Source organism: Macrobrachium nipponense, chromosome 10, assembly GCF_015104395.2.
Source record: "Macrobrachium nipponense isolate FS-2020 chromosome 10, ASM1510439v2, whole genome shotgun sequence".
NCBI classification, from domain to species: Eukaryota; Metazoa; Arthropoda; class Malacostraca; order Decapoda; family Palaemonidae; genus Macrobrachium; species Macrobrachium nipponense.
In genome coordinates this window covers 74,921,518-75,065,696 of record NC_087204.1, presented here as the reverse complement: position 1 = coordinate 75,065,696, position 144,179 = coordinate 74,921,518, and the positions used below count along the sequence as shown (strand labels likewise).

At 44.2% G+C, this 144,179-nt stretch overlaps 3 protein-coding genes across 3 annotated transcripts in view; 1 reads left to right on the top strand and 2 right to left on the bottom strand.

The window, feature by feature from the left end:
* Positions 1–24,603: 24,603 nt before the first annotated feature.
* On the bottom strand, positions 24,604–71,997 carry LOC135223701 (hypoxanthine-guanine phosphoribosyltransferase-like). Its single transcript, XM_064262422.1, has 5 exons — positions 71,570–71,997; positions 60,490–60,596; positions 58,903–59,089; positions 58,280–58,493; positions 24,604–24,746 (listed from the first exon to the last, which is right to left on the bottom strand). Exons 1-5 carry the CDS (start codon positions 71,585–71,587, stop codon positions 24,625–24,627), a joined length of 648 nt encoding a protein of 215 aa, XP_064118492.1. The 5' UTR covers positions 71,588–71,997; the 3' UTR covers positions 24,604–24,624.
* Positions 71,998–76,418: 4,421 nt separating this feature from the next.
* On the bottom strand, positions 76,419–87,708 carry LOC135223700 (WAP four-disulfide core domain protein 2-like). Its single transcript, XM_064262421.1, has 5 exons — positions 87,610–87,708; positions 84,575–84,637; positions 83,567–83,698; positions 82,932–83,072; positions 76,419–77,041 (listed from the first exon to the last, which is right to left on the bottom strand). The coding sequence occupies exons 3-5, from the start codon at positions 83,679–83,681 to the stop codon at positions 76,881–76,883; spliced, it is 417 nt and encodes a 138-aa protein (XP_064118491.1). The 5' UTR covers positions 83,682–83,698; positions 84,575–84,637; positions 87,610–87,708; the 3' UTR covers positions 76,419–76,880.
* Positions 87,709–98,370: 10,662 nt separating this feature from the next.
* Positions 98,371–144,179, top strand: part of LOC135224007 (protein KRI1 homolog) — a 314,387-nt gene continuing 268,578 nt past the window's right edge. Inside the window, exons 1-2 of the mRNA XM_064262932.1 lie at positions 98,371–98,511; positions 124,194–124,336. Of these exons, the coding sequence (XP_064119002.1) occupies positions 98,405–98,511; positions 124,194–124,336 (250 nt within the window). The 5' untranslated portion in view covers positions 98,371–98,404. The remainder of the gene's footprint in view (positions 98,512–124,193; positions 124,337–144,179) is intronic.

Below are 144,179 nucleotides of genomic sequence, written 5' to 3'. Positions count from 1 at the left end.
ACTTTCGCCCAAAATACATGACTCGGCGAACGAGGGGTGCGCAGCCCTCGGCACCGAGACATAATTCAAGGGTTTCAATTCAGAAAAGAGCGGAGAATCGCCCGTCTCTACGGCGATAGCTCCATGTGATTCATAATTAAGTAATGAAAATGAAAAAACAGTGTACTTACAGTTTCATTTTCAAGTCAAACCAACCATTAGTAGAAAAACACAATATAAACAAAGCATACGACGATGAAGCGGGCAGAGAGCGATGACGACACGTCCTTCACACCCGCGGCCGAAAGCAAAAGTGGTTCTTCACCTCTCGGGCGCTTTTGCGGCTGCGCGCGCACGATCGGAACAAGCAGTTAACTACCGTTCTCCCCTTTGTTCGAAGCTTACGACCGTCCCAGCTGCCTTGCCTAGTTACCTTCCTATTGTTAAAGGACCGAGGGTTTGTATTACGTATCGGAACAATAACATTTTTCCAGAGATTAAAGAGCTGAATTTTGTTTTGAAGGTATGTCAACCGCGTTAGTAAATAGGTATCATCTTCTAAGGAATTTTTTTTTTTTCTCTTCTTTTTGCGGAAGAATCTTCAAGCCATTTTGCATTCAAAGTAATGAGAAGGAATCATTTATTCTTCATGAAATCAGTAAAAATACTTACACTAATAATAAAACTAAAACTACGTACTGTATGCAAAACACATACATCATCGTTAGCTTCGTGTGTGTAAACGTTCATTCTAAGAAATTACAGAGTAGTATAACTAACACCTGATTGGTTGGTTGGTAGCCATGGAGATCTGTTATCCAATGACTGCCCTCTGCTTCTGTTCTATTTATAGACATACGCCATGGATGGCACTAGGTTTGAACGTTACCATGTTCGTGATTTTCTGACTGCTGACGGCAAAAATTACTCACTAATTTTCTTATATAATTATTCCTTCGTGAAAACAATAATATAATATCGCGGTGACATACCTTCAAAACAAAATTCAGCTTTTTAATCTCTGGAAAAAATGTTAATCTATCCCGGCGACTAACAACAACAAAATTTTTGTTCGTTTTATCTTCCAAGTAGTACGTACGTAGTCCAGTGCACAGCTGTCGTCTGATCACTACTCATATGATTAACTTTGTATATAAAAGTATGTGTATATAACTGTTAACTTTGTATATAAAAGTATGTGTATATAACTGTATGTAGTATTTGTATACGATGTAAATATGTATAGCTAGATATTTATGCATTATATTATTAAAGTGTTTGAATGATGCTAAAAGGAGGAAACAGTAGTAAATTTCCCCACAATGAGTTTGGGTGCATATGTATATCTAAGATGACTTTAAATTATAAAAGCCTTTTATATATAAGCTAGCTTTTGCAACAACACATATCTTACGAAAAAATTACTTATGTGAAGATGGTTTTAGTAGTACAAATGATAGTTATTGTATCGTTAAAAATATCAAAGTGAACGAAGTCGCAAAGTCGATTCTATGTCATGTTTTTAACTTTAACGTATAGTGGTATGAAAAAAACACCAGTGTGTCGTAGCGATGCGTCATCAATATAGTGGTATGAAAATACCACATGGTGTCTGTAGCGATACGTAATAACACAAGTACAAATCCATTTCCCGGACCATCCTCAGAAGTTTACGGACTCTTCAATTTCAAGATCGATATGGTAAAATATATTATATAGTCATACTTATTGTTAAAATTCACAAGTTGAACTGCAAAACATTATTATATTTTGATTGTTATGTACAGTAAGTCCTCGGGTTACGCTGGTCTCGACTTACGATGTTTCGTGGTTACGAACGCGCCCCCATAAAAATATAAAAAATAATATTTTTGCGTCGTTCCGTCTTACGCGGTTTAGAGCGTCGTAAGCAACGTAAACAAACGCGAACTAGTTCCGGGCGCACGGCGGAAGAATACGCTTTGTGGGGGAGAGGACGGCGTCGCTTCGCTACGCTCATCCTCGCCATACGCCATTTTGGTTGTTTACACTGCCTCTCTCTCCCTCGTGTTGTATCGTTTTTGTAACTTTTTGCTCTTGTTATGGCTCCCAAGCGCAACGGCGGACTCTTCTGATGGTAGTGCATCGAAGAAAAGAAAGGCCATCACCATGGAAATTAAAGTGGACATTATAAAGCGATCTGAGAAGGGAGGGAACGAAACGCAACAAACATTGGCCGCTCACTTGGCCTTAGCCGTTCGACCGTTGCTACCATTATCAAAGATAAAGAGCGCATCGTTGAACATGTGAAAGGATCTGCTCCTATGAAAGCGACAGTGTAACTAAGCAGCGTAGTGGGTCTAATAATTGAAATGGACAGGTTATTGGTGCTTTGGTTGGAAGACCAAAATCAACGGCGTATCCCAGTCAGCCTTATGGTGATTCAGGAGAAGGCGAAAAGATGTTTGAAGCGTTGAAAAAAGAAAAGGGGGAGGGAAGTGAAAGTGAAGAGTTTGTGGCTAGTAGGGGTTTGGTTTATGCGATTAAGGCTCGGGCCAATTACCATAACCTTAAATTGCAAGGTGAAGCTGCTAGTGGGGATGAGAAAGCAGCGAGTGAATTTCCTAAAGCGTTGTCTGAGATAATTAAGGAGGGGGGTTATTCTGCTCAGCAAGTGTTTAACGTAGACGAGACAGGTTTGTTTTGGAAACGTATGCCTAACCGCACTTACATCGCCAAGGAGGAGAAGTCAGCACCCGTGGTCATAAAGCCAGCAAGGAGAGGCTAACTTTACTTCTTGGGGGTAATGCTGCTGGCGACTTCAAACTGAAGCCCTTGTTGGTGTATCAGGCTGAAAATCCAAGGGCACTCAAGGGCATTTGGAAGGGTCAACTACCAGTAATTTGGAAGTCCAACAAGAAGGCATGGGTGACACTTGCAGTGTTTGAGGACTGGTTCGTAAACCATTTTGTTCCAAGTGTGGAGCGGTATTGCGCCTACAAGGGTTATCCCCTTTAAGGTGTTGCTAGTGCTGGACAATGCCCCTGGACACCCTGCCCAGCTGGGAGACTTCAACCCTAATGTCAAGGTGGTTTACCTTCCACCTAATACCACGGCCCTTTTACAGCTATGGACCAAGGAGTGATTGCTTCGTTCAAGGCCTACTACCTACGAAGGACAATGCTATGGCTTTACAGGCAACTGAAACCAAGAAGGACTTGACTCTGAAGGACTTTTGGAAATCCTACAACATCCTTGATGCTGTAAAGAACATTGCTAATTCCTGGGAGGAGGTTAAGCAAAACAAACATGAATGGTGTCTGGAAGAAAATTTTGTCCTCAATTTGTGAATGATTTCCATGGGTTTGAGGACACAGTTCAGCTAGTTGTCAAGAACGTTGTTGCCCTGAGTAAGGAAATCAATTTGGAGATGGAGGTTGATGATGTTACAGAGCTGCTGGAGTCTCATGGCGAGGAGTTATCTGCTGAGGACCTGATACAATCTGGAGAAGCAGATGATAGAGGAAGAAGAAGAAAGCACCCACCCCAGAGCCTAAGGCTTCACAAGGCAGGACTTGATAAGAGGTTTTGCAGAGTTGCAGCAAGCGTTGTCAACTTTTGAGGCTCAGGATCCCAACTTGGACAGGTTCACTAGGGTTTCCAGAGGCATCATGGATTTGATGCAGTGTTACAAGGAGATCTTGGATGAAAAGAGGTCGCTCTCTGTTCAGACTAACCTGGAGCAGTATTTTAAGAAGGTAGAGAGGCCTGCAGGAGATCCTGTACCCTCTACCTCAGCTGCCTCTGCTAATCCAGACTCTGCCCCACAATCTCCAGCACCTTCTGAATGTTCTGCTAACCCAGACTCACCTGCCCCAGTATCTCCAGCACCTTCTGTAGGTTCTGCCTCACCTAAAGACTCACCTGCCCCAACATCTCCAGTAGTATGTTCTGCCTCACCTCAAGAATCACCTGCCTCAGCATCTCCAGTACTAGTATGTTGCCTCACCTCAAGAATCACCTGCCTCAGCATCTCCAGCAACTTCTGGAGGTTCTTTTCTCTTCACTAACCTCCCCCAGTCTCTCCAGCACCGCAGCTTCCTCTCCAGTGTGCAAGCCAATCAAACTAATAAAGGTAAGGAATTGTTCTCTCGTTGTTATGATAGGTATTTACATTAAATCATGTGTATTTTTCAATGTCCGACTTACGCTGAAAAATCGTGTTACGACGCATCGTAAGAACGGATCAACGTCGTAACTCGAGGACCCCTGTACATATATTTTTTGTGTTTTACGGAATGTTGTTTTGAAAATAATACCTATTAGTGAACATATGGTATTAATGTCCCACTATTTTATTATAGGTGATCTTAATTATCTCACATTCATTAACAGTATTATATTAATATTTATTTAATAAACTGTAATTAATAAATAACAATAATGAAAACATAAAGGGAAAAAATGTTTTTGCTGCAGTAGTGGTGTTGTTTGATTATGCATCTGACCTCACATTTCCGAAATCTGAAAAATTCCAAAAAACCGAAACATCGGAATGTGTGTGTACTGCACATTTTTTAAACACGCACACTGTCTACACATTTACTGCAAATTACAGTACGTACGTATTTATTCCTGAGAGATTGAGATTGAGAGAGAGAGAGAGAGAGAGAGAGAGAGAGAGCGAGAGAGAGGAGAGAGAGAGAGAGAGAGAATGATTAAGGATTCTCCAAGGCGTGTTATTTTTACAATTATTTTATTATCTTGGGAGTTTTTTTTTAATTTTGAGATTTTCTATTCAATTCTCGAGATTAATAAGAAAATTACCGTAAATTGACTAGCATCAGCACACATCTGAAGACTCGGCCATTAGCAGGCTAAACCACCAACCTTATGAATTAACTTGCATGATACATGAGATACATGACAAAACACAAAACCACTGTTTTGGTTTTATTGGTGAAAAATTAGGGGTCGCACGATATGGGAGATTGCACGTTATTCGAGTATATACGGTATGTGATTTTTTAGCCTTTTATGGAACAAAAATCTAGCAAGAAATTGCCATTCCCAGTTGCAACACTGGCCTACAAACGTTTGTTGTTGTTATGAAATGTGGTGTGCGGCGCGTTCTTTAAATTGTACCCTATAAACGAGTTAATTATGTGGCATCCAAAAGCCCTGATTCTTTTACTCTAATGGGAAAGACGCCTAAAGGTCAGATGAAGGTTTTTACGTGGAATATACTAGTATTAACGTGTTGTGACGAAGGGAAGAGATGTTTCGCTGCATACTGTTGGTAGCATTATCGTTATTATATTACTGGATTGCACTGCAAAATCGTCGCCATCTTTTATTTTATCAATAGATTGTTGGTGAGTACCCATATGATTTACATATTTTGATAGTTCTCTTACCACTCATCCTCTCTTTCCTTGTAAAAAAAAAAAAGAGGCCCACCATGCGTATGTAGGCTTCTAGCTGTAATCCCTAGGCTAGTAGGCTACATATGTACAGTAGTACATATACTACATTTATTTTTTAAGGCTAATTTTGTACAATAACTTTAAAACTGTCTTGAATTTAGTTTTAGGTGATAGTTGAAAACATATTGGTGTTTGAACTAAAGTAAGCAGTTTATAAACATTGGAACATGAGTGGTCTTGGGTGGGTTAACTATTAAAGTAGGCAGTTTTAAGCAATTTTTGAGGGGGGTATCAGGATAACACGGGTATTTACTTATCACGGGGGGGTTCTGGGCCCTATCCCCCGTGGATAACGAGGCCCCACTGTAATAGCTTGTAGTTCACTCACTCTTTTCGCTGTGGCCAAGGCCACCAAAAAGATAGTCTTTTTAGAGACATCTCTTAAAGAAGCCTGACCCATTGGCTCAAACTGCTTAGTTCCCAGGAATTTCAAAACTATATCCAGGTTCCAAGAAGGACCCCTATAGCGTTGTTCTTTCCTTGTTTCAAAGGAACTTATGAGATCTCTCAGATCCAGATTGTTAGTAATATCTAATCCTCTGTGCCTGAAAACAGAGGCTAACATACTCCTGTAGCCTTTGATTGTCTGCGTACATAATCCTGCTTCCGCCTTCAAATACAGAAGGAAGTCTGCAATTTGGGTCACAGAGGTACTGGAAGAAGAAACCTTTTGACTCTTACACCACTTACGAAAGGACTCCCACTTTGCCTGGTACACCTTGATTGTAGAGGCTCTTCTTGCTCTGGCCACAGCTTTGGCCGCTTCCTTAGAAAACCCCCTCGCTCTGACAAGTCTTTCGATAGTCTGAACGCAGTCAGACCCGGAGCGAGGGTGTTCTTGTGATACCTGTTGAAGTGGGGCTGTTTGAGTAGATCTACTCTTGTTGGAAGTGTTCTTGGTGTGTCGACTGTCCATTCCAGTACCTCTGTGAACCAATCTTGTGCCGGCCAGTAGGGGGCTATGAGAGTCAGTCTCGTGCCTTGACTCTCCATGAATTTCTTCATCACCTTTCCTAGAATTTTGAACGGAGGAAAGGCGTACACATCTAGGCCTGTCCAGTCTAGAAGGAAGGCATCCACTGCGACTGCTTGACGGTCTGGGACTGGAGAGCAGTATATCGGTAGCCTCTTCGTATTTGCGGTCGCAAATAAATCCACCACTGGACGACCCCATAAATTCCACAGACTCTGGCATACTTCTAGATGAAGGGTCCACTCTGTAGACAGCAATTGACCTTCCCTGCTCAACAGGTCCGCTCTCACATTCTTCTCCCCTTGAATCAACCTGGTGAGCAGGGCGACGTTCTCCTTCTCTGCCCACAGGAGGACTTCTTCCGCTAACTTGCACAGTGAAACTGAGTGCGTTCCTCCTTGCTTGCGAATGTATGCCAGAGCTGTGGTATTGTCTGCGTTCATTTGTACCACCTTGTTGCAGATCAACGCCTTGAACGCTTTCAAAGCCAAGAAAATCGCCATCAGTTCCTTCCTGTTTATATGCCAAGTCGCTTCCTCCTTGCTCCAACGACCTGACGCTTCTTGAGGGCCTAGAGTCGCTCCCCAGCCTGCGTCCGAAGCGTCTGAAAATAATACAAGGTCTGGGTTCCTTAGCTGGAGCGACGCCCCCTCCGCTAACTTTCCCGGAGTTAGCCACCAGAGTAATTCCTTCTTGATCTTGTAAGGAATTCTTAACAGGAAGGAATCCGGTTGCAATTTTCTTGGCCATACTTCGTTCAGGAAGTTTTGTAAAGGTCTCATGCGAAGTCTTCCTAGAGAAACGAACCGCTCCAGCAACAAGAGTCCCCAACAAGCTCATCCACTCTCGCGCCGAGCATTGGTCTTTCTCTAGAAAGGCTTGCACTTTCCGAAGGCACTGAACTTGCCTGTCTGGTGATGGAAAAGCCTGAAAAGTCACTGAGGAAATCTGAATCCCCAAATAGATTATCTCCTGTTTGGGGATCAGATTCGACTTTTCTAAATTCACTATCAGACTCAATTCGTTTGTTAATTTCAAAGTTGCTTCTAAGTCCTCCAGACACTGTTGTCTTGATTGGGATCTTACAAGCCAGTCGTCTAGGTATAGCGATACCCTGATCCCTAGAAGATGCAGCCACTTCGCCACATTCGTAATCACTCTCGTGAACACCTGCGGAGCCGTGCAAAGTCCGAAGCAAAGAGCTTTGAACTGAAATACCCTGTTCTGGCTCATAAACCTCAAATACTTTCTTGATCCTGGATGAATGGGGATGTGGAAATACGCGTCTTGAAGGTCCAGGGTGACCATCCAGTCCCCTGGACATAGAGCTGCCAGTACTGATTTGGTCGTTTCCATAGTGAATTTTGTTTTTTCCACAAACAAATTGAGGTGACTTACATCCAGCACTGGCCTCCATCCGCCCGAGGTTTTCGCTACCAAGAAAAGCCTGTTGTAGAATCCTGGAGATGAGTGGTCCAGAACAGGTTCTATTGCTCCTTTCTTGATCATGGAGCGGATTTGCTCCTGTAGGTCCTCTTCTTTCTCTGGATCGTGGTCATGGGATCCCAGGTCTCTCGGTGATGTAGAAAGAGGAGGCTTCTTTAGGAAGGGGATCTTGTAACCTTCCCTGGCTACCGTGACGACCCAAGGGTACGCTCCCTTGTTGTGCCAAACTTACCAAAAATCCTGGAGTCTGGCACCAACTGATGACTGGAGGACTTGTACATCACTGCTTGTTAGCTGGCTTCGACCCTCTCTTGGGAAGAGCCCTTTTTCCTCTAAAGGAGGATCGAGGAAATGTTTTGCCTCGAAACGGCTGTTGAGGTAGCCTTGACTCCTTCGGAGTCTTCTTAACCCCTTTTGTTGGCAAAAATTTCCTTACAGAAGAAGACAGCAGATCCTGAGTCGCCTTCTGTGTTAACGACGAGATGTCTTTAACCAACTCTGCAGGAAAAAGTTGATTTGATAAAGGGGAGAAAATCAACTCTGATTTTTGCGCGTTGGACACGCCTTTCGCCGCAAAAGAGCACAGGAGGGACCTCTTTTTCAACACTCCTGCCGTAAAGAGGGACGCTAATTCATTCACCCCATCTCTCAGGGCTTTATCCATGCAGGACATAATACTGCTTGGTAGTTGATGAGCGGATGAATCCTTTTCTTCTAAAGTGCAAGCAAGCGCTCCCAAGGACCAGTCAAGAAAGTTAAACACTTCGAAAGTCCGAAAGACGCCTTTCAGAAGATGATCCAGCTCTGAAGACGTCCACCAAACCTTGGCCGTGTGCAGAGCATGCCTGCGGGAGCTGTCCACAATGCTGGAAAAGTCCCCCTGGGAGGAGGCAGGAACTCCCAGGCCAAGACTTTCCCCTGTAGCATACCAGACCCCCGACTTCGAGGCCAACTTGGCCGGAGGAAAAGAGAAAGAAGTCTTCCCAGCTTCCTTCTTCTCCTTCAACCAGGTGTCAATCCTTTGAAGGGTTTTCTTGGCAGAAATCGAAAGAGTCATCTTCAGAAAAGACGATTTCTTGGGATTCTTGTTCGAGAACTGCGAAAGCGGGGATAACGGAGCTGATGGTTGAAATTCCCCCTCAAAAATAGAAAGGAGACAATCAGTCAACCTTTTATAATCCGAAGATAGACCTTCCATATCTTTCTCTTCTTCAGAAGCAAACTCCACAGCGTCTTCTTCGGCTGAAGAAACCTCCTGTAATCCTACGTCTATACGCATATCTTCCCCTTGTTGGTCCAATACTTGTTTAGCACGAGAATCTTGCATCGTGTCCTGACAAAAATCTTCTCAGAAAATACGGGAAGAAGGGCTAACGTCCCGCGTCCATCGCTTGATCCGCGTCCGCCGTACGTCTATGCGGTTTCTTGCGTCCTGCCAAACTGAGCGATCGTCCTTTCTGGAAGTCACCGTGCGTCCCGTTCGCTAAGCCGAAGTACTAGGAGGAGGCGGCACACTCCGATCATGCGTCCTCTTGGAAGACTTAACGGGGAGAGATGCGTCCTTACGTCTCGCGGAAGGCTGATTCTTCGCTTCCCAAGACTTAACCAGGTCGGATAATTTTTCTTGCATTTCCTTGATAAAGTCTCTAGACTCCGTCTCCTGAAATAAAACATGAGAAGAAGGAGAGCGATGTCCTGAAGCACTCGTCCGATGAGGAGAAAAAACTTGAGGTCTGCGTGAAGGCGACGAAACAGGAGAGCGCCCCCAGGACGCAGAAAGATAGTCCTTCTCTGGAGAGCCGACTGTCATCGAACGTTTAGCGTCCTCCCTCGAGCGAAACGTTCTCCTCCTTTTAACAGGAATTTCTTCCTCATCCTCACTTGATTAAAAGATCTCGAGGCTACTCCATCTCTCTTGCTCGTAGTCGATTTCTTGCGTCCTGCGTCCTCCTGAAATGAGGTTGGTCTCTGCGTCCTCTTGAGTGGACACGATTCATCCGCATAACGCTGATACTTTCCTGACGCCGAACTATCGGAAGATGTAACACACTTCCCAGTGACGCCTTTTCTACAGCGCACTGCTGCAGCCTGGGACGCAACAGGACTGCCTGAAGGGATGACTGATCGCATGGTGACCCCTCTCGCCTCCCTTCGACTGTCGACATGCCTTCTCCCTTGGGTCTGGGAGCTTGGCAGCGGTCTAGGCCTAGGAGCACGAGAGAGACGATCAGCTGCCCCCTCCACTACACTGTCACACACATCAAAAGCACCCACTTTGTCCGTAAGACGCTGAATCTGTTCGCCCATAGATGCTAGGGCAGCAAAAAACTTGTACATAATGCGAGTCCTTCGCATCCTCAGAAACAGCAGCAGGCACAGGAGAAACCTGAGGAGAAGGTGCAACAACTTCTACTTGGGAAGGCGGTGGAGAAATACATACTGAATCATTCAAAGCCTTACTAGAAGAGCCTGACCTCTCACTCCGAGACACAGATCTCCTAACTCGGTCTCTCTCTAATCTCTCCACATATTTCGTGAGAGTCTTCCACTCCTTTTCATTCAAACTCTCACACTCCTTACATCTATTGTCCCAAGTACACACACACTCCCTACATTTCTTACACACAGTGTGAGGATCTACCGACGCTTTCGGCAGTCTCACCTTACATCCTTCTTTCACACATATACTCTAAAAGTCACACCGGAATCAGACATTGTAAGAAAAAATCCACAGCGATTGCCAATGCAACTTTCCAATACGATACCAATGAATTCTCCAAAATAGTGAAAAGTCAGCAACGAGTTCGAAATCCTAGCAGGGAACCCTCAACGATGTTGACGGTTCGGCTGGCAGAGAAAATTTGATGAAAATGGGAATGGTTCCGAGCGCTAGCGCCACAGGAAAGGGGTGGTGATCACCTGAACTACCAGTGATCTAGCGGTTGCCGCGAGTTTTGAAAATTCTGCCAGTGCGACAGAGGATTATAGCTATATATATATACTGCCAGGTAAGTGTCATACATGAAATATGACAATTTGTCCAAAATTGCATTTTTCCTAACTATACAAACCTGAGGTCCTTTTACAATAGGAAGGTTACTAGCGGCAGCTGGATAGGTCGTAAGCTTTCGAACATGGGGTTCGGTAGTTAACTGCTTGTCCGACAGGCGCGCGCGCGCGACTGGGAGGTAAACAATCACTTTTGCTTTTGGCCCAAGCAAAAACTGCAGAGTGAGGGGTGGCATGAGGTGGGACTATGTGTAAAAGGACCTCAGGTTTGTATAGTTAGGAAAAATGCAATTTTGGACAAATTGTCATTTGTTCCGACACGGCATACAAACCTTCGGTCCTTTTACAATAGGAAGACTCACTTCTTGGTGGGAGGAATCTGAGTCTTTTGTGAACAGACTGGTGTTCGCCAAACCTTGGAATGCCTCCCTGGTCGTAAGAGCGAGGGAGGGATCCAAGCCTCTGTCCGATTGATCGGGGTGTGCACCGCAGGATCAATGGTCAGACCTCTGGACCAAGTACTAAGAGAGAGGCAAGCGTATCTCTTCGTACCAGCAAGCAAGAACAAGTTCCTATTTGCAAGAGGCAACATAAAGTTATGGTTTGTCTCTTGTTGGCATCCACTTCCCCCCCCTTGTAGGAGGAAGTGGTGGATATTTGCTCCCATCCCTAGTAAAAGGGATAGGATGGGGCTCTGTCGAGTAGCTCACCTGCATCTCATCCTTATCCAGCAAGGTGATGACCGTATCCCTCTACCCACAGGTAGAGGGGGAGAAAAAGATAGGAAGAGAAGCCAGTCACTCTCTCATTCACTTATCTATTCTTACAGTCACACCAGGACTCGATGCTGTTCAGCCTGCTAGGGTCTGGGTTAGCTACACAACGTGTTGAGCAGCCACCACGGGTCCCAAGGAAAACGATCCAAGGACCTGTGGGCAACATCCAAAAGGTAGAAGGAGGTGCCAGTGGTCTGGTTGTACCAGACCCCTGCCTTCAGTACCTGCGCCACGGAGAAGTTCTTGTGTAACTCGAGGGAGTGTACTTCTAGGTCATCTTGGTGCTGACGAAGTCTTCAACACTCAGCCTGGGATGTCGAGTTTCTTCAGAAAGCGCGGTCGCGCTTTCACAGGACAAAGCAGCATCTCCTTCGCATCGAAGGCGGTGAAGTCCATTAGGGAGGGGATTGTGAAGGACTTTAACCGATCGTCAGGAACCGAAGGGTTCTGAGTCTTCGCTACGAAGTTCGGTACGAAATTGAGCGTCACGAATCCCATCCCCCCTTGATGCTTGACTTCACAGGAAAAGTCATGCAATTACCTCAGAGGAAAAGAAGGGAATGGTTTTTTTGGTCGCATGACCTATCCCTTTTCTCGACTCGGTGATGTCCTGTACCCATACTGGTCTATCCGTCTGCAGCGAAGTGTCTCACATTCTCCTATCCCCATGCAGTGAAGTTCTTCTTCTCGGTAGTGGATAGGACACCGACACTCAATGGTGGGTGTCGATATTATGGGTACTGTGACAAGCCGTTAGGACGAAGAAAAGACTTATGGAACAACCGAACTAAGTCCACAGCGAAGTTCGTAACTGACTTGGGCGCTCTGACAGCTGCCGACTGACTGCGTTCGGTAGGAGGCAAGTTGTCCAAGCACCCGAGCAGTCACGTGACCCTTCGCCTTAAAAGGGTTATGCCAAGAGACTAAACAAATAATTTGTTCGTCACCGATGCCAGACGGCGAGGTGATGATTCTCTTAAGGCATGTGCCCAACAGGCGAAAGTCAATTGCCTTCTAGAGACCGAGGTCCCTGATGGCAAGATATCTCATAGTATAGTTGAAGACGAAGGTGTACAGCCTACGTCTTCACAGCTGAATCGAGAGAAGGATTCTCAAGATTCTGAACCTGTGCTACAAAGACTGAGAACGCTAACCGCTATTCATTGCTGTCCGGTGAGGATCGTAGTTGCAATGAAAGCGGAGCGCTTTTCAGTAATGAAGACACAGGGAAATACTGCCTGAAGAACTGCTTCTCATGGGCTGAACATTTGGAAGTAGAGCTGTCAGGTCGGAGAGTAGGCGATGTCTTCTGACACATCTGTTAATTCGGGGCGAACAATGCATAATTGCACACCTACGCATACGAGATATTTTGAAGACAAACTCAGATGTCTGCAAAAATCATTCGCATTATCGCGGTGCGATGCAGCGGGAGACTAGTACAGACTTCTGTTACCGTGCGGTAAACAGAAAGATGAAAGAGTCCAAAAGATATCTCTGTTGAAAATTCTCGCAATGTCGAAGGCGATGAAATCGAGCGTCACAGCAGTAGATTAGATTAGATTATAACATTTTTGGCACATAGCCAAGCGCCGGAGCCGAGGGGCCATTCAGCGCATATATATCTTAAGAATAAAAAAAGTCACTGTCACACAAACAAACATACACACAAACGATCTAACATACAAATCATTCATTCATAAAAACCAAACAAGAAACCTAAAACAATTAAAAGAAAACTACAATTCGTAAAAAAGACCAATATTTTTTAAAAATGTCATAATTTGCTCTGCCCGAGCACCTTCACCTAAAATATCGGCAAGAGACTTATTTGCCAGCAAACAAGCTCTACGTTTGGTTTCAAAATGAGGGCACTCCACCAAAATATGCACCACAGTCAAATCCACATGACAGGTGGGACAGCGAGGAACCTGCCTATCCGCTCCACTCGTCATTAGATACCCGTGAGTATATTTAGTGTGGCTAATACGCAATCTAGCTAAAACTATCTCAGACCTTCTATCCATCCGGCTATGAGGCCAAGGATGAACAGAAGGTCTAATCGACTTTAATTTAAGATTATTATCTAAAGTAGACCAGTGGGCCTGCCACTGGTCTCTACAATAAAATCGAATGGTACTTTTAAAATTGCAAACAGGGACGCCCATGTTGGAAATGTGCCTAAGCCTAGTTGCAGCCTTAGCAGCAGCGTTGGCTCGCTCATTCCCAACAATTCCAATATGGGACGGAGCCCAACAAAACCTAACAGAAAATCCTCTTCTATTAATTAAAAGATAAAACCAATCTTGTACTTCTTGCACTAGAGGGTGGCAAGAGACTAGGCTTTTAAGAGAAGATAAAACACTCAAAGAGTCGGTAAAAATGGTAAAAACCTTGTTAGTACAAGAACTATAAAAAATATATTTAAGAGCAGTCAATACTGCCAGCAGTTCAGCTGTAAAAACAGAAAAATTAGATGGAAGCTTCTTTTTAATAATATTATCACTAGTCACTACAGAGCAACCAACACCATCAGAACCCTTCGAACCATCAGTATATATATGATGAGAGTCACCATGTTCGGAGGTATGGTCCAAGAAACCTGCCCTCAACTGATCACCAGAACTGATGCTCCTGCTGTCCCTAATTGGGCAGATCTCTAGGCATGGTCTATTCCAAGCAGTTAACTTTGAGGGCGAAATTTCAGCTACTGCAGGAGGTAGTAATCCCACCTCCCTGGCAGAGCTTGCTAGTCGAACTTCAAGTGGCTTTGGCAGTCTAGGTCTATTTGGGGCTCTATCAGTTGGTTCTCTAACGTACTTATAGTTAGGGTTTAGCTTTGACGTAAGTATTCTTGATATGGCTCTCAAGCCTAATTCCTCCCTACGGATATAGTGGGGAAAACCTGACTCCAACATATAGGCTTTCAACTGGTGAAGTTCTATAGGCTCCCGTACAAATACGTAAAGCCATATTATGGACAACATCTAATTTCTGCAGTGTTGTCTTGCACGCACAACCATAAACTTGGCAACCATAATCGATTTTGCTTAGGCATAAAACCTGGTACATCCTCAAAAGGGTGATTCGATCTGCCCCCCAGTTAAAATTACACACAACTTTAAGAATATTAATTCGAAGCTTCACGTTACATACAACTTCATTAACATGTTGAGTAAAAGTTAATTTTTTATCAAATGTAACACCTAGATACTTAATGCTATCTTCATAAGGTAAAATCGAATCATTTAAAAACAGCGTAGGAATCTCTTCCACTCTTCTTAATCGACAAAATCGTATAGCTTTGGTTTTTTCTGGTGAAAATTTGAAACCTTTAGCACTGGCCCATGATGTTGAAGCATTAATAGCAGTCTGGATCATTTGACAAGCTTCGACAGCTGTAGACTTACTACAGATTATTGCATAATCATCAGCAAAGGCCAAACCATGTACCCCGACAGGAACTTTTTCTAGTAGACCGTTGACAGCTACATTAAAGTGTTGGACTAAGGACACTTCCCTGAGGTAACCCTTCTTCTTGAGGGTAAGCAGAAGAAATGTAAGAGCCCACTCTTACTTTCAGGTAACGTTCTGATAAAAATCTTTAAGACAATAAAACAAATTACCCACAATACCCCACTCAACAAGTTGCATAAGGATACCCCCTCGCCAGGTAGTGTCGTAGGCTTTTTCTAGGCCAAAGAACACTGCAACAGTCTGGTTTTGCACAGCAAAAGCATTCTGTATCTCCCGAGTAAGGCACATCAAAGGGTCAGAAGTACTTCTATTTTTCCTAAAGCCAAACTGCCGATTAGATAAAAGATTCTTTGAATCCAAATACCACACAAGTCGAGCATTGACCATCCTCTCATAAATCTTGCTAACACAACTGGTTAGAGCAATTGGCCTATAGTTCTTAGGAAGGAAGGAATCTTTAAAAGGTTTTAAAACAGGTACAATAATCGATATCTTCCAAGACTCTGGTGAAGTTCCTGAAAGCCAAAAACTGTTTAAAATGTCTAAAAGAAATTGTTTTGTACTTCTAGGTAGATTAAAAATCATTGAGTACAGTATATCATCTTCCCCAGGAGATGTTGGTGAAGATAACGAGATTGCATGATCTAATTCTTTTATAGTGAAAGGAAGATTATAAGATTCTGAATTTAAACTAACAGCAGGAACAACCGTGGTACTGTCCCTAATATTCCTGAATGCAGGAGAGTAATGTAGGGCACTAGATATACTGGAGAAATGCCTACCAAAGGTTTCTGCAACTTCTCCAGAATCAGATATGAGGAAGCCATCAATTTTCAATATAGGCAAGGGAGGTGGAGAAAATTTCCCTTGCAGCTTTCGGATTCTGTTCCAGACTAATGACATCGGCGAATCATAATTATTATATATATCTGATAAACGATTCCCTCTTTGCTTGCTTAAATGTTTTCTTTTGCTTAGCAAGAGCTCTTTTATAGATAATTTTATTTACCAAGCAAGGATATCTACGATATCTCTTGTAGCAAGTTCTTGTTATCTTTCGGCTCAATGCGCACGCATCACTCCACCAAGGTACTAGAGGATGCCGAGGTTTACCAGAAGTTCGAGGAATAGACAGCATGGCACCACACAACAATATACCGATTAAATACTCATAAGCAGATGTTGAGCTCTGAAAATCGTTTATATCTTGATCAATTTCAGTAAATTTTTTGAATAATCCCCAGTCAGCCTCCCCTACCTTCCATTTTGGTAAACATGCAGATGGAATATTTTTCATATACTTTAAGTGAATGGGCCCAATGATCCATGCCATGGATCATTCTGGTCTACTACCCACTGGTAATCTAACCTCAAAGACAAAGAGCAGATAGTGAGGTCAATGGCTGAATCAGTATTAGGAAAAACATCATGTTTTGTAGGGGAACCATCATTCATTAAAGTGATGTCATTCAAGTCAAGCAGCTGTTCTATTATTAAACCCCACCGGTCGCAGTTTGGCTCTCCCCAGAGGGTGTGCTTGGCATTAAAATCCCCCATCAGAATGAAGGGTTTAGGAAGCTGGTCTATCAGTGTCTGTAGGTCGTTTAATTCTAGATGGCGGGGATTACCCTGAGCATCCTGCAATCTACTTTCTAATGATGGATCAAGGTAGAGAGAGCAAATTGTGATCCATTTATAATCAAAAATTTGGACTGCACAAGCCTGCAACACAGTGTTCAATTTAACAACCCTGTGATTAACAGACTTGCGGACTATGATGCCTGTGCCTCCCTGAGCACGTACACCTATCAGGGATGGAGACCTGTGAAATGAATAATTAAAACCCACATTGGGTGTGTGCTCTCCCAGCTTTGTCTCTTGTAGACACATCGCAGATAAATCATGTTCCCTAAACAGAACCCGAACTTGTTCCCTAAACAGAACCCGAACTTGCTCTCTATTTGGTATAAAGCCACGGATGTTCCACTGCATGAGAGCCATTATTTAGAGGAGGGATCTTAAAATTCTCTACTAATTAGGAATCGTGTCCTGGTGAGAGATATCTTATCAGCTTTACCAGTACTACTTGATCTAGATCAAGGTGTTACAGATCTTTTTAACGAAGGGCCTTCACTTGCCCTTTCAGTTTTGCTTTTGTTTTTCTTTGATATCTGAATGACCATGAATGAGGCGAAGAGGAGAAAGGGACCTCTTCTGACGAATAAGGAGGGCCTCCATCTCCCGACCGTCATCTCCACGGTGCACTGTAATGTCAGGATCAGGTGAGGGCTCAATGTCTGGCAATGTCCTGACACAGAGAAGTTCGTCATCATACTGAGATCTGGCTTGAACCCTAGAATCAAACAGGGCCCCCTCCCGGCTTAACCAGTCTCTCTGCAACATGGGAAACCCCACCAGGGGGGGAATGGGAAGCCCCACCAGGGGAGCCACGCGAGGCCCCACCAGGGGAGGCATGGGAGGCCCCACCAAGGGGGCCACGGGAAGCCCCAACAGGGGGGGGGCACGGGGTGCCCCACTAGAGGGGTGTGGGAAAACCACCACCAGCGGGGCACCGGGAAGCCCCACCAGAAGGGGCACTAGAAGCAGCAGTATTCAACTGTTGTGCCTTCAAGGCATCCGAATAGGATTTCCTGCCCAACAGCTTTTTGGCCTGTCCGGACACTTGATATGTTCAGCAATAGATTTTAGTAATGCCTCTTGTTTTCTTTTGAATTCACTACATTTCTTATCACGGGGTCGATGTTCACCCTTACAGTTTATGCAAATTACCGGTCCAGAACATTCGTCGTGCTCAGGCTGGCCACACGATTCACAGAGTTTATTTCTGGTACAAACATTATTAGAGGAGTGTCTAAAACCAAAACATTTAAAGCACTGGAGCACTCTCGGTCTATAAGGACGAACTTTCATGATTTCACTGTCAAGAATAATTTCAGATGGCAGGAAAGAATTTATAAAAGTTAAATAAGCATTGATGAGCGGGGCACTTTAAAAACCTTCCAAACCAAGTCTGGACACATTTCCAAAAATTTCCTCCTCATACCATTTCATGTAATACTTCATTGAAGATAAACACCCTTCGCGTAACTAAAATTATAATGAGGTTGTACCTCTTTTACCATACCCTCAGGATCAAGCTTCAAATTTAGGAGCATTATCGATTGAACATCTGTCTTGGTATGGACTAAAAAAACTATTACGCCCAAAGCGAGTTACTTCTGGGCTCCCAACGTTGCCGATCTTCTGGCTTACCAACCTTTTCACCTTGAAGAGGTTGCCTCTCTCACCATGTGTGGTGATAATTAACCACTTAGCTGGGTCTGGTGATCTGGATATTTACTTATTCTACTAGCATCTTCATTTCATTGGTGGTTTATAAATGTCAAGATACCTAGGGACCTCTTCTGTCTCTACAAGTCCAACACCTCATAGAATCCGACCTAAATTCTCTAAACGCTCTGTGAGCTTCTGATTCATTGTTGAAAATTATCCAGAATTCAAAATAACCATAATTTTGCCAAGTTTAATCCCTTAATTCTTTGATGTTCCCAAATTACAAAATTCATTAAATATTGTGTCATAATTCCAGTCCAAAGGGACTGGTTTCACATGCAGAATGTTTGTAACAAGGAGCTCATTTGAAAAAGGCTCCAAAGTTACGATGGAGGAATTACCAGGTTTTTCCTTGTCCTTATCCTTGCCTAAGTCGTCAACCGAAGGTCTAATTGATGTCGCCATAAGACGAAGGATTTATGATTCGTCCAGGTAGCCCCCCACCCACCATGGAGCCACATTTAGAGGACAGTGTTATCCCATACAGGGCTGCCCTAGGGGTACCACCCAGATATACACCCCACCCTCAGTGCTTAAGGCGTCATGATGTCCGTCGAGACCAGACCCAACACTATGTGCAGGGTTTGACATATAAACTTTCCCCTCGCTCGACCACGTTAGGTACTCGAGTTCTACGGGTGGGGTGGCATGCCAACCATCCTCACCCTCCACCAAATCCAATGAATAAGTCCAAATCATGTCCAAAATCAATTCAAAAGTCATCAACATAAAATCTGTACCTTATAGGGGGAGGAAGCAGAAGGATGAAAAGTTTTAGTAAAAGGAAAAGAGCTGACTTATTTAGTTGGATCAACAGCTGGGCACCAAGGCCCAGCGAGAAAGTAGTTCCCACCAGGCATCAGAGCCCAGCTGCTGAACCCTAAGCCCCCCATCCTCGGCAAGGCTTCAGCATCTGGGGGGCACAGCAGTAGATGGTCCTTCATTATTGCGAGAATTCCAGTTAATCAGAGACCTAAGTCCATGATTGTTGGGTAGAGATACGGTTCGGTAGTCAATCAAACCAGGGGAGAGAGAGACGTAACCGACCGTGCATCTCGGAGACCTAGCTGATACTGAGCTGCTATCAGGCAGTTCAATACGCAGTAGCTCTCGGTGACTCGTCATCCTGAGTTGCCAGGTATCCTTTCCACGAAGGAATGCGTTCGGCTAGAACCATCGAGCATAAAGAATACGGCTCGAGCAAATTATTATTTAAACGAACGGATTTCGGTAAATACAAAAGCTGATTTGGTGTTGTCGTGACAATACCAAGTATCTAAAATCGAAACTGATAACTGCTGGGAGGTTGCAGGCAACCCCGAGTTGCAGTTCAATTAAGATACAATTCGTCTCGGTCACAAACCGTAGAGTTAACTACGGTATGCGCCTACCCCCCAGACAATTCAACTGTTAAAAGAATCATGTCGCGAGGGTAATATACGTAGTATATTTGTAGGTCCTGTACAACGACCTCCATCCTAAATTCTTTTCCCCTCGAGGAATGAGAATAAGGATTGTAGATCGACCGCCTTCGTTCTCTAGTCAAGAGAGTGAAGGAGAAGTCTTTCCCAAAGGAAAGCTTCAATGGTGAACAGAATACCGAAGACGATAGTTCAAGCCAAACTGGAAGTTCCCGTCCGTTCTTCTCTATTCCAGGTTAATCGCCTACTGTGAGATACTCTTCTTTCAGTAGCAGTCTTCTTCCAAATGCTAGAAATTACAGGAATTCGAGCATAAGCGAGGTTCCCAATTATCGTGTAACAATTATCGGGGATTCTCGCTCACTTTGGACCGTGGTCTCGCCTAAGTGTTTGGAGATCGTAAAAAACTCGAACACTCTGAGTGCGCTAGAAATTCCGTAGAATTCTAAGCACTCTGCGAAACCCCCACCGAATTCGTCAAACGATATCGGCTGGTGGTCCTCTCGATTCCCGTAGAAATCGAGAAAGGGGCAGGATCCCTCCTCAACGACCGGGGCTTACGTCAGGTAGGACCCGAAGGTCCCCCCGGTAGCGCAGTCCCTAACGTGGGATCTTACGGAGAAATCTCTGTAGGATCCCTCCCCTTTCCCTCGTAGCCGTAAGGAGAGAGGGAATGGGGGAGGAATTGGATACTGGCTCGCCTTCCCAGCGGAACTAGCAGTTGGAGAAGAAAAGGAGCAGCCATCGCGGCCTCCCAGAGGCCTGGGAAAACGTATCGTCAGGAGAAAACGTTTTCCCGAGGAGGGTTACGAACTCTCACTGTAGGTAAGGGTCTGCCGCCACTGTGAACGTCGTCTGGGTGGGGCTGATCGACACCTGACAGGAGAGAGCCGATACCGTCCTCCGACTCATTCCAGTCCTCGTCGAGGTCGAAACCTCTCAGGAGGACCGAAGGGGTATTCAAATACGGTGTCCGAAGACACGTAGAAACGCCTCTGTCTCAGTAGAGGAGGTGGAAGTAGCTTGTTCGACCGGCCAGAACTGAGAGAGCCTTCTTGTCCGGAGACGAGAGACTACCTGGTTCAACACAGTCGGCAAGCTCCCGACTCGCGGCAGACCACCGTCGATTTGGTTTCCCTCTCGGGCCCCAAAACGACTCGAGCCGAGACGTGGCTCTGCTGGTGGAGCGGCGATCCTTCCCCAAGGTCGTTGTGCTGACGAATCATGCCATAACCTCGGCAAAGTTCCTCTGGATCTCGGAAGTCACAGCATCTTGCAGAGTAGGACCGTTAAGCCCTTCGAACAAGAGCATATTCTGAAAACCTTCCTCCTAAGAAGGGGGAACAGCGACAGCCCTCTCGGTCTCCTCCAGCCACTTGCGCATACGTCCTGGCCGGTCCAAGAACCGTGCCTGGCACGTAGGGCGTCGTGGTGGGATCATGAGGGGCGCACCCCTCACGATCACTCCTCAATACCTCGCTCCTCCCGGTGTAACCCGAGGGGGTTGAAGGTACGGGAGAGGCAGACCTGACGCTCCCTCCTCGCTCGCTGGCAGAACCAGCAGGCTTGGAGGGCTGCAGGCGATCGTCAACCCGCGGTGGCGATCGAGCTGCAGGACTGGTCGAACCGTCTCACTGTGGAGAAGGGCTGGACTGAGCACAGCGGCCCCGATCTCGAGTGTCAGAAGAGCTGGTGCTGGTTGCCGTACCCGATCGCTCTCTGTGAGAGCGACGGTCAGGCGACCTGCAGGCTCCACTGTCACGGTGAGACCGGTGCTTGTCCTCACGGCACGTCACGTCGCTGGTTCCAGCCGTGGCTGGCACCGGCGAACGGGGGGACCTCTTCCCAGCCTCAGCCCGTGGCCGGTCGTGGATCGTCATGTCAGTCCGGGTAGCCAGCTGGTCGCCGCGAGAGCGAGAGCTGGTCTGGTGAGAGTCGCGTGAGCGGCTGTCACCAGTCTTCCGCTCCGTGCCGTGAACCTGACACTGAGCGGGCTCAGAGGTCTGGTTCCTGGCTACACGGTCGCTGGTAGGCGACCGTACACTCGGTAACTCCCGCGAACGAGAGGCCGAGACGGACCCTAATGCAGTGGCAGAACCATTGACACCAAGCGAGGAAGTACCGGTGTTAGCCGGTACCCCTCTGGTCCCCGTAGTCTTCTTCCTTGCGGAAGAAGAGACGGGCCCCGCTTCCGAAGGAGCAGGAGGACCAGCGGAAGGAACCCTCCCATCCCACCGAGGTGAGACGGGTCCCGAGACGCTCCCGAGGGAGACTTCTTAGGATGGAGGAGGCAACCTTCTTCTTCCTCGGCTGTGAAGCCTTAGAAGTCGAAGGGGAAGAGGCGGCAGCCGACGACGATGAAGAAGATGAAGACGACGACGACGACACCTTCCTCCTCTTCTTCGTCAGCTTCCTCAGGACAGGACGTAAGATCTGCCATCCAGGGCGGAGCCGGGGCTGCTGTAGCCGAAGCCACAGGGACCCGGACGCACCTGTACAGACAGACCAAAGTCTGGGGTAGTACCACCACGAACAGGGACGACGTCAGCAGGTATGGGCATCTCAGGAACAGCAGGCACAGCCAGCACAGCATCAGCAGGGACAGCCAGCGCAGCAACAGCAGGGACAGCCAGCGCAGCAACTGCATGCACAGTCAGCACAGAATCGGCAGGTACGGCAGGCAGCACCGGAAACACAGGAAGTGGAGCAGCAGCCAGCAACATCCTGGTACCGGCGGCAGGTCCAGGGGTGAGCTCTAGGGCAGCGGAAGTGTGGTCGCGGCAGCGCGGCAACCACGAGCGGCGGCGGCACGCCCCCCTCTCGGTACGGCGAACGGCACTTCACAGCGGCTGTAGGCAAGACTGTTACCACGTGAGGCGAGTACACCAGGTGAGGAGGGACGTCGTCACCTGGAGTCGATATCGTTGTCGTGGTCACCGCTCCATGGGTGACCGCAGCAGACCAAGACATAGAACCGCAGCCCCTGGACACTAGGCACGCCCTGCAAATCGAAGGACGCCCATACCTCACCAAGGTCCACCCTCGTGGCAATAGCACCTGCGGAAATAACAGTAGTAGTGATTAGTGGGGGGGAAGTCCCCTCGCGCGGGGGGGGCGAGCCCCACACCGAACGAGCGGAAGACCCCGAATACAATTGTACATCGGGCACCGAGCGCCCTCCCCCTCGCTCGACGGATCGGGCGAGGAGAAGAACCCAGATAACCTCCCCCCCCAAGGGGAAGGGCCATCTGTGGGAGCTGAGCGGGGGGTGGGGAATTCTCGTTCCCCACCCCCGCACAGCACCCATGTACCCAACAATAAAAATAAGAGCCCGAGAGCAATCGTGCCCTTGGCACCGAATGCAAGGGCATAAGGATCAATTCCCTGAATGAGCGGAACTTGAACCAAAATAAATATTGATGCAATCAATAATAAAAGGAATAAAATGAAAAAGAATCTTGCATTACGATTCACTTCATAATGAATAAGGGCTCGGATCGAGCGCATTTGCGCCCTCGGTATCGAGCGCAAGGGTAAAAGGATCCATTCCCGATTATGAACGGAAACCTTGATCCATAATGAATTGATGCAATCAAAATATATATGAAAATGAAAAAGAATACTGCGCTTGCGATTTCACTTCATACAAAATAAAAAGGGGAAGGATCAATTCCCGGGTAAGAGCAGAAACATTGATCCAAGTTGATTGATTGATTATGGAATTTAGGGCTTAGCCCAAGCGCTGGGACCTGCAAAGGTCATTCAGCGCAACACTGATCCAAGTAAATAATGCAATCTCAAAAAAATATGAAAATGAAAAAGAATACTGCACTTGCGATTTCACTTCATTCAAATAAAAAGGGGAAAGGATCAATTTCCGGGTAAGAGCGGGAAACTGATCCAAAATGAGTATTGCTACAATCAAAACAAACAAATATATATGAAAATGAAAAAGAATACTGTACTTGCGATTCCACTTCCATACAGAATAAGTTTTCGTGCCGAGCGCATTCGCTCGGCAACGAGCATACAGGTCAAAAAAAACTATAAATGAAAAGGGTACTTACTTACGATTTTCATCTACACAATTCCAACCAAAATATATGCTCGGAGCGAGCGCTCTCCCGCCCTCGGCACGAGCATACACAATACGAGGATCATTTCTGGGAAAAATGAATTCCCGCACTTACGCCCTTCAGTCCCGGCACTCGGGTAATCGGAGGGCGTGGAGAAACCAAGATCCTTTAATTCACAATTCAATTCAATGTAAATAAAGATGAAATGATTGTACTTACAATTCAGTTTCACTAGATAAATAGAAAAAGAAAAACAACCATGCGAAAGCAACGACGATGAAGCGGGCAGAGAGCGATGATACACACGTCTACACACCAGCAGGCCGAAAGCAAAAGTGATTGTTTACCTCCCAGTCGCGCGCGCGCGCCTGTCGACAAGCAGTTATTTACTACCGAACCCCTTGTTCGAAAGCTTACGACCTATCCAGCTGCCGCTAGTAACCTTCCTATTGTAAAAGGACCGAAGGTTTGTATGCCGTGTCAGAACAACTGTAATTTATTTAGGTTTTGCATCCCTGCAGTTTCTCTCACCAAACTCCTAGCTTCGCTGATTATTTAATAAAAAAAAAAAAAAGGGGGCAACTAGCTGGCAACTACACACTAGCGTAACTACTTAAACATGAAGTATAGATTATGAAAGTAATTATACTAATTACTATCTGCAAAAAAACTCAATTGCAAAAAATTACTTACATTTAGGTCCCTAAAGTATTCATTGTAGTCCAGAGCATATCCAACAACAAACTTATTAGGAATTTCAAACCCACAATCTGAAAAAAATTCTGTATTAAATAATATAATTCACTACCCCTTTACATATATAGCTACAGGGGGAACAGTAACACACAACCTGTATAAGCAATGAAGATTATGAAAAAAAATAAAAATAAAAAACATCTTTCAAAAATTACTTATTATTTACCATTTAAGAACAGGTTTTAAAACCAGTCTACATTATAAAATTTACAATACGTACTTATAAAATTTACAATGCATAGTATTAAAATACAATTCTATATATTTCAGTGAAAGGCACTTCAATTCAGGAACTACGGCTGCCAGGTTATACTATTTGTTTCAATGCTCATAAGATTACTACAATTACAATACGTACTATTGTTAGATGACTTAGCATTTCCTACATTAAAAATTTCAATTTTTACACGAGAAGAGAGTTTAAAATTGCCAGTACCTGTACAGTATTTAAAAAACTCCTTAGATCTTAATGGTAGGCTAGTCATGCATTACAGGAACCTAAGAGGGAGAAGGCCTTCAGTGTTTGCATGGCCAAAATTCAATGCATGGAAAATGACAATTTGTCCAAAATTGCATTTTTCCTAACTATACAAACCTGAGGTCCTTTTACAATAGGAAGGTACTAGCGGCAGCTGGATAGGTTGTAAGCTTTCGAACAAGGGGTTCGGTAGTTAACTGCTTGTCCGACAGGCCGCGCGCGCGCGACTGGGAGGTAAACAAATCACTTTTGCTTTTGGCCCAAGCAAAACTGCAGAGTGTCAGCAGAAATGAGGTGGCATGCGGTGGGGCTATGTGTAAAAGGACCTCAGGGTTTGTATAGTTAGGAAAAATGATATTGTTATGTTACAAATAAAGTTTCATACATACTTACCTGGCAGATATATACATAGCTAAGACTCCGTCGTCCCCGACAGAAATTCAAATTTCGCGCCACTCGCTACAGGTAGGTCAGGTGATCTACCGGCCTGCCCTGGGTGGCAGGACTAGGAAACCATCCCCGTTTTCTATCATATTTTCTCTCTTCCACCTGTCTCCTGCGGGGAGGCTGGGTGGGCCTTTAATTGTATATATCTGCCAGGTAAGTATGTATGAAACTTTATTGTAACATAACAATATCATTTTCATACAATCAACTTACCTGTCAGATATATACATAGCTGATTGGCACCCTTCGGTGGAGGGTAAGAGACAGCTACTATATGGAATAGACAGGTAAACAACATATGTTGTAGGTATAAATAAAACCTTGGTTCCTACCTGATAGGTGGTAGACTTGGGTGGGTGTTGCCCAGTAGTTCTGCATCACCTCAAGAAACTTTAGCGAGATATGTGATCTATGGCCAAGAGTTCTTGTGGGTCTGCCGATGGGGTCTTTACCCACTTACTCAAGCAAGAGCCTAAAAGGACTTTGTCAATGGGTGCTGATCCACTTATATGACAATACACCTTAAGAAGGAGCACACAACCATCCCGACCACCTGATCCTAACCATGTGTTAGAACTAAGGATTGTTACGAGTTATCCCGCCCCAACTCGCCACAACAACCGTAACTCAAAAACCACTACGCACACATACATAATTTTCCAAAAAAAAAAATTATACTCAACTAATTGGATATGACGAGAATTCTCTTATGAACAACCTAGACGGCGCCCGTGCGAGCCTGAATCCTCCATTGTTCGAAGAGATTCTCGACCATATCCAACAGAAGAACAGTATATACATATTAAGGATTGGTGTCGGCTCCCGTACCCAGAATCGTATCTGCCGATACGATAGGACCTAGAGAAAAGCACTTCTCATACGTCACACGCACGTCTTTCAAGTAATGAGATGCAAATACCGAGTTGCATCTCCAATATGTCGTATCTAATATGTTTTTAAGCGACATATTCTTATAAAACGAGAGAGACGTCGCAACCGCTCGTACTTCATGAGCTTTTACCCTCAGAAGTTGTAATTGTTCGTCCGGACAAACCTTGTGAGCGTCCGTAATGACGTTTCTTACAAAAGAACGCTAGAGCGTTCTTTGACATCAGTCTTGTGGGGTCTTTTACCGCGCACCAAAGACCTTGTCTAGAGCCTCCCAACTGACGCTTCCTCTGAAGATAGAACTTTAGAGCTCTAACAGGGCATAGAGACCTCTGCTGCTTCTCGCCTACGAGACTAGACATTCCTTTGATTTCGAATGACCTAGGCCAGGGATTCGTGGGATTCTCGTTTTTCGCTAAAACAGAGTCTTAAACGAGCAAATCGCCGAGTCTCCCTTGAATCCTACTTTATCCTGCAGAGCTTGTAATCCACTAACTTAATTCTTTTTGCCGTTGCTAACGATATAAGAAATAGGCATTTTCTAGTTACGTCTCTAAATGAGGCCTGATGAGGAGGTTCAAATTTATCCGAAGACAGGTACTTTGAGGACTCACGTCCAAGTTCCAGTTCGGAGGTACTGGCTCCTTAGACTTTGACGTCTCAAATGATCTTATGAGATCGTGGAGATCTTTGTTATTTGCCAGATCTAAACCTCTGTTCCTGAACACAGCCGAGAGCATACTCCTGTATCCCTTTATTGTGGATACAGCTAGATGCGATTTTACTCTCAAGAATAGCAGGAAATCAGCAATTTCCGCTATAGAGGTAGAGGAGGAGGACAACTTCTTGGCTCTACACCACCTTCTAAAGACCTCCCACTTCGGACTGGTATACTTCGAAGTGGAGGTTCTGCGAGCTCTCGCGATTGCGCTTGCCACTTCGCGAGAAAAGCCTCTCGCTCTGACAAGTCTTTCGATAGTCCAAAGGCAGTCAGAGCGAGAGCGGGGAGGTTTTGATGGTACCTCTTGAAGTGTGGTTGTTTGAGAAGATCCGTCCTTCTTGGTAGGGATCTTGGAAAGTCTACGATCCACTCTACCACCTCCGTGAACCATTCCTGGGTCCGGCCAAAAGGGGGCTATTAAAGTCATCCTCGTCTCTTTTGACGCCACAAACTTTTTCAATACTAACCCCAGGATTTTGAATGGGGGAAAAGCGTACACGTCCAACTCGAGACCAGTTTAGCATGGAAGGCGGTCTACCATAATTGCTCTTGGGTCTTCACGACCGAGCAAAACACTGGGAGCCTTTTTGAAATGTATGTTGCGAATAGATCCACGTGAGGAGTTTCCCCACAGAGACCAAGATCGCGACATACTTCCTCGTGCAGAGTCCATTCTGTATGAAGGACCTGGTTCCTCCTGCTGAGCCTGTCCGCCCTCATTTTCATTCCTTACTCCCCTCCCTGTACGAACCTTGTCAGCAGGGAGATGTTCCTGTGAGACGTTCCAAAGTAATAAGTCCTCGTGAGTTCGTAAAGGAACGAGGAGTGAGTCCCACTCCCTGTTTCGAATGTAGGCAAGTGCGGTGGTGTTGTCCACGTTACTTGTACTACCTTTTGTCTCTCAGAGGTTCTAGACTCTTCCCAAAGCCAGGTGAACGGCGAAGAGCTCTTTGCAATTTATGTGCCAGGACACCTGTGCTGGTTCCCAGGTGCCTGACATTCCTCCGAGCCTAATGTCGCTCCCCAACCCGTCTCCGACGCGTCGGAGAACAACACTAGGTCTGGGTTTCTTTGAACTTAGAGAGACCCCTTTGTTCTCTTCCAGAGGACGCAACCACCACTGTAGGTGTGTCTTTACCTCCATTGGAATGGGGAAAAAACGTCCGACAGTTGTCCGTTTTTCCAGCTCCAAGACTTCTTGAGGAAGAATTGAAGTGGACGGATATGAAGTCTTCCGAGATGGAAGAATTGTTCCAGCGAGGAAAGCGTCCCCAGAAGGCTCAACCATTCCCTCGCTGACGTTTGCTGTTTCTCTAAGAAGAGAGATTATCCTCAAACCTTTCTCTGTTCTCTCTTGCGAAGGAAAAACCTCGAAAACCCCGAGAATCCATCCGAATCCCCAGATAGACTAGGTCTTGTCTGGGGTCATCTGAGACTTCTCGAGGTTCACAAGCAATCCCAACGCCTTGGTCAATTGTAGTGTTAACTTTAGGTCCTCCAAACACTGTCTCTCCGATCTGGCCCTGATGAGCCAGTCGTCTAGGTACATCGAGACATTCACTCCTTTGAGATGAAGAAATCTCGCCACATTCCTCATCAGGCTTGTGAAGACCTGAGGAGCTGTGGACAGGCCGAAACACAAGGCTCTGAACTGAAAGATCCTTCCCCCCGTCATGAAACGGAGGTACTCTTCGATGAAGGGTGGATCGGGACGTGAAAGTAGGCGTCTTGGAGATCTAGAGACACCATCCAATCTCCTTGTCGTAATGACGCTAGGACTGAAGCAGAAGTCTCCATGGAGAACTTCTCCTTCTGAACAAATTTGTTCAGAGCGCTGACGTCTAGTACTGGTCTCCAGCCTCCCCCCCGAGGCTTTCGCCACTAGAAAAAGGCGATTTGTAAAACCCCGGGGAGTTTTGATCCAGTACTAGTTTCTACTGCACTCTTGTCCCACATTTGTTCCACCATTGATCGAAGAGTATCCCTCAGTACAGGATCCTTGTACTTGGCTGATAGTTCCCTCGGTATAGACGTTAGGGGCGGAGTATTCAGGAAAGGGATACGATATCCCTTCCTTATGATCTTTAGTGAAGACGCGTCCGCGTCTATCAGTGTCCAGGCTTCCACGAATTCCAGGAGTCTGGCACCTACTGGTGTTTGGAGGGAGAATTGTTTCATTTGCCCTTTTTAAAGGGACGAAAGGCGGACCTACCTCTTCTCTCTGGAGCCTTCCTTCTTGCGGGAGGTCTGGAGATCGGACCACTCGAAAGGGCTGCCTAGAAGTGCTAGGTTCTTTCTTGTCGACACTAAAGCAGGTTTCTTTTCCTCCTAGCAGACTGCGTCAGAAGATCCTGTGTCGCCTTCTCAGTTAAAGAGTGAGCTACATCCTTCACTAACGTTAGAAGGAAACAAAAAGTCCGAAAGAGGTGCATATAGCAGAGCTGGCCCTCTGCGCATGAGAGACTGCCCTTTGTTAAGAAGGCGCCATACACTGTCCTTTTCTTCAAAGACCTGCTCCAAATAATGCAGAGACTTCCAAAGATCCATCCTGTACTGCTTTGTCGATGCACGACAAAATGGATAGCAAGGCTTCAGGTTCGATTCCCTGCGAATCGTGAGCTTTCTTGGACATCACCCCAAGGGACCAATCTAAGAAGTTGAATACTTCCAATACATGGAACAGTCCCTTGAGGAGATGATCCAGTTCCGAAATACTCCAAGTAATGCGGGCAGAATTAAGACTAGGACGCCTTGAAGCGTCAACTAACGTCGAAAAGTCTGCCTCCGTAGTAGAAGGGAGAGCGATACCATATCCTCCCCCGTCTTGTACCATATGCCTCTTTTTCCCAGCTAACCTTGCTGGAGGCATGCAGAATACTGTCCTGGTTAAGTCTTTCTTCGACTTCATCCAGGCGTCTAAGGCGTGTAAAGCCCGCTTCATCGAGATGGTGGGCTTCATCTTCAGAAAAGACGAAGTCTTCTTCGCCTTCGCACTCGAAAAGAGCGAGCGCGGAGAAGGAGGAGGCAGCCGGAGTCAACTCGTCTCCGTATTCCTCCAGAAGCATGGTAGTCAACACCTTATAGTTTGACAGCCCTCTCTTCCAAGATCTTCATCCTCCGAGTTTCGTTCGAACTCGTGATAATCCTGAGTTTCTGTTCTCCTTCAGAACTTTCTTCTTCTGGGGGAGACAAAACTCCTGATCGGAGAGGGGCTAAGGGAATGAAAGTCTTTCCTTTTTCCCGTTCTGATCGACTTGGAAGGCGTCACAACCTGCGGCTTCTCTCGGCGCTTTAGAAGACGTTCATGTATGACGCTTCCCCGCTCTCCGAGCGTCATGTATGACGTCTCTTGTTGACGTTTAGATGGACGCTTCGCGTCTGGAAGACGCTTCGCTTTCTAAGGGCTTCCTACTCGGCGTCACAATCTTGGACGGAGCGTCACGTCTACGATCTTCTTGATTTGACGCTTCACTTCTAAAAGACGTCTTCCGAGCGGAGCGACCCGAGGACGAGGACTTCTTAATAGGAAGCGTCACGTCCTTCCGACGGGGCGCTAAAACTCCCAAGAGATGATAGTTGTTCTTGCACGCCATAATGATCTTCCTTGACGCTTCTCCTACCTCTAGCGCCTGAACGCCCTTCGTCATCACTAGGGAAGAAGCATGATAAGGTACTTCCCTCATAAGCGTCAGGTGACGTTGACGCCACCTTCGCCTTCTTGATAGCAGACGGGGCGTCATCAGAGAAGCGCTCTCCGGGCTAGAGTCGATATCTTGCTTCATATGACGCTTCAGCGGTCTCGATAAGGTCGACTCCTTCCACCTCGTTTAGGTGAGGGAGAGGGAGAGGACGAGAAACACTCGCGAAGGACGCTTTTCCTGTAGCGTCCTTGAGCTGGCTGCCATGAAGCAAAGCTAGCTGAAGGGGACGTCTGAACCGTTGGGGATTCCCTCCGACCTCCTTAAAGGCTTTCGACTTTCCTTCTCCTCTGGGTCATGTGAGCTTGGAAGAGGTCTAGGCCTGGGAGCGCCGCAGGGACGATCAAACGCCCCCTCCACAACACTGATAGGGCTCACTTCACTAAAATTTTCACTCTCACTAGCCTTACCTTTCGAGTCCGCCATCTTGGACTTCATGTCTCGAATTGTCGCTTTTAGATTGGCGATTTCCGAAGCCGAATCCGAAAAGACACTCTGAGAATGAGATTTATAGGGAGATTCTCCAGCAGTAGGGTTAGAATTATCATTAAAAGGCTCAATAGGCCTTGAATTCACACCTTTCAGTCTTCTAACTCTATCCCTCTCTAACTTCTTCAAATAAGAAGTCAAAGTCTTCCATTCTTCTGCATTCAAACCCTCGCATTCCTTACAAGTGTTAGTAGCAGAACACTGCACCCCCCTACATTTACGGCATACAGTGTGAGGATCAACCGAAGCTTTCGGTATCCTCACCCTGCAGCCTACATTCACACACTTCTCACTCACTTAGAATCAGACATCCTGAGAAAAATCCAAAAGAGTTATTCCAAAAACAGTCCACAGTAGCGAATGCCAAAACACGATCCAAATACGTCACCAAAAGTCGAAAAAACGTTGATCAAATGTTGAAAAAAGAATCCAAGTCAGGAGGTAATAACAACAATGTTGATACCACCGGCGACAGAGAAAATATGATAGAAAACGGGGATGGTTCCTAGTCCTGCCACCCAGGGCAGGCCGGTAGATCACCTGACCTACCTGTAGCGAGTGGCGCGAAATTTGAATTTCTGTCGGGGACGACGGAGTCTTAGCTATGTATATATCTGACAGGTAAGTTGATTGTATGAAAATGCAATTTTGGACAAATTGTCATTTGTTCCGACACGGCATACAAACCTTCGGTCCTTTTACAATAGGAAGACTCACTTCTTGGTGGGTGGAATCTGAGTCTTTTGTGAACAGACTGGTGTTCGCCCAACCTTGGAAGCCTCCCTGGTCGTAAGAGCGAGGGAGGGATCCAAGCCTCTGTCCGATTGATCGGGGTGTGCACCGCAGGATCAATGGTCAGACCTCTGGACCGAGTACTAAGAGAGAGGCAAGCGTATCTCTTCGTACCAGCAATGTAAGAACTTGTTCCTGTACAGGAGCAAATATAAAGTCATGGGTTTTGACTCTTGTAGGCATCCACTTCCCCCCCCTTGTAGGAGGAAGTTGGTGGATATCTGCTCCTATCCCTAGTGAAAGAGATAGGATGGGGCTCTGTCATATAGCTACCTGCATCTCGTCCTCATCCAGCGTAGTGACGACCGTGGCCCTCTGCCCACAGGTAGAGGAGGAGGAAAAGACGGGAAGAGGGAGCCAGTCACTCAATCATTCACACATCCACCACCACAGTCACACCAGGACTCGATGCTGTTTCAGCCTGCGAGGGTCTGGGTTAGCTACACAACTTGTTTGAGCAGCCACCACGGGTCCCCAAGGAAAAGGTATCCAAGGACCTGTGGGCAATATCCCGAAGGTAAAGAAGGACGTAAAGGTAGTCTGGTTAGACCAGACCCCTGCCTTCAGGACCTGTGCCACGGAGAAGTTCTTACGAAACGCCAACGAGGGGCCAATACTTCTGACTTCGTGAGCTCTCGGACGGGACGTACGGATGTCGTCACTACCATCAGCCTCATACGCCCTCCTGATGACCTCACGCAGCCAGAATGAAAGAGTGTTCTTGGATACTTCTTCTTGGTTACCCCACAGGTGCTAACGAAGAGGCGTCGACACTCAGGCCTGAGGTGTCGAGTTTTCTTCAGATAGGCGCCGTAGCGCCCTCACAGGACAAAGCAGCATCTCATCCACATCATTATCGGTGAAGTCATTAGGGAGGGAATCGTGAATGACTCGAACCTGTCGTCAGGGATCGACGGTTTCTGAGTCTTCGCAACGAAGTTCGGGACGAAATCGAGCGTTCACAGATCCCCATCCCCGGTGGAATGTCGTACATCATAGGAAAGACCATGAAGTTCCCCTACTCTTCGCCGATGCCAGGGCCAGCAAGAAGAGGGTCTTGAGGGTCAGATCCCTGTCTGACGACTCTCGGAGTGGCTCGAACGGCGTTCGAGTCAAACTCCTAAGGACGAGAGTCACATCCACGCAGGGGGCCTGAGTCCCTGGGTGGGCAAGACCTTTCGAAGCTCCTCATAAGCAAGGAGATCTCGAACGAGTTCGAGATGTCCAATCCCCTCAGTTTCAGGACAAGCGCCAAGGCGGCTCTGTATCCTTTGACTGTGGGGACTGAGAGGAGCTTCTCTCGGCGAAGAAAAACGAGGAAATCCGCTACCTGCTGAAGAGTGGCTCGAGAGGAGATAGACCCCGTCTACGACACCAACCACAGAAGACGGCCCACTTCCCCTGGTACACAGCCTGCAGAGGACTGACGGACGTTTCCAGCCATCTCTGTTGCTGCGCTACGAGAAAAGCCTCTCGTTCGCAAGAGATGGTGGATAACAGCCAGCCGTGAAGACGTAGGGACTGGACTGCTCAGTGGTACGCTCGACGTGTGGATGGGCGAGAAGGTTGTGCCAAGGGGGAATCTCTCTCGGTTCTACCTGCGAGAAGAGCCAGCAGGTCCGGATACAAATGGCCTGTGGCCATTTGGGAGCCACCAGGATCATCCTGAGATTCGGGGTGACCAGTGCTCGACTGATCACCTTGCGAATCAGGCTGAACGGGGTAAAGCAAATAGACGAAGAGGTTGTCCCACGGGTGTTGAAGAGCGTCCTCTGCAGCTGCCCATGGGTCCGGCACGGCCGAGAAGAACACCTGGAGCTTCCTGTTGTGCCGGGTGGCGAACAGATCCACGACTGGTCGCCCCCACAGGTCGAAGAGCCTTTCCGCCACGTCCTGGTGTAGAGACCATTCGGTCCCTATCACCTGATCCCGACGGCCTGAGCGTGTCTGCTACTACATTCCTCTTCCCTGGAATGTAGCGTGCCGACAGCTCTATTGAGTGTGCCTCGGCCCACTCGTGCACCTGCCGAGTCAACTGGTACAACGGGAGAGACACTAGGCCCCCCTGTTTGTTGACGTAGGCCACTACCGTGGTGTTGTCGCACATCAACACCACTGAGTGTCCCATCAAGCGGTCCTGGAAACTCTTGGAGAGCGAGGAACGCTGCCTTGAGTTCCAGTACATTGATGTGAAGGTGCTGTCGTTCTCCGTCCCACACTCCTGAAGTTCAGCACTCCTCCAGGTGTGCGCCCCATCCCTCGGTCGATGCGTCTCAGAACAGCTGCATGTCCGGGGGGGGAGTGCGCAGGGGAGGCTCCTCTTAAGAGGTTCCTGGTCGTCCAGCCACCAGGCTAGGTCCTGCCTCACCTCCGGTGTCAGTGACACTGGAAAGCTTGGGGGATCCTCGCCTGTGACCAACTCTCCTTTAGTCTCCACTGAAGAGACCGCAGGTGAAGACGCCCGTGAGGGACTAACTTCTCGAGTGACGACAGGTGTCCGATAACGACTTGCCATCGCTGAGCTACCTGTTTTCCTGCCGAGACAGGAACTAGGTTGGCTGCCGCCTCCCCTGAATCTGCTGATCCGCGAGTCTGCGGGGAAGACTCGCCCTGCTACCGTGTCGATCAGGCATCCCCAGGTACTTCATCCTCTGCTTGGGCTCGAGATCGGACTTTTCGAAGTTCACAACGATCCCCAGATCGCGACAGAACTCGAGCAGTCGATCCCTGTCCTGTAGCAACTGCGAGCGGGAGCTCGCCAGGACTAAACCAATCGTCGAGATACCTCATCAGACGTATCCCGTGCGAATGGGCCCAAGCAGACACCAGAGTGAACACTCGCGTGAACACCTGTGGGGCGGTTGAGAGACCGAAGCAAAGTGCCCTGAAACTGGTACACCGTCCCGTTTGAGGATTTGAAGCGGAGGTAACGTTTCTGGAGGACTGATGAATGGGTATTGGAAAATACGCCATCCTTCAAGTCCACCGAAGCATGAAATCGTTCTCCCTGATGGAGTCGAGCACTGAGCGTGCCGTCTCCATCGTGAACCGGGTTCTGGCAAACAAACCGGTTCAGAGGAGAGAGATCTATCACCGGGCGCCAGCCTCCCGTAGACTTTTCCACCAGGAAGAGTCGACTGTAAAAGCCCGGTGACTGATCCGTGACGATTTCTACAGCTCTCTTGCTCATCATGGTCTTGATCTCCTGTCTCAATGCTACGTCCTTCGATGACCCTGGAACGTACGACTGCTGTTGGACCGGGTTGGAGGTGAGGGGTGGCCGAGATTCGAAGGGTAATAGATATCCCTCCCGAAGGACATCTACAATCCAGGTCTCCGGCGCCCGTAGCGCTGACAAGTTGCCCAATGGCTGGCCAGGAACACCCCCCCACTTCCGGCAGCAGGTGAGGGGGAACGCCGTCCCTAGCGTTTCCCCCCCTTTCTTCGACTTCTTCCAGAGCCTCCACGGGAGGAGGAGGGCTGGGTGGGAGGAGGGCTGGTTACGGCTCCCCTTGGTAGAAGTCGAAGAAGACAGAGTCTTTCCCCGGGGCTTCGACGCAGCTACCGTCTAGCCACCGAGGAAGCGCTAGCCGAGCTCTTAGACTTGGCCGCAGTCCGAGGCTGCCCAGAAGCCTTCGAGACTGCCTGGTGAACCAGACGGTCCACTGTCGTCAGTGCGCCGTCTGTCCACCGCAGCGTCCACCATCTCTCCTGGGAAGAGAGACGTGGAACTCCGTAAAGGTCCGTTGCGAAGTCCCAACGCCGCTTCACGCCCGGCCGCCCTGGAAACCCGGAGTAAGGACAGCGTCCCTTCGTCGGAGAACCAGGTTGGCCCACAGGTTCACCGTCTGGTGGGCAAGGAAGGAGATGGCTCTTCTCCAGACTGGCAAAGTCTCCTAAAGGCCGAGTCATCTTCGGGAGAAATTCCCCCGGAGTTGGCTGCGACCTTAGATACTGTGAGGGACCACAGATCTAGCCAGGAGACGGCCTGGAAAGCTGCCATGGCGGTAGATTCCAGGCCGAGTGCCTCTTGCTGCGAGAACCATAGGTTCTCGGACAGGAGCTGCTGCAGAGACACACCCGGAGTCAGCCTGGCTAACTCCGGGTTCACCTGTTTGGGCGGCATCGGGTCTTCAGATGGCACATAAAAAAGCAGCCGCTGTCGCAGCAGAGGAGGAGGAAGCAGCTTGCTCGACCTGCCAGACTTGAGCGACCGTCTTGTCCGGAGACAAGCGATTCAACCTGGTCCAGCACTGAGTCTGCAAGCTCGGAACGCGGCAAACCCACCGTCGGTCTGGGTTCCCCTCTTCGGGCCCCAGAACGACTCGAGCCGGGACGTGGGCTCGGATGGTGGGAGCGGCGATCCTTCCGCGAGGTCGTTGTGCTGACGAATCAGCGCAATAACCTCGGCAAAGTTCCTCTGGATCTCAGAGTGACTGCGTCCTGCGGAGTCGGACCATCCAGTCCCTCAAACAGGAGCATCTGAGACCCTCCTCCCTCAAGGGAGGAACAGCGACAGACCCCTCTCGGTCTCCTCCAACCACTTGTGCGTACGACCTGGCTGGTCCGAGAACCGTGCCTGGTACGTACGACGACGTGGTGGGATCCTGAGGGGCGCACCCCTCACGATCACTCCTCAATACCTCGCCCCTCCGGTGTAACCCGAGGAGGTTGAAGGTATGGGAGAGGCAGACCTGACGCTCCCTCCTCGCTCGCTGGCAGAACCAGTGGGCTTGGAAGACTGCAGGCGATCGTCAACCCGCGGTGGCGATCGAGCTGCAGACCTAGTCGAGCCGTCTCGCTGTGGAGAACGGCTGGACCGAGAACAGCGGCCCCCGGTCTCGTGTGTCAGAGAGCTGGTGCTGGTCGCCGTACCCGATCGCTCTCTGTGAGAGTGACGGTCAGGCGACCGGCGAGCTCCACTGTCACGGTGAGACCGGTGCGTATCCTCACGGCGCGTCAGTTCGCTGGTACCAAGCCGTGGCTGGTGCCGGCGAACGGGGGGACCTCTTCCCAGCCTCAGCCCGTGGCCGGTCATGGACCGTCACGTTCCGCCCGGGTAGCCAGCTGCTCGCCGCGAGAGCGAGAGCTGGTCTGGTGAGAGTCGCGTGACGGCTGTCACCAGTCTTCCGCTCCGTGCGTGAACCTGACGCTGAGCGGACTCAGAGGTCTGGTTCCTGGCTGCACGGTCGCTGTTAGGCGACCGTACACTCACCGGTACCTCTCGCGAACGAGAGGCCGAGACGGATCCTGCTGCCGTGGGCCGAAACCGACTAACAGCAGGTGAGGAAGTCCGGTGTTAGCCGGCATCCTCCTGGTCCCCGTAGTCTTCTTCCTTGCGGAAGAAGAGACGGGTCCTGCCCCCGAAGGAGCAGGGTGACCAGCGGAAGAACCCCCCGTCTCACCAGAGCGAGACGGGCCCTTAGAAGTTCCCGAAGGAGACTTCTTGGGGGGGGGTGGGGGGGGGAGGCGACCTTCTTCTTCTTCGGCGGGGGAGCCTTAGAAGAAGAAGGGGAAGAGGCGGCAGACGACGACGACGACAAAGAAGACGATGAAGACGACGACGACACCTTCCTCCTCTTCTTCTTCATCAACCTCCTCAGGACCGACGTCAGATCTGTCATCCAGAGCGGAGCCGGGGCTGCTGTTGCCGAAGCAACAGGGCCCGGACGCACCTGTCCGAACAGATCATCATCGGGAGCAGCGGAGCCAGGAACAGGAACAACGTCAGCAGGTGCAGGCATCACAGGAACATCAGTAGAGACGGCAGGAGCAGGTACAGTAACGGCAGCAGTGGTCATCAACGTCACGTCCGTGAACGGCGGCTGGGCAGGTACGGCAGGTACGGCAGGCTGTGCAGGCTGTCCAGTTGGACGGACCAGCGGCACAGACATCCTTGGTACTGTGGGAGGTCCAGGGGCGAGCTCTTCGGGCACACGAAGTCCGGTCGCGGCAGCACGGCAACCCAGGTGGCGGCACACACTCCCCCGTGGTACGGCGACTGGACCCCTGCACCGATGTAGTAGGTGTTACAGAGACCGCGTGCGGGGTGTACACCAGAGGAGGTGAAGCGTAGCCAGGTGTTGTAAGGGTCGTGGTGGTGGTCGTAACCGTCGCATGGGTGACCGCCACGGAGCCAGCGAGATGGTAGAGCAGCCCCCTGGACACTCGGCACGCCCTGCAGCCCCAACGATGCCCACACCTGTCCGAGGTCGTCCTTCGCGGCAACCGCACTGAGGAAGCAAAAGTCGGGTGATTAGCAGGATCCTCTACCCGCTCGCGCCGAAGACTAACGGATAGAGGACCCAGAGTACAACTCGACGTCAGGGTATCTAGCGCCCTGCTCCACACTCGACAAGTCAGGTGAGGAGAGGACCTAGAGACCCCCCCAGAAGGGGAAGGCGCCAAACGTGGAAGCTGAGCGGGCGGCAGGAGAGAAGACGAAGTGTCCGTAACCAAAGGAGTAGCGGGGGGAGAGCTTTCCGACGACTCCTTTGCAGGCCTTCGCTTCTTCCTGCCCCCATACAAAGTCCACTGCGCCTCCGACCAATTATTACACACTTCACAGGGCTCGGCTCGGGTGCATTCGCGCCCCCGACACCGAGCGCAAATATGTGGGTCAATTTCCGGGAATGAGCGAACTTTCCGCATTTACGCCCTTCGGTACCCGGGCATAGTCGCCGTGGGGTAGCGAGGCGAGGAGATTCCATGATGACCAATAAATCAAATATTAAATGAAAAAAAGAGAAATGATTGTACTTACAATGATTCTTTCATACACAAACACAACCATATACTCAAGGAAAGCAAACGACGAGAAGCGGGCAGAGAGCGTCGAACACACACGTCTACTCGCTGTGAGGCCGAAAGCAAAAGTGGTTTGTTTACCTCCCAGTCGCGCGCGCGCGCCTGTCGGACAAGCAGTTAACTACCGAACCCCTTGTTCGAAAGCTTACGACCTATCCAGCTGCCGCTAGTACCTTCCTATTGTAAAAGGACCGAAGGTTTGTATGCCGTGTCGGAACAAAAGATGGCTCCATTGCCTGCATGAGTTAAACAATACTTGTGCAATAATGTTTTATAAAAATCTGCTCCCAGAAATATGACAAATTTTAAATTCATATCTATTTTTCATAGCTAACAAACCTTCGGTCTTGACAATAGGATAAACTTTCTGGTGTCAACAATGAAAAATTGTATATGCAAGAAATTTGTGGCATCTGGCATCTAAAGCATAGATAAGGTGGAAGTTGGTCAGCACCAATGCCTGCACTCCATAATGCATTTAGTCTTTTTTCAACCACCTTGGAGAGCAGGTGTTTGCTTTTGCTTTCCTCCTCCCAAGCCAGTTTTTTTCACTAAGCCTGTGATTCCTTTCCTTGTGTTTTTTGGGTGTGTGTGCATTTTGTGGTTCATTATGGATTCTTCCATACAACTTGCAGCAGGTGTCAGTCTAATTTTATTAATATAGTAGAACCTTGGTTTCTGTACGTAATCCATTCCAGAACATCTCACGAAGTCTGAAGCGTATGAAATCCAAAAAATAATTCTCATAATGTAGATCCAATTAATGCATTCCAGATACCTAAAAATATTTTACATACAGAAAAAAACAAGAAATAAATATAAATGACTAATGAAATGGATGAATAAACATTTAACATCACTCTTACCTGTATGGGAGACAGACAGGAGAGGATAGGGAGGAGAAGAGGTTACTGTTTGAAAGGAAAATCCCCTCCAGAAGGAATTCAGGTATCAAGGACCTATCTGGGGTTAATCCTCCGCTTTGATTTTTACTCGTACTATCTAGGGTTACTTTACCTCTGTTTTTTACTGGCACTAGGACAAACTTGAGAGTCGCTGGACCCCTGTTGCACAACAAAACTGTCCAGACATTTGTTTCTGGTATCTCTTTAAAATTTGCCTAAAGTGAAACATGACATTGTCATTAAACATGCTGGACACACAGATTGCATTTTTTGAGGGATGATAATTCACAAAGTTTTTTACATTACTCCACTTTGCAAACATGTCCCTTATCACTGAAGTAGGCACATTATGAATGCCCATTTGCTTTCTGAATTTTTCAAACCAACCTCTGCTGGCCTTAAATTCACTAACAGCAGCACTTGTTGTAAGCATTTTCTTACTGAGATTGGCATGCAACATCTTCCAACACCTTGCTACAAGTTCTTTCTTAAATTCTACAGTGTTTCTCGTCTTTTTTATGGGACTGGCACTTGGAACCTTCTTTGGCCCCATGATGGCTTATTTAGCAGTTGCACTTGAACAAAAAAGCACAAAAAACAACAAACACAAAAGTAGAATGGGTCACGAGAGAACATGGAAGGACCATTTCCGGATGTATAAAATCTGAGATATACAAAACCCAAGTCAATATTTCATCAGGAAAGGTTTATGAAAACTGACTCATACAAAACCCAGTGCATAAGAAATCCGAAGTTTTACTGTACTACTATAGACACTGCTACTTGTGCAGTGGAAGAACTTCTACAAGAAGAAGGAGCATCGTAGGAAGTCGACACATCCATCTTGGGAAGGATTCCCTTCTCCTCTAGTGGATGCTTTTGCTTCCCCTTCATCCAGACTTTTGCCTTCTGCTACCTCTTCCACTGATAACTTGTCCCTTTCTTTTTCTTCCATTGATTCGTCTTTGGAAGCATTGAGAGTTGCTCAGGATGATATTTTGTATGCTACCCCCTCTATCTCAGGGAGAGATGTGATTCCTTTTGGTAGAGAGGAAGTAGTGCCATCTTGTTCCTTTGTTTCGGGGTCCGATGCATGCAAGATGTCTGTGTGGGCCTCCTTAGGCCTACCCAAGGTTCCCTCCTTGGAAGGCCTATATATTGTCCCATTTCATGTCTGCATGCCTTCCAGTAGTAGCTCCCCTAGCAGTCCCCCCCCTCCCCCAAACCTCCACTATTTTGGGTCGTATGTGCTGCTGCCTAGCGGGACGCTTCATTAACTGTGCCTCATCCTGTGTCACCTTTTCCCGTGCCATCAGCAAGACCACCGACTTGGGCACAGTGTCCAATACACCCTGTGACGTCACTCCCAGGGTAGTCTTTGCCATGAAGTAACACTCTCCGCCTGTTGCTGTGACGTCACTTCCATCTACCACCATGACGTCACCTCCAAGTCAATCCATCAGAGGTTTTCATACAGGCTAAGCTGGACAAACTGGACTCTGTTATTCGAGAGAAGTATGGTAGTACCCCTAAGAGGAAACAATGTAGGTCTTCGCCTTCATCTTCGTCCTCCTCGTCATCTTCATCCTCTCCTGCCTCACCTTTGACTTCCCCTCCTCGGTCTTGTTTGTTTGTTTCTATGGTGTTTTTGCATTGCATGGAACCAGTAGTTATTCAGCAGTGGGACCAATGGCTTTAAGTGACTTCTGAACCACATCAAAAGTGAACTTCTATCACCAGAAATACACATCTCTCACACCTCAATGGAATGCCCGAGGTGGCAGACCAAGACGCTACTGATCACGCCACTGAGGCGAATTAGGCATTGGAGGATTGAGGACTTTGTCGCTTCTTCCTCTGGGAGCCTGAGAGCTCTGTCATCTTCTTCCTCTCACAGATGTAAGTCACCCCTTCATGCACAAGGTCCTCTCTCTCACGTCCGTGTTCCTTTTTAAGATGATCATCGCCCTTCTACCCCTCGGAAGTCTCTCGTGTGTTCTACACCTCCTCAACCTGTTTGAGTTTACCGTAAGGATGACAGGGCTCGCTCCGTTCAAGAAATCGAAGGTACAGTAGGGCCTCGATAATCACGGCGGATAGGGCTCAGAACCCCCCGTGATAAGTAAATACCCGTGTTATCCTGATACCACCCCTAAAAATTGCTTTAAACTGCCTACTTTAGTTCAAGCACCAAATATGTCTTCAACTATCACATTAAACTAAATTCAAGACAGTTTCAAAGTTATTCTTTCCTATCTTCAATTTCCCCTTCATCAGATCAGCAAACAAAAGTATATTACCTAACAATTCCTATCCATTTTCATGATTTGGCTGCTGCACCAAACTAAAAGTACATAGTATATCTATTTTGTGAATGAACATATTTATGATAAAAAAAACATGATTTACTGTAAAGATTACAGCACCCAACTATAATATTAAAGTATAAACAGCAAAATACAGCAATAAAAATCTAGTTTTGTCCTTTGGTTACGTTTAGAATCAGCTGATGGACGTTTATTACCGAAAGAATTATTTTGGAAAACAATTTAGTTGCCAAAAGAAATGCATTTATTAATGGAATTATTATTATCATTAACTTTGTACATAATAGTTTATGGTATTATGATTCAGTAATTCATATTTTGATTGAGAGAGAGAGAGACGAGAGAGAGCAGAGAGAAGAGAGAGAGAGAGATGGAGAGAGAGAGAGAGAGAGAGAGAGAGAGAGAGAGAGAGAGAGCAGCTTGGGATGAGAGTAAATCTGGCCTCACACTAGGCCTTTTTTTCTCGAGCAGCGAGCCGTTGCTGCCGAGAATCGAAAACCGGGAGATTTTAGCTTGAGATCTTTGCTTCCCGCCTTGTCGGGAAGCAGCAGCCACGAACCCCGAGCGACCGCGTAGTGTAAACAAACAAGATGGCTGCTTCTAACAGGACATGCTCAGGAACCATGTCTCTTCCCACACAAAGACATCGGGATGTGTGGACGTCCTTTGCTCTCCATGGATTGTTAGAAAAAGTAAGAGAGTTCCGAGTGTTGTGGGATCACACGGATGAACTTTTTAAGAAAACTACGCTTAAAAAGTACAAATTGGAGGATGTTTACTCTTTCCTACTGCTCCTCGAAACCACGAGATCCTAGTGTGACGATACAACACTTTTGCTCGCGAGCATCGGCTGGATGCTGGCCAAAACCGCGAGCTAGAAATGACTAGTGTGAGGCCAGCTTAACTGTTGAATAGCTTGAGAGACCAGCTTAGGACGAGCGTACTGATACTAGCTTAGCTCGAGAAATACATAATGAAATCTGTATTTGAAATATTTTTAGGGTGATAAGAAATGAAACATGGATAGTGATAAGATATTCTCTTGTATACTGTTATAATGTGATAATCATAGAGTCAACCATAAAAGTTGTATTGAAGCAGTTTCGTAAATCACAGAAAGAATAAAAGACCTTTTTGTTCTTTTCTTACGATAATAATGATCAGTATATAGTTTTTTCTGCAAGTGATAAAAGAGAGAGAGAGAGAGAGAGAGAGAGAGAGAGAGAGAGAGAGAGAGAGAGAGAGAGAGAGAGAGAGAGGCTTGGGATGAGAGTAACTGTTGAATAGCTTGAGAGACCAGCTTAGGACGAGCGTACTGTTATTAGTTTAGCTCGAGAAATACATAATGAAATTTGTATTTGAAATATTTTTATGGTGATAAGAAATGAAACATGGATAGTGATAAGATATTCTATTGTATACTGTTATAATGTGATAATCATTGAGTCAACTATAAAAGTTGTATTGAAGCAGTTTCGTAAATCACAGAAAGAATAAAAGACCTTTTTGTTCTTTTCTTACGATAATAATAGATCAGTATTATAGTTTTTTCTGCAATTGATAAAAGAAAGAGAGAGAGAGAGAGAGAGAGAGAGAGAGAGAGAGAGAGAGAGAGAGAGAGAGAGAGAGAGGCTTGGGATGAGAGTAACTGTTGAATAGCTTGAGAGACCAGCTTAAGGACGAGCGTACTGTTACTAGTTTTAGCTCGAGAAAAACACATAATGAAATTTGTATTTGAAATATTTTTATGGTGATAAGAAATGAAAACATGGATAGTATAAGATATTTCTCTTGTATACTGTTATAATGTGATAATCATTGAGTCAACTATAAAAGTTGTATTGAAGCAATTTCGTAAATCACAGGAAGAATAAAAGACCTTTTTGTTCTTTTATTACGATAATAATAGATCAGTATTATAGTTTTTTCTGCAAGTGATAAAAGAGAGAGAGAGAGAAATTTGCTATTTACATTCATAGTATTTGAACATTTGTAAATGAGTGTATCCTAAAAATCATTTAGTTATGAAAATAAGAAGAAAACACAGTAATTAGTGAATCTTGCTCTATGATAAAATTCACGATTTTGTTAATTTTCCGGGATATACGTAGTATTTGGGCTCCACAAAAAAGTAAGTGATTTATGACAGAATTTAGAGGATACTACGTAAAAATAAAAACACATCGGTAGTTTGTTGAACGGTGTAACCACTATCATATTTGTGTACGAACGAGACTAGGTTTGTGATGTCACGGTGGTCATACGTATTTTTTCGTGAATGAATATACATTTATGATTAAAAAAAATAGTTACTGTACTGCTTAGAGTACCATACTGTAATATTAATGTAATCACATCAAACTAAAGTAATCGTTGCATGCTGTAAAAATATAAAGTGTATTTTTGTCTTTTGAAAAATGCATTCCCAAGGAATTATTCCTTGAAGAAGCTTTTTATTATGAAGATATGCCAATAATATATAAGATATGCGTTTTATTATGAATATAATTATGACAATAATACATAAGATAAAATGGTTTTATTACGTTTAAGCTTCGCCGCCGATCGCAAACAACAATACGATAATCTATGACAATTATCGTTTGTATGACTGCCGTGTTTGATTACGTTATACCAAAACAATAAAGAAGTTCGAATTCAAAATTAATGTTTTCCTAAATGTTATTACTACTGTAATTACAATACGTAATACTATTAACGTTTCTAAAAGGTTACGAATGACAAAGGTGCTGTTAAGTGTAACTCAATGTTTACATTTCTGCTGGCCGCTCAACTACAAGTTGATGTTAATGATGTGGGATTATTCCATGAATAGGCTACATATTATGAAGACATGCCAATAATATATAAGGTGAGAATGGTTTATTACCTTTAATGTCAGTTAATATTTAATATCATAATGTGAATCTGTTCATGCATTTGTTGGTTATCAGAACCGGACGAGGCTTAGCCTACCAGGGATTCATACCAGTGATAGGTATAGACTGAGAAGTGGTCCAAGGAAAACCCGTGATTAACTGAATCCGTGATTGCTGATCCGTGACTAAGCGAGGCCCCACTGTAATGGTTTCCTCAGGTTAGAAGTCCTGTTGCTTCAAGACCTTCTTCTCCTCATTTCAAGTCTCATTCACCTGCTAAGTCCAGGATCTCTTTGCCTGTTGCTCACGTCTATGGATGTTTCAAGTGATGGCTGCAATGTTGATGACGGATGTGTCCCTCACGGCGGATGTGCTTCTACAGCTATTCATGGTTCTGAGAGGTCGTCTTTCTCCAGTTTCCAAGACACCAAGGCATTCCTTGTCTCATTCTCCTTGGAAGTACTACGTTTGTCGTTCACCTTCCAAAGTCAGTGGTCGTGACTCATCAAGGTGGAGGTATCATGCCTCTGCTTGTCTTTCTCCCATATGGTATCACATACATAGTTTGTTGTCACGCACGACTCTTCTCAGGCAGAGACGGACGCACATACTTATTCCTTCGTTCATGGACAGACTTTTTGGAGGGGAAGAGATGACATTTGTCCTTCATCAAGAAGCTCTCCAATGGCCAGAGGAAGTGATAGGGATAGTGATAGGGATTTTTCTCTTCTACTTCAAGACTTCGGACTTCAATGCAGGATACAGAGGATTGGGGGAGTCAGGAGTTTCTTTCTTCCTTCATGGAGGTTATTATCTCATTCATAGTACAATAATCTTCTAAGAGAACCGAGACTCCATCTTCTATACCCCTACAAGCACAGAGGCCTTGCTTGGACCAAAGATGCCATGTTCAGGGCAAGCTAACTCGATTTTGCAGCATGTGAATTCTTTGGTTTCAGGACGGGAAAATGTCAATGAGGATGTGATTCATCTGAAACTTGGATTGACCCAGGATCAAAGTTAGGGCTGAGAACCCTTTGTTACCTTGTTAACCTCTCAAGAAGTTTCTACTTTGGAGTCGACTGCCTCTTCTGCCTTTCAGTGTCTCATGGCTGAAATGCAAGAGGATCTGTCAGTGCCCCTTCTTTCATCAGGTTACTTCAATCTGGTGCAAAGGCCACTTCATACCTGGGTCATCTTAGTGTTAATTTGTAGGCTAATTTGCTCCTAATTAGAAGGGACACAGCCCTTATGCTGTGGATATGGCTTGTCCAGCAAGAGGTCACTAAACTGTCAGCTCAGTCTTGCCCACTAGCTCCAGGACAGAGTAGGCATCTCCTGCCAGAAAGACTACAAAGTCATCAACTTTGACTGGGGCTCCTCAGCCAGCACCTAATCCAAAGAAGCAGCCAAAGTAGCACCCCTTTCAGTCTCATTCTTCAAAACCAGGGACTGGGGCTAGAGGTAGGACAGGTTGTTGATAGAGATGGTGCCACTCACCGCCGCCTGTTGCCACCGAGCAGAATCCTGGGTAATAGATGTCCTTCAGGTAGGGTACATCTACTTTCATTCAGCTTCCCTCCTCTCTCAGATCATCCTTTCCTGCACTTGATGTACACCCAAGGCTCTCCAAAGCACTTAGCTCTCCAAAGCACTTAGCTCTCCAGGAGGAAGTGACGAAGGTGATGGACAAGGGTGCAGTGGAAATGGTAGATTGTCCTCTGGGGTTCTACAGTTGAATCTTCTTAGTGCCAAAGGCCACTGGCGATTGGAGGCTGGTGATAAACCTTTCAACATTGAACCACTTCATCAAGAAGACAAGGTTCAGGATGGAGACACCCTGGACTGTCTTGGCAGCCATGGGGGAGAAAAACTTTGCTGTCTATAGACTTGAAGGATGCCTACTTCCAGATTCCTATCCACCCTTCTATCCAGGAGATTCCTCTGCTTCAGTCTTGGGGAGCAGGTCTTCCAGTTCAAGGTCCTTTGCTTTGGCTTGACAACAGCTCCGTAAGCGTTCACAAGCGTCTTTACACTAGTGTCGATGTGGGCTCATGCTCAGCGGATTCGCCTGTTGAGATATCTCGACAATTAGCTGGTCTTGGCAAGTTCCTAGGACAAACTGGTTCGGGATAGGGACCATCTTCTCCAGTTTTGTCAGAGCCTAGGCATCGTGATAAATCTGGAGAAGTCTAATCTACTTCCCAGCCAGAGGATTCTTTATCTGGGAATGGTGATCAATACAGCATCGTTGAGGATTTTTCCATCGGACCAGAGGTTAGAGAAATTCATGGATGTGGTTCACTCCTTATTTTTGAGGGGGGAGCAACCAGCTCACCAGTGGCAAGTTCTTCTAGGTCTCTGTCTTCTCTCAAGAAGCTGGTCCCTTATGGGCATCTTCACATTCAATCCATGCAGCAGAGACTGGAGTTTTGTTTTGGTCCCCGGCAGGAGATTTCTCTCAGCTCCAGGTCCCTCTGTCAGCAGAGGTAAGTAGCGACCTTCTGTGGTGGTTGGATGACCTGAACCTGACAGTGGAAGCTCCTCTTCATTCATCCCCTCCGGATCTGCTCCTGTTCTCGGATGCTTCCTCCGAAGGTTGGGGTGCTCATCTCGAAGAGCTCCTGACCTCAAAGGTGTGGAGCTCTCAGGACAAACAACTGCACATCAATGTGTTGAAGTTTAAAGCAGCTTTCCTGGGTCTTCAGAGGTTTCAAGAGAGGTGGTGAGTCACTGTTGTCCAGATGTCAGACAACACCACAGTGATAACATATGTAAACAGGAGGATGGAAGGTGACTTGCCAACTTTGCGCATTGACAGTCAAATTACATCAGTGGGCAATCGACAAGTTGGTGGAGCTCATGGCCAGGTACATTCCAGGCAAGAGGAATGTGATGGCTGACAAGCTAAGTCATCAGAGTCAAGTTCTAGGTACAGAGTGGTCTCTGCATCAGGACATAGCAAACAGGCTTATTCCATCTATAAGAAAGACCCATGTTAGATCTCTCTAATTCATGCTTCAACAGGAAGCTAGAGGTTCACTGTTCAGTGTTATGTAAGTGCAGGGCAGCAATAGGTCATTTAAATAGTTGACCCAGCTAAGACAATAGCTAAAATCTGGATAAATGTTAAACAAAGGTTAAACTACCCTGTATTGGCTAAACACCTATTTCCATTCAATATCTTCAAAAGTACTCTACAAATGCATTGGCATGAAAATGTCCATTACAGCATTATTTCTTACATGACCTCACCACAATAAGTCTCCCCCAAGATCCTCAAAGCCCAAAAGTATAGCAGAAGCTATAACACATTTTATTCAATTGGGTTTTATGCCACTGAGTATTTCCATGTACAGTGGTACCTCGAGATACGAAATTAATCCGTTCCGAGGCGGCCTTCGTATTATGAGTTTTTCGTATCTTGGAACACATTTTACATGTAAAATGGCTAATCCGTTCCAAGCCCTCCAAAAACACCCCAGTAAATTATATTTCCAGGCCTAAAACACATGTTCTAGGGTTACAACGCCGATCCGACGGAAGAAATATGACTCCAAAAATGACAATTTGTCCAAAATTGCATTTTTCCTAACTATACAAACCTGAGGTCCTTTTACAATAGGAAGGTAACTAGCGGCAGCTGGGACGGTTCGTAAGCTTCGAACAAGGGGAGAACGGTAGTTAACTGCTTGTCCGATCGTGCGCGCGCCCGCGCGCCCGAGAGGTGAAGAATCACTTTTGCTTTCGGCCCATGCAAAAAGTTGCAGAGTGAGGGGTGGCATGAGGTGGGACTATATGTAAAGGACCTCAGGTTTGTATAGTTAGGAAAAAGGGGGAAAAAAATGCAATTTTCGACAAATTGTCATTTGTTCCGATACGTAATACAAACCCTCGGTCCTTTAACAATAGGAAGGACTCACTTCTTGGTGGGAGGGAATCTGAGTTTTCTTTTTGGTGAAAACAGAGACGGTGTTCGTTCCAACCCTGGAGTGCCTCCCTGGTCGTAAGAGCAAGGGAGGGATCCAAACCTCTGTCCGATTGATCGGGGTGTGCACCGCAGGATCAATGGTCAGACCTCGGGGCCAAGTACTAAGAGAGAGGCAAGCGTATCTCTTCGTACCAGCAAGCAAGAACTTGTTCCTGTTTGCAAGAGACAATCATAAAATGATGGGTTTGTCTCAATTTGGCATCCACTTCCTCCCCCTTGTTGGAGGAAGGAAGTGGTGGATATTTACTCCTATCCCTACTGAAAGGGATAGGATGGTCTCTATTGAGTAGCTCACCTGCATCTCGTCCTTACCCAGCCAGGGTGACGACCGTGTCCTCTACCCAAAGGTAGAGGGAAGAAAAAGATGGGAAGAGGAGCCAGTCACACTCTCATTCCTCATCCATTCTTACGGTCACACCAGGACTCGATGCTGTTCAGCCTGCGAGGGTCTGGGTTAACTACACAACGTGTTGAGCAACCACCACAGTTTCCTAAGGAAAAAGATCCAAGGAACTGTGGGCAATATCCTGAAGGTAGAAGGAGGTGCATGCGGTCCGGTTGGACCAGGCGCCTGCCTTCATTACCTGCGCCACGGAGAAGTTCTTGCGGAACGCGAGAGAATGATGAAGAGGCGTCCACACTCATCCTGGGTGTCGAGTTTCTTCAGACAGCTCCGTCGCACCTTCACAGGACAAAGCAGCATAGCCTTCGTATCGGAGGCGGTGAAGTCCATTAGGGAGGGTATTGTGAAGGACTCGAACCAATCGTCAGTTACCGAAGGGTTCTGAGTCTTCGCTACGAAGATCGGTACGAAATCGAGCGTCACAAATCCCCATCCCTTTGTGCTTGACTTCTCAAGAGAAGTCATGCAGTTACCTAAGACGAAAAGAAGGGAATAGTCGTATGACCTATCCCTCTTCTCGACTTTGGTTATGTACAGTACTCATACTGACAAGCTATTAAGACGAAGTAATGATTGCTCTGGAACAACCGAACTAAGTCCACAGCATAGTTCGTAACTGACTCGGGCGCTCTGACAGCTGCCGACTGACTGGTTCGGAATCAGTAGAGGCAAGTTGTCCAAAGCAATCCGGGTAAGTCACGTGACCTTCGCCCTTTAAAGAGTTATGCTGAGAGACCAAACAAATAAAATATTTGTTAGTCACCGATGCCGGACGGCGCGGCGATGATTCTCTTAATGCATAAGCTCAAAAGGCGAAAGTCAATTGCCTTCAAAAGACCGAGGTCCTGATGGCAAGAAAATCTCATAGACGTTGAATCTCAGCTTAAGGAGAAACAACACTATGTGACGTTGAAGACGAAGGTAGGCAATGAATGCAACCTACGTCTTCCAGCTGAATCGAGAGAAGGAATCTCAAGATTCTAAACCTGTGCTTACAAATGACTGAAAACGCTAACCGCCATTTCATTGCTGTTCGTTGTGCAATGAAAGCGGGGCGTTATTCAGTAATGAAACACAGGGGAGAGCCGCTGAAGAAGGCTGCTCATGGGCTGAACGTTTGGAAGTAGAGCTGGCAGGGTGTGGGAGTAGGCGATGTCTTTCAATACATCTGCTAATCCGGGGTGAACAATGAACAATTGTACACCTCCGAATACAAGATATTTTGAGGACAAACTCAGATTCCGCAAAAAATCATTCGCATTATCGGGATACGATGCAGCAAGAGACTATTACAGAATTCTGTTACCGTGCGGTAAACAGAAAGATGAGAGTCGAATAGATATCTCTGTTTAAAATTCTCGCAATACCGAAGACGATGAATACTAGCGTTTCTCAGCAGTAGATGGTCATTCATGTATGCGAGAATCCCCGTTAATCAGAGACTTAAGTCCGTGATTGTTGGGCAGAGATACGGTTGTTATTCAATCAAAAACAGGGTGAGAAAGACATAACCAAGCGTCTATCTCACAGCGGCAGCTGATACTGAAATGCCTCGGGCAATTCAATACGCAGTAGCTGTCGCTGACTCGTCATCCTGAGTTGCCAAGTAATCCTTTCCACGAAGGAATGCGTTCGGCTAGAACCACCGAGCATAAAAAAGATATGCTCGGAGCAATTATATTTAAGCGAAACGAATTTCGGTAAATATAAAAGCTTAAATGGTGTTGTTGTGACAACACCATAAGTATATAAAATTGAAACTGGAAACTCCTGGGAGGTTGCAGGCAACCCGGGTTGCAGTTCAATTAGAATACTTTCGTCTAAGTCGCAATCCGTAAAATAACCAGGATATGCGCCTACCCCTCGGACCATTCAACTGCCTAAGCAGAATCATGTCGCGAGGTTAATATACGTAGTATATTTGTAGGATTCTGAACAACGATCTCCATCCTAAATTCTTTCCTTCAAGAAAACAAAATAAGGATTGGAGATCGACCACCTTCGTTCTCTATTAAAGAGAGTGAAGGAGAAGTCTTCCTCGAAGGGAAAGCTTCAATGGTGAACAGAATACTAAGACGATAGTTCAAGCCAAACTGGATATTCCCAGTCCGTTCTTCTCTTATTCCAGGTTGGTTCGCCTACTGTGAGGATAGTCTTCTTTCAGCAGCAGTCTTCTTCCTAATGCTAGAAAATTAAATTTCCAGGAATTCGAGCATAGGCGAGGTTCCCGATTATCGTGTAACATATCGGGGATTCTCGTCTCGCTCACTTTGGACCGTGGTCTCGCCTAAGTGTTTGGAGATCGTAAGAAACTCTAACACTCTGAATGCGCTAGAAATTCCGTAGAATTCTAAGCAGTCTGCGAAACCCCCACCGAATTCGTCAAACGATATCGGCTGGTGGTCCTCTCGATTCCCGTAGAAATCGAGAATGGGGCAGGATCCCTCCTCAACGACCGGGGCTTACGTCAGGTAGACCCGAAGGTCCCCCCTGGTAGCGCAGTCCCCAACGTGGGATCCTACAGAGAAATCTCTGTAGGATCCTTCCCCTTTCCCTCGTAGCCGTAAGGAGAGAGGGAATGGGGGAGGAATTGGATACTCGCTCGCCTCCCCAGTGGAACTAGCAGTTGGAGAAGAGTAGGAGCAGCCATCGCCTTGCGGCGATGGCCTCTCAGAGTCTGGGAAAACGTATCGTCAGGAGAAAACGTTTTCCCGAGGAGGGTTACGAACTCTCACTGTAGGTAAGGGTCTGCCGCCACTGTGAACGTCGTCTGGGTGGGGCTGATCGACACCTGACAGGAGAGCCGATACCGTCCTCCGACTCATTCCAGTCCTCGTCGAGGTCGAAACCTCTCAGGAGGACCGAAGGAGTATTAAATACGGTGTCCGAAGACACGTAGAAACGCCGCTGTCGCAGTAGAGGAGGTGGAAGTAGCTTGATCGACCGGCCAGAACTGAGAGAGCCTTCTTGTCCGGAGACGAGAGACTCTGGTTCAAGACAGAATCGGCAAGCTCCGATCGCGGCATACCACCGTCGGTTTGGGTTCCCTCTCGGGCCCCAAAACGACGAGCAGAGACATGGGCTCTGCTGGTGGGAGCGGCGATCCTTCCCCCCGGTCGTTGTGCTGACGAATCAGTGCAATACCTGGGTAAAGTTACTCTGAATCTCGGAGTTACAGCGTCTTGAGGAGTAGGACCGTCCAGTCCCTCCAACAAGAGCAGCTCCCAGGACCCTCCTCCTTCAGAAGAAGGACCAGCAACAGATCCCTGACGGTTGCCTCCAATCACTTGCGCGTACGTCCTGGTTGTCCTAAGACCAACCTGGCACGTGCGGCGTCGTGACGGGATCGTGAGCGGCGCATCTCTCACGATCACTCCTATATACCTCGCTCTTCCTGGCGTTACGCGAGGAAGTTGAAGGTATCGGAGAGACAGAACTGACGCTACCCACTCTCCCCCTGACGGTCGCCTCCAATCACTTGCGCGTACGTCCTGGTTGGTCCTAAGACCATACGTGGCACGTGCGGCGTCGTGACGGGATCGTGAGCGGCGCACTCTCACGATCACTCCTAGCTAACCTCGCTCTTCCGGTGTAGCCCGAGGAAGTTGAAGGTAGTGGAGAGACAGACCTGACGCTCCCCCCCCCGACCCCCCGTCGCTGGCAGGACCAGCGTACGTGGGGGGCTGCAGCCGATCACCAACCCGCGGTGGGGATCGATCTGCAGGCCTGTGGCCGTGCCGCTCACCTGTGCGAGCGGCTCGACTGAGCACGTCGACCCCGGTCCCGTGCGTCAGACGAGCTGCTGCTGGTCACCGTATCCGCCCGGTCCCTGTGGGAGCGGCGGTCAGGTGACCTGCAGAGCTCGCTTTCGCCGTGAGACGGTGATGCGCTCCTCGCGGCACTCAAACCGCTGGTACCAGCGGAGGGCTGGTACCGTCCGGTCGAGGGGACCTGGGGGACCTCTTCCCAGCCTCCACCCGTGGCCGGTCAGAGACCGTCACGTCCACCCGCCGAGGTACCCGGCTTGGTCGCCTGTCGAGAGCGGCCTGCTGGCCTGGCGGAGAGTCACCTGAGCGGCTCTTCGACAGTTCGTTCTGCTCCGTGCCTCGGTCATGACGCTGAGCGAACTCAGGCGTCTTAACTTTGGCTGCACGGTCACCCGAAGGAGATCGTACACTCGGAACTTCTCGCGGACGAGAAACCGAGCCGGTACCTGGCTTAGCAGCAGAGCTGCCAAGACCAGGCTAGGGTGTACCAGCGGTAGCCAGCACCCACCCTTGGTCCCCTCCCCGTCTTCTTCTTCTTCTCAGAAGGGGAGACGGGCCCCGTTCCCGAAGGAACAGGAGGACCAGCAGAAGAACCCCCCCGTCACACCGGAATGTGACGAGCCCTTCGAAGTTCCCGAAGGAGTCTTCTTAGGGGGAATAACAAAACCCGGTTACCAGCTGGTCGCTGCGAGAGCGGCCGCTGGCCTGGCGAGAGTCACCTGAGCGGTTCTCGCCAGCCTTCTGCTCCGTGCCGTGGTCTTGGCGCCGAGCGAACTCTGGCGCCGAAACTTTGGCTGCACGGTCTCCCGAGGGAGAGCGTACACTCGGGATCTCCCGCGAACGAGAGAGACCGAGCCGGAACCTGGCGTAGCGGCATCGCCGCTAGCACCAGGCGAGGAAGTACCAGAGCTAACCGATACTCCTCTGGTCCCCGTCTATCTCTTCCTTACGGAAAGGGAGACGGGCCCCGCTCCCGAAGGAGCAGGAGGACCAGCAGAAGGACCCCCCGTCCCACCTCGGTGGGACGGGCCCTTAGAAGTTCCCGAAGAGATTCTTATTCAGGGGGGGAGGCAGCCTTCTTCTTCTTCGGCTTATGGGTTCCTTAGAAGTCGAAGGGGAAGAGGCAGCAACAGACGAAGACGAAGATGACACCTTCCTCTTCTTCGTCAGCTCACGCAGGACAGTCGTCAGGTCCTCCATCCAGGCCAGAGTCGGGCCTATTGCCGAGCAACACGGCCCCGACTGCACCTGTCCGGAAGGACCTGGGACTGGGGAAGACACACCATGGGCAGGACCAGCATGGACAGGCGCAGGAACCAGGAGCGACAGGAACAGCAACCAGCTCAGGAGCGGCAGGAACAGCGGCAGCGGTAAACACAGAAGGAGGGAACAGCCAAGCCAGTAGCGGGAACCACATCAGCGACAGGTACGGCAGGCCCAGCCATCGCCTCGTAGAATCATCGGCAGCCAGCGTGGTACTGGCGGTCGGTCCAGGGGCGAGCTGCTGGAACAGCGGAAGTCTGGGGCAGGCAACACGAAGAAAACACAGGCGGCGGCGGCATACCCCTCCTCGGTACGGCGGCGACCGGCCCTAGAAGCGGCAGACGGCGTCACCGACACAGCATGGGGGAGTGTAGACAGCGGGGGGAACAGCAGCATAAGCGGCGCCGTGAGGTTGTAGTGGAGACCACTCCAAGGTCACCGCCCCAGACCTCGCTAGACTCTGCAAGCAGATCGTGGATGCTAGGCACGCCCTGCAGCCGCAGTGGTCCATACCTGTCAAGGTCGTCTCCCACGGATTGTAGCACCTTGCCGTAGCACAGACAGATTAGTAAGAGGGGTTCCCTCGCGCACGGGGGGGGAGACATGCCCCACCGCCCCCCCCGCGGAAGGAAGACCCCAAAAACAAAATACGAGGAAGCTGAGCGGGGGGCAGGAAAGAAGACGAAGAATCGGATACCAAGGGAGTCGCGGGAGAGCTTTCCGACGACTTCCTGGCAGGACCTTCGCTTACCCCCACCCCGCCCACAGCAGGTGAAAAGTAATATGAAAATGAAACAGAATACTGCACTTGGCGATTCACTTCATAGAAACTTAAAGAGGGAAAAATCAATTCCCGGTAAGAGCGGAAACTTGATCCATAATAATATGATGCTATCATAAATATATATGAAAATGAACAATACTGCACTTGCTATTTTCACTTTCACAGCAATAAATCGTAAGGATTAATTCCCGGGTAAGAGCGGAAATTGATCCAAAATTAAATTTGATGCAATTAATAAATGAAAAGAAAACTGCATTGCGAATCCACTTTCATTGCATTCTATTCATACAAAATAAGAGGCTCTTGCCGAGCGCAATCAAGCTCTCGGCAACGAACGCACAGGGCAAAAATATAATGAAAAAGTGTACTTACATCTTTCAATTACACACTTTCGCCCAAAATACATGACTCGGCGCGAGTGCGCCCGCCCTCGGCACCGAGACATAATTCAAGGGTTCAATTCATGAAAAGAGCGGAAATCGCCGTCTCTACGGCGATAGTTCCATGTTGATTCATAATTAAGTAATGAAAATGAAAACAGTGTACTTACAGTTTCATTTTCAAGTCAAACCAAACCATTAGTAAAAAACACAATATAAACAAAGCATACGACGATGAGCGGGCAGAGAGCGATGACGAACACGTCCTTCACACCCGCGGCCGAAAGCAAAAGTGATTCTTCACCTCTCGGGCGCGCGCGGGCGCGCGCACGATCGGACAAGCAGTTAACTACCGTTCTCCCCTTGTTCGAAGCTTACGACCGTCCCTGCTGCCGCTAGGTTACCTTCCTTTCCTATTGTTAAAGGGACCGAAAGGGTTTGTATTACGTATCGGAACAAACTGTACATACTTGAGTAATATTCAACTGCATGTAATGTTCAACCCCATTTTTACTGCATATATTAGGACTTTAGCATATGTCCCTTAGCAATAAGCCTAGCCTATGTTAGCGGTTGCTACTGTAGCCTAGTCTATGATTCTGACATCTAAACCTAAGAGCTAAAAGCTTAGAATATGCCAATAAAATGTATAAATAATCAGTATGTACTCATTTCAAATAATTATTAATTAATCATTAACTATAATACACAAACAAACAAAAAACAAACCTTCCAATAGATTGTTTACATTCAGCTCTTACCCGTCTTACGAGTATCGAACGAGCGCCAAGCAATCATTTTTCCTAGCACACAGTAAGCCATAAATTGTCATTAGTATCTCTCTTCAACTAATGAAACTACCAAACAGTATAATAACCATTCATTTCTATTCTTTATTCTATCTTTACCTAATGGAGATACCGAGTTACTGACAACTATAATGAAACATACGTATACGTAACGTAATAATAAAACAGAAGAAGAATTCTAAAAAATACGTATTTGTTGGCAGTCTGATTTATTTTATATTTTATGATATCTAATTCACAATTTTTTTATTTAATGTATTGCATGTACTCATTTCAAATAATTATTAAGTAACCATTAACTATAATAAAAAAAAAAAAAAAAAGCTTCCAAACGTCTGTTTACATCCAGCACTTACGAGTATCGAACGATTGACAAGCAATCACTTTACACAGTAAGCCATAAATTTTCATTATCTCTATTCAACTACTGAAACTACCAAACAGTATAATAACCATTCATTTCTATTCTATCTTTACCTAATGTTTTTTATTTTTTATTAAATTTATTGCATGAATGTTTTTCAATTTACAGCATCCTTTTACCAATAGAATACTTAAAGCACAAGGGGTAGATGCTGACCAATAGGAGAGCAGGACCTTATGGGGTGACTAGCATCAGGAACCAATGGGAGAGTGGGAGGATGGTGGCAAGTTTACTCAGTTGGCGGCGCGGGAGTTTTAAAATTGTTCTCGTGGTCCGGGCGAGTCTCGGGACTTTACAGCAACAACCTTTCGTATCTTGAAAACTTTTCGTATGTATTTCGTATCTCGAGTTTTTCGTAAGTAGAGCCTTTCGTATCTCAAGGTACTACTGTACTGTAAATATCATTTTAACATCAAAGAATACAGCCATAGTTGTCATTCTACTTTCACAGCCATAGAAACATAGTCTTCTAAGTATGTTAATTATTCTAACTTTGATATTTTAAGACCCAGACTACGATAGAATTTTAATTTTGAACCTTGCAAAAAAAATCATGCGAGTTTTGCACTGACCATTTTTTCAAGTACTTTACAGTTAAAGAAATACATCTAGTGTTTATACAAAGCAGCTGAAGAGTTTTATTTTTGAAGTGAAGGGTATATGTCCTTAATAAAGAGTACATTTCAGAAAGCGTCAAGTCCTACAGCAAGGATTATACATTACCCGTGACAACTGGGAGTGTAAAATGTCATTAAATATCCATGTATTAACTTGGCTGTGGTCTATTTTTAACAAAAATTTTGAGCATTTCTGATTGGTGACTTCTTTTTAATTACGATGGCCAGTGGTGATTACAGTTTATAGGGATTGATCACATCTAATTTGTAACTATCAGACTGGCTCTCTCATTTACTTTGTCATTTATTCAAAATAGTTTTGAAAAAGTTAGCTACTTTCTAGTACATCTACAGTACAGTACATGAGATTGCTCAGTAAGCTGACTGCTTCTTTAGCTGCATCAATGTTATCTCCATTGCCTTTAGAACATTGCAGAAATTAAATACTCCAGGAGGGAGAAACTGCAAGCAGGAGGGAGAAACTGCAAGTTTACTATGAAAACATATAACCGACACTAAATGTTGTGTATACACAAAATTTTGTAAAAGCATCTGTGGAACTCACTGAATCACCATTTAGACTGTCAAGTTTGACAGAAGTAGCAAAGAAAATATCCCTTTCAGCAAAGAACAACTCTGATGTTCCCTTTAATACCAACGAACTACAATTATACTTACAATCAGGCCTGTATCCTGTTGAACCTGGACGCCTTTTGACAAGTAAGGAAGCAACTCTGATAGTTTTTGGTTCATTTTCTTTTAGTATGGATAACAACTTTTCCATCGTTCGGCCAGTATCTATAATGTCTTCAACTACCAAAACATTTTGACCTTTGAGTCCTTTCAAGTTATCCCCACCTATGACTTGGATATCACCAGTAGATGATTCATTCTGTGAATAAATTGAGATAAAGCTTTTCATAAAATGCAGCTTTACATATTTTTACATATTCTAACACTGCATACTGTACAGTACTTAAAACATCACATAATGATACATAAAAAGAAATGTAATTAAAAACAAAAATCACTCAGCTATACATATCATGCGGCAGTTATAAAATCATGTGAAAAGAAACCCCACTGACAACTGTAAGCCTAAATGTCAACAAATATTCATAATGGAAGACATAATTAAAAAATTGCTCTAAACTCCAAAATTAACTAAGTGGTGAGTATTGGAATTTTTAGCATAGTATCTGCTATTAACTTTTTACTGCTACACTGGCTGGTGGGGAGATCTCTTTACTACAAGATTTCTTTACGAATTAAAGTATATTTTCCAAAAAAAAATAACTTACCTCATAGCTTTTCAGCCTGATGAAATCCACATTTACTGGCACAGAAACAGATCCATGATAACGATTTAGGGTTGTGATTTTATCCAAAAGGTCGGTACAGAAACGATAGCCACCCTTCAGAACACAAACAGTTGTCAAAGGCTCATCTTTAACATCTTGGAAAATATCACGAGCTAGTCTTTCAATTCTGTCGAAAAATAAACTTTGCTGAAAAACCAGGAAAATAATTCTTATTCAGTTACCAAGATAAGTTTGATAATTTGGCCCTCAAATATTTCAACAAGAACTGATGTGCAGCAAAGTTTTTAAACTAGAAATTTCAAGATTCTATTTCAATATACAGTAATACCTTGGGTTACGAATTTAATCCGTTCCAGAACCTGCTTCGTAACCTAAAAAATTCGTAACCCAAATGGATTTTCCCATAAGAATGTTATAAAAAGCAAATAATGCGTTCCACCCGACCATGAATAACCATTTCAATTCATATTTTTCCATTTATTTTTGTTCACTAAGGTTGAAAATTCGTGTAGGAATTACATAAAATTATAAAATTGAAGAATGAAATTAAATATAAACACTAGATTTAATATGCATGCACAGTAAAACCTGAACTTTACCTTTGGCGAGTGTGGCTGCTGGCTTGACGGAGACGGGAGGAGGGGAAGGGTGAGGAGGAGAGGGTTAGGGCTTGGGGGGGAAATCTCCCTCCGTGAACACTTCTGGAAGACTTTCTGGTTCTTTCTCTAGAGAGCACCGTTCACTATGATCACTAATTTTACGCTTACGCAACACTATGTTGTCTTTCACAATTTTGAAAAAATATTTTTCTATGAGCAAATTTTCTACATCGTCGAGAATATAAGGCCGTTGTTTCGTCAATACTGTGACACCTTTTGATGCTTTACTGGCTTTAATTTCTTCCTTTTTCTTCAAAATAGTGCAGATCGTGATTGCGATCCGCTTGAAGAATGCTGCAATGTCTTTCACGGGACCTCGCCTTTATCATGCATTTGGATAATTTCCTTCTTCATTTCGACTGTAATCATCTCCTTCTTTCTTATGCTTTCCTTCTTGCTGCTTGCCTTCGTCATCTTGGGAGCCATTGTCTTTAGTATTTGGGTAATAGTAATGTATAAGCACTATTACGGAAACACAACACGTGCGCAAATCACTAAGCAAATTTGAGAGCGTATCACGGACAGATGCGTTCAATCTTACCGCCAGCGAGATATTGAAAGAGTTATGGTTTTAAAAACGGGTCAATGGATGCGTAGGAGGAAGTCACGTGACCCTCGTTAAGTTTTGGCCGAAAAAAAATGCGTTCGCAGATCCACGCTCATCCGATGTAAACAAAGCAGGCGTTAAGTTTTGGCCGAAAAAATGCGTTCGCAGATCCCACGCTCATCGATGCGCATACGAGTAAACAAATCAGGCGGCCTCCCATGATGGAAATTCGCGCATTCGTATTCCAAGCGAAATTCGTATTCCAGAATGAGGTCGTCACTTCGTAAGTTAAAAAATTCGTATACTAATCGGTTCGTAACCCAAAGTATTACTGTATGTAGGTAAATTTACAAAACTAACCTGTCTTGAATAATACCAGAGGGTATGAGTATGTTTTCAAGGTCCTCTTCATAATGTTTTGGGACACAAAAATTGGATAGGGCATATCCAATGTAATTATCAGATATCTGAAAAATTGCAATAATTACTACAGTATATATGCATGCAAAAAACATAATTTACAGGACTTCATTTATATTTCTTTCTTAATAAAACAAATAGGCAATTTAAAACTGAAATATGAAGCATGGTTAATACTCAATTTCAAAATACAGTACATACAGTACTATAAGCAAATCATTCACAAGAAAACAATGATTAAATTTTGTCAAAACATATACGTACACAGTTCTTTAAAGGACTGCCATAATTTAGGGACAATGGAAATAACAGCTACGATAGAAGGAATTTTCACCTTAAAAGACTAAATGCTAAAAGTTATCCATTAACTGTCAGAAAAAACCATAAACAATTTCTTTATTAGTACTTGATCCTGTGCTCTGATGTTAAGCTGCTGAGTCTCAATTGCCCTGAATTTTCTGGCTACTACAGAAAATGATAAGTTTTGTCATGAAACTTTGTCAAAATGTAAACCATTGAGAAGTACTTGAAATTTCACTCTTCAAATTCCTTTCAAGGTATCTAAATTCATTGATTGTTTGTTTGTTTGTATAGTGCTTTTACGTTGCATGGAACCAGTGGTTATTCAGCAAAGGGACCAACGGCTTTATGTGACTTCCGAACCATGTCGAGAGTGAACTTCTATCACCAGAAATACACATCTCTCACTCCACAATGGAATGGCCGAGAATCGAACCCGCAACCATGGAGGTGGGACGCCAATACCATACCAACCACGCCACTGAGGCGCTTCTAAATTCATAAGCCTTAGCTAGTCTTGATATCATTATTAACCACTTCATAATCCTTTTCACCATCTCCTTTCATTCTGTTCTGCATGCCTTCCCAGTCCAATTATGGCAGAACCTGTTTTGTCTCGTGGTGATTGTTCAAATGCTGCTATTATTTATCTGGGCTGGTCAGTTTTCTAGACTCAAAACACAAATAATTTTATAGTACTCAAATTGTCTGTTAAATAGCCATTCTAGCTCAGCTCCCTTGACTGACACTTATTTAAAACATCAAGACATCTATTCTCTGCCAAAAATTACCTTTGTTAGAGTTTCATTCATTAGATGTACATACTACCATTTTTGAAAGTGCTCTCCATTAGTCCTTTGAATAACAACCTGTACCCAGTGCTTGCATTCAGTCATCAAACCTGTTCTAAGTTGTATATGCTCTTTCTCCATGGTGATTTCTGTGCCTCGCTACTAATCTTAATCATGGTCCTTATCTACTATTTTTCTGACAGACTGTCCTTCTTACCTCTCAACACATCCTCAAACCATCTCAGACTTAAGGCCTCCATCAGGTTTTTAAACACTGGATAACTCTTTTGATGGATAACTCATCTTTCAAAAACTTCCTCTCTCTCAGAATACTATCATTTAGCAAATTTCTCAAACAGTAATATTTTTCATTGTATTTGATTTTAATAAACAGATTTATTGAGGGTACTGTACTAGGTTAAAAATTAAAATACTGGTGTCATAACCTAGTGTGCTTCACTGATGTCATAAACTAGCTTTGTCAAAACACGAACTTCAATGGGAAGCCTTAGTAAAGTTTACACAGATAAACCTAACAGGTAAATAAGTTCCTCGTTGGACAAGTCAGTTACATGCTCAACTACCGATCTAAGGGTCCGGGGGTCGATTCGCAGCTCTGCCAACAAGGAATCAGGAGAATTAATTTCTGGCGATAGAAATTAATTTCTTGATGTGGTTCGGATCCCACAATAAGCTGTAGGTCTTGTTGATGAGTAACCAATTGGTTACTCATCAACAAGAGGCCAGCCCTAGGTGAGCTGTTAACCAGTTCATTGATCTGGTTAAACTAAGATATACTTTTGTGGCTGGTATAAATAGTCATCAGACTTCTAACCTTTAGGTAGCTTAGGTTAGTTTTAATAATAAGCAGTTCACAAGAAATGAATGCTGAAAATAAAATAAAATATACAGTGCATACAGTACCTATTTACAACTAAGCTAATCTGTCCAGACAGCTTCAAGACAATCATCTTCTACCAGTCATCTTTCCATAAGTACTGGTTTTTGTAACCCAAAATGACAATTTGTCCAAAATTGCATTTTTCCTAACTATACAAACCTGAGGTCCTTTTACAATAGGAAGGTACTAGCGGCAGCTGGATAGGTCGTAAGCTTTCGAACAAGGGGTTCGGTAGTTAACTGCTTGTCCGACAGGCGCGCGCGCGCGACTGGGAGATAAACAAATCACTTTTGCTTTTGGCCCAAGCAAAAACTGCAGAGTGAGGGGTGGCATGAGGTGGGGCTATGTGTAAAAGGACCTCAGGTTTGTATAGTTAGGAAAAATGCAATTTTGGACAAATTGTCATTTGTTCCGACACGGCATACAAACCTTCGGTCCTTTTACAATAGGAAGACTCACTTCTTGGTGGGAGGAATCTGAGTCTTTTGTGAACAGACTGGTGTTCGCCCAACCTTGGAAGCCTCCCTGGTCGAAAGAGCGAGGGAGGGATCCAAGCCTCTGTCCGATTGATCGGGGTGTGAACCGCAGGATCAATGGTCAGGACCTCGGACCGAGTACTAAAGAGAGAAGGCAAGCGTATCTCTTCGTACCAGCAATGTAAGAAATTGTTCCTGTACAGGAGCAAATATAAAGTCATGGGTTTGACTCTTGTAGGCATCCACTTCCCCCCCTTGTAGAAGGAAGTGGTGGATATTCTGCTCCTATCCCTAGTGAAAGGGATAGGATGGGGCTCTGTCATATAGCTCACCTGCATCTCGTCCTCATCCAGCGTAGTGACGACCGTGGCCCTCTGCCCACAGGTAGAGGAGGAGGAAAAGACGGGAAGAGGGAGCCAGTCACTCACTCATTCACACATCCATCCACACAGTCACACCAGGACTCGATGCTGTTTCAGCCTGCGAGGGTCTGGGTTAGCTACACAACTTGTTGAGCAGCCACCACGGGTACCCAAGGAAAAGGTATCCAAGGACCTGTGGGCAATATCCCGAGGTATAGAAGGACGTAAAGGAAGGTAGTCTGGTTAGACCAGACCCCTGCCTTCAGGACCTGCGCCACGGAGAAGTTCTTACGAAACGCCAACGAGGGGCCAATACTTCTGACTTCGTGAGCTCTCGGACGGGACGTACGGATGTCGTCACTACCATCAGCTTCATACGCCCTCCTGATGACCTCACGCAGCCAGAATGAAAGAGTGTTCTTGGATAACTTCTTTCTTGGTGACCCCGGTGCTAACGAAGAGGCGTCGACACTCAGCCCAGCCCTGAGGTGTCGAGTTCTCTTCAGATAGCGCCGTAGCGCCCACAGGACAAAGCAGCATCTCATCCGCATCATTATCGGTGAAGTCCATTAGGGAGGGAATCGTGAATGACTCGAACCTGTCGTCAGGGATCGACGGTTTCTGAGTCTTCGCAACGAAGTTCGGGACGAAATCGAGCGTCCAGGATCCCCATCCCCTGGAGTGTCGTACATCATAGGAAAGACCATGAAGTTCCCCTACTCTCTTCGCCGATGCCAGGGCCAGCAAGAAGAGGGTCTTGAGGGTCAGATCCCTGTCTGACAGACTCTCGGAGTGGCTCTGAACGGCGTTCGAGTCAGGACTCCTAAGTACGAGAGTCACATCCCACGCAGGGGGCCTGGGGGGCCTGAGTTCCCTGGGTGGGCAAAGACCTTTCGAAGGCTCCTCATAAGCAAGGAGATCTGCGAACGAGTTCGAGATGTCCAATCCCCTCAGTTTTCAGGACGAGCGCCAAGGCGGCTCTGTATCCTTTGACTGTGGGGACTGAGAGGGAGCTTCTCTCGGTGAAGAAAAACGAGGAAATCCGCTACCTGCTGAAGAGTGGCTCTGAGAGGAGATAGACCCCATCTACGACACCAACCACAGAAGATGGCCCACTTCCCTGGTACACCGCTGCAGAGGACTGACGGACGTTTCCAGCCATCTCTGTTGCTGCGCTACGAGAAAAGCCTCTCGTTCGCAAGAGATGGTGGATAACAGCCAGCCGTAAGAAGACGTAGGGACTGGACTGCTCGGTGGTACCGCTCGACGTGTGGCTGGGCGAGAAGGTTGTGCCAAGGGGGAATCTCTCTCGTTCTCCTCGAGAAGAGCCAGCAGGTCCGGATACCAAATGGCCTGTGGCATTTGGGAGCCACCAGGATCATCCTGAGATTCGGGTGACCAGTGCTCGACTGATCACCTTGCGAATCAGGCTGAACGGGGGAAAGGCATAGACGAAGAGGTTGTCCCACGGGTGTTGAAGAGCGTCCTCTGCAGCTGCCCAGGGTCCGGCACGGCCGAGAAGAACACCTGGAGCTTCCTGTTGTGCCGGGTGGCGAACAGATCCACGACTGGTCGCCCCCACAGGTCGAAGAGCCTTTCCGCCACGTCCTGGGTGTAGAGACCATTCGGTCCCTATCACCTGATCCCGACGGCTGAGCGTGTCTGCTACTAAACTTCCTCTTCCCTGGAATGTAGCGTGCCGACAGCTCTATTGAGTGTGCCTACGGCCCACTCGTGCACCTGCCGAGTCAACTGGTACAACGGGAGAGACACTAGGCCCCCCTGTTTGTTGACGTAGGCCACCACCGTGGTGTTGTCGCACATCAACACCACTGAGTGTCCCATCAAGCGGTCCTGGAACTCTTGGAGAGCGAGGAACGCTGCCTTGAGTTCCAGTACATTGATGTGAAGGTGCTTGTCGTTCTCGTCCCACACCTCCTGAAGTCAGCAACTCCTCCAGGTGTGCGCCCCATCCCTCGGTCGATGCGTCTGAGAACAGCTGCATGTCCGGGGGGGGGAGTGCGCAGAGGCACTCCTCTTAAGAGGTTCCTGTCGTCCAGCCACCAGGCTAGGTCCTGCCTCACCTCCTGTGTCAGTGACACTGGAAAGAAAGCTGGGGGATCCGTCGCCTGTGACCAACTCTCCTTTAGTCTCCACTGAAGAGACCGCAGGGTGAAGACGCCGTGAGGGACTAACTTCTCGAGTGACGACAGGTGTCCGATCACGACTTGCCATCGCTTGAGCTACCATGTTCCTGCCGAGACAGGAACTGGTTGGCTGCCTCCCTGAATCTGCTGATCCGCGAGTCTGCGGGGAAGACTCGCCCTGCTACCGTGTCGATCAGCATGCCCAGGTACTTCATCCTCTGCTTGGCTCGAGATCGGACTTTTCGAAGTTCACAACGATCCCAGATCGCGAAAGAACTCGAGCAGTCGATCCCTGTCCTGTAGCAACTGCGAGCGGAAGCTCGCCAGGACTAACCAATCGTCGAGATACCTCATCAGACGTATCCCGTGCGAATGGGCCCAAGCAGACACCAGAGTGAACACTCGCGTGAACACCTGTGGGGCGGTTGAGAGACCGAAGCAAAGTGCCCTGAACTGGTACACAGTCCCGTCGAGGATGAAGCGGAGGTACTTTCTGGAGGACTGATGAATGGGTATTTGGAAATACGCATCCTTCAAGTCCACTGAAAGCATGAAATCGTTCTCCCTGATGGAGTCGAGCACTGAGCGTGCCGTCTCCATCGTGAACCGGGTCTGGCGGAAACAAACCGGTTCAGGGAGAGAGATCTATCACCGGGGCGCCAGCCTCCGTAGACTTTTCCACCAGGAAGAGTCGGACTTTGTAAAAGCCCGGTGACTGATCCGTGACGATTTCTACAGCTCTCTTGCCAGCATGGTCTTGATCTCCTGTCTCAATGCTACGTCCTTCGATGACCCTGGAACGTACGACTGCTGTTGGACCGGGTTGGAGATGAGGGGGGGGGTGCCGAGATTCGAAGGGTAATAGATATCCCTCCCGAGGACATCTACAATCCAGTCTCGGCGCCGTAGCGCTGCCAAGTTGCCCAATGGCTGGCCAGGCACCCCCCCCACTTCCGGCAGCAGGTGAGGGGGAACGCCGTCCCTAGCGTTTCCCCCCTTTCTTCGACTTCTTCCCAGCAGCCTCCCACGGGAGGAGGAGGGCTGGGAGGAGGGCTGGTTACGGCTCCCCTTGGTAGAAGTCGAATGAAGACAGTCTTTCCCCGGGGCTTCGACGCAGCTACCGTCTTAAGCCACCGAGGAAGCGCTAGCCGAGCTCTTAGAACTTGGCCGCAGTCCCAGGCTGCCCAGAAGCCTTCGAGACTGCCTGGTGAACCAGACGTCACTGTCGTCAGTGCGCCATCTGTCCACCGCAGCGTCCACCATCTCTCCTGGGAAGAGAGACGTGGAACTCCGTAAAGGTCCGTTGCGAAGTCCCAACGCCGCTTCACGCCCGGCCGCCCTGGAAACCCGAGTAAGGACAGCGTCCCTTCGTCGGAGAACCAGGTTGGCCCACAGGTTCACCGTCTGGTGGGCAAGGAAGGAGATGGCTCTTCCTCCAGACTGGCAAAGTCTCCTGAAGGCCGAGTCATCTTCGGGGAGAGGAAATTCCCCCGGAGTTGGCTGCGACCTTAGATACTGTTGAGGGACCACAGATCTAGCCAGGAGACGGCCTGGAAAGCTGCCATGGCGGTAGATTCCAGGCCGAGTGCCTCTTGCTGCGAGAACCACAGGTTTCTCCGGACAGGAGCTGCTGCAGAGACACACCCGGAGTCAGCCTGGCTAACTCCGGGTTCACCTGTTTGGGCGGCATCGGGTCTTCGGATGCACGTAAAAACGCCGCTGTCGCAGCAGAGGAGGTGGAAGCAGCTTGCTCGACCTGCCAGACTTGAGCGAACCGTCTTGTCGGAGACAAGCGATTCAACCTGGTCCAGCACTGATGTCCGCAAAGCTCAGAACGCGGCAAACCCACCGTCGGTCTGGGGTTCCCCCTCTTCGGGCCCCAGAACGACTCGAGCCGGGACGTGGGCTCGGATGGTGGGAGCGGCTTATCCTTCCCCGAGGTCGTTGTGCTGACGAATCAGCGCAATAACCTCGGCAAAGTTCCTCTGGATCTCAGGAGTGACTGCGTCCTGCGGAGTCGGACCGTCCAGTCCCTCAAACAGGAGCATCTCCCGAGACCCTCCTCCCTCAAGGGGAGGAACAGCGACAGACCCCTCTCGGTCTCCTCCAAGCACCTGTGCGTACGACCTGGCTGGCCCGAGAAAACCGTGCCTGGTACGTACGACGACGTGGTGGGATCCTGAGGGCGCACCCCTCACGATCACTCCTCAATACCTCGCCCCTCCCGGTGTAACCCGAGGAGGTTGAAGGTATGGGAGAGGCAGACCTGACGCTCCCTACTCGCTCGCTGGCAGAACCAGCGGGCTTGGAAGACTGCAGGCGATCGCCAACCCGCTGGTGGCGATCGAGCTGCAGACCTAGTCGAGCCGTCTCGCTGTGGAGAACGGCTGGACCGAGACAGCGGCCCCGGTCTCGTGTGTCAGAGAGCTGGTGCTGGTCGCCGTACCCGATCGCTCTCTGTGAGAGTGACGGTCAGGCGACCGGCGAGCTCCACTGTCACGGTGAGATCGGTGCGTATCCTCACGGTGCGTCAGTTCGCTGGTACCACCCCCGCCGTGGCTGGTGCCGGCGAACGGGGGGACCCCTTCCCAGCCTCAGCCCGTGGCCGGTCATGGACCGTCACGTCCCCCCGCCCGGGTAGCCAGCTGCTCGCCGCGAGCGCGAGCGCTGGTCTGGTGAGAGTCGCGTGAGCGGCTGTCACCAGTCTTCCGCTCCGTGCCGTGAACCTGACGCTGAGCGGACTCAGAGGTTCTGGTTCTTGGCTGTACGGCGCTGTTAGGCGACCGTAACACTCGGTACCTCTCGCGAACGAGAGGCCGAGACGGACCCTGCTGCTGTGGGCCGAACCACTGACAGCAGGTGAGGAAGTGCCGGTGTTAGCCGGCACTCCTCTGGTCCCCGTAGTCTTCTTCCTTGCGGAAGAAGAGACGGGTCCTGCCCCGAAGGAGCAGGGTGACCAGCGGAAGAACCCCCGTCTCACCAGAGCGAGACGGGCCCTTAGAAGTTCCCGAAGGAGACTTCTTAGGGGGGGGGGAGGCGACCTTCTTCTTCTTGGCGGCGGGGGAGCCTTAGAAGAAGAAGGGGAAGAGGCGGCAGACGACGACGACGACGAAGAAGACGATGAAGACGACGACGACACCTTCCTCCTCTTCTTCTTCTTCTTCGTCAACCTCCTCAGACCGACGTCAGATCTGTCATCCAGAGCGGAGCCGGGGCTGCTGTTGCCGAAGCAACAGGGCCCGGACGCACCTGTCCGAACAGATCAGCATCGGAGCAGCGGCGCCAGGAACAGGAACAACATCAGCAGGTGCAGGCATCACAGGAACGGCAGAAGAGACAGCAGGAGCAGGTACAGGAACGGCAGCAGTGGTCAACGTCAGTCCGTGGACAGCAGCTGGGCAGGTACGGCAGGTACGGCAGACTGTGTAAGCGGTCCAGATGGGCGGACCAGCGGCACAGACATCCTAGGTACCGGTGGGAGGTTCCACCCAGGGGCGAGCTCTTCGGGTGGCACACGAAGTCCGGTCTGCGGCAGCACGGCAAACCCAGGTGGCGGCATCACACTCCCCCGAGGTTACGGCGACTCCGGCCCCTGCACCGATTGTAGTGGGTGTCACAGAGACCGCGTGCGGGGTGTACACCAGGTGAGGAGGTGAAGCGTAGCCGGGTGTTGGTAAGGGTCGTGGTGGTGGTCGTGACCGTAGCATGGGTGACCGCCACGGAGCCAGCGAGATGGTAGAGCAGCCCCTGGACACTCGGCACGCCCTGCAGCCCCAACGATGCCCACACCTGTCCGAGGTCATCCTTCGCGGCAACCGCACCTGAGGAGGCAAAAGTCGGGTGATTAGGGGGATCCTCTACCCGTTCGCGCGAAGACGAACGGATAGAGGACCAGAGTACAACTCGACGTCAGGGTATCTAGCGCCCTCCTCCACACTCGACAAGTCAGGAGAGGAGAAGGACCTAGAAACCCCCCCCGAAGGGGAAGGCGCGATACGTGGAAGTTGAGTTGCGGGCGGCAGGAAAGAGAAACGAAGTGTCCGTCACCAAAGGAGTCGCGGGAGAGCTTTCCGACGACTCCTTTGCAGGCCTTCGCTTCTTCCTGCCCTCATACAAAGTCCACTGCGCCTCCGACCAATTATTGCAAACATCACATGGCTCGGTCTCGGGTGCATTCGCGCCCCGACACCGAGCACACAAAATATGAGGTCTATCTCCAGGAAAGAGCGGAACTTCCCGCATTTACGCCCTTCGGTACCCGGGCATAGTCTCCGTGGGGTAGCGAGGCGAGGAGATTCCATCATTAATCAAAACACTTCAATATTATGAAAAGAGAGAAATGATTGTACTTACAATGAATTCTTTCATACACAAACACAACCATATCTCAAGAAAGCAAACGACGAGAAGCGGGGCAGAGAGCGTCGAACACACGTCCACTCGCTGTGAGGCCGAAAGCAAAAGTGGTTTGTTTATCTCCCAGTCGCGCGCGCGCGCCTGTCGGACAAGCAGTTAACTACCGAACCCCTTGTTCGAAAGCTTACGACCTATCCAGCTGCCGCTAGTACCTTCCTATTGTAAAAGGACCGAAGGTTTGTATGCCGTGTCGGAACAAGTTAATTTTCAGTACTAGGTACAATGCTTTAGTCATAACATATTTTCTCTGCCTATCCCTGCAGTGCCAGTAGCCTTGGTCAAGAGGCGCTCACTTCCCCGACTTCCCATTCTATAGAGGATAGGCTATATGTTACTTTTAAACCTATAATTAGACATAATGTAAATGCTAGATGTACCAAGTAAGAGGTCAAATTTAAGCCATTCTTCTATTATACCAGTAAAGTGGTATTTTTACTTCACCTGTTAATCATGACTGCTGTGCATCAGATATGATAACCTAGGTATGTCTCATACGATGACTTCCATGTCTTTTAGCAATAAAGTTCTTTGTTGCAATTTTGTTTAAAACATCCTTTTGACCTAATGTAATCAGAAATGTGTCCTTTGGTATTTCTACAGAAGCAGTCCGCACGGACTGCAAGGAACGTAACTGTGGATACGACATCCACTAGGGATTGGGGGCCGTCCAATGTATTTTGCCGTGTTTAATACTGGCCCCTGGGGGGTTAATTACAGTCGTCCGAATAAATATACTTAAAATTCTTGTTCAGTAGGTAAAACTGCATAGAAAAACTGCAACTGCCATAGTCTAGGCTGCCGCGGATAAATAGCCTAGATTTACCTGTCCTTTCATTGGAAAATTTTGTATTTTGGTTAGGGATAGGTAAATTCTGAATTTTGAGCCATAGGCATCTTATTCTACGTTTTCATGAAAATTTAATGGACATGCATCTCGGTGGCAAATTTTTCGTTAACAAACTGCAACACAAGCCCAAACATAATGGGAAACCACAATAGGAAATTACAAACTAAGAATACCCTAAATGTCCTCAAAAGAATGGCAAATCCCCCTCCCCAATTCACTTAGATATGGGGTACCTAATACCATAGATTGGCCAAGGTTAGCGGCCAGGATTGCCATCCCCGTCCCCCAAGCCAGGTAGAATGCAATAGCCTTGTTTGGTTAGGTTACATACATAGGAGTACCTAGCCTAATAAGTAGCAAATTCACTCTTTGTTCTCCCCTACCCAAAATACCTTGGTTTCCAACTTTAGAGTAGGTAGTGGTTATTTATTAATTCTAATTTAATAAAAGACAATAAGCGAAATCGAAGTTAAATATCAAGCGCATAAGGGGCTAGGTAATCCAAATACTACAGATTACCCGGTTACCCTTGTGACCCTGCCTATCCTACAGCACCCCAGACCTATGGAAGCTTTACTCAAGTACTCCAGATGTCGATTACCAAATGATTTTTTGAAGTTCCCGGGTTTAGAATTTCGCAATTAACTCTTATATCTGTTGTACTGTGATAGAGGTAACCCAGCGATGTTGACAAATTGTCAAAACAAAATTTGTAAGACACGTAACCTAGGTATATAGTAATGCGTAGACTCGACTTCATAATAGCTACATTATACGAACCTCAATGTAGGGGACCATGATTCTCGATTTCTCGTCCAGACTACGGGGTGGTGTCTGTCTCTAATGTACAATGTACAGAAGTCACTTAGCAACAGAACTAGGTCACTCAGCCTCTTTAGTGCCGGTATACTGTTGCAGGTTACAGCAGCGAATAATGGACTTGCGTACTACCCTACGGACGACTAGAACAGGGGTCCTCTAGTTGCAAAGTGTTCGGGTCACACTCCGTTCACGTGAATCTTGACAAAATTCAACAGAAACCCGTTCAACCTCCAAGGTCGGGAACGAGTCTGTAACTCTGTAACTGTGTAGTCGCCGTAGCCTCTTATCTCAGCGCTTAATCTCATGGCTCCGCCTCTTTCAATGCACGAGAATACAACATTCTTTCGCTAATTATACGTCGTTTGTGAGATGTTTGCATAATGAAAACCAGGCAGCTTATGCGATGACCACATCCTACTCTCTCTCTCTCTCTCTCTCTCTCTCTCTCTCTCTCTCTCATCTCTCTCTCTCTCTTCTCTCTCTCTCTCTCTCTCTCTCTCTATCTCTCTCTCTCTCTCTCTCTCTCTCTACTCTCTCTCTCTCTCTCTCTCTCTCTCTCTCTCTCTCTCATGGTTAATAAAACTGAATAATTGAACTTATCCAAGTAAAGTAATGCATAGATAAATAAGCAGTTCGTCAGTATGTATTGGTTCTCTCTCTCTCTCTCTCTCTCTCACACACATCGTTAATAAAATTGAATAATTGAACTTATCCAAGTAAAGTAATGCATAGATAAATAAGCAGTTCGTCAGTATGTATTGGTACTGTACCTACGAGTCACGAGAGAGAGAGAGAGAGAGAGAGAGAGAGAGAGAGAGAAAGTAATGCATAGTTAAATAAGGCAGTTCGTCCCTTCAGTATGTATTGGTACTGTACCTACGACTCACGAGAGAGAGAGAGAGAGAGAGAGAGAGAGACGGGGGGTGGGGGTTGATTGACATTAAAGTCTTGGCAACAATCTATGACAAGAGAAGGCGGGGGCGTAATATTATTTCAAATAATTAGCAATTTGGCATGTCTCAGAAAGTGTCATGATTGATGTTTACAAACGACCATGAAGCTTGGATAGCAATGACTTTAATTGCAATGATGCCAATTAGGCATCTCTTTCTTCTCTAGGGTGGGTGGGCCTTATCCGTCCTCTCCCTTTCACATCGTTAATGTTAGGGTCAATACTCAATAACCTCATGCTTAACCTTCCTCTTTCTGTCAGATTTGGCCAGAATGCATCTTGATCCATCTATGTGCGCATCAGGATCTAGCTCCACATTCTTCTGGATATAGATCCATCTTAGATATGGATCCTTTTCCGGATCCATCCAAGATGTCTCCTTATATGGATCCATCCTAGATATGAGTATTTATCTGGATTCATCACAGATATGAATCTCGACCAAGCTCAATCCTATGAATGCTTCGGGAGCATATCCACAAGAGATTATGTAATTTACTCTAAATCTTCTTCTTCCCGGCTTTTTTTATATGGGGTCGCCGTTATGAATAAGTGGTCTACCATCGATTTCTGTCCTGTGCATCGTTCTCGTTAATACTTTTCCATAACATATCTTCCCCTACACAATCACGCCGTCTCTTTCATGGTCTTCCCTTCTTCCTTGTACCCCGCAATTCCATTTCCATCGTATGTCTTCCAACATGATGTTCCACTCTTCGTAACAGGTGTGCATACCATCGAAGCTTTCCCTCCTGTATTTTCTTTGATATTTCAACTTCCTTTGTCAATCCTCTTATATACCCATTTATTTTTATCTTCCCTTGTTACTCCCGACATCCATCTCAACATTCTCATTTCTGCTACATCCATCTTCTCTGTTTCCTCATACTTTCTGTTTCTGTTCCATATAACATTGCTGGTCTGACCACCGTCCTATGAAACTTTCCCTTCAATTCCAGAGGAACCTTCTTGTCACAGAAGACCCCTGATGCAGACCTCCAGTTAGTTATTCCACCCTGCCTAAATTCGATGTCTCACCTCTTGGTCCATGCTTCCACTATCCTTTAATATGGACCCCAAGTACTTGAATTTCTGTACTGTTTATTTCTTCCGCCCAATCTTATGCTATTTCCACCATCCCCAGTAATGCTGCAACACAATTATTCGTTTTTTTTTATCTGCTTATCTCATTCCTCTCTTCTTGCTGCTCCCCACCTCTCCATCCTCCCTCCTTTCTGTACACAACACAAAGTCATCTGCGTATAACATGCACCATGGCACTGCTTCTCTAACATCCTTGGTCATTGCATCCATCATGATGTTGAAGATGAATGGTCTAAGTGCCGACTTCTGGTGTAATCCAACTCCTATCTCAAATCAATCTCTCCCTCCAACACTGCTTCTCACCAGTGCTGCCAATTAAATTTTTCAGTTTTTCCCAGGACCTCAGTGAAAATTCCCCCAGATTCAACTGAGATCCCTCAGATTGTAATAAAACTAACATTTAGTTAAATGAAGTATGTTTTAATCGTTTAGGCCTACATATCAATGGTTAATCCAAGTGCTATTCCTGCTCTTCTTCTGCCTCTAAATTCATTGTTATATTATTTTCTTTCATACGTTTAATGTACTTGGCACTTGTTATTCCCCTTTCTACATCACTAATTAATGCCTTGCTTGGTTCTCAATTAGTACAGACTGAATTGTTTTTCGTGATTGATTGTTAGGCCAAAATTCTATCATCTACTGTTTGTGCTTTTAATGAATTAGTTTATCTAGTTTTAATGTTGTTAACTTGTGAAAATATGCGCTCTACACACGCTGTGGAATGTGGTAAACACGATAGAATCACAGGTTGGACGCGTTCGATACTCGTTTCGACTGCATTCATTTCCTAAATAGTATGTACCATTCTTCGTTGAGAATTTTATATTTAGATTATTTAACATCCATTTCAAAACTGTAGGTTATCTCTTAAAAATAACGTAATTTAAGCGATATATTCATCTTATTGCTTAATTCCCCCAGATTATCAACAATTTTTGCCAAATTCCCCCATTCCCCAAGACGATCCCTAGTTTCCCCAGATCTGCGGGAATTCCCCCAGGTTTGGCAGTACTGCTTCTCACTCTAATATACACATTCCTGTACATCTGAATAATTCTGACATACTTTTCCTTCTCCCTCAAACATCTCCATATTTCTTGCCTTGGCACACTGTCATAGGCCTTTTCAAGTTGTATGAACACCAGATGTAGATCTCGTTGTTTTTCTCTGAATTTCTCCATGAGCTGCCTTTTGCAAAATATTCCACCTAACTGTTCCTTCCCTATTCTCACTTCCTCTCTCAGACTGCCATCTATTATTTTTCCAAAATCTTCAACGTGTGAGACTATAGTTCGGTACCTCTATATAATAACTGCAGTCCTAGACATCACCTTTACCTTTAAATATAGCTATCAATATGCTTTCCCGCCATTCTTCTGGTATCTTTTCCTGTTCAAATATTTTCACCGTAAGATCATACAAGATGTTTACCCTTCCTCTCCTAAGGCTTTCCAAACTTCGACTGGGATTAAGTCAGGTCCTGTTGCCTTTCCATTCCTCATTCTTTTTAAGGCTAGTATTACTTCATCCCTAGAGATCCCCATTATCATTCCCATGTTTACTTGTCCATCCTCTCTTACAAGTCTCATTTTTTTTTTGGGTTTTTTTTTTTTTTTTCATTCAGGAGTTGCTCGAAATACTCTTTCTATCCTTTCAGGATGTCTTCTTCCTTTTTTATGACCGTAACATTTCTATCTTTCATTTGCTTAATATGGGTGATGCCTTTCGTTCTTTTGATAGTTTGAGCATCTTACTCAACCCTTCCTTAGTTTCCAGTTCATTATAAACCTCTTCATATGCCCTTTCCTTAGCTTGAGCCACCACCCTTTTTACTTCTTTGTTTCTTTCTCTGTCCTCCTACAGCTGTGACTCTTCAAATCTCTTCTTTGCCTCCCTTTTACCCTTCACTACTTCCCCACCTCCTTCCCCCCTCCTCCTCCCCCCAACCACCAGCTCGCCTTTTCCTCCATAACTATTCCAGAATGTTTCCCCATAATATCCCTTTCCATTTGATTTCATCGTAACTCACTGAATGCATTATGCCTCCACCATTCTCCCACATCTTCTATGGCCAGACCAACCTCTCCCCAGCACTCTTCTCCTGAACTCTGTCTTCTTATCATTATCTCTCCCTAACAATTTATACCTCTTGATTTTCTTTACCCCCATTCGTTTTCGTTTTTCTTTCTCTTTTCATCTTCAAATCCATACAAAGGAGCATATGTTGGGGGCCACGGGGTCACTTGGGATAACTTTACAATTCCTAACTAGATCTACTTCTGTTTTAATGAATTATCTCTCTCTCTCTCTCTCTCTCTCTCTCCTCTCTCTCTCTTCTCTCTCTCTCTCTCTCTCCAGGTGATTGGGGGGTGGAGGGGGTACTAGTTATTCTCGCCCTTTTTGTCACTTCAGTACCCTGTAAGTTTTAAATTTTCGACCTTTACCCCCAGCTGACCTGACACGAAAATATACAATGGCTATACAGTATGAAATATCACTGCGAAAGGTAGGTTGTTTTGTCTAGTTTCTATCTTAACGACTTTGTAATATTTTTAATGATTACCATCATAGTCAAAATCTCTCTCTCTCTCTCTCTCTCTCTCTCTCTCTCTCTCTCTCTCCTCTCTCTCTCTCTCTCTCTGCGATGCTTTATGAGAAATTTTATCCTCCATTTAAGTGCCGATTGGAAATCCTCTTGTTTCATATTCCTCATAACATCAGGTCAGCAGCATTAACAGAAATCTTGAAATACTTTCAATTCTTTTTATTTATTTTTACAATAGACAATATAGTAAGCATAAGACTTCTCACCAATGTTTATTGCAATTACTGTAACAATACACAAGAACGTCAATAGGATTTAATATCAAAATATACTCTATCAGCATTTAAATAGGTGGCCACCCATACGCTTATTTACACGCGTAGTTATATAAATAAAGGTGATGCCACGGAGGAAAGTGAAAATAAGATATTTCGGTCGTAACGACCCATTACTAAAGGCAAGACTTTAGTAAAGGGTCGTTAAGGCCTAAAGATCTCAGGCAGTTCTCGTTTTTCACTTTCCTCCGTGGGATTACTTTTATTTATACAATAGCATCACGTCTCATGTTTCGTGATCAAGTTATTCACGTGATGTGTGTGTGTGTGTGTGTGTGTAAGCAACAGAGATAACAGAAGTTAACGAAGAGCTTTAGCAGAAGAAGAAAGTCAACCTCTGCAGGCTCCGGAATAGGCCTTAGTCAGCGCAGGATTTTCTGTGCAAACGGCATACTGAAGATGGCAAGGGTTGAGGTACGTCTTTCCATCGTCCCCACACATGTAGTCCTCTTTGTTACTGCACCAGTCGGGGCAGTACACTATTTTGTCTCCTGCAACATAAAAACAAGATGCTATGAGTAGGTACAATTTGCAGATACTCTCTTGGTACAAAGTAAAATTAGCCATGAACTTGTTTCAAGAGCTTTCACGAGATAGGACACAGATAAAATTTTATGATATGATTATATTGCGCTAAATACCTTATTACTGTTATTATTATTATTACGTTTATCGATCACTAGCAATGTTCTTCCGACACAAGACATAAAATGCTTGGTTTTGCGGGCTATAGCCTTTAGGAAATTGAACACGCTTATGATTATTTATACTAATGTAATACAAATGGAGAAGACATCATTAGCAAGCAAAACATAACTAAAAGTAGACCAGCTATATTCATGCATCGAGAGAGAGAGAGAGAGAGAGAGAGAGAGAGAGAGAGAGAGAGAGAGAGAGAGAGAGAGGAGGGGGAGTGAGGAGGAGGACATTTAGGGCGCCCTCATATACGTACTTGTATATGACTGTATTTACTGGCAGCAGTATATTGGCTGATGAGACTCGCCGAGTTAACATCATGGTAATTATGCTTAGTAAGCTTCACATTGTTTACAGCAACTTCAGTGAAGACCACGCAACAGCTTTCAATTACTGTTAATTAAAAACAAATGGAGTTGGGAAATAGATTCTGACATAACGGGTTTTGCATTTTGGTGCTGGTGATATTTGTAACTTTAGACGTTCTCTTAACGTTCATTGATGATGCCGTGACCAGGTTATTCAAAGTATGAGAGAATTATTGAATGATTTGTTCAGAGAATGAAAAAAAGATTGCATCAATCAGTTGTTTTTTTAATTTATTTAAATAAACATTCCTTATATTACGCAAAATTAAAATAAACATTCCTTATATTATGCAAACCATTTATACTTTAATTACCTAGGAAAAGGCCACTTGTCCGGCGGGACTAGATTTATTGTAGGCCGCCATGAGCTTCCAGATAAAAAGAAAAATACTGGGAGCCATAAATCGAAAATTGGATCAACATGAAACCCAACGTTACGTGAAAGTTACAAAAATCTATTATAAATCTTAATGTACAGAAATTTCGTTTGACAATTTTAACATTAACAAATGTGCCGTTGGATTTATTTGTCAAATGAAGACTAACAGATGCAGGTTAATTGTTTCAGGAAAGGGCAAAATTCCACATTCAGGGGTTCTTAATCTGAGGTTCATGAACCTCCGGGGGTTTGGAGGCTTCCAAAAGGTATTTCTGTTGAGTGTCACAATATGGATTGCGTAACCACGTCAGAAACATTTTATATATTAGTTATTTATATCCGTTAAAGCTGACTTTTATTATGAACTGGGTTTTAAGATTTCAAATATTCTATGTTCATTGTCAGTCTATGAAGCTACGAGTTGATGGTCTGATAATTTAATAAACATTCAATTCGTAGGAAATAAGACCAACATTAATAGAATCTTATAAATGATCACGATCTAGATATATATGTATGCTAACGGAGACTTGGCTAAAAATAAACGAAATGACGCCAGGGACTCACAAGTTTTACCATGTATTGAGATAAAACAAAAAAGGTGGTGGAGTGGGAATCTTTGTTAAAAAAAATTGTACAAAGTATCCATAATGAACCAAAATGTGTTCAATGCATTTTAATATATCAACACTAAAATTACACATATAAATAAACATACAAATGATAACAGTTTACAAACCACCAAGCACAAGCAAGAGAGCATTCCTAGATCAAAACAGTGACTTCCTAAACTTGTTATCTGATAACAAAAATTATAGTGATTTGTGGTGACTTAAACCTGCGTTTAGAAAATAATGATGACAATTATGTTAAAGAATTTATAGTTACTTGAAAGCCACGATCTTGTAAATGTTGCGAGGAAACCGACATCATTATTGGACCCACGGTCCAGATCTGTCTGTCTGGACCGTGATTGGACCATACCATCGACTTATTAATGCTAAACAAAAAGCGCCTCAGTGGCGTGATCGGTATTGTCTTGGCCGGCCACCTCTGTGGCCGCGAGTTCAATTCTCGGGCATTCCATTGAGGGGTCAGATATGTGTATTTCTGGTGATAGAAGTCCACTCTCGACGAGGTTCGAAGTCACTTAAAGCCGTTGGTCCCGTTGCTAATGAATAACCACTGGTTCCATGCAACGTAAAATCACCATACACACAAACAAAAACAATGACATTGTGAGTGACAAATTGAGCCTGGATGCGTGATATCGCCAATACATAAACTATTACTAACAGAAACAAAACCAACATTAAAGCAGATAAATTTCTTGTTGAGAGCATAAAGAGAATAAGAGAAACAAGCCAGGAGTGCAAGTGTAATTTGACAGGTGACCAGGCATGAGTAAGTTATTTTACAAACTACAGCAAAAGTATATTAGCATCAAACTACAACGATAAATGTCCAGAAGTGACAAGGCAAATAATAGTTAAAGAAAATACCAAATGGTTTAACAGTGAATTATTTGAAGCTAAGAAAAAGAATATAAAAATGGAAGATCTACTGAAAAGAAAAAAATTAAGAAGAAATTAAAATTGGTCACTGTATAAAGCAGCCAGAAATCAGTACAACGACTTGATTATGAAAACCAAGAAAATATATTACAATTGAATATTTAGTGAAGAGAGAAATTATGAAAAATCCACTATAATTTAGCTGGAATATTAGGACTCAAGAAAGAAAAAGTTCTACCTGATGTAAATAGTGACCTCAAGAACCTGGCTGATAAATTTGTGAACTACTTTGAAGAAAAAACTGAAAAAATCTATTATAGTTTAGAATAGAGTTCCATTCTGATCTCCCCGTGATCATAATGAGTAGCAGCAAATTCAGTAAGTTTGAAGAACTGAACATAAATGACTTCGAAAAAACAAAAAACCGCGAGAAAAGCATAAAACACCTACTGTGGAAATTACCCGTTTCTCATAAGCGACTTGAAAGGGGCAAAAAACTTTAATCAGTTGTGGGAGCTATATTTTGACATTGTCCAAATGAGTTTAGCACCTTCCAAAACAGTGAAAAGCTTGCTTGTGTAAAGCTGGATTAAAAAGGAAAAGGTGATAAAGAAAATCATAGCTTCCATAGGCCAATATCGAACCTATCATACTTCTCAAAACTTACAGAAACGGTAGTTCACGAACAAACATGGAAGCACGTGAAATATGATAAAAATTATGGCAAGTGGAAAATGTGGTATTCTGGTTATGCTCGACCTAAGTGCAGCATTTGACACAGTTGACCATATCTGCTGCTTAAAGACCTGAGAGCAGCAGCCATTGAAGATGATGTACTCAAATGGTACAAAAGCTACTCAGAAAACAGGAAGGTTACAGTGGTTATAAGAAATGTGAAATCAGAAATGAAAGGCCTAACTAGACGAGCGCCTCAAGTCAGCGTCATGGATCCACTGCTAGTTGGCATTTACACAACTGAATTATCTAGAATCCTAGACAAGCACAAAGTTAGTAATAAAGTGTATGCTGATGATACTCGGTTCTATTTTCCTCTTAAAATGGTAGAAGATGCCATTAGTAAAATTGATGCAATAATGAAAGATATAAAAATGGATGTCGCCGAAGAAATTAAAACTCAATGAAGATAAAACTGAGTGTGTGCCATTTGGATCTGATAGTGCACTATGAAAATATGAACACTTCAAAAGAAAAACTATTGGCTCGTCATCCGTAAACACTGTAGCGGCCGTGAGAAACTTAGGAGTATCAATTGACAATAAAATATCGATGAAAATCATATATTGCATATTGTAAAAAACTGAAACTATCAAATTAGAAATATTGCATTTATCAGAAAATATTTAAACGAAGATACTTTGAAAACAGTAATTTGTAACCAAATACTTTCGAGGATTGACAACTGCAACGTTATATACTATACGGTGACCGTAGTATGGTACGTCTTCCTAACTACCTACAGAGAAAATTGCAAGGAGTACAGAATAGAGCCGCCAGGTTATTAAGAGGATTACGTTACCGTGTCAGAATAACCCCGGCACTCATCGAGCTACATTGGCTCCCAGTAATAGCAAGAATAGAATACAAAATACTTCATACAGTCTAAAACACTAAAATATCGGGAACCCACATATTTAAGAAACTGAATAAGTTTCTTTAGCCCTGAAATGAATATTATGATCACATATGCAAGTGAAGCATTTAGGCTAGTTGAACCTAGAACAAATTGTAGGTCATGTGAGAGAGAGCATTTGAGCATTGAACACCAAGACTATGCAACAAAATACCGCCTGAAGTGAAGTTCATACAAGAAGACAGCAAATTTAAAAAAGAACCCGACTCTCCTATTTTTCAGAGCTACGATACTGATGAAAAAACACTAAAAGACAATTATTATGAAATATATAAGAAGCAACTTATTTAGAAAACGTACAAGGGCCCGCCAGAGAAGGGATCATAACTGTAAAGGGCTGTACATAATACTACTAAACAATGAACAAATGAATAACTCCGGAAGCTTATTTTTACAACAGTTCCAACTCAGTTTTTCTTAATAATAATTATGTATTTGTGTTTTAATGTGTTCTGAATGTTTATGATATTAATACATAAGGGAAAAAAATTAAAGCGCACAAGAAAATACATAACTACTTAAGAAAAACGGAGTTGGAACTGTTGTAAAAATTCACCACAATATCAATTTACTTTAACGTTTGAATCTAATAAAAAGTTCATTGGTTTTATATATGGTATCATTTGATATATACTACTTACAATTATGGCTGAACCAGGTATCCCTGTTCACTACATATAATCCCTCAATATTCTGTAACAAAACCGCAATGAAGAAAAAAGGGTAACCTTTTCATTATAAAGTGCACAGTGCATCATGGATATCTAATTTGCTCACCATCATAATCATGTAGGATAGACTCTTCTACATCTTTGTGGACTGATTCCCCAGCAGCCAATTCTATTCCTCCCGTCATACCTGTCAAACCTGCATGGGGTGCTCCTCCTCCTCCTCCTCCTCTCCTCCTCCTCCTCCTCCTCCTCCTCCTCCTCCTCCTCCTCCTCCTCCTCCTCCTCCTCCTCCTCCTCCTCCGAGGATCTTTGGTGAGCAGCATTGGGTTCATCAGGTTTGCCGCCTCCTGCCAACTTCTTACTTTTCTTGGCTTCCAGTAAGGCAGTATTGGGATTCGCTGAATCCCATGCCTTTATTATTATTATTATTATTATTATTATTATTATTATTATTATTATTATTATTATTATTATTATTATTAACGTCTTCGTGCTCAGCGTAGATGACATCCTTAAACTTTTCGTATTTATCAACTAAGAAAAGACTCTTCTTGGGAATAATTGGATTTTCTTTGGCGTTTTTACTCATTACTATAGATACGTATTACAAACAACAACTGCAAACAAATCCCCTACCTCGTTCAAGGTCTCGATCCCCAGCGTATCGTATGGAAGGAATAATAGGTACCACTAAAGTCAGGAAATTGCTAACTAGCCGGCAACTATTGGGCAAGGTTGTTAACAAGGTTTTATGAATACAAATTTAGTGGGCTTCTACGTAGAGTTACTAAGGATTTAGCAGCCGGCTAAGCCTTAACTGGCCAACTAAATTTGTAACGTTTTATGAATTTTGGCCAAGCTGATCTCTAGCGCAACGATAAAGCTTGTTACAATATCAACTAGAGATTTTTTTTTTTCCCCTCTAGAAGCGAGAGGCAACATTTAGCTCAACTGTCCCACATTTACCCGGTCCTGAGACTATCAGGAGGGTGAGAGAGAGCATAAACTTGCACGGCAGGTTTGAGGAAAGGTTCAGGACACCTGAAACTGGTATTTTCATCTCTATGTTCTACAAAAGTCGCAGTTATAAAACTTGACTCACCCGGCATTGAGCACTCCCTCAGACACCCGTAAGGGCAGCATTTTTGGTGCCCTAAGCATTCGTCATCCGAGTTGCAGTTGTACTCACTCCTCATACATAGGCCTATGATTCCCGTTGTGTTGGGGCATTTCCCTGGCTTGTCTGGGGGAAAAGAGAAGATATAAATCATCATCCGCAACCACTTCAAGTTTAAAAGAAAATGCTCCCGTAGCTCGAGTAACGTAATCCTGAACTCTCTCTCTCTCTCTCTCTCTCTCTCTCTCTCTCTCTCTCTCTCTCTCTCTCTATATATATATATATATATATAGATATATATATATATTATAGTATATAATTAATACATACATAATAATATACACACACACACACACACACACACATATATATATATATATATATATATATTATATATATATATATATATATATGAGGTAAAGTTTTAAAGTGAAAGGCACAACTGAGCTATTGAAAGAAATATCTATTATTAGTCAAACATACTTGTGTTAAAAATTTTATGTAGATAGGTATGGATATTATATATATATATATATATATATATATATATATATATATATATATATTGTGTGTGTGTGTGTGTGTGTGTTTCTGTATTCTAAGACCTCCCAAATACTTACAAAACAAGTCCTGGGTCTGAGGGCGACACGATACCAGCGAAGTGATGAATAAAAGACACGATATGCCGAAAACTGCTACCGACCTAAAAACGAATCCTTGTCGCTTTGACCCCATGTCTGTTTTTTCGTTACCTGAAATCCATTTTAGATATGTCAGTTGTTGGTGAAATATTTGAATTGGTTCTATAGTGAATGAAAATTTTGTACTAAATGAAGCGGTTTCCCAACTTTTTGCTTTGGCACTTTGTCGTCAAAGTTGCCACCAAGTTAAAAAAAAAAAAAAAAAATTGTTTGATTTAAACATTTAGTCGTCAAACTTGCCACTAAGTTTTTAAAAAATTATTTAAACATTTAGCCGTCAAACTTGCCACCAAGTTTTTAAACTTTTTGTGTTATTTAAACATTTAGTCGTCAAACTTGCCACTAAGTTTAAAAAAAAATATTTAAACATTTAGTCGTCAAACTTGCCACCAAGTTTTAAAAAAAATGTGTTTTATTTAAACATTTAGTTGTCAGACTTGGCGCCAAGTTTTCAAACTTTTTGTTTGATTTAAACATTCAGTTGTCAAACTTGCCACCAAGTAGGATGTGATCAATTATCCCACCAGAATTGATTACTTCTTGGAATGTAGGCGCCAACGTGCTTGGGTAAGGCTTCCTCTAAAAGGAAAACGGGAGTTGCTTTGGTGAAAAGAGGAGGATAAAGTTTTACAAACCTTGAGATGAGCAACTTGGAGGAAAGTGAAATGGAAGACAAATTTCAGGAAATTAAAATCGATGTCGGATGTCTTCCGCGGGGAAAATAAAAAATAAGTAAGGGCATGATTTTTCAACAGGTAACCTTCAAATGTTTTTTCATAATTCCTAATGTAATTCCTATCTTACAAAATTGTTACTTTGTTTGGAACTTAATTTAGATATCAGTCACAAGACTTAGGCATCAGATATTCACTCACTCACAGTCTTGAGCCTCACTGCCACTCGTTACCTCCCGCAACAGTAACTTACTTCTATGCAGAGGCCAGTGGGGCGGGTATCCTGTGCCCTTATCTAACTCATTACCGACGTAACCTAAAAAGAGAAGGAGGTAAAGGATAAAAAAAAAAAGTGTGGCTCAACCTCGAAAGAAGCGTTAGGACCTGGCTTATGAATGATGGAAGGTTATGTCAATCAGCAAAAAGTAGCAGCAGCTAAAGAAGTGCGTTTTTTTTTTTTTTTTTTTTGTAAGAGCAAGATTTCTTACTGACGCATGACTAAAACTATCATAATCCAACCGCGACAATAAGACACTTGTTCGCAGCGATTTTAAACTGGAAGACACCTCAGGAAGAAAAAATACTTACAGAAGGATCATCATCATTATTCAAGACGTACAAACACATCCTTAATTAATGAAAGAACCTGTAGCAAACCACCAGGATGTAGAATATACTGGTGTGAAACAAGCGACGGGAGACCGTCAAACTCCGCCAAGGCTGATCATTTCACCCGTCTATTAATAGGTCCGTTTTACAAAATATTTCATTCCTATTTTTCTCGGAGGCCAATCACTCGTCGGCAGCCAAGTGGCAAACCTTCGGTCAAACGTTCGCAAAAATTCCCATAAAATATTGTACGTAAATACCAACGAAAGGACAATAGAACCGAAATAATCTCCGTTGTACTGTATGGTTGCTCTTTTCTAGTATTTAAATATTCATTTTCAATTGAATTTTAGACCATATGTAGTGCCTCTCTTTCTGTTGTTTTCACTGCTTGGCATATATACATTTATGGACGTGGCGTTGATGACCTTAATAACTGTGATGTTAGTTTATAAAGTAAAATCAAACAATCATTTAGGAACAGAGTAATTGCTAAGAAAAATAGCTATGCTTAAGAATGAAACGTTACGTGTTTTCTTTTCTCGGGAAATTTACCTTTAACTTGTCAGTTCATGAGAGAGAGAGAGAGAGAGAGAGATTAAGAGAGAGAGAGAGAGAGAGGAGAGACGAGAGAGAGAGAGAGGAGAGAGAGAGAGAGAGAGAGAGAGAGGCGAAGTTTACTTCCACCGAAAGATGGCACTTAAAGATTTTCATTAGTTTTGCATTCATTCGCATAGTTGTTGATCACCTTCATGCTCATAGTTTAAAGAAAAAAATCCGTCTCCTTTATTTATAAGGCATGCCGCGCGTCTTTTTAAATCAATTTTCATTCCTTTTGTTCTTGCGGGAATTCTGTCACTTGCTTTGCGGTTTCTTGAATTCAAGGCTATCCACTTTCGAACCTGCTAGCACACTATGGCAGTTAACATATATATATATATATATATATATATATATATATATATATATATATATAATATATATATGTGTGTGTGTGTGTGTGTGTGTGTGTGTGTAATATGATATATATATATTATATATATATATTATATATATATATGTATATAAATATATATATATCTATATATATATATATATATATATATAAGTATATATATTATGGTTATATAAAAGTTTGGACAAACATTAAATATGACCACACCAGAAACTTCATCAACTAAAGAAGCAAGCCAGATAAAAAAAAAAAAAAAAAAAAAAAAAAAAAACTGCCCAAACAACATACCAGTGTTGTGCACTTTTGAAGGTCAGAATCCCTCATAAGTCTTCCACTCATACTGGATTTCCTCCTTCACCTCCCAACCTTCCTGCCTTTCAAGACTCGTGCACCATCATAGAAATCCCCGTTGGGGGGATTGTGCTGTCAGTGCACCTCATGCGGTGCACTGTTCTCTGCAGCGTGCCCTCTACCACTAGCTGCAACCCCTTTCGTTCCTTCTGCTGTACCTCCTTTCATATTCTCTTTCCTTCCATCTTACTTTGTCCACCCTCTCCTAACAATTGCGTTATAGTGCAACTGCTTTGAGGTTTTCCTCCTGTTACACCTATCAACCCTTTTACTGTCAGTTTCCATTTCAGCGCTGAGTGGCCTCATAGGTCCCAGTGCTTTGCCTTTGGCCTAAATTCCATATTCAATTCAATTCAACCATTACAGAAATCTGCAGCCAGCTCTCGGTCTCTGGCTTCAAAGAAATAAAGGGAACATAGCGATAAAGTGAATGTTTATTTTTTCCGACCTCTAAATTTCATTTTTTTTCCATTCCGTACCCCTCCCGCCCACCCCCATATCTCTCTCTCTCTCTTTCTCTCTAAAACATTGATTGTATCTTTTATCTTGAAAAATTTCAGCCACGTACTGCACAATCTTTTGAATAAGTGCACTATACACACACGTGTATATATCCTATATATATATATAATTATAATATATATATCTATATATATTAATATAGATATATATATATATATATAAATATATATATATATCGTTATATATATATATTATATATTATACAATACATACATACATACTACATACATATATATTATTGTATATAATATATTATAATATAAATTATATTCTATATATATATATATATATAGTATACACATACACACACAACACCACACCCACAAACACCGACACACACGCACACACACACGAGTCTACGTGCGTGTATATTGACGCAACTTTGAAAAGCTCAACGTTATCATTACTACAGAACACCGAAGCTAGAGTATTATAAAATCACATATACAAAAGGAATTCCATCGGTACAATTATTTCATAAGACTTTACGGGTAACGCTTCATTATGTGGTTATTCATTAAAATTCGAAGGTCATAATGCCATATTTATGTATATGTTATATATATGTTAATGTATATATATATAATAATATATATATATATCTATATATATATACATATATATATATATATATATATATATATATATATATATATATATATATATATATATATATATATAAACACCACGCAGTGACCCAAGTATGGGCGTTTGAAAACCTGAAAGGCAACTGCAGGAAGGAATGAAGCTTCTGATGAAATCAATTTGTGTACAAGCATTCAATAATCAGATATCACAAGCAAGAACTTGCAATGCGTTGACTAAATGTTTCAGGTTGTTTAGAAATATACCTAGCTTACTAATCCACGGAGACACCACGAAGCAAAGCTTCTCTACACTGGGTTCGCCTGAGTTAAATCCAGGTGAAAATAAAACTGACGCTATCCGGATGTACTTATTGGAAGACAAGCCTGAAAATGTTGCCATTTAGTGCATTACTGAGCGTCGATGTTATCAACAATGCATCTCCTTTTTCGAAAATATTACGATTTAAGAAAAAGACATATCATCTGACTTATTTATTTTTCATTTTTAATAAAGCATAGTCGGTATATTATAGAATCGTGTCTTAAAATATTGATCAATATATGCTTGTTCCATACCTTGGTTACCTTGCAAGTCGTGAGTAGGAACGTTTCCACTTTCCAGCTCGGCTAAGAGTCGCGTTCAGTGTGTAGGCGTTTGGGGCAGCAGTACGTCATTTTTTGTAGTAAAGGTCATGGCTATCCGAAGTAAGGGGCTCATGATTTTTTAGTGATACGTACCAGCCTCTCATAAAGGGATATGTGGCATGTTTCGAATTGTTTTAATACTCTAATATAATTTACGTTTGCAGAATGTCCGTTGCTTTGACAGCGAAAAATACTTCTGAAATTATACGAATGAAAAGCTATTATCCTTTGAAATTTTCTGAAAGAGCTCGCTACCCTCTTCATCTGGAGGCTCCGAACAAATTCAGACAAATCATGCAAAACGTTGACTATAACGGTTTCATATATTTGTAAGCAATCAAAATGACTGTATACCCTGTCAGGAAAATGGTGAAAGCGTCATATGTAAACTTACAAGTACAGTAACTGATTTCAGAGCTTCCACTTCCCATTTAATAAGTATGAAATCTACACAGTTGGCTTTGCTGATTACCAATTTAATCATTTATGGTTTTTTTTATCAGCATTGGTGTAATACAAAAGTTTTAATGCATACGTAATTGTTTTTGAAACTTGCATGGAATCGCAAAGTCCTCCAGTTTTGTTGGAGTTATGAACCGTCTTCGAACTTCAAGCCAGAAGTTATTCATGGAAAATTCTCGGATAGTTGGCCCTGATAGAAAATAGCTTATCGTCACGTTATATCAGTTTATTTTACTAGGAAAAAATAGAAAAATAAGCGTTTACATGAAATTACTAGTTTACTAATGTCGGATCAGATAAAGATTTGAAAGTGGTGCCCCTAAGATACCTCCTCCCACCATTCTGAGTTCATGAAGCTTGTAGATACGCCTAAGCTTATTATTATTATTATTTATTATTATTATTATTATTATTATTATTATTATTAATGTTAAAGCTTTGTATATCAAGTAGTTTGGCTGTTTTTTTATACGAAGGTAAGTGGAGTTTTACTATATTAACTGTAGGAAATAAATCAGTTTTCATTCTTCATCTCAGGAGTATACGTATTCATTTTCCGAACGTTATCAGTGGTCATTCTGTTGTTAATACTATTAATTAAATTATTAAGTTCAATAATCAAGTAACCAATTGTAATGGAATCTTATTATATACTTTAACTGAAGTCATTGATTGTAGCAATCAAATGTCTTAATTTCTTTTGATCTCACTGTTTAAGCGTATCATAGATAGCTATATCAGATGATTAAGTCCAATATATATATATTTTTTTCTTTTTTACAATAAGCAAGTGTTCATTTTGATTCTCTTAATTATCAAGGGGTTTTATTTTATTACCAAACCATTACATATAATATCTAATTTGGATTTACATATGGTCAGAGGTTCATAATTTTTATTGAAAAAATATTAGAGCAAGTTTGGGTTATATAAAAACGTGATTCACAAATTGATAGACTTAAATATTTTAAAACAACCTTAATATCTTTCCTTATGACTTAAAAAAGAAAAAAGAATGAGTATTATAATTTGTTCATGCCCGGTACCCCCATATTCATCTGTGCCCCCATGCCCCCCCCCACATTAATAGCCTCCTAGTTACGCCTATGCCCCTATCACTATTTTCTTCAAGAAAGGCGGAATTTTCTACCTTCGTCTGTTTTTCTGAAGTCATTTAACCTGCGTCAGTAACTTTACAATGGATTTACATTTGCACACACTTCTTGCTATGATCGGTCCTGATTTGGGAGCCATGTCCTTCCTGGTCTCTTCCCCATACCTGTTCGTTTGATATCTGTTAACAAAACGGTCATAGTTACTGAGAAGGAGGGAAGGAATGTTATGTATTTTATCAAGTTATTTTATAATTCGGGTCGAGTATATTAACGATTTTTGTCACGAAAAATCCGGATCCGTTTTTTCCCGACAATCCTTCGCAAGCAGATATGGGAAGCAGAAGCAGTGTGTGTGGTTCTCATTTATCTGTAAATTCTTTTCTTTCAGTTTGACTGCACAGGCTGTGTTGTGGATATTGAAGGGACTCTCCTTGTGACACTTAAAGATATAATTTGGGCGAATTGACTAATATAGATTACTGGAGTAGAATACGAGTTGACAGCTATGCCTGCAGAGGGGCGGTCTGCCTCTTTTCTTCCAAAGGCACCACCAAACGTAGACTTGCCTAATTTTCGGTAAGCCAAAATCGGTTTTTTTTTATAGTGTTCAACTTGAATCACCTGGAATTTTTACCACCCGAGGTTTGGCTTAGTTGATTTTCAGTCAAAATGTATTCTGATGATTCAGAAGTAAGATTCATGTGCAACTGTAACTTTTTGAGTGAGGACGATGTCGAGTTATTTTAGTTTTTTATTGTCTTTGTGTGCATTGCTGGGGCCTCGTGAGCAATTGTTTCAGTGTTGAATTCATTTGCCCGTTGGCGCGAGTCCGCCTTTCAGTGCATGTATTTGTTGAAATTGAATAATAAAAACTGATAAAAAAAACTGATCTTGCTGGACCTTCTCTTAGAATAACATGTTTGTTGATTTAGCCCTTAAGGGTATAGGCTACGATAGTCCTACGCCATCTTTGAACCGAACCATCCCAACCGGAGGGAAAATTTCCGGCAATTTTCCTTCGGATACCCAACGTGTATTAGAATCAGAAGGGAGGAAATGGTCAGATACAGAAACGCCTTCGCCGCAACTCACGGACCTTGTGGTAAAGTTCTTTAAACTTTTAAAAGATCTGTAGATTTTAAAAATTTATGACGTTTGAGTGTAATGATATCGTTATTCGTAGATGTTTTGTATCGAGGAATTTTAAATCCATTTGTAATTGCCGAGTTGCAATGGTACAATAATGTAGGATTCGAATTAATGAATAAAGTAAAATGTTTTTATTTTTCACCTATTGTCGACTTGAGAAAAATTCGGATTCTTCTTTACAGGTTTATTAAATTGGTTATTATTAAATCACAAGTAAAATAGGTCTTGGAAAAAATGCCTGTTACTATGACATGTAATACTTTCTTATATCACGTAACAGAAGCTGATCATCTTATTTACATAGGCCAAAGACTTTCAACAAGAATAGATAACAAATGTCTAGTTTGAGGCTGTTTCCATTGCCAGACTTCGGAATTCTCCTCTTCCCTGATTCTCCCAACCTCTCATGTTTAATACGGAAGCAGGACTCTTGCTATTATTATTATTAATATTATTATTATTATTATTATTATTATTTATCTTTGGGTAGATGGTGTATAAGAACATCGGGTTACCTCTCTCAACGGCATCGAATAAAAAGTGAATAACTAAATAATCAACAATGAAAACAGCTCATAAAAAATTACCATACCATGATAACCAATGACGTAGTTAAAGTACCTTGTTGCAGGGGTTCCCAGCTTTCCCTCACCCCCTCCTACCTAACGCACAAACAACTACAAGTAGTACTCCCTGAACTAAGCAAATTCTAATTCCTTCATTATTATGTAGCGGACCATAACTCATAGCCCCGTTACTCTGGCGTTGATTACAGCATGTTATGAATGAAGGCAAATTCAGAAAAGAATTTATTCTGGTACATAGAGTTAAATACAATCATTTTATCGCACAGTTAATCGTTAGCGTGATGATAATTAATCTTCATTTGAATGATGCACAGTACAACTCTTTACAACCTAAAGTTAGGGTCCGTTACATTAACGTACTTGTTTGAGATTTGCATTTGCCTGTATTGCGTGTCGAACCCATAGATATAGAGGGTCGAAACGACCATCATCCATGTGTAAACAACCTGGACAACACGCCTTACAAGCAAATCTCTCAGATAAGTATGGTAATGCATAGGGCCATTTATGTTGGTGAACCTAGAATCTCGGCTCTACTGATTCATCCTGAGAGCTACGAAGGGCAAATATTTGTGAAGTTCAAAACTTCCCATCTAAGAGGTACCGGTCACTGAAACGGGAAACCGCCTGGGTTTCCCCATTTTCACAATGGGATATTCCAGTGTAACTACGGCTGGCTGCCACTGTCATGCCTTTGTGGAGAGAGACGAGGAGGAGGATAAACTGATTAAGTTCCTTCCTTATTCAGAAACGAACTTGTGCACTACAGACAGAAAATTATGACCCCAAGACTTTGTGGTTAAGAGAGAGAGAGAGAGAGAGTAATGTAAGGAGTTGTGGTTCAGTCTATGGATGTTGACTGGGGCGCAGTTTGAAATGGCAGCTCCGATCAAGGTCACACCCAATCAGCTCGAACGCCCAGTTAACCGGTCTGGGATGATTTAATTTCCTTTAACCCGTATTTATTTGTTTATTCCTTTAAACCCTAATTTATTTGTTTATTCATATATCTTAGCCACCCCGTCTTCTTTGTTCCGCCCGTTTTCCCCATTTGAGGATTCACTTCTGGGAAAGCTTGTTAACCAAGATAAATGGCTCTTGGCTTGTTCCATAGGAATGTATGCTCAGTATTGGCCATAATTTTGCGAATTCCTTTTAAGGTAGTGGCTGTGCCCCTTTCCTCCGAAGACTCAGAATTTACATTCTATTTGAATTTAAAATCTACAGGAACACTAATTAACACATGTAAAAGAAATATGAACACAAGCATACTTCAAAAAGAAATCCGGCCAGTATGGAAAGGGATGAATTGGGGACTCCTAGTGTGACCTCTCTCTCTCTCTCTCTCTCTCTCTCTCTCTCTCTCTCTCTCTCTCTCTCTCTCTCTGAGAAATAATGCTTCCCCATTAACATGAAGACTGGTTGCCTTCACTTGATTTATGAGTGCATCGTTCACATATAATAATAATTTTACTTTATTTGAAAGGATTTTGAAATCGTTTTCAAATAATGATTCCTTATTCTCAGGACAACATATATCTGTATATTTAATACACATGTAAGTGTGTACATTATGCATTCACGAATAAGTTGTTTCACTTAACCGTAACACCAAAGAAATAAAAAATCATAATCGGTGCAACGAAGCTACTCTCTGGTTAATGGCTGAATTAAAGATGAACCCTGTGTACAAAAGCTTTTACACAACCAACAGCTTCCATCAGACAAGAGGCTCATATATCGGTAAATAAATAGCAGACAAGAATGAACTGCTGAGAAGACAGCTAAGGATGATCGCGTAGTATATACCTTCTTTTCCTAAACTAACTTCAAAGGAAAGTAATGTCTGAAGTTTTTTCATTCTTTATCTGTTGTGGAAAGGTAAAAAGTCATTAGAGCCTTTTCCGGACGTTTTGTTATTCTCAAAATCTCAGATGGTCATGTAAATGAGACTTCAATACCACTAAATATAATATACGCGTATATAAAATCATACATAAAAAAAAAAGCATCTATCTTCGAAGACGTGCAGTGAAATGAATAAACAGGTTTCCTTTGCTAGTGGTGGTGGGTGCTCATGGGGAAGTCGTTCGCCGGCATCTCGCTTTTTTTTTTTTTTTTTTTTTTTTTTTTTTTTTTTTTTTTTTTTTTTTTTTTTTTTTTTAAAGTCCGGTTGACGTAAAGCGGATTTCTTGGATGTACAAAATGATGAGGTCTGTTCAAATTACATTTATGTTCTTTCGTGTATTTCATTACCAAGCTTGACTTCCTAAGATCTGATTGAAAGGTACATAATATTAATTCAAGTTTCTCCGTGCGACGGTTGAGCCTTCACTAAACGCATAATAAATGATAGATTATTTATATAAGCTATGAGTAGTCAAACACAATCCCTCGACTTTGTCCATGTACGAATACGTCGGCAGTGGTCAAAGAAACAAATTTACGATCGTAAGTCATCGTGTCACGAAGGATACCTCCAATTAAAGTTCCTTTCGTCCCATCAAGGCCCGCAGTTATCCTCTTCCCCCGTTGTCAGTTATGACAAAGGAAAAAGTTGACCAACTACTGCTGAAGATATGATGCTGGATGGTGGTTTCCAAGACTGAGCAGAAGTTTTAAATGATGGAATAAATGCCACGTGTTTGGCTTAACGAAATTCGCGCACGTTGCTCTTGTCATTATGTGAATTCACATTGCTTCAAGCGTGCCTTTGATAGGTCATGTAATCCAAACCACTAATCTGCATGTAAATGGATAAACAAATCCACAGTTATTTATGGGTAGTACTACGTATATTTATTTTTAAATATATGAACCCATAAATAATTGTGGATTTGTTTCTCCATTATTATTATTATTATCTAAAACCAGAAAATTTGCTTGTGTGACGTTCCTTAGGCCTAGTATACAACCATAACACACCGTACTATTAAAGTTTGCAGTTTGTTGTCATTATTGGTAGAAAAATTGGAGGCTCACATATTCAAGTTCCATTTCAATTAGCCGCCATGGTTGGAGCTTATAATGTTTACCAACAAGGTATATATGCGAGATGCCGGCGAACGATTTCGTGAAACGCCATCTATGAATTTAAGTATGTATTTCCGTGAGCATTTTTTTTTTAAAGCAACATCAACCGCAGCGTAAAGTTCAAGGATTCGTTCTAAGAAATGCTTATAGTCCTGGTCGACTTGTTTCCTGTTTCGAAATCTTATGACAGAAAAACTATGAACTGAGAAAGTGGAGTTTTAAGGGACCGAAAAAAATGGGATAGGCACGAATAAAAAAAAAATAACGAATAAAAAAAAATAACGCAAAACAAAAGTTACGGGAGACGAGTGGGTCTATATACTATGAAGGAAGCGAGAGACCTGAAACTATAGAGGTACTAATACCTCGATCCTTGCCTGAAGCCTTTGAGAAAGAGAAAGACGAGTCTTAGAAAAAAGAGCAGGAAGAGAATTCCTAAGTTTGGCAGTAGAAAGAAAGAAACTATTAACGGTATTTTGCTCGCAACACTGGCGAGTAATCCGGGAAAAGTTTTTATTATTGTTATTATTTTGTTCTAAAGGGTCCACAATAATACAAAGTGTTAAGTGTCCGTGTATAATTTTTAAGACTACAAAAAGCTTTCGAACTGAACAATTAGTTACAACATGTACCGAGGTAAATTTAAAAACTTTTCGACATGTATGAGATTAGAAATAAAATAAGAAAAGTTTAACATTGCTTGGCAACGTCACGATGAGTCTGAAAATCTGTATGATACAAAAAGAATCGTGTCACATCAGATTTGAGCATCACTGTACGTGCCGCGTGATTTTTTTTTAACGGCCTGAGATATCTATACGTAAGTAATGATAGGCAAACGTTTAATATAGTACATGAACTTATTATACAAGGCTTAAAACCGATAGGCTTTGAAGATGGCGCTCTAGAATTATTTCAGATTTCCTAAGAGGAATAGTACCACAAGGCAGTTAATTACCTTAACCTGTATTTGACAGCATTCTCATGACACGTATATAGCCTTTTTAAGAATTTATTTTGAAACACCACCAACTCCCACACCTGAGCAGTACCGTGAATTGTGTCCAATTTACCTGTTCCTGTCTAACCATACATTTTAACCATAATTTTATTGTTTACTGACAGTAAATTATTATTCCATATAATGATTTAAACATCCCCACTGCCTTCCTGATTAGTTAATCTTGTTTAAGAAATTGCATCCAGTCGACCCGTCCTAACTGTAACAACCGAACCCACATAAGTAAAATTGTAAAATTCTTTTCCACATTTATCACTCTACGGTTAAAGTTACAACTGGGTTCTCTGGTAACGCTTCTTGTGTTTTTTTATGAATCCATAACAACTACTTTGGTTGGTTGTTGCTGGTTAACTAAAAGTCCTGCTTTACGCTACCTCTTAATTTCTCTGACCAAACATTCCAGTGCCAGTTTTATTTCTCAGAAGGCAGCACTTATGCATATCATACAATCTTCTCTTTCCAAATACTATCCGCATTTATTTCTACAATAAACCTTTTAGTCCAGCCGTTTTCGGTAAACATCGTTCAAATTTGGTTAAAAGCACCAAATTTTGCACAAAGTTAGCTTGAGATGTACTACCTTTTGAAATGTGATAGAGACCCATATGATATCTTTCCAATAGGAAAATGCTGCTATTCGAAGGATTTTCATTGTAAAGTCACAATTTTGGAGTCTAAACCTATATTTTCAAGGATGTTCTAAACATTGAAAGCAAATGTAAGCACATCAAATAAATATTTAAGGAGAAAAGGGCCTTTTTGTTACAGAAATTGCCTTAAAATATAAAACCGGCTGCAATCATATTTGTTCTGTAATTTAGCGCAAAGTAAAGTATGTATTTGAATGTCAAAGATAAGTATAGTGTTTTATTAACTCAATATGAAGAGTGTTTTATTAACTTAATACAAAAATAGATCTCATCCTTCTAATCATGAATTGCTAGTACAGTACTGTAATGACTAATTCATGCACACAGTCTAATCACACACTGTCACAATCCCCCCCGCATTTGCACAGAGCCGTACATGCTAGTTGTGCTTTCACACACTTGTATCTTCCTCTGCAGCCTTTGACACATCCACATTTCAGGAATTTCATACAGGAAACTGATGCTTGAGGCAGATCTGACCAATAGGGTTTCCATGCATTCCCAGGCTCTTTCGTCCGACCACATTCGACAAGAGAAGGTAACACAGGAATGGGAAGAAGTGATTGTCCCTAAACATGACCCGCTTGATAAGATGCTCTTCTGACATGCTGGTAGAGAGCAGCAGAAGTTGGGGGTATGAGATCAATGGACCTGCCTCTCCTGGTGAAGAGATCTTTTCTCGCTTCATCAGCTGATGTGGCAGTGCTTGTTTTGTCATAAAGCAGAGCAACAAATCGCTCAAGGTTTGCATTGTACTGGTCAACTCTCTCCAGTGTTGGTACATTCCCAAGGTCTGCAAACACCTCAATACACTTTCACATATTTGCCAAGTCTCCCAATAAGATTTCTTCCCTTTACCAGCAAAGGTGGATATATTATCACACCCGCTGAAGGCATGAAACATAGGCAGAGCCCGACGCTTTGGACCTCGAGAACCAGCTATGGTGTGTACAGAGATATATCTGAAGTTGTCCCCAACCCCAAAGCTGATCCACAGTTCACTTGCATGAATTGGAAGAAATAATGCTATAGCTAACACTACTACATCAGTGTCCACAGTTCTGATCATGAAATGCTTTCACAATGCTTCTTTTCAAAATGTCTCTGCGGATGATGTTTGCTGCTTGCTTTAGAATCATGGCTTCATTGTCAAAGTCTTGAACCATAACTTTTTTGAGAACCGCTGCAAGATCTTTGTCAAAGGTAAGAATGACATGTCTGTCATCTTTGAAAATCTGCATGTCTGGAAAATGAGACAGGATGCGAGTCTTCAAATGTGTAGAGTTTATACGTCCCTCTATTTGAACACCTATTTGCACGAGAAAATTTATTGCCGGAAGAAATAGTGATAGAATTCCAACATTGCTAACTTCAAATGGATCAATCAATATTTGTTCGCCATAATTTTTTTTTTAAGATTGCCTTCATGCAAATTTGGATAATATTTATACACTTCTCAGGCCCGTAGTACTTAAGAGTTTTTTTTTATGGGGGGTCTCAGAGTTTTTTTTTATGGGGGGAGTCTTTTTCTCAAAACTGGACCTTTTCTTCTATAAATTATATTGCATATATAGGTATATACAAGATGAAATATTTGAAAATGTTATTTTAGTTATATTAAAAAGTAAAATTTGGTATGCGGTCTATGTCCTTCTACTCGATTAGATGTTATTCAAAGTACTGACTGGTTAACAGAATTTCACTTATAATGTTGAAAGCTTGCACTGAAAATCAAGAATATCTCTTCAGTTTTATTGATTCATCTATTTATTATGTTAACGTTAACATGCCTATTACTTTTTTGTTGTTATGTTATATACTTTTGACTTAACAAAAACAATAATTATCACTTACTTTATAAGTACAGTTCAGTGAAAAGGATAATCACAGAAAATATGGACTTCCAGAAGTTTTTTTTTGTTTTTGGGGGGGTCGTTCGACCCCACCCCCCTTCGGTATGGGCCTGCTTGTGAATGATCCCTTAAAATCTCATCACAGGGGCCAACTCTATCAAGTGCTTTATCTACAAGACTTAATTAAAAGAAGTGACATCATCTCATTGGCTCCTGGCATTAAATATTTTAACAAATCAATATCAGAATCTTACATCCTATTTCTTTCCTGAAACCTGCTTATTCTTTCCTGATCTGGAAAAAGGGTTATACAACCATCACACTCGTGAACTCACACTAACAGTAAGTAACTGAACATAAAAAGGATCCAGGTAAGGTTATAAGCAAGCAATTAAATATCAGATGTCTTCTTTAATAAAAACGACGAATCATTTTTATTTAATCTACATTTAGAAACAGAAAATTTTATATTTATATGTATTGTGCACCCAGTCAATTTGAGTACACTCTTCTGTTAAATAAGTAAACGGAGAGGCCTTTACATATGTGTTCAATTCTACTACTACTACTAGTACTTTCAATCGTCAATGTCGCACATGAGAGAAGATCCCGCGATGGAATACCAGGAATAATTCTATTGTCACCAATAAGGTAGTATTTCCCTGCTGCGTAACGATAATTTGGCAACCATTCCTAGGCTAAACTCCGTATGGGGTTGTTTACAGTTTTGTTGGCCAGTTTCACGGGGCAATTTCCAGGGCCGTACAACAACCAAATCCATCCACACAGGTTAGTACTAGCCTACTACTTAGTAGCTATAGTAGGTAGGTAGGTAGCCTAGGTACTACTACCTAGCCTAGGTTAGTAGGTACCTAGTCCCTTCGACCTGGAAGACCTTTTAGGCGATTTTAGTGGTCAATGTGAACACTGCAAAGAGGGAACAATAAGCCTCGTGAAAGAGGAAGACAGTTTTGTGCCTTACCTAAGTCAGGTTAGTGTGGTTCGTCTGGTTAGGTCACAACCTCTGTTACCTTCGTCCCCCGGGCAAGTTAGGGTACGCACCGTAAGTCAGGTTAGGTTGGTTCGTTTGGTTAGGTCACATCATTTTTACTATACTGGGGGGTCCAGGGTGGCAAAGTCCCCTGGCCAGGTTAGGGCACGTGCCCTAAGTCAGGTTAGGTTGGTTTGTTTGGTTAGGTCCAGGGGTCAAAGCCCCCTGGCTAGGTCAGGGCACAGCACCCTAAGTCAGGTTAGGTGGGTTCATTGGGTTAGGTCACTACCAGTATCCATTTCCCCCTACCCAAAAACCCTGGTTCACCAACAGTGTTCCCCTATGCCGCTTGTATTAATCTTTCAGCGATCGCCGCCACTCGTATCCGTTTCCCCCCACCCAAATACCCCAGTTTCCCAAGAGGGTCCCCCTTTCCCGTTTCTATTAAGCTTTCGACGCTACATTGTTTGTTGTTTTGGTTTTGCTGCCATTTTGGTTGTGTTCTTCCGCTGATTTTCTTGTCCGGGCTTACTGCCATCTACCAGCTAGTGGTAGGTTTGGACATGAAAATTGGTCGGAGGTAAGACTGGCCCACAAAACTGTAGCCGCTCCAGGCTATTACCTAATAGCCTAACCTTAGGCCAGACAAACATACACCAGGGTAATTCCTTTAAGGCCAGGTAATACGTCCAACCAGGTTAGAGCGCCTCAGTGGCGTGGTTGGTTTGGTGTTTGCTTCTCACCTCAGTGGTCGCGGGTTCGATTCTCGGCCATTCCATTGAGTAGTGAGAGATGTGTATTTCTGGTGATAGAAGTTCACTCTCGACGTGGTTCGGAAGTCACGTAAAGCCGTTGGTTCCGTTGCTGAATAACCACTGGCTCCATGCAACGTAAAAACACCATACAAACAAACAACCAGGTTAGGTTAGGGGGAAACACCGCAGTGGATCCATCATTATCGCGTGGATCAGCCTAATTCACTTGATATTTAATTGGTGAAACAAGAATACAATTACATCTTTAAGTATACCATTCAAAAGATTGAAGTTTAGTCAACATAATGTGATATATGAAAGCACCATACGAACTGAAATAAGCATGTGAGGTCTTCGTAAAATGTATTTTCAAGGCAATTTTGAAATCCAATATGGCAGCACCCGCATGAGGTGCCGTTCGTAAGCGCAGTGGAGCCACCATCTTTCCCAGCCTTCCCACCACTCATTTGAACAATGTTAGTGTATATACTATGGTGATCCGTAAAATAAGGTTTCCACGGAGCTGCAGTTGCGAGGAACGCTGTTACACTGGATCCAGCATCACTGGTTCCCCCTCACCCAGTCCCCCCTTGGCGAGCTGTCTGCAACGTTCAATCTTGGCTTGCCAGACTAGATATAGAGCTCCTACTCGCTTCTCCTGCCAGGTGCAAATTACGCTCTGTGATTCATTTTTTGTGTGCAAAAAACACTGCGCTGTTGGACATTCATTCCCACCTGTGTGAAGTCTACGGAGAAAAGTGTATGAGCGTACAACACGTGCACAAATGATGCAGAGAATTCAAAGACAGACATACAGACGTCCATAATGAATAGCATTCTGGACGCCCATCGGTTTCGGGCGAAATGATTGCCAAAGTGGAAGAAACAATGCTGAAAGATCGAAGGGTGACGGTTCGGGATCTCTGCTAGATGATCCCTGTTGATAGTAAGACTTACATTGAAAAAATTTGGACAGACCATTTAGGGTATGCCATCTCTTCCCTGAATTGAAGAAGCACCTGGGTGGGATGCATTTCAGAACGGGAGAGGAGCTGAAAGAAGAGATATTAAGCTACCTTCGCGGTGCGGCAGGAGAGTTCTACGATTCAAGCATAAATAAGATGGTACACCGCATGCAAAAATGCTTTGATCTCAGCGGCGATTATGTCGAAAAATAGGAAGTCTAAGCATTCCAAAAATGTATTATTCAATGCCAATAAACATGTTTTTCATTGTGAAAACTCTTTGGGAATCTTATTGTATGGACAACCCTCGTATGTAATGTTTATTGATCTTACTCAAGATTGCAGTTGTAATCAGTGCAGTAAAAGAACATTTTGTTGCCTATATAAGTGAGAATATGAAACTTCTTATTCCCAGGCTCATGGTTTGAACTGAAATTCATTCTTACCTTGTAATCGGTGGTTTTATCCTTACTGCCATCACAACTGAAACTTCACAGTGCTTATTTGATTGTAATTATACATGTTTTGGTGTTAATTCACTCTTAAATTGCACTTGAACTACGTTGCGGTTCCTGGGTCCTAAGCGCTCACTCCACAGACACAGTTCGGGCAGCACACGAGTACACGGTTTATGAGGTGCAAAGCTATATTCCCTTAATTGTTTACTTTACTCATTATTTAGTTTAACTTTACTTTGTTACTTCAAAATGTTTATTTAATTCATGTCTATTATCCCTTTTTTGCAACCACATTAACTACGAAAAATTACAGATATTTCCAAAGTAGATACGAGCAGACGGCAAAATGACTCATCGTTGCCAATCTAGTGGAGCTTCACACAGTAATGCAATAATGATAAAATTGCTCTAATATGTATGTATGCTACAAATAGATATGCTAATTTCACTTATTTCCCTGGTTTGGAGGGTAAACACATACCAATTGGCAACACTGATAAAAAATAGAAGAGCGTGAAGAATGCTGTAGGTACCGTTTGCAGCAAAACTGTTGATATTTGAATCAGGAATCTAGTTACTTTTTCAAAAACTAATATTTTCAAATTAATAATCATGAATATGTAAAAAATTTATGCAATTCATTACCTTATACTGCTGTTTAATTATTTATTTAAATAATTACCTAGTGCACGCTTCTTCTTCTTCTTCTACCAAAAAATCGTAGTTTCCTTGGATAAGTTGTGGTTGGAAGTCATTGTTTACGATTTTTGTGAAGAAAGTGCCCCAGCGTCTATGGGTACAGGTGGTGTGCGGATTTAGCACATGGAATGGAAAGTTTATTGACTCAAGTGGCTCCGCGAACATCGAGATGGCATCAATCTTCTATATTGTTGGTGTTATAAGTAAAAATTTCGAAAGCGTCATGGAGATATGTGTGCACTGCGTATGGCTAGACTTTCATTAACCTCTGTTTAATCTAAAAATATGACCTTAATTTCTAATTTTAAAGAAAATACTTACTTCAAAAGGATAGTAGAGGTCTCAAGCTCTTGCTCTCACCACCAGCAACTCACGACTGGTGCCCATCTCCGGTGTCAGGACGTGTTAAAGTACTTTTTCGGAGGGTGGCTTCATATGTGGTGGAAACTGGATCCGCTAGTCCAGTCGGTTGTTCCCCCTAGTATGGTAACCGTTAAGGCTTCGCCCCTAGCCAGGTAACACTGCCTACTAGGTTAGGTTAGGTTAGCAACCTTTATATTAGGTTCCCAAACACATAGTAATTATAATACCTAATAACTATTCTTTTATGGTAATGATATTTCATCGTTTATATCCTGATAGAACGGATAATGGTTTCTATCTATTTCATAATTTGTTCATGAAACTTACCTGGCAGATATATATATAGCTGTATTTTCTGAAGTCCGACAGAATTTTAAAAACTTCCGACACACGCAGTGGTCGGCCAGGTGGTTAGTACCCATTCCCGCCGCTGGGAGGCGGGTATCAGGAACCATTCCCATTTTCTATTCATAATTTTTCTGTCGCCGGTGCTGAAAACACCTGTTTTCAGTACCTCCGTCTTAGGATTTTGGAAACTTCATTGCCGCTAAGTATCCTAATTGTCTTTTCATTTATTTACTTGGATTTGTGGGATTTGTGGCTAGGCATACGCTATCTTAAATTGATTTGAATTTGATTCATTTTTGCATAAAATATCTGAATCTAGTTAGGCTAGTTTCAGACGGGGTTGTCTGCAAAGATAGGGTGTGGCTACCGAAAGCTTCGGTAGATCCGCACTTGGTATGCACGAGGGGTATGGGTCTTGCTTCTTTGTTGAGATTTGTCATGGAAGGAGTGTGAGACTTTGTCTATTCCGTAAGGAAGACGTATGATTCGTATGTACGCAATTAATCAGTAAACATGTCTAATTCCGTAAGGAAGACGTATGATTCGTATGTACGCAATTAATCAGTAACAAAAGTCAGGGTAGTGAACCTGCTAACCTTCCTGTAGACTTTATTTTGCCTAACCCTGTAGTATGGCCTACGGGCTATGAATATGTCTACGAGAGGTGCTCGCTCTCCTTCATTGCTGTGAAGTGCTACTTCTGTAATTGTTACTCCTAACCCTGCAGTGTTGCCTTCGGGCCCTAAGCAGTGTCTGTGGAGGAGTTGCCCTTTCTCTGATACTCTTTCGATTCGTAACTTAGAATCGAAAGTGCTTGCTTTAGAGAGTAAAAGTGAAGTGCAGAAGTGCAGTGATACCCCTTGTGTAGTGGAGGGTGCTTGACTCCCAGGACCTGGGGAGGGAGCATGTCGAAAGCCTAAGGAGGGTTACAAGGAACCCCCACCGATCTGGCGTGCCTTCGGCAGTTTCTGATGAAAATCCCCAGACTGCCAAAGTGCGTGCGCGTGCACGAATCCTGAAAGATTGCTTCTCGTCCTCCGAAGCGTCCTCCCCATGCAGGGGTTGGAGCTTTCGGAAGGACTCGCGCCCTCTAAATAGAAGCTTTATAGAAGAGGACGCTTCACGTCCTCTCTCTCTCTCTCGTTATGCGTTTCAGTGAGAAGTAAGAAGGCGAACGTCGCCTGAACTCGTGTCCGTCTTTCCACCGAGAAATATGTAAAAGAAGTCATAGTAGCAGGAACCTTTTGAGAGCGGACGCCCTGGACGCTCGGATGGACTCCAGGCGCGCGCGGGTGCAGGCCAAGCGCGCGCCAGTGGACGCCGAGCGCGCTCCAGTGGACGCCGATGCGGCGCGCCAGTGGACGCCCCGAGGTGCACCAGCGCACGCCAGGTGTGTCGCCTGGCTGAACGTTTCTGTTGAACTCTTCAAGCTCTTGTTTCAGATATGGGCCTAAAGATTTTGTACATGAACTTTCCTGTCAGATATATACTTAGCTATACGTCTCTGACGTCACGACAGAATTCAAAACTCGCGGCACACGCGACAGGTAGGTCAGGTGATCTACCGTTACCCCCGCCGCTTGGGTGGCGGAATGTAAGAACCAATCTCCCTTTCCAGCCAGAATTTTTCTGTCGCCGGTGACGACTACACCTGTGGTTGTTACCTCCTGACAGCTTTATTCATTTCTCGTTGCCGTGGATTTATTTGGACTGACTTTCGTGAAGTACCTGATCTTGTTGGCTTGGCATACGCATTTGTGGATTGTTTTTGGATATTGATTTGGATTTTTCTTTGATTTCGAGATGTCTGAGTTAGAGGTTAAGAAATCTTCTATGTTTAGAGTGTGCGCTATGGATGAATGCAAGGTGAGACTACCGAAAGCTACGGTAGATCCTCACACAGTTTGCTTTAAATGTAGAGGTAAAGAATGTTCTTTTGATAACCCGTGTAATGAGTGAGAAGTTGGATGAGGGTGAATGGAAGGCTCTTTCTTCCTACTTGAGGAAGTTAGAGAAAGACAGGGTGAGAAAGGCTTCTTCTAGGAGTTCTAGTAAGTCTCATATTAGCGAGTTAGAAGAAAATCCTGTTGTAGCATTAGAACCTTCTCCAGTTTCAGCTCCTGCGCCCTGCATCGAACCTAAGGATACGACTACGGAAGTGGCAACCATGAGAGCCACGATCCTTAGCATGGAAAAGAAGATCCGTTCGTTGCAAGGTAAGAGTAGTGAAGGTGAATTGTGCAGTGACCCCAGTGCAGTGGAGGGTGCGTCTGATCGGCTCCTTAATGCTTCCAGGCCTAGACCTCTTCCAGACTCCCAGTCCCCAGTGGAGGAGGAAAGTCAAAAGCCGCAGGAAGTTAGGTGGAGACTCCCACCGATCAGGCGTCCCCTCGGTAGATCCTGATGCTCGTACCCAGGCTGCCCTTGTTCGCGCGAAGAGAGGTATTGCGCCAATGCTTCTCTTCGTCTTCCTCACCTTCACCTAGAAGAGGATGGAGCGCCTCGGATTCTTCACGACACCGCTGAAGAGAGCCTGGAAGGCGCCTGGCCTCCTTTTCCTTCCAGCCCGGAAGTTTTTCCAGAAGAGCCGGAAGTAGAGATCAAGAAACCCAGGAGGGAGCAGGAGTTCTCGCCTCATAGTAGGCTTCGAGCCTCTTCTCCGGTGGAGGATTTTACAAGATCTCCAGCTCGAATTCTTGCGGGACTGCAAGCGCAGATTTCGGCACTGGCGGGCTCCTTGGCAGGAGGAACGCGTCGGAAAGACGTCTCTCTCCCTGTCCAAGAAGTCTAGGATTCCTTCACCTGTCTTACCGTCTCAGTCAGAGTCGGTTCTCTCTCCTTTATCAGCGGATGGAAGGAGGCGCTCTTCCCTCAGCAGGCTTGTCGTCTTCCAGGCATCAATCGCCCAAGAAGCTTTCTCCTGGTGACTACATCTCTCCAGTAGGAAGGGATCTAGCGACTAGTAGGCGTTCGTCTAAAGACAGGCGTACAGCCTCGTCCTCGCGCTCTTTTACGAAGATCCTTCATTCCCCTCCCGGATAAGAGAGCCTACTCTTTGATGGATTCGTCTAGAGACAGGATCTCGCCTTATGTTAGGCGCCTTGAGCCTAGTAGGCGCTACTCACCAAGTAGACGCTCTCCCGCTCCCAAGCATGGTGCGGAGGATAGGCGCTTTTCTCCTGATAGGCGCTTTTCTCCTGATAAGCGCGGCTCTACTTTTAGCCGCTCGATTCAGGACAGGCGCGTAGAGCCTGAAAGATATGTCTCTTCTGGGAGACTACCTTTTGAAGAGACACACAAGTCGGGTGCGAAGTTTGTGGAGCATGGTAGACGCCGGTCTCCTAGTAAGCGACCTTCTCCAGACCTTCGCTCTCCTGTAAGTAGGCGCCAAGAGCCTAGTAGGCGTTCGCCTCATGGTAGGCGCAGCTCGCCTGGCAGCCGCTCTCCTTTGAACATGGCGCATGGAGCCTGAGAAGCGCCTTGAGCATAGTAGGCTCTCCTCTCCTAGCAGGCGCTCCCTTGGAAGCCCGGAATTCTAGGAGTAGGATTAAGGAGCAAAGAGCAAGCAACTCATCAGAGTAGGAAGGACTCATTCGAGAGGAGCTCTCCAGAAACTTTGGCTTCCCCTGATAGGCGCCAGTCTACTACTAGACACTCTCTGGACAGGCGCATTTCTTTAGAGAAGGCTAACTGCACTCGTAAAGAAGCGGAGGGTTCTTCAGTGGATGAAGTTGAACCTTCAGAAGAGGATTTGGTGAAGGACTCGTCAGTTTCGTCCTACAAGATCCTTACAGATCTACTTCTTCAAGAGTTTGGAGACTCCCTTACTCCCGTCGCTCCTCCGTCTCCTCTCTCTTTATTCTCGACTTCGAAGAAGACGAAAGTTTCCTCTTGTGTGAGGATGAAGCCAACCATCTCAATGAAGAAGGCTTTGAGAGGTGTTGGTGATTGGCTGCTTTCTAATTGGAAGAGAAAGGGAAAACTGGTGTTTTTTCTTTCCTCCTTCCAAGCTTACGGGCAGACTCGGATTTTGGTACGAGTCTGGAGAACCCTTAGGTCTGGGTCTTCCTTCATCGGCGGATGCGGACCTCTTCTCTGGTGGATGCAGCACGACGCTCGGCTCTTTTGTCGGCTAAAACGACCTGGGCTATGAACGAGCTTGACCACCTGCTGAAGGGATGTTTAGAGTCTTGGAAGTCTTCAACTTCCTTGACTGGTCTTTGGGGGTCTTGGCCTAAGAAAGACTCAGAACCCGGATGCTATTTCGCCAGAAGATCTAAACAGTGTTCTAACGTGCATTGACAAAGCAGTTAGAGATGGATCGAGCGAAATAGCCTCCCTCTTTGGAGCAGGGATCCTTAAGAAGAGATCAGTCTTCTGCTCTTTTCTTTGACGAAGTCTGTTTCGCATGCCCAAAGAGCCTCTCTCCTGTATTCGCAGCTCTCGCCTCTGCTTTTTCCAAAGAAGATAATCCAGGACATCTCAGGATCTATCTCTGCGAAGGCGACTCAGGACATGCTCGCACAGTCGGCTCGGAAGCCTAAGACCTCCTTCCAGACGAAGACTAGAAGGAGACTCCAGCTAGACAGGATCCCTTTCGAGGGGTCCCCCCCTTCTAGAGGGCCTCTACCTCGTAGTGGTATAGGAAACTTTCAAGAGAGGTAGAGTCCTTCTCACGCTCTGTCAGAGCTAAGAAGTAGGGAAGTAGTCCTCCAAACACCAGTAGGTGCCAGACTTCTAAGATTCTCGGAAGCCTGACAAAGAGAGGAGCGGACAACTGGTCCCTCTCTTATAATAAGAAAGGATATCTGATTCCTTTTACGGAAAGACCACCGTTGACAACGACTCCGAGGGAGTTGGTGGCCAGGTACAGGGATCCCATCATGAGCCTTGCTTTAACACAAGCAGTGGAACAAATGTTCGAGAAAGAGGCTATAGAGCTAGTGAGCGACCCTTGCTCAGCGGGCTTTTACAACCGCCTTTTTCTAGTTCCAAAAGCCTCAGGAGGATGGAGACCGGTTCTGGATGTAAGCGCCCTGAATTTCTTTGTAGAAAGGAGGAAGTTCGCACATGGAGACGACATCCTCAGTGTTGGCGGCCCTCGGCCAGGGGACTGGATGGTGTCCCTAGATCTTCAGGACGCTTACTTCCATGTGCCTATCCATCCTTCGTCAAGGAAATACCTCAGGTTCATGATGGGAGGAAGGATATTCCAGTTCAGGGCCTTGTGCTTCGGCCTTTCAACAGCCCCTCAGGTCTTTACAGGCCTAATGAAAAATGTAGCAAGATGGCTACATTTGGAGGGAGTCAGAGTGTCCCTTTACTTGGACGACTGGCTGATCAGAGCCAAGTCTCAGGAAAGATGTTTGGAGGACCTACAAAAGACCCTTTTCATGGCAAGTTCTCTGGGACTTTTGGTGAACTTTCAAAAGTCTCAGTTGATCCCCAGTCAAGATCGTGTATATCTGGGGATTTCGGATGGCTTCTCTGGATTTTTTCGGGCTTTTCCGTCTCCAGAACGGATAGCCAGAGGGGTCAGAGAAAGTCAAAGCCTTCCTAGAGAAAGAAGTATGCACAGCGAGGGAGTGGATGAGTTTTGTTGGGACACTCTCCTCGTTGGAGCAATCCTTTCTCTAGGAAGGTTGCACCTCAGACCTCTCCAGTTCTTTCTCCATCGAAACTGGAGGTGTCGTTCACAAAACCTAGAGTTCTCCTTCGAGATTTCAAAGGAAATCAAGAAGGACCTCTCTTGGTGGGCCAACCCTCTCAAGTTTGCAGAAGGGATGTCCCTTCACATTCCGAACCCCAACCAAGTGTTGTATTCCGACGCCTCGGAAACAGGTTGGGGAGCGACGCTCGGCTCAAGAGAAGTGTCAGGCACTTGGAACAAGGAACAGGTGACCTGGCACATCAACAGAAGGAGGCTGATGGGCGGTTTGGCTAGCTTTGAAAGCTTTCGAGCCCCACGTCCTAGACTTCAACAGTTCAGATCAACTCGGACAACACCACGGCCCTGGCTTACATCAGGAAGCAAGGGGGTCTCACTCTTTCTCCCCCTGTACGAGACAGCAAAAGAACTTCTGCTTTGGGCAGAAAAAAGAAGATTTGTCTCCTTACCAGGTTCGTACAGGGAGAAAAGAACGTCAGAGCAGACCTCCTAAGCAGGAAAGATCAAGTCCTGCCGGCAGAGTGGACTCTGCACGAAGATGTTTGCCAGGACCTGTGGAAGCTTTGGGGCAAACCTCATATAGACCTCTTCGCCACAGCCAAGAATATGAGGATTAGCCAACTACTGCTCTCCGATATCGGACACCCGAGGGCAGTGTCGATAGACGCGTTCCTACTAGATTGGAAGGGTCTAGACACGTATGCTTTTCCTCCATTCAAGATACTGGGAGAGACTCTAAAGAAATTTGCAGAATCGGAGGGCAGCAAGGATGACGCTGGTAGCCCCGTTCTGGCCCGCACAAGTATGGTTCACAGAGGTACTGGAATGGTTAGTAGATCTTCCGAGAACATTACCACAGAGGATCGATCTGCTCAGACAACCCCACTTCGAGGGGTAGGTTCAGCCAAAACCTCCTCCCCGCTCTAAAATCTGACTGGCTTCAGACTGTCAAAAGTTTGGTCAGAACGAGAGGCTTTTCGGCAAGAGTTGCAACGGCTATCGCAGCAGCAAGAAGGCCTTCTACCCTTAGAGTCTACCAATCGAAGTGGGACGTCTTTCGGCGATGGTGTAGGAACCATCACTTTTCCTCTTCCAGTACCTCTGTGACACAAATAGCAGACTTCTTACTTTTCCTTAGGGAAGAAAGTGGATTGGCGGTATCAACCATTAAAGGCTATCGTAGCATGCTATCTGCAGTGTTTAGGCACAGAAACTTAAACATTTCAGAAGATAAGGACCTTCATGATCTAATAAGATCGTTTGAACATCCAAGAAGGTTTCTCCAGGGGTTCCGAGTTGGAATCTGGATGTAGTGCTACTTACCTGAGGTCCAATAAGTTCGAACCGCCTCAGTCTGCATCGTTTAGAGACCTCACGAAGAAGACAATTTTCCTCATGGCATTGGCTTCCGCAAAAAGGGTTAGTGAACTCCATGCACTAGAAGGAAATGTGGGTTTCAGAGGAGATGCAGCTATCTGTCATTCCTTCCTTCGTTCTTAGCAAGAACGAGAACCCTCAAATCCTTGGCCTAGGAGCTTTGAAGTACAAGGATTGTCTGCATTAGTAGGCGAGGAAGCAGAGAGGTCTCTTTGCCCAGTAAGAAGTTTGAAATTCTATCTACAGAGAAAGAAAAAACTTAAGGGCAATGATGTCAACCTTTGGTGCTCTGTAAGAGATCCAAGGAGGACACTTTCGAAGAATGCGCTTTCTTTCTTTATCAGAAGCCTGGTGAAAGAAGCGCATGCGATATGTGAGGAAAGTCAATACAAAGTTCTTAAGGTCAAAGCTCATGATGTAAGAGCTATTGCCACGTCATTGACTTTTAACAAAAACATATCCCTGAGTAATATTATGAAGGCAACATTCTGGCGTTGCAACTCAGTCTTTGCAAACCACTATCTGAGAGACGTCAAAATTACGTATGAAAAGTGCTTCGGGTTAGGCCCGTACGTATCGGCGGATTCGGTGCTGGGGCAGGGAGCTGAGACATATCCTTAGTAGTAATATATTTTTTCCCCTTGTTAGGTTGTAAGTTTTTGGTTGTTTGAAAGAACATGCGGGTAGGCATGTTTTTCATTTCGTAGTGCTAACAATGATTAGATTGGTTAGGTGATCGGTGTATGTTTGAGCTCCTTGCAATGATAGTGGTTAGGTTTCTGTTTCATATAAGTGGGCGAATCCCCGTTGACAGATCCTGCTCGGATTCTATCAAGTAAGCGGACAACCAAATCCCTTTGATAGACCCAAAGAGTCTGTCAGCTGTAGGTCACGCCCTCGCTGAAGCTCTTAAGGCAACGCAGACTCATAGACAGTAACTACGAAGTCTTCTGCCTAAACAGGTAAGAACCAAGGTTGTTTTTACATCCTACAACTAGTGTTGTTTTCCCCTTTTTTCCATATTTATATTGCTGTCTCTTTCCCTCCACCAAGGGTGTCAATCAGCTAAGTATATATCTGACAGAAAGTTCATGTACAAAAATGTTATTGTTAGTATACAATAAGGTTTTGTACATACTTACCTGGCAGATATATACGATTGATGGCCCGCCCAGCCTCCCCTCAGGAGACCGGTGGAAGGAAAAATTCTGGCTGGAAAGGGAGATTGGTTCTTACATCCGCCACCCAGCGGCGGGTAAGTAGATCACCTGACCTACCTGTCGCGTGTGCCGCGAGTTTTGAATTCTGTCGTGACGTCAGAGACGTATAGCTAAGTATATATCTGCCAGGTAAGTATGTACAAAACCTTATTGTATACTAACAATAACATATTTTTACCTCTACCTTCGGTGATACCTTCTACCTCACCTGCAAAGAATGTGAAGTAGGCAGTGCTTCGGAGGAAGCTTAAAATGAACAGACAACTTCTTCTTCGAAACCCAGCAAGACATCGGGTTTCGTGAATTCAAGAGGTCTCTGTCAATTAATATTGCTTTTCGCATAGGTGGATGGAGTTAAGGAAAGCTCAAGGGAAGATCTCGTTTGCTCTACCGCAACCTTTGCCATTCTGCCAATAAATTTAAGTTGCCACTACCGCAGTCAAGACTTTGCGATAAGGCAGTTACGGGTTATGTAAGGCTCGATGTCCTGCACGTCAGGACTCTCGGCAACGTTCAGTAGGATTCTTGCAAAGGCACTCATCAAAAGGACGCTCTTCAGGAAAGCGCAAGACAGGACTTCCTTTGCCATACTGCCAATAAATTTTAAGCTTTAGCAGGCATTAGTTGTGATACGGGAGAGGAAGCTGGTTGGAGAGTTTCTTCCTCTTCCCAGGATAATTTTGCAAGCTATTTAGCCCATCTGAAACGGTTTTTCAGATGATAGATTTTGTTAGTTTCTAGTCGGGACTACGCTGCCGAATTGAACATCGTCGTTCTACCTGCCGTAAGCCCAGTCTCTTAACAGGATTCTTGCCCCTTCCTCGTTTGAGACGGGAATCGGAAAAATTAAATGCTCGACTTCCTGGATTACGTTTTGTCAATTCAGTGACTTTCCCCCATTGACAAATATACTATCGTTTTTGTCAAGTAAGTGGTATCCCATCATTGACAAAATATCTCTTTGTCCCGTAAATGGGTTAGTTCTCATTGACAAACATCTCATTAACTTGATATTACGTAAGCGAATAAGCTCTTATTGACAAGATTCGGAAGAGCTCTCATTCGTCATTCGCAGACTCGTACAAGAAATAGACTTGTAGACTACGTCAATGAACGCTTATGTCCAATACATAAGAAGCTTGAGCTGACTGCTTCGATTCTCTTAAGTTTTGTTCATGAAACTTGCCTGTCAGATATGTATGTAGCTGTATTTCCGAATTCAGCTATATATGATCTGCCATGGTAAGTATGAACAAAAAAAAAAAGAAAAAAAACTTTATTGTGATATAATTTCATATTTTGCCTTGCGTTATTTTACTTCTGGTTGGTTCAAGTCATATACGCTTGCTGTAGTTACCTCTTCGGATGGCAACCGAGAGGTCTATTGTCTATTTAAGGACATTTAATCGTTACTCCCTGCAGCCTTCCAGGAGTTTCCGATTTATCTTTTACCGTTGTATGGTAGTGTTCTGACGACACAAACGCATCTATATATTTAGCGTTTTCTGTTTCGCTTAAATATACCAGCTTGAGAGTCTTTTTGCTCAAAAAATAACGGACCTATTTCTTCGTATAATAGGGTAGCTGGCAACCCAGACATAAAAGTTAAGAGACGACGTTCGTAAGCTGCTGGCTGCTTGCTGTTGTCTGACTGTCCAACCGAGCCAAGCTAACAGATCGTGCGCTGTCATGCGCTGTAGGTTACGTCTCTCTCTCCTGCGGGTATTGACTGACTAACCGTATCTCTGTGCTGGCGGTTACTCTCTCCTGCGGGATTGACTGACTAACTGTATCTCTGTCCTACAATCACGGACTTTAGCCTAAGATTGAGGGGATTTCTTACGTGAATGAATAAATGTTGCATTCGTTTTGCCTTACTATGTTCAACAGAGTTATCTCTTAATCCTTTCGGTGCTCGTTACCGCACAGTATAGAACTACGAGTCTACCGCAACATTGCACTTTTATATGCTCTCTTGCTTAGGCAAAGCGCAGCCTTATTAGGGAAGTAAGCATACTCGGGGAGGGAATGGATGAGCTTGCTGGGGACCATTTCCTTCCTGAAGAAGTTTGTTTCCCCGAATAGACTGCAATTCAGACCACAGTTTTTTCCTACCGGGAAACTGAAATATTATTCAAGGTCTAGGAATGATTCTGAACATCTCTCAGTGCGTCATGATAGAAAGAAGGTGCCGGACATCTGGATAGGGTTTCAGATGTCCTGGATCTTAATCTGAAAGAAGTAAATGCAATTCGGTCGTCCCTCCAGTCCTCGAAACGAGTTTTTGGAACCAGTGGTCCACATCAACTCTGATTTTCCACAGCTCTCTCATTTCTTAAGAAGTATCTTCTCTCGGTCCCTGCTCGAGTTTACGAGAAAGAGCCTATTATAACAACAGGCGTAGAATGTAACGATCCTCTACAGGTTCGTTACAGGATTACAAAAGTCCGTACGAATCGTCTCGATCGACGGCAGCAACTATTCACTTCCGAGTGGAATCTTTCTTTAGAAGTAAGTTGAGAGTTGTGTAGACTTTAGGGACGCCCTTTCATTCTTCTCTTCGATATGTTGAGGACGAAGAGGCTTCTTCTTCTCTGCTCCCTTATTCTCGATCCGGGATCGGTACCATTAAACGCCATCCTATGATATTGAACGGGGATGGATGTTTAGTCTCTTTTCCCCTTTTTCAATCGCTTAGGAAATGTAATAAGAGGATTTAGGACGTCACAGGGAGCGACAATGACGCTGATCGCCCCATGTTGGCCTTCAGGATCCTGGATTCACAGAGGTCACATACTTCCTAGATCACTTTTCCAAGGACCTTTTCCGAGAGAGTCGGTCTACTCTAACTCGAAAGGTACCTATAACCATCTCCGCTCTGAGTCTGACTACGTTCAGACTATCGAGATGTTGACAGGAATAAGATTACCGTCTTCCATTTCCGTCTGAAGAATGGGATAGTGGCATCACAACTATTAAAGAATATGCAAATATGTTGTTGACGGCCTTTGGGCTCAGAGATTTGCGTCTGTCAAACAACAAAGCCCTTCACGATCTTTGAGTTCTGTGGAATCTCGAAACTCGCTCACCATCTACTTTTTGTCTCACCTGTTTGTTTTCTCGGAGTCAGACACTCGTGCGAGATCAGGCGACATATAGTAGCCCTGAGTTTCTTGTTGACGAAGTCGGTTGCGTTTATACACCCCCGATGATCGTGTAACATGAGACCAGGTTGGACTGTCAGGCATTCTTCCTTCGGGACTGAATCGCCTTTTTGCTCCTCGCTCCTTTCTCCTGGCACCAGAAGCTCGAGTCAGGAGTTGATTCACTGACGACGTTGGGTTGCGTTGATACACCCCCAAGGTTTGCTTAGATTGAATCGCCCAGGCAGTCCAGACACTCATCCTTCAGCGAAGAATAGTGCCTTATGGTCTTCAGGGTACAGCCTTGCTGTCCTTGATTCGTCTGACTGGTCAACTGGTCGGTCACCTGACTTTAGTACAGACGGACTGACTGTGCATGTCCAGATCGAAGCTTTCAATATCGAACTTAGACGTAGTCTGAAGTTCTTGATGTCAAAGCATTCGAACCTCTCCTACCTGTCAACTTCTTGCATGTGATCAGGAAGGCCTTCTTCTAACCACCCTAGATACGACAAAGAGGGTTAGTGAAATTTTAAGCCATCGTCACAAGTTTTGGCTTTAGAGAACACAAGGCGGTGTGCTCTCTAAGCCTTCCGTTGTGGCCTAAGAATGGAAACCCGTTTTGTCCTTGGGCCAGGAGCTTGGAAGCAAGGATGGCACAAGTTAGTGGGCAGGAGCCAGAGAGAGTCCTGTGCCCTGTCGGGTCTCTCAAGTTTTATCTACATAAAACCCAAGAAAGTCGAAGTCATTCGGGCAATCTGCAGTGTTCCGAAAAAGACCAGACTTGCCCATATCGAAGAACAGCCTGGCTTTAGTGTTAAGGATTCTTTCAAAAATGCTCCTTCATTGTGTTTGCACAAAGATTTGAAATCTTTTTTATCTGAATGCTCACGAGGTGAGGGCGCGGCCTCGGAAGCATTTCAACAGAGCATGGCACTCAGCAACATCCTGAGTACCATGTTTTAGCGAAGCAACTCTGTGTTCATGTCACACTCCCTGCGAGATGTGAAGATGGCATATGAGATCTGCTGCTCGCTAGGGCCATACGTGTCTGCAGACACAATCTTGGAGGCAAGAAGTACCACTCATCCTATCCTGTAGAAAATGGTTAGGAAGAGCTCTTAATTTAGTTGTTGAGTCGCCGACAACGGCGACTTCTTAACTCTTAAGCCTTAGTTAAAACACCTTAACTTGGCTAGGTTGGTCAGGTGGTGATATATATATATATATATATATTTATTTTTTTTACTTCTTAGCCCTCATGGTATGGTCAATATGGTCTAGTCACGTCGTGGTCTCGCCCCTGTTGACAGATCATCTGGAGTGCACCAGCTATATAGGTCTCTACCTCGCTGGCAACTCTAGTAGCACAAGCAGACTTACGTGGCAGTAACCACGAAGCCAGCTATGCTAACAGGTGGAACCAAGATGTAAATCATCTGCATGCATTTGTTTCCCAAAATCCTTCTATTCTGTCCCTTCCCACCTCCAAAGGTGGGATTCAGCTATATATATATATCTGACAGGTAAGTTTCATGAACAAAATGATATTGTTATGTTACAATAAAGTTTGTTCATACTTACCTGGCAGATATATATAATCAAGTACCCACCCACCTCCCCTCAGGGGACAGTGGAAATAAAAATTATGAATAGAAAATGGGAATGGTTCCTGATACCCGCCTCCCAGCGGCGGGAATGGGTACTAACCACCTGGCCGACCACTGCGTGTGTCGGAAGTTTTTAAAATTCTGTCGGACTTCAGAAAATACAGCTATATATATATATCTGCCAGGTAAGTATGAACAAACTTTATTGTATCATAACAATATCATATTATATTTGATGTTAAAAATTAATTAACTTTATGTAATAGCCTTGCTAGCCACCTTTCTACTTTGTGTTATGGGTCGGCGGCAAGGGTGTGCATATTTGTTCCTACACAATATGCAAATCCTCGGTCCTTTACATTAGGAATTATTTTCAGTGTAGGCTGGAGAATGGCCGTTAAATTCTTGAACAAGATAGTTAGGCTGTAAGTATCATCTGGTAGGCAGGTAGGCCCGCCTGCCCGGATGTAAACACTACTTTGCTTGTGTTACGGACCCACGGATCTCAGAGACAATGTTACGGCCTCTGAGGGAGGTCTGCTTCAGGTTCGATATGAAAAAAAAAGAAAAAATATATCTATATCAACACAAACAGCTGAAACTGGGGATATGAATATAGAAAGAAACACTAACACAACAAAGGTTTATTTACAAGCTTACTAACAAAGGTAAATGCAGAATGGTATCTCCTATTTACATAAAACGATAGAATCTTACACTGCATGAACTGGGGGAAACAGTGAGATAATAAGAATACTTGCTAAACAGTTTGGCACTTCGAAGAGGTGGCTTCATAAATGTAGATCGGCGATTGCGGACACCCTCTTGGCTCCGTATTGCAGAAACTAACTAATCTTGTAAGGCAGGAATTCCTCAACACCTGTAACAGGACCTTTTCTTCTCTGAAGTCTGCCTGACGTCGAGCTAACACGGTAGACCACACCTGAAGACGACTAGACCAATAGCCAACCAACTCTCGAATAACTCTTCTTCTGATTGATACTTCGTCGGTTCCTTTTTTCTCGTATCTCACGGAAGATCTCTGCTGCTGCTGATCTCTCACTAATAAACTGATCTGTAGCTCTCTGTGACTAAACTGGTGATCTCTCTTTTACGATCTCTCTCTCTCTCTTCTACGATCACTGCTCTCCAAAGTTCGTTCGTCGTATTTATACAGCACTCTGGGGGCGGAGCCTACGGCGAACGTCACCGACTCCAGGGATTTCTAGAACTTCTTAGATGAATCTAGACGAAGTATTGCATCAGAAATCGCGGCGTTTCTCACGGAATGTTGGCGCGTTTTTGCGCTCTACAACTCGCCCGACGATTCCAGAACCACCACGAAGATAGACGCCTCCAACACGGGCGCGAAAGCCTCCTCACTGCCGAACTTCTCGAAAATGCGTTCTCCTTTCCTTTATCTTTCTTTGCTATGAAGCAATTACCATCACAGCTTGCCATCTTCCATTGAAGATGTATATTTGTGAGCTCTTGATAACTAGCCTTTAGTCATAATTTTCTTGCTAGGATTTGTCTTTTATTACTTTGAATGGGTATATACATAGTTGTATTCAATAATAATTGATTTTAATCATTAATATTCAGACCCACTTTTTGTGATAGCCTTGCTAGCCACCTTTCTACTTTATGTTAAAGGTTGGCGGCAAGGGTGTGTCTGCACCCTTATTACATATTTTTGCCCTTTAATGTCAGGGCGAGACAGTGTATTCATTTGAAATTTATGCTTATGCTTTGGAAATTGCCGTGGGGAACTTTGGAGGTTTGTCCTTTGTTTTTCTCGGTAGTTCTTCTCTTTCATCCTTTCACTAGCTTATTGGATGAAGAAGAGGGGGTTCCCTCGTGTAGTGTTGGTGTTTTAGGTATCTCGTTTCATTGCTGAGGGAAGTGCCCTTGGATGCAAGAGGAGTATCCTTATTTTTTAAATTATATTTTCTTTCTTTTGCAAAAAAAGTGGTGATAGTTAATATTACAGCAGTAGATGGTTGGATATCTCTTTGTTGGCTATCCTAACCTCAGAATTTTTACCTGTAACTCGTAGCATGCTCTGATATTGGTCCTAGAGTGTATTCACTCTTCCCCTGCTGAAAATCATATTAATTTGCCTCTGCTATCCTGGAGTTTTGTCACTGGACAATGCCTTTGTGGCTGCCATGTGATTATTAACTCTACTTCTGCTGGTTAATGTGCCTCATCCTGTAAAAGAAGTCTTGCAGAATTTGGAGAAGTAGTCGAGGAGGAAGAGAGCTCGTCAAGTCTCATCATGTTCCTCTTCATAATCATCATATTTTCCTTCAACCTCCTCCCCTTCGACCTATAAGGCTCCCTGCCGAAGAAGGCTCATCAAGTGACTTCTAAAGGTTTGCTTCCTCAAACTGAGTAGGCAGTTGGGTCTTCCAGGAACCATCACTCTGTCCCCAGGGTTTACTGTGTTGGGAGCTGTAGAAGCACAAACTTCGGTTCACACTTCTGTTGCTAGTCCTAGAGGTTTTGCCCCTAAGACTAGTTTTGTGCTGGGCGCTTGTTTGCAAGATTCCCTGAGTGTATGTAAATTTATGGATTTGCGTGCAGCTAGAGTCGATGACGAGGAGTCTGCTCAAGGTCATGACTCAGGCACAGAGTGGAAGAAAGGAGTTTGTCGCTTAGGAGACTCACGCCTTGCTGGTGATTGCTTGGTAACCAGGGATGACGTGATGGTCCCGCGGGACTGTGCACTTTTTGAGACTGGTAGGGGATCCCCCATTCAGTCCTCTTGAGAGGTTTCGTCCTCGATGAGGCCTGCAATGCGTTGGAAGACAGTACCGTCCCTCCCCAGTTAAGTGCATGCTCAGCTCCACCCAGACCATGGCTGACTGGTCTTGGTGGCGGTGAACAATTCTCCTCTTGTGTGAGAGTTTTGTAACCCTCCATGGAAAAGTGTTTCTCCAAGACAAGAATGTTCTCCTAGACTCGTGTTGTGGCCATCACCACAGGTTGATGGCTGCCCGCAACTCGCTTCTCCTGCTAGTTCTGCCAGCAAGGTGATGAGAGCGTCCAGTCTTCCTCACCTATTCCTTCTACTTCCTATGGCTACACCAGGAGGGGGTAGGTGAATAGGAGGGATCCTGCAGTGTGCTCTCTGCAGGATTCAGCATCAGGGGACTACATTCATGTAAGGATCTTAAGGTCCCACTGGATGTAAGTCCACATCATTGAGGAAGGATTTGTCATTGACAGAGAGACCTGTCTAGACATCTAGTGTTTAGATTCTTAGGATTTGAACACCTGGAGACTATGTTCTGCCTGACTCTTTCTGTCCTTTAGATGGATTTCAATTTGCAGTCCCCTATGGTTTCTTGCGTTTTGGGAGCCTTGAGTGCATATTCTGTTGAGATTCAGTCCTAAATGCTTGCTTAAAGGGCTGATTTATATGCCTGTTCCTCCTCAATGATCATTTGACAAAATTCAGGGGTCTCACCGAGCACTTAAATTCTTTAGAATTTTTAGCACTCTGAGTGTTTTGGTCTTAAATGATTTGCAAACACTCAGGCAAGAAGAGAATTCCTAATAATTGATATTCGATGCCTGGGAATCTCGCTGAATGCCCGAATTCCTTGGAATCTCTGGCATTCTCAGAGTGTTATGGTTTTCTTTAATTTCCAAACACTCAGGCGAGATGAATATTCCCAGTAATTATAACAAAAAATTGCAGTTCTTGCTTAGCGATTAAATTCCTTGGAATTTCCAGCATTCTCAGAGTAATTTGGCTTTATGTAATTTCCAAACACACAGGCAATGGGTATTCTCAATAATTATTACAATAACCGGGAGTTTTGCCAAGAGCCTGGATCCCTTGGTTTTGCTGGCTCTCGCCGAGTGTTCGGCTTCATCATATTGCCAAGAACCAAGGTGAGACAAGGCTCGCCCAATTATTGTCTTGCATGAGTCGGGTTTTCTCACCGAGTGTGGGAATTCTTGTGAATTCTTTAGCGCTTGCTATCACAAGTGCTTGGATAACAAGAAGAGCCTCACCAGTACAGATGAGTTTGCTTTTCAGTCTGGTTTGGAGCTATGCAGGGTTTGGTACTACATGCAACACCTAGGTGAATGGTCAAGTGCCGTCCTCGTGTCTTTGGACCTTAGGCGAACACGTAAGAAAGCAGACTCAGAATCCCTCTTTATTCTTCTTCTTGGAGCTTGGGCCTAGAAAGAGAATAGTTAATTGGGAAGAAGTGATAGTTCTTTGCTGACGATTACCGCTCATAATTATGTAGTGGTGATCTGTTCAGCTCACTCGACTTGGCTCGACCAGCCAGCTCTGCTGAGCCAAGTGCTCGGCTCTACCAAACGAACTCTCTGCTCTTGATCAGAGCAGTCCCTTGCCATGACATAGCACCCTACATTCCCGTGTTGCAGCAAGTTTTCATGGATGTCATCGTCTTTGTTATCTGATGCCTCCTCACCTCCCTCTGGGAAGGCTTCCACGGCCTAAGAAGAGGAAGGTATTTTCTCCGCTCCCTAAGAAGGGGCCTGCATCCTTTCCCTGGGGAGGGAGTAATTGGCTGTCTCTTCGGCTCACCTGCTCCTTCCCGAGCGGGAACCAGGATACTATCCCCTAAATATAGTGTCTCGAGAGCCCTAATAGTTCGAACCCAGGTTCCTTCTCCTGTCTCTGGTTCCAAGGGCGCTGCTCATGGAACCTGGGCTGTGTTAGGTACTCATGTATGAGTCTCTAGGAGTGTATAACCTCCAAAGGGGGTCGTACATCCACAGTCAGTGATAGATAGTCTTCTCTCCATCATGACAGTGGCACAGGGCGAGAGAAGGGACCGAGCCGTGTCGGTGGCTTGGACCCACTTGTGAAAGCCAGGAATGGCTATTCTTCAGGTGCCAAGATCGATGTCGCTGTTCCTCAGGACAAGGCATCTGAAGGAGATAGGAGGAGGTCCTCTGTGTAGACCTCTCCGTGAGGTTCGACCATGGGGAAGATAGATTCGTAGCAAAATATGGCAAGTTCTCTTTAGCTTTTACTGTATTTAACTCTGCTCAACTTTCACTCACGTTCGCGCGAACGAAACAGGTATAGAAAATGAATGCTTCGTTTGACAGAGTGATAACACGAAGTTCAGAGAAGAGCGGGCAAGAACAGTCAATCCTCCTCTCTTTTTTTTTCCCCCCCTACTTCTGATTACACCAGAATGAACAAGGAAATAAGAGGAATACTGTGGAGTCTACTCCTATGTTTTTGGTTCAATCTTAGGATCATACCAAACATACATCAGTCTGTTCAGGATGGATTGCACTGAGAAGTTTGGATGCCTCTCCAGTACTACTGTTTCTAGCATTTTGGGAACAACAAGTTCAGCTTCTCTCTGAGATTCTGTTCATCTTAGTATTGTCTCTCCTCTGTCGAGGATTAACTACCAATTCAAATCTCTCTGCCCGGCAACCACAGACTTAGGTTTCTGGTTGGCTTGGAATTCTCATAAAAGCCCCATGTCTCGTGCTCTACATTTGCTGTTGCGAGAAATTTCAGACATATGTCTCATTATCATCTTTCTGTTTACCACATGGTACAACAGAAATCTGTAGTCTTCTGTTTATTGCACCTGCCCCATCTGCTGCTGCGATGATGCAGAATGATTTTCTTCAGACAGTTTGAGTGTCATCTATGGGACTTTTTCTATGATCAGAATCATGAGAGTTCACTCCTATCAATTCAACTGTGAAGACTTAAGTCCACATTCACCATAGTCATTCACTAAGTAGTATTGTTTCACCTTGGTTAAGATTCAACTACTGATGAGAAACTTTTGTCTTTCCATCACAGGGACCTCATGAGAATCATTATCTCATCTCTTAACATCATTGGCGAGCAAAGTAAATTATTTGCATGGTCATTTTCAACATCATACTTCAAAAGGTGGGTGTCATGTCATGACTATCTCGGATGCGCAGTCATTCAGCATCTGCTGGTGAGTCTGAATCTTTCATGATCTCCTGCACGTTGGACTTTGTATTGGTTGATCCAGATCAGTCATTACTTTTGTCTTATTGGTGTGTTGCTGTACCTACAAAGGATTGACACCCATTGTTGAGTGTTGATACATTTTTCCGCTGCTGACTTCCGATGCAGAAATGTCTAACGACATGTCCTCCTCCAAGTCTTACGAGATCATGAGAAACTTCTCTGCAGTTGGATACCCACTGTTAGCTCTCAGAGAGTGAGCAGTGCCAGTAGCTTGATACTTTTCTTCACTGAAGATTATGTCAGACTGGAAGGTAGGTGCAGTCTCATTAGGACCACATTTATATCTTTTCCTTCAAGTCTGCCCACAGGTCCTTGACCTCTTCCTTGGACTGGTTGTGGATTCTCACAAGTTGTGTTTGCTTACCCAGCTCCTTCAAGAGGACAAGTTGCATCTTGCCTATGGTGTGTGGTTCTAGAGGTAAGGATGCAAGAGTGACTGGCCTCTCCACCTTCAGGTTGAGGATAGGACTCAAACTTACACTTGCTGGTTAGGCGTTTGATGCGGCAAGCTTGCACATTGAGTTTCCTTTTTATTTTTCTTATCAGATCCATAGAAGCAGCTCTCCTCAAGTGACTCAGCAAACATCGAGATGATGTCAATTGTCTACATTTAGGGTGTTTTAAGTAAACAGGTCGAGAGCGCCATGGCAGTAAGTTAGCACTGCGCATGGCTAAACCTTCGTTAACCTCTGTTTAAAGGGAAATTATGCCATTATTTTGTAATTTAGGAGAAAACGCTTACTTTGAGAGGAGTGTAGAGGTGTCAGTGTGTTGCCTAGATGGGCCACAACTCTTGGAGATATAAAGAGAAATAGGAGGTCATGGCAGAGGATTCAAGTACAGTGGTACCTTGAGATACGAAAGGCTCAACTTACTTAAAACTCGAGATACGAAAGCCAATACAAAAAATTTAACGGCTCTACATAAAAAGTTTTCAAGATACGAAAGGTTTCTGAAAGTCCGAGATTCGCCCGGATAACAATTTTGAAATCCGCGCTGCCGCTCTACCAGCCGACCTCTTAGTAATACTAGTAGACTCGCCACCATCCTCCTGCTCTCCCATTGGTTCCTGATGCTAGTCGCAGCCATGAAATCCTTCTCTCCTATTGGCCAGCGTCCCTCCCATCATGCATCTACTATGTACACGTGGTGGCGTGGCTTGGCCACTCGGTACCAGCATTGTTATAGTACACACACGGTATTCGTTTTCGGGATCGTCTATGTGTACGTATTTAAAAAAGAAAGTGACCAAGATCTCTCACATGAGATAAGTGATCAAGGTCTCTCTCATGGGATAACTGGAAACTTTGCAAGGTTGGTGGAATCTCCACTCCCTGCTGAACAGAGGGTGTAGACCAATCATTTACAACATGCATACCAGTAGTATGTATAATCAAGGCACTTCAGTTTATGTTGAAGGTCAGCAGCCAACCATTCAGTACCCAAATCAGTTGCAGAGAGAGCATTTGGTTGAACAGGGTTTTGATGGACACCAGGGCCAACAGAGTCATGAGGTGCAAAAAAAGAAAGTTGAAATTCTGTAAAAAAAAATAAATAAATAAATAAATAAAAATAAAAAAAAACACGTAAAGTAAAAAAAGTTTAAAAAAAAGTTAAAAATAAAAAAAAGAAGAAAAAACGGCAGGAGAAATTAAAGCAGCTTTTCATAAAGTGCAATCATTTGTAGAAGAACACCCCCCGAAAAGGCTCACACAGGAACATTGTGAAAGTAGGCAGAAGCAATCTCCTCCTTGGATAGTTACGTATGTAGTACGTACATATATTTTTAAAGTGTATGTACGTACATATGTAAAAAAAAAAAAAAAAAAAAAAAAAAAACGGCAGAAATTAAAGCCGCTTTTCATAAAGTGCAATCATTTGTAGAAGACACCCCCCGAAAAGCTCACACGGAACATTTGTGAAAAGTAGGCAGAAGCAATCTTCCTTGGATAGTTACATATGTACGTAGCCTCACTCGAAAGGTAAGCTTCCACATTTTACGTTACAGTAATAATATTTCTTGTACACTAATATACACTATTTACAGATTTTGCATTTTTATTCTTAATTTAGGTAATGAATGGTCCAAATTGTTGTAGTATTTCATTGTTTATAGGTCAATTTAGCTTTATTATGAAATTTACTAGGGTGTTTTTGGAGGGCTTGGAACGGATTAGCCATTTTACATGTAAAATGTGGTCCAAGATACGAAAACCTCATGATACGAAGGGCACCTCGGAACGGATTAATTTCATATCTCGAGGTACTACTGTACTTTTTTGGGAAGGTGGTCACGTTCCGGAAGAGGTGGCTGCTACATCACCGCCCAGTCGTTTACCCTAGCTATTAGAAACTAATTTTGTACAGCCTAATATTTGTAATTCTTGAACTTAATTTTACTCTTTGTATGTTTACTCTTATTTTTGGAAAAGCTACTCTGTATGTTTACTCTTGATTTTGGAAAAGCTACTCTTTTTATGATTACTTTCAATTTTGGAAAAGCTCTTCATACTAGTCACATGAGAATTAAGAATTAAGAATATTAACTGAGTGATCTCTTAAACTAGTTTTTTAAAACGGTAATTAGATAAAGACTAGCGTATTGGTGTGATTTTGTTGTTAATTTGGTACCTAGCTGTGTGAATTAATTTTTTAATAAATTTAGTAATTGTGTATTTTGTAATACCAACTAGAATAAATTTTTTCAGAGTAAATGTTTCCAGCCAAGTAAAGATGTCCAAAGATAAGGATATTTTTGATAGCGACTCGGGAGAGGAAGTTAATTTCAAGATAAATGAAGACTATGCTGAGCGCTATGATAAATGGAGATATAAAGAGGAATATGAAAAATGTAAGTGATTGATTGCATAGTTACATTCATTTGTTCATTTTTTCATGTTTGGTTTTATATACAGCTCTCCACAGGGATGATTCCCTCTCTGGCAAGCCTTTTTGTTTTCTAAATATGTTGCTTTGTATATTTTATAATTGTCTTTTAGTGTTTTCTCATCAGTATTGTAGCTCCTGCAGAATGGGAGAGTCTTGAGTTATTTTTTAAATTTGCATTCTTCTTGTAATATCTTGACCTCAGGCGGTATTTTGTTGTATAGCCTTGGTGCGCAATGTTCAAATGCTCTCTCGCCGATTTAAACAATTTGTTCTAGGTTCAAATAGCCTATTAAGTCTGCTTGTCTTGCATGTTTGATCACAATATTCATTTCAGGTATAAAGAAACTTAAGCAGATTCTTAGATAAGTTGGTTCCCCATATTTTAGTGCTTTCAAGACTGTAAGAAGTATTTTGTATTCTATTCTTGGTTTTACTGGGAGCCAATGTAGCTCAATTAGTGGCAGGGTTATTCTGTCTTTACTCCTTGCAATTTTCTTAGTAGGTACATAGTTAGAAAGACAGTAGTATATAACGTTACAATAGTCAAGCCTCAAAAGTATTTGGGTATATATTGCTGTTTTCAAAGTATCTTCATTTAAATATTTTCTGATAAATGCAGTGTTTCTAATATGATAGCTACAGGTTTTTACAGTACATATACGTACAATATATGATTTTTCATCGATATTTCATTATCAATAGATATTCCTAAGTTCCTCAATGCCACTACGTACAGTGTTTATGGATGATGAGCCAATAGTTATTCTTTTAAGTGTTCATATTTTTAAATATGTAACTGACCTGGCAGTTATATACATAGCTATATTCTCTGACGTCACGACAGATTTTCAAAACTCGCGGCAATCGCCGACAGGTGGTCAGGTGATCGTTACCTGTACGCCCTCTAGATAGTTACCTGGAAACCTCAGTTTGTTCATGAAACTTACCTGTCAGATATATATATAGCTGTATTTTCTGAAGTCCGACAGAATTTTAAAAACTTCCGACACACGCAGTGGTCGGCCAGGTGGTTAGTACCCATTCCCGCCGCTGGGAGGCGGGTATCAGGAACCATTCCCATTTTCTATTCATAATTTTTCTGTCGCCGGTGCTGAAAACACCTGTTTTCAGTACCTCCGTCTTAGGATTTTGGAAACTTCATTGCCGCTAAGTATCCTAATTGTCTTTTGATTTATTTACTTGGATTTGTGGCTAGGCATACGCTATCTTAAATTGATTTGAATTTGATTCATTTATTGCATAAAATATCTGAATCTAGTTAGGCTAGTTTCAGACGGGGTTGTCTGCAAAGATAGGGTGTGGCTACCGAAAGCTTCGGTAGATCCGCACTTGGTATGTACGAGGGGTATGGGTCTTGCTTCTTTGTTGAGATTTGTCATGTAAGGAGTGTGATTACTTTGTCTATTCCGTAAGGAAGCACGTATGATTCGTATGTACGCAATTAATCAGTAAACATGTCTAATTCCGTAAGGAAGACGTATGATTCGTATGTACGCAATTAATCAGTAACAAAAGTCAGGGTAGTGAACCTGCTAACCTTCCTGTAGACTTTATTTTTCCTAACCTTGTAGTATGGCCTACGGGCTATGAATATGTCTACGAGAGGTGCTCGCTCTCCTTCATTGCTGTGAAGTGCTACTTCTGTAATTGTTACTCCTAACCCTGCAGTGTTGCCTTCGGGCCCTAAGCAGTGTCTGTAGAGGAGTTGCCCTTTTTCTGATACTCTTTCGATTCGTAACTTAGAATCGAAAGTGCTTGCTTTAGAGAGTAAAAGTGAAGTGCAGAAGTGCAGTGATACCCCTTGTGTAGTGGAGGGTGCGTCAGATCGGCCTCGTTTCGCCTCTAGGCCGGGACCTCTGCTTGACTCCCAGGACCTGGGGAGGGAGCATGTCGAAAGCCTAAGGAGGGTTACAAGGAACCCCCACCGATCTGGCGTGCCTTCGGCAGTTTCTGATGAAAATCCCCAGACTGCCAAAGTGCGTGCGCGTGCACGAATCCTGAAAGATTGCTTCTCGTCCTCCGAAGCGTCCTTCCCGTGCAGAGGTTGGAGCTTTCGGAAGGACTCGCGCCCTCTAAATAGAAGCTTTATAGAAGAGGACGCTTCACGTCCTCTCTCTCTCTCTCTCGTTATGCGTTTCAGTGAGAAGTAAGAAGGCGAACGTCGCCTGAACTCGTGTCCGTCTTTCCACCGAGAAATACGTAAAAGAAGTCATAGTAGCAGGAAGCTTTGGAGAGCGGATGCTCAAGCTTTTTTACTGTCACAATAAGAAGGCGTTCCCTCTCGACTTGGACTGGACGCTCGGATGGACTCCAGGCGCGCGCGGGTGCACGCCGAGCGCGCGCGCCAGTGGACGCCGAGCGTGCACCAGCGCACGCCGAGCGTGCACCAGCGCACGCCAGGTGTGTCGCCTGGCTGAACGTTTCTGTTGAACTCTTCAAGCTCTTGTTTCAGAATTGGGCCTAAAGAATTTTTACCTCTACCTTCGGTGATACCTTCTACCTCACCTGCAAAGAATGTTAAGTAGGCAGTGCTTCGGAGGAAGCTTAAAGTGAACAGACAACTTCTTCTTCGAAACCCAGCAAGACATCGGGTTTCGTGAATTCAAGAGGTCTCTGTCAATTAATATTGCTTTTCGCATAGGTGGATGGAGTTAAGGAAAGCTCAAGGGAAGATCTCGTTTGCTCTACCGCAACCTTTGCCATTCTGCCAATAAATTTAAGTTGCCACTACCGCAGTCAAGACTTTGCGATAAGGCAGTTACGGGTTATGTAAAGGCTCGATGTCCTGCACGTCAGGACTCTCGGCAACGTTCAGTAGGATTCTTGCAAAGGCACTCATCAAAAAGGACGCTCTTCAGGAAAGCGCAAGACAGGACTTCCTTTGCCACACTGCCAATAAATTTTAAGCTTTAGCAGGCATTAGTTTTGATACGGGAGAGGAAGCTGGTTGGAGAGTTTCTTCCTCTTCCCAGGATAGTTTTGCAAGCTTTTTAGCACATCTGAAAGGGTTTTTCAGATGATAGATTTTGTTAGTTTCTAGTCGGGACTACGCTGCCGAATTGAACATCGTCGTTCTACCTGCCGTAAGCCCAGTCTCTTAACAGGATTCTTGCCCCTTCCTCGTTTGAGACGGGAATCGGAAAAATTAAATGCTCGACTTCCTGGATTACGTTTTGTCAATTCAGTGACTTTCCCCCATTGACAATATACTATCGTTTTGTCAAGTAAGTAGGTATCCCCTCATTGACAAAATATCTCTTTGTCCCGTAAATGGGTTAGTTCTCATTGACAAAAATCTCATTAACTTGATATTGCGTAAGCGAATAAGCTCTTATTGACAAGATTCGGAAGAGCTCTCATTCGTCATTCGCAGACTCGTACAAGAAATAGACTTGTAGACTACGTCAATGAACGCTTATGTCCAATAACATAAGAAGCTTGAGCTGACTGCTTCGATTCTCTTAAGTTTTGTTCATGAAACTTGCCTGTCAGATATGTATGTAGCTGTATTTCCGAATTCAGCTATATATATGTCTGCCAGGTAAGTATGAACAAACTTTATTGTGATATAATTTCATATTTTGCCTTGCGTTATTTTACTTCTGGTTGGTTCAAGTCTTATACGCTTGCTGTAGTTACCTCTTCGGATGGCAACCGAGAGGTCTATTGTCTATTATTTTAAGGACATTTAATTGTTACTCCCTGCAGCCTTCCAGGAGTTTCCGATTTATCTTTTACCGTTGTATGGTAGTGTTCTGACGACACAAACGCATCTATATATTTAGCGTTTTCTGTTTCGCTTAAATATACCAGCTTGAGAGTCTTTTTGCTCAAAAAATAAAAAAATACGGACCTATTTCTTCGTAGAATAGGGTAGCTGGCAACCCAGACATAAAGTTAAGAGACGACGTTCATAAGCTGCTGGCTGCTGCTGTCACGCAGTCACGCTGTGTCTGTCCTCCAGTCCAACCGAGCCAGTAACAGATCGTGCGCTGTCATGCGCTGTAGGTTACGTCTCTCTCTCCTGCGGGATTGACTGACTAACCGTATCTCTGTGCTGACGGTTACGTCTCTCCTGCGGGATTGACTGACTAACTGTATCTCTGTCCTACAATCACGGACTTTAGCCTAAGATTGAGGGGATTTCTTACGTGAATGAATAAACGTTGCATTCGTTTTGCCTTACTATGTTCAACAGAGTTATCTCTTAATCCTTTCGGTGCTCGTTACCGCACGGTATGGAACTACGAGTCTACCGCAACATTGCACTTTTATATGCTCTCCTGCTTAGGCAAAGCGCAGCCTTATTATGGAAGTAAGCATACTCGGGGAGGGAATGGATGAGCTTGCTGGGGACCATTTCCTTCCTGAAGAAATTTGTTTCCCCGAATAGACTGCAATTCAGACAACAGTTTTTTCCTATCGGGAAACTGAAATATTATTCAAGATCTAGGAATGATTCTGAACATCTCTCAGTGCCTCTATCACCTGAGGTGATAGAAAGAAGGTGCCGGACATCGGGATAGGGTTTCAGATGTCCTGGATCTTAATCTGAAAGAAGTAAAAGCGATTCGGTAATCCCTCCAGTCCTCGAAACGAGTTTTTGGGAACCAGTGGTCCAGATCAACTCTGATATTCCACAGCTCTCTCATATCTTAAGAAGTATCTTCTCTCGGTCCTTGTTCGAGTTTACGAGAAAGAGCCTATTATAACAACAGGCGTAGAATGTAACGATCCTCTACAGGTTCGTTACAGGATTGCAAAAGTCCGTACGAATCGTCTCGATCGACGGCAGCAACTATTCACTTCCGAGTGGAATCTTTCTTTAGAAGTAAGTTGAGAGTTGTGGAGACTTTAGGGACGCCCTTTCATTCTTCTCTTCGATATGTTGAGGAGGACGAGGCTTCTTCTTCTCTGCTCCCTTATTCTCGATCCGGGATCGGTACCATTAAACGCCATCCTATGATATTGAACGGGGATGGATGTTTAGTCTCTTTTCCCCTTTTTCATTCGCTTAGGAAATGTAATAAGAGGATTTATGACGTCACAGGGAGCGACAATGACGCTGATCGCCCCATGTTGGCCTTCAGGATCCTGGATTCACAGAGGTCACATACTTCCTAGTTCACTTTCCAAGGACCTTTTCCGAGAGAGTCGGTCTACTCTAACTCGAAAGGTACCTATAACCTCTCCGCTCTGAGTCTGACTACGTTCAGACTATCGAGATGTTGACAGGAATAAGATTACCGTCTTCCATTTCCGTCTGAAGAATGGGATAAACTGGCAGTCACAACTATTAAAGAATACGCAAATATGTTGTTGACGGCCTCTGGGCTCAGAGATTTGCGTCTGTCAAACAACAAAGCCCTTCACGATCTTTGAGTTCTGTGGAATCTCGAAAACTCGCTCACCACATCTACTTTTTGTCTCACCTGTTTTCTCGGAGTCAGACACTCGTGCGAGATCAGGCGACATATAGTAGCCCTGAGTTTCTTGTTGACGAAGTCGGTTGCGTTTATACACCCCGATGATCGTGTAACATGAGACCAGGTTGGACTGTCAGGCATTCTTCCTTCGGGACTGAATCGCCTTTTTGCTCCTCGCTCCTTTCTCCTGGCACCAGAAGCTCGAGTCAGGAGTTGATTCGCTGACGACGTTGGGTTGCGTTGATACACCCCCAAGGTTTGCTTAGATTGAATCGCCCAGGCAGTCCAGACACTCATCCTTCAGCGAAGAATAGTGCCTTATGGTCTTCAGGGTACAGCCTTGCTGTCCTTGATTCGTCTGACTGGTCAACTGGTCGGTCACCTGACTTTAGTACAGACGGACTGACTGTGCATGTCCAGATCGAAGCTTTCAATATGGAACTTAGACATAGTCTGAAGTTCTTGATATCAAAGCATTCGAACCTCTCCTACCTGTTAACTTCTTGCATGTGATCAGGAAAGCCTTCTTCTAACCACCCTAGATACGACAAAGAGGGTTAGTGAGATTTTAAGCCATCGTCACAAGTTTTGGCTTTAGAGAACACAAGGCGGTGTGCTCTCTAAGCCTTCCGTTGTGGCCTAAGAATGGAAACCCGTTTTGTCCTTGGGCCAGGAGCTTGGAAGCAAGGATGGCACAAGTTAGTGGGCAGGAGCCAGAGAGAGTCCTGTGCCCTGTCGGGTCTCTCAAGTTTTATCTACATAAAACTCAAGAAAGTCGAAGTCATTCGGCAATCTGCAGTGTTCCGAAAAAGACCAGACTTGCCCATATCGAAGAACACCCTGGCTTTAGTGTTAAGGAGTTCTTTCAAAAATGCTCCTTCATTGTGTTTGCACAAAGATTTGAAATCTTTTTATCTGAATGCTCACGAGGTGAGGGCGCGGCCTCGGAAGCATTTCAACAGAGCATGGCACTCAGCAACATCCTGAGTACCATGTTTTAGTGAAGCAATTCTGTGTTCACTTCACACTCCCTGCGAGATGTGAAGATGGCATATGAGATCTGCTGCTCGCTAGGGCCATACGTGTCTGCAGACACAATCTTGGGGGGAAGAAGTACCACTCATCCTATCCTGTAGAAAATGGTTAGGAAGAGCTCTTAATTTAGTTGTTGAGTCGCCGACAACGGCGACTTCTTAACTCTTAAGCCTTAGTTAACACACCTTAACTTTGGCTAGGTTGGTCAGGTGGTGATATATATATTTATATATATATATTTATTTTACTTCTTAGCCCTCATGGTATGGTCAATATTGGTCTAGTCACATTGTGGTCACGCCCAGTTGACAGATCATCTGGAGTGCACCAGCTTTATAGGTCTCTACCTCGCTGGCAACTCTAGTAAAGCAGAAGCAGACTTGGGTGACAGTAATCACGAAGTCAGCTATGCTAACAGGTGGAACCAAGATGTAAATCATCTGCATGCATTTGTTTCCCAAAATCCTTCTATTCTGTCCCTTCCCACCTCCAAAGGTGGGATTCAGATACAGGCGGTCCCCGGGTTACGACGGTTCCGGCTTACGACGTTCCGAGGTTACGACGCTTTTTCTTAAATGTTCAATGGAAAAATCCGTCCTGGGTTACGACGCTTGTTCCGAGGTTACGACGCTGACGCTTCCGACGCTCCGAGTTAACGACGCTTTTAAAAAACGCATACTATGATAAAAATCCTTTATAGTTTAGCACAGTATATTAATAAAAATAAGTTTCTGGTTAGATTACAACAAAAATTTTGAGATTATGATGATTTTCGACACTTTTTATGTTGTATTTTTCTATGTTTTTTAGTGACGCCTCATATGCGGAACTAGTTTCCGAGCGAATGAATACATACTAGTTTACATATAACAGTCCAAAAGCGCATATAATGAAAAAATCATTGCTTGTTTCCAGTAATAATAACAAAACGAAGTTTCTGGTTAGATTACAACGCAAATTCCAAGTTTCCAAAGAGAGACATTATCCAGTAATTTGATCAGAGAGAGAGAGAGAGAGAGAGAGAGAGAGAGAGAGAGAGAGAGAGAGAGAGAGAGAGAGAGAGAGAGAGAGAGAGAGAGAGAGAGAGAGAGTTAACGACGCTTTTAAAAAACGCATACTATGATAAAAATCCTTTATAGTTTAGCACAGTATATTAATAAAAATAAGTTTCTGGTTAGATTACAACAAAAATTTTGAGATTATGATGATTTTCGACACTTTTTATGTTGTATTTTTCTATGTTTTTTAGTGACGCCTCATATGCGGAACTAGTTTCCGAGCGAATGAATACATACTAGTTTACATATAACAGTCCAAAAGCGCAAATAATGAAAAAATCATTGCTTTTTTCCAGTAATAATAACAATACGAAGTTTCTGGTTAGATTACAACGCAAATTCCAAGTATCCAAAGAGAGACATTATCCAGTAATTTGATCAGAGAGAGAGAGAGAGGAGGAGAGAGACGAGAGAGAGAGAGAGAGAGAGAGAGAGAGGAGAGAGAGAGAGAGAGAGGCGTCTTCCGACGCTCCGAGTTAAGGACAGAGAAGTGTTCGTTTCGTTAAACGGCCTCTGACTCATGCCAGTAAATGTTTTGTTGATACTAATAATATAAGCCTATTTAAAGATACGTTTACTTTAATTAGTGTATATGATACGTAAATAGTAATCAACTGTTCTTGTAGCCCTCAATATTTGGCAAAATCGAAGTATCCAAAGAGAGACATTATCCAGTACGTAATTTGATCAGAGAGAGAGAGAGAGAGAGAGAGAGAGAGAGAGAGAAGAGAGAGAGAGAGAGAGAGAGAGAGACGCTTTGGCAACAATGGTCTCGGGGGTTTTTATAGCTTCCTTCTGCTTGATGATCGTGGATATTGTAGAAGGATTTCGACCATACTCGTTTGCCAAATCGACGATACGAACGCCACGTTCATGCTTTGCTATAATTTCATGTTTTGCTTCCATCGAAATCATTTTCTTGGGTTTTTTCTTATCACCTGCTTTGTCTTTAGCTTTGAGACCCATGGTTAATAATAAAATAGACAAAATAACACGAAAAATAGGCGCAAATACAACGAACTAAACAACGACGTGTTAACATGCAGCACCAACAAACAAACAGACTGAACGCCATTTATCGGTCGCCTATACAACTAACACTCATCGCAAAATCGTATCTCAAATATTTCGTTGTATATCAAAGCTTGTATTTTCGCAAATTTTCTGTTATATCTCAAAACATTCGTATATTAGGGCAATCGTATGTCAAGTTTCCATTGTAATTTGATCAGAGAGAGAGAGAGAGAGAGAGAGAGAGACGCTTTGGCAACAATGGTCTCGGGGATTGACGTAACGTTTATTTTCTGAACAGATAGGACAGAGAAGTGTTCGTTTCATTAAACGGCCTCTGACTCATGGCAGGAAATGTTTTGTTGATACTAATATATAAGCCTATTTAAAGATACATTTACTTTAATTAGTCTATATGATACGTAAATAGTAATCAGCTGTTCTTGTAGCCCTCAAGATTTTGCAAAATCACTCCAGGTTGTACATAAAACTTCAAGAATGTAGTGTCACCAGAGGATTACAATAGTTTTTACCTTCAAGAACCAGCATTCTTTTATGAAAATAACTCCAGGTTGTACATAAAACTACAGGAAACAACATATAGTGTAACCAAAGGATTACAAGTAAGGTTTTTATAACTTTTTATTAGTTTAAGACATATTTCCAAGCGTCGTTCCGGCTTACAACGATTTTCGGCTTACGACGCGTCTCAAGAACGGAACCCCCGTCGTAACCCGGGGACTGCCTGTATATATATATCTGACAGGTAAGTTTCATGAACAAAATGATATTGTTATGATACAATAAAGTTTGTTCATACTTACCTGGCAGATATATATAATCAAGTACCCACCCACCTCCCCTCAGGGGACAGTGGAAATAAAAATTATGAATAGAAAATGGGAATGGTTCCTGATACCCGCCTCCCAGCGGCGGGAATGGGTACTAACCACCTGGCCGACCACTGCGTGTGTCGGAAGTTTTTAAAATTCTGTCGGACTTCAGAAAATACAGCTATATATATATCTGCCAGGTAAGTATGAACAAACTTTATTGTATCATAACAATATGATATTTTCTCTGTCGCCCGAGCCGGCAACATTATCGTTGTTGGCTCTTCGATAAGATTTTCGCTGCTCGCAAGAGTATTTCATCTTTGGTGAAGTATTGTTTTGGCTTCGCTGTTGTTGACTTGGATTGAATTAGGATTTTGTTTTGAATTGCTCAATTAACAATGTCGGACTCTGGAATTGTTTATCGAGTCTGCGGTGGGGGGGGTGGGTGCAGAGTTAGACTTCTTAAAGCTTCTCTTGATCCCCACACACTTTGTGTGAATTGTAGAGGTCATAATTGCACGATTGAGGATAGATGTGAGGAGTGCATGATCTTGAATGATAAAGAATGGAAAGAGTTGGACAGGTATGTCCGTAAACTTGAGAGAGATAGGGTTAGAAGAACCAAGAGTTCTCTTTCCCGTTCATCTGTTAGTCAGGAATTAGCAGACAACCTCATAGTTCCTTCTCCTGTTCCTACTGAATGTCCCGTAGTAGAGGTAGCAGCTCCCTAACCTGTCATCGAGTCGGGGGTGAAAGACAAGGGTTTTGCGGGTATTCAAGCTGTACTTGAAAAAATGGGGCAGCAGATTGCCTCTCTAACTGAGCAAGGCAATCGTACCTGGACTATTGTAAGTGCTTTTGAGTGCTGGTGCAAAAGTCAGTGTCGGTGACAAAACAAGTGTTAGTGTCAGTGCAGTGGAGGGTGCGTCCGATCAGTCCTGTCGCGCTCCTAGGCCTAGACCTCTTACAAGCTCCCGGACCCATGGGAGACGTAAAGTCGAAAGCCGAAGGGAGGTGAGAGGCTCTGATATCCGGCCGGGCGTGCCCTCGAGCAAACCTGTTGACGCCTCCCAGGTTGCTTCAGACAGCCATAGAAAAGGTGTGTCAAGTGTTTTTGATTCGTCATCCGACAACGTCTCCCCTCGTCGAGGTTGGCGCAGCTCCACGTCTTCTCGTCCTCTCAAGAGGAAATTACCTCGAGGTGATGCGGCCACGTCTGATGAGCAACTTACGGGCTGCAGTCACTGGAGTTCTCCGGAGAGGTTATCATCATCGGAACCTTCCCCAGCGAAACAGAGCAAGATAGTAAGGACTCCCGCCTCTCCTGCTGCTCACGCTCCAAAGTTTGTTAGCGTAGATTGCAGCTTAGCAGCTCCTTCGCTGCATGCTCCTCATCCGCCTTCTGCTTGGGAGGAATCGCCAAACGAGTTTCCTGCTAATCGTCCTCGGGAATCTTTAGCTGATTTAGCGCCGCCGGTTAGAGATTGTGCGGATGAATCGGACGCGAATTCTTCGTCCTCTACAAAGGATATGCTGCAAGGACTGCAGCGGCAGCTGTCAGCGCTGATGGGACGACTGCAAGAACCGAAGCGTCAGCATGACGCTCCAGGACGTAAAGAGACTTCGCCGAGCGTCAGCGACAAGAAGCGTGCGGACAAGTGTGACGCTCGCAAGGAACAAGAGCATGATGCTCACGGGCGTCACTCTCCCGAGTATGACGCCAGGGCGTGTGCAAGAAATGAACGTGACGCCGATACTGGTAATCGTGACGTTCCAGTTGACGGTAGTTCTAAGGAATGCATCAGTACTAACAACACCCCGGCTCTTGCGACTGCTACATCGTCCGACTTGGAACAAGAAAAGGATAAACCGTCGGAAATGTTGGAAGTATTTTTGGAAGAGTAGACGAAAGAGCAAGCTCCCCCATCAGACTATAAAAACCTTATGCTTCTTTCTCAAGAACTGTTCGAAGCAGACTTTAAGCCCGCAGCCCCTCGTTCTCCCTTGTCACAGTTTCTTTGTGGGAGAACTCAAAATAAGTCTTCTTTTACGAAGATGGTTCTTTCCATTTCCGCGAAGAAAGCTCTCGCAAAGATGGACCAGTGGATGAAGGAGAAGAAGGAGCGAGGTAAAACTGCATTCAGTTTTCCCCTTGCAAGGTTGGCGTCAAAGTCTAGTGTTTGGTATGAGACTCGAGAAGTCCTCGGCCCTGGAGTACCTGCCTCCTCTCAGGCAGACTTCTCCAGTATCGTCAATGCCAATCGCAGACATGCCATGTCTTCGGCAAAGATTATGTGGACCATGGAAGAGTCAGATCATTTGCTAAAGGGAATGTTCAGGGTTTTTGAACGGACGTTACAGGTCTCTTAGGTGTTATGTCTTGTATGGATAAGGCGTTACGAGATGGGACTAATGAAGTAGCAGCTATTTTCACAGCGGGTATTTTGAAGAAGAGGTCCCTCCTCTGCTCCTTTACGGCAAAAGGGGTCACGCAAGTGCAGAGAGCAGAGCTTTTGTTTGCCCCTTTTTCTAATTTCCTTTTCCCTCAAGGTATGATAAGGAATATTGCCACTTCTCTTACGCAGAAGACCACACAAGACCTGATCTCTAAGGCAGCCAGCGGGGTTTTGCCTTCCTCGTTTGCAGCCAAGAGAGGTAAAGAGGAGAAGTGGGTGTCAGACAAACAGCCTCAACAGTTATTTCGTTGCAGACAGCCCTGAGGGACGTCAGGAACTGCTAGGAAGTCCTCCAGAAGGGGCATTAAACCCCCTTCCAAGAGGAGGCCATGAAGTGAAAGTCCTCCAGACAGAGATAGGAGACAGGCTGTTCATGTTTTGGGAAGCCTGGAGAGACAGGGGGGCAGACAACTGGACCCTCCAAATCCTGAGGGAGGGCTACAAGATCCCGTTTTCCACCAAACCTCCCACAGTATTGGATCCCCTCAACTTGACGGCGAGTTACAAAGACGTCGGCAAGGAGCTCGCGTTGAAGGAGCAAGTAGAGCTTATGCTCTTAAAAAAGGCGATAGAACCTGTATCACCGCAAAAGAACCCGGGGTTCTACAATCGTCTGTTCTTAGTACCCAAGAGCTCCGGTGGGTGGAGACCCGTCAGGAACTGCTAGGAAGTCCTCCAGAAGGGGCATTAAACCCCCTTCCAAGAGGAGGCCATGAAGTGAAAGTCCTCCAGACAGAGATAGGAGACAGGCTGTTCATGTTTTGGGAAGCCTGGAGAGACAGGGGGGCAGACAACTGGACCCTCCAAATCCTGAGGGAGGGCTACAAGATCCCGTTTTCCACCAAACCTCCCACAGTATTGGATCCCCTCAACTTGACGGCGAGTTACAAAGACGTCGGCAAGGAGCTCGCGTTGAAGGAGCAAGTAGAGCTTATGCTCTTAAAAAAGGCGATAGAACCTGTATCACCGCAAAAGAACCCGGGGTTCTACAATCGTCTGTTCTTAGTACCCAAGAGCTCCGGTGGGTGGAGACCCGTCCTGGACGTCAGTGCCCTGAACACCTTCGTCGTAAAGACGAAATTCACGATGGAGACAACACAATCAGTGCTGCCGGCATTAAGACCAGAAGATTGGATGGTCTCTTTAGACCTACAGGACGCTTACTTTCACGTCCCCATCCACCCGAGCTCTCGGAAATACCTCGGGTTCATGTTAGAAGGAAAGGTATTCCAATTCAGGGTGCTGTGCTTCGGACTCAATACAGCACCTCAAGTCTTTACAGCAATTATGGCGAATGTAGCCAAATGGTTGCGCGAAGGGGGAATCCGAATCTCGCTCTATCTAGATGATTGGCTTCTCAGAGCCAGATCCAAGAAACAGTGTCTGGAGGACCTGGAAATAACACTAAACCTAGTGGAGGAGCTAGGATTAGTGGTAAACATGAAGAAGTCTCTTCTGGAACCTTCTCAATCAATAATCTATTTGGGAGTTCTGATGAACTCTGGATTTTCGGGCTTCTCCCTCCCAGGAGAGACAAGATCGATGCCTGGCTCGGGTGCAGGAATTCCTGGGGAGACAATAATGTTCAGCGAGGGAATGGATGAGTCTGCTGGGAACCATTTCCTCGATCGAACAGTTCGTCTCCCTGGGAAGACTGCACCTCAGACCTCTGCAATTTTACCTCAACAAGAATTGGAAGAGGAAGGAACAGCAACTTTCAGACACCTTCCCGATTTCAGCAGAGGTGAAAAACGACTTGAAGTGGTGGCTGAATCTAGCGAGGCTGGGAGAGGGAGTCTCACTTCAACACGTGAACCCACAGCTAGTATTATTCTCAGACGCCTCCGACCTAGGCTGGGGGGCGACACTAGGGAACAGAGAGATTTCGGGGCAATGGAACGAGGTCAAGAAATCGTGGCACATCAACAAAAAAGAGCTGATGGCAGCCTTTCTAGCTCTGCAAGCATTCGAAGAGTGGGTGTTGGACAAGGTAGTGGAATTGAGCATGGACAACGTGACTGCTCTAGCATGTGTCAAAAAGCAAGGAGGCACCCACTCCTTTTCCCTGAACGAAACAAAAGACAGAAATGTTGTTCTACGAACAAGATTTGTGCATGGAGAGCTGAATGTGAGAGCGGACCTGTTAAGTCGAAAGAACCAAGTCCTTCCAACGGAGTGGACTCTCAAGATGGAGGTATGCAAAAGTCTATGGGGGTTATGGGGTCAACCCTCCATAGACTTATTTGCGACAAACAAGACAAAAAGAATGCAGACGTTCTGCTCTCCGGTTCCAGACCCCCAAGCCATAGGAGTGGACGCATTCCTCATGGACTGGAAAGGGCTGGATCTGTACGCCTTCCCGCCTTTCAAGATTCTGCACAAGGTGGGGAAGAAATTCTCACAGTACGAAGGAGCCAGAATGACCCTAATAGTCCCGTACTGGCCGACGCGAGACTGGTTCACAGAGGTGGTAGATTGGCTAGCGGACGTTCCAAGAACCCTTCCGTTACATCCAGATCTGCTCAAACAGCCCCACTTCGAACGGTATCACAGGAATACCCTCGCTCTGCATCTAAGTGCCTTTCGACTGTCGAAAAACTCCTCAGAGCTAGAGGCTTTTCGCGAGAGGCAGCAAAAGCTATCGCCAGTGCGAGGAGGACGTCGACCATCAACGTCTACCAGTTGAAGTGGGAGGTGTAAAGAAACTGGTGCAAAGAGAAGAAGGTGTCCTCGTCCAGCATCTCTGTAAGCCAGATCACAGACTCCTTCTTCATCTGAAGCTTAAAGTAGGTCTAGCCATGACTACAATTAAGGGGTATAGAAGCATGCTGGCTTCAGTCTTTAGACATAGGGGACTGGACTTGTCTAAAGATCAGGACCTTCATGACCTAATTAGATCTTTTATCACTTCGAAGCAAAAGAGAGAGCAGGTGCCAGGATGGAACCTGGATGTTGTGTTAAAGTTTTTGATGTCGAGGAAGTTTGAACCCATCCAGGAAAGCTCTTTCAGGGACTTAACCAGGAGGACGCTTTTTCTGGTTGCTCTCGCTACTGCAAGGAGGGTAAGCGAGATTCACGCGATGGACAAAAAGATGGAAATTAGTAAATCCAAAGCAGTTTGTTCTACCACCTTAGGATTCTTAGCCAAGAACGAGACGCCCGCCAACTCTTGGCCTAGATCTTTTACTATAACTAGCCTTAGAGACTTTGCAGGCCAGGAGCAAGAAAGGACTCTTTGTCCGGTGAAAGCCCTGCAAGTTTATTTGCAAAGATGCAAAGAGGTCAGGGGGACCTTTGACAATTTATGGTGCTCCGTCAAAGACCCCAAGAGACCCATGTCAAAGAACGCTATGGCCTTCTTTATTAGAAACGTGATAAAGGAGGCTCACATTGAGTGCAACAAAGATTTATACAAGGCACTAAAGGTAAAAGCTCATGAAGTTCGAGCAGTCTCGACATCAATGGCCTTTAGGAAGAACCAGTCCCTAAAAGCCATCTTAGAATCAACATACTGGAGAAGCAACTCTGTCTTTTCTTCATTCTATCCTAAACAGATAGAAACGGTCTGTGAAGATTGCAGAACCCTTGGACCGTTCGTAGCCACTGGCTCAGTGATAGGTGAAGGAGTTGATGCCTCTAATCTTACATGCTAGGCCCTTGATGTTTTATATGGTTGTCTGTTGAAGGCTAGGGGAGACCTTCAACAGTCTAGTGTATATGTGTTTTTTAATTTCTTGTAATGTGAGTATTGAATGGTTAGGTGGTCTATTGCCTGTTTGAGCCCATATCAAGGGCATAGGTGGTTTTGTCGCATAGAGGTCTCGTCCCGTCGACAAACCCCTTTGAGCTCTTCAGTTACACAGGTCACATTCCTAAGCTGGAGCTCCTAAGGAGAGCAGACGAAAAGAGGCAGTACTTTTGAAGTCAGCTCCCTTAGCAGGTAAGAGTCAAGAGTTACCTTACTTGTAGTTGTTTAACAATGGTGTTGCCTTCTCTGACCCTCCTCCAAAGGTGTCAATCAGCTATGTATATAACTGCCAGGTCAGTTACATATTTAAAAATGACATTTTTATTTGAAGATAAATTTTTAAATATACTTACCTGGCAGTTATATAAAATCAGAAACCCACCTGGCAGTTATATAAAATCAGAAACCCACCCACCTCCCCTCAGGAGACTAGAGGGCGAGAAAATCTGAGGTTTCTAGGTAACTATCTAGAGGGCGTACAGGTAACGATCACTTGACCAACTGTCGGCGATTGCCGTGAGTTTTGAAAATCTGTCGTGACGTCATGACGTCAGAGAATATAGCTATGTATATAACTGCCAGGTATGTATATTTAAAAATTTATCTTATAATAAAAATGTCATGTTTCATTATAGCTGTCAGTAATTCGGTATCTCCATTAGGTAAAGATAGAATAAAGAATAGAAATGAATGGTTATTATACTGTTTGGTAATTCAGTAGTTGAAGAGGGGTAATGAAAATTTATGATTACTATACTGTGTGCTAGGTAAAAGTGGTTCCTTGGCATTCGTTCGCTACTTGTAGTGTTGAACGTAAACAAAATGTTGGAAGCTTTTTTTTTTTTGTTTGTTTGTGTATTATAGTTAACCCTTAAACGCCGACTGGACGTATTTTACGTTGACATTTTTTGTCTCGGGTGCCGACTGGACGTATTTTACGTCGACATACAAAATTTTTTTTTTAAATTCGCGGAAAAATACTTTTAGGCCTGCCAGCCGAAAACTCTCGAATCATGCGCCTTGGGGGATGCTGGGAGTTCATGGATCAAGGTGTTGTTTTGTTTACAATCGTTACGCAGGCGCGCAAGCGCGAATTTCTTTCTTGCCGCACTAAAAAGTATCTGTGACACATCTCTGAAATTATTTCGTCACTTTGACATAATTTTTGTACCATTTTAAATTAGCCGTTACATGGAGTATTATATTTGAAAATGTGCGCATTTTTATGTAGAATACAACAAAAAAATACTCATGATTGTAGTTTTCATCAGTTTTGAGATATTTTCATATAAATAACGATAAGTGCCAAAATTTCAACCTTCGGTCAACTTTGACTCTACCGAAATGGTCGAAAAACGCAATTGTAAGCTAAAACTCTTATATTTTAGTAATATTCAATCATTTACCTTAATTTTGCAACTAATTGGAAGTCTCTAGCACAATATTTTGATTTATGGTGAATTTATGAAAAAACTTTTTCCTTACGTCCGCGCGGTAACTCTTCCGAAAAAAATCATACATGCGATTGTGGTAATGTTTGCACCATTTTAAATTAGCCGTTACATAAAGTTTTATATATGAAAATGTGCGCAGTTTCATGCACAATACAACTAAAAACAACCCATGGTTGTAGCTTTTATCAATTTTGAAATATTTTCATATAAAAAATGATAAGTGACAAATTTTCAACCTTCGGTCAACTTTGACTCTACCGAAATGGTCAAAAAACGCAATTGTAAGCTAAAACGCTCATATTCTAGTAATATTCAAGCATTTACCTTTATTTTGCAACAAATTGGAAGTCTCTAGCACAATATTTCGATTTATGGTGAATTTAGGAAAAAAATAACATTTTTTTTATGTCCGCGCGGTAACTTTTCCGAAAAAATCATACGTGCGATTGTGGTAATGTTTGCACCATTTTAAATTAGCCGTTACATAAAGTTTTATATGTGAAAATGTGCGCAATTTCATTTAGAATACAACAAAAAATAATTGAAGGTTGTAGCTTTTCTCATTTTTGAAATATTTGCATATAAATCATGATAAATAGAAAAAAACCACGTTCGGTCAACTTTGACTCTACCGAAATGGTCGAAAAACGCAATTGTAAGGTAAAACTCTTACAGTCTAGCAATATTTAGTCATTTATCTTCATCTTGAAACAAATTCAAAGTCTCTAGCACAATATTTAGATTTATGGTGAATTTAAAAAAAAAAAAAAAATTTTCCTTCCCTCCGCACGCGATTCTCCGCCACAAATCTCCGAAATGCGTACGTCCCATTCTCGGAATATTTGCTCCGTTTCATATTAGGCATTTCATAGAGTTTTTTATATGAAAATGTGCGCAATTTCACGTAGAATAAAACGAAAAATATTTGAAGGTTGTAGCTTTTCTTATTTCTAAAATAATTGGATATAAAAAAATATATATATAAAAAAATTCGACATTCGGTCAACTTCAACTCGTCAGATATGGTCAAAAACTGCATTTGTAAGCTAATATTCTTACAGTATAGTAATATTCAATCATTTGTCTTCATTTTGAAAGAAATTGGAAGTCTCTAGGACAATATTTAGATTTATGGTGAATTTTTGAAAAAAATATGTTTACGTCTGCGCGTTACGAATTCATGCATTATTTTGTGATAATATTTTCTTTGTGTTGCTTTTATTTTTTATAATGTGTTATATACCAAAATTATTGCAATTACATTACAACGAAAAAAAAGTAACTTGTTACCTTTAACCGTTTTGCGCACAGCGCGATTTGAATACAATTATATATGAAATTTCGTTTTTGCGCTATCATATGTCACATTATTTATATATGATAATGATAATTTTTTTCATTTCTGATGGTTGCATACTAAACTTCAGCCAATGACAAAAAAAGGAGCCAAAAATGAACTCTTAATCTTGAAAACCAAGTGCGCTGTGATTTTTTGAAAAAAATATTTTTTCCGCTTCCGCGCTCACTCTGAAACACCTCCGGCACACGGGAGACATATGCTAATATATGCAGGAAAAATGGAGTTGAACATTACATGCAGTTGAATATTACTCAAGTATATACAGTATTTTGCCTTTTTTGGAGTCATATTTCTTCTGTCGGATTGGCGTCGTAACCCTAGAACGTGTTGTAAGCCTGGAAATAATTTACTGGGGTGTTTTTGTGGGGCTTGGAACGAATTAGGCAATTTACATGTAAAATGTGGTTCAAGATACGAAAAAATCAGGTTACAAAGGCCGCCTCAGAACGGAATAATTTTGTATCCTGAGGTAGTACTGTACATGTGTATATATCGCTAGTGTGAATGAAATAAGAAAAACTTTGTTGTGTCTTTCTAAGCATCCTGAGACAACAAGTATACAGAGAATCTACAAATCTACAGTAGAGTATAAAAAGACTATAATACACTGGTGGCCTACATATGAATAAAGGTGAAAGAATAATAAAGCCATTACAAAGGTAGCAAATGAAAAGGAACAAATAAGTATAAAACTCTCTTACAAAGGTGGTAGCTGAAAAGGAAAAGAAATAAGCAGTGTACAACATTGGTGACTGCATTGAAGAATCTCAAAGAAAGGTATAACAAGAAAGGAAGACAAGATTAACAAAGGACAAATCATAACAGAAGGCAAAGTGCTAGCTCAAGAATTTGAAAGGCAGGAAAACTCCAACAAAAACATTCCCACTTACAGACATCAAGCTGAAAACAGCAGCAAGTAGTGAAAAGGGATTTTGACGAAGGAAAAATCTATTTCTGGGTGATTGGCTCGTGTCGCCCTATGAAACCCACCCTGTTTTTTCCTTACCCACCCTGCAGGACAAGATGTACATCTATTAAGGATGACCGCTAGAGGCGCTGCTCTCCGCTTGGCGTCGGTAGTAGTAGTAGTAGCGGACGCATCACCCTTTAGTATCAGCTCTCTCAGGTGGGGGATTTTGTGATGGAAGGTCTAAATGGTAAATGACTCGTGGTAGTGATCTCACTCGCCCCTATTACCATACCGACACTTCTTTTATAGAGTGAGCGAGTCAGTTTAACTGACATTTTCTTGATTTTATTTTTTCTCTGGTAATTTTAGGATTATTTTACCTAGAAATAATGAACTTAAGGATATTTCATAGGGCGACACGAGCCAATCACCCAGAAATAGATTTTTCCTTCGTCAAAATCCCTTTTCTGGGCTCAGCTCGTGTCGGCCT

Bases quoted from the DNA above. Each gene is read 5' to 3' on its own strand.
- LOC135223700 (XM_064262421.1), bottom strand. From the start codon at position 83,681: ATGGGGTCAAAGCGACAAGGATTCGTTTTTAGGTCGGTAGCAGTTTTC. The intron at 83,073-83,566 runs GTAAGTATTTGG...CTTTTCCCCCAG, and splicing joins TCAGACCCAGGACTTGTTTT to ACAAGCCAGGGAAATGCCCC. The intron at 77,042-82,931 runs GTGAGTCAAGTT...TTTATGTTGCAG, and splicing joins GAGGGAGTGCTCAATGCCGG to GAGACAAAATAGTGTACTGC.
- LOC135223701 (XM_064262422.1), bottom strand. The intron at 59,090-60,489 runs GTTAGTTTTGTA...ATTTTTCGACAG, and splicing joins TCTGGTATTATTCAAGACAG to AATTGAAAGACTAGCTCGTG. The intron at 58,494-58,902 runs GTAAGTTATTTT...ATTTATTCACAG, and splicing joins TCAGGCTGAAAAGCTATGAG to AATGAATCATCTACTGGTGA.